Below are 144,179 nucleotides of genomic sequence, written 5' to 3'. Positions count from 1 at the left end.
ATTGCCAAATCTTTATGGAAATGATAGTGGTTAGTCAAGAGGTATTAATCAGTAATAAAAGTTTCTTATTTGAAAAATATTTACCTTATAGATAAGCTTGGAAATTTACGATGTACTAAACATTAGATACGTAGTCAACACATATAAATCAAATCCGTTAAGTTCTTCTATTAAAAAAGCTTATTTATTGTCAAGTGTTCAGCTGGAAGATTCAGCTTTAAAACATAAGAATAAATATATAAGAGTTCATTCCTGCCCCCCTAATATAAGAATTAAACTGGTATGAAAATTATCGCCTTAATTTCCATTTTGCCTTTAGCTATCGTAAATACATCATTTTTGTATTCCTTTTGTAATGGTAAATTTGAAAATTTATTTATATCGCAGTACCTACCTACTTCCCTAAATTTGAAAATTCTATAAGAGCAGAGATTGAATCTTAGAATCTTAAATTACCAAATATTTGGACAAAATTAATCATCTCTTGAATCAATAAAAAGCATGATAACTGAAAAAAATTGATTTTATCCTGCTTGAAACGTGTCAGAACCCAGGCGAAGTAAATGAAAAGTTAAATTAGTCAAAGAGATTTTGCTATCAAAAAAATTTACAAATCCCTAAAATTTGTTTAAAACGACATATATTGAAGTTTTGCAGGATCAGTTAAACTATAATTAAAAGATATAATCAGTTTTTATCAATTATTATCAGTTATATAATCATTTGTTTTATCAAAAGTTAAAAAAAAGTTTTTCTACTTGTGACGTTCACAAGTATTTTTCTTCAATAAAACATAGTCACAGCCCAGGGTTTTGTTCATTAGAACTTTTGTTCAAAAAAACAATTATTACATTTTAAAAAGTTTGTTATGACTCCAAATTTATAACCTCAACAAATAGGATATAGACATAGACCTACGTGTTTTTCTCTTATTGTAATCGAAAAAAAAAATCTACTACAACTTATTTCTTTTAGGGACAAGCTTTTATTATACTAAAAAGTAGAAAATTACTATTCATAAAATCTGGACGCAGTCAATTTAGAATACGAAGAATGATACGGACTGTCTCAAGCGTTTACAAATAGCCATGAATGAGTGACCGACCCATGAGAAAAATTATTTTCAACTTTTTAGTAAAGCTTGACCCTAAAAATAATTTTTTAGTAGTGGAACTTTTATAGCCTTTATTTTGATGTAAAATGAAGTAATTAAAACAATTGGCAGCTTTTCACATGTAATATGGTAAGATAATTTTTTTAATTTATCCATAAAGTCGTCACTTAAGTCTCTTCACAACAGATAAAAAATTTTGGTTTTGCAAGGTATAAAAGAAATATTAGGTATAATAGTAATATTTAATGTTAGGGTTTATTCATATCAAGATAATAAATGCTAAGTGAGATCTAACATGTTTTAAGTTACGAAGATATTTGTTTTACTTTCCGACTTAAGTACCTATACTAGTTGATTTGATCAGACAAAAAAAAACATATTACAAATTATTTTAATACACATTTTAAACAGAAATTATGTACTTAAACTGAGTGCTTTTAAATAGATAGATAAACTGATATAATGCAAGAAAAATTACCTTCAAAGGGGGTTGCTAGCATGCTTATAATATCACGTTTATAGATTTATTTTACTGATAAGTCAAATCCCAATTAAATGCAAACGTTATTATCTATATAGGTAAAAATAACATATATTTATCCGTTAAAATTATCTGTTAATGTGTGTAATTCTTTTGAAAGGACACTATATTTTGGCAAATTGATTTAAAATTATCCAGAGCCCAGGTACGTTAAATTTTTCAGACTCTTACTGGGAATTAAAATACTGTACTTTGTACACACGCCCAATGGCGTATTGCACAACCTTGGCTCCTACGTGCGAATATAATATCCCCTCAAAATCTATACTTTTTATTATTTTTTAATAGAATAGTAAAATTTATAAATAGGTAACTATCGTTTATATGTCCATTTCGATTGACAATGGATTTCATCACTCTTGCCTTCACTTTACCCTTTCTCCATAGAAATGATTTCAGGCATCAAACTCGAGAACGTTCTCACAGAAAGAAGTTTATCTTAAAATTGTAATGCACATATTAAGTCGACGAACTTCTTCAGATTTTCCTGCACCACTGTACTATTTCAGCTATTTCACCATAATATAGACAGATCATATAGCTACGTGAATCTTATTCACCTGATAAGTTAGTTGGTTATCAGAGGTAATGGGTTATATTCTTGATTAGGTTTATATTTCTTCATATCTAATAATGAAAAAAAGGTGAAATACAAGACTGTCAAGACATAGCATCGAAATAAAAGATATGTTGTTTAGTTCTCCATGTGTCCCAACAGTTGGTGTCGTGAAACTCATATATGAGTTTCAAAATGCTTTGAATTTGCTGAATTGTAAATAGCATGTGCGTTCATAAAGTAAAAAAACTGTAGTCTGCAGTAAAAGACAGTTTCTGAGTCTCATAGGTAAGACATTGTATATCTATGACTCGTTAGAAAATTTTGAAGTAGGTAAAAATCCATAAAACCCTTTTAGCAGAGTCATAAGAAAATATATTGGACTAGTTAGTAAATAAGTAAGAAAAGTATTAAAGATTAAGTCTACCTCGCTTCTCATAGATAATTGGGTTATAGGCATGATAATTTCCTCTAGAAGGATTCTAAAAAAATTTTGGAAACATGCTTTTCCGTTTTTCAAAAGAAAGTTTAGTGTTAGTGTTGTATATCTGGTCATGTATTTATGCTGAGTTTACTCAGCGCTTCTTTGTTTTTTTTTTTTTTGTGATTATTTGAAAGCGATTTAAATATTTTTCACTGTATTTCAACGAAACTTAAACAAGTCAGCTTATTAACTATGATAACACGCCAGGCACACGTTCAAATCAATATAAACAATATTAATTTCATTTTTTCCCATAAAAACGAATTCAATTATATTTATTATAGTCAAAAGTAATTATGTTATTAAATATTCAGATTAGATTTTAACCGATTTATATGACTGTTCAAAGGGTTATTTGTTGATTACTATTCGAGAAATTTTCATAAAATAGTAATAATTATTTATTGCGTGATTATTTAATATTGTTTTTCCACTAAAAGGGTTGACGGTTGACGTTAAATTTTTACTGCATCAACCATAAATATAATGCTAAAAAGTGACAATACTGACGCATCGAGAATGCAAAATTTCATCCGGAGGTAACGGAATGTTTTGAAAATAATTAATCACAAAATTTTACGTGAAATTTGTTAAATGTCCCAGTAATAAAAACGCTGGTTGAATACTATGGAGTGATGGAAAAATACATAAACAGGTACTATAATTTGCTCTTTGGGAAAAAATGTTGTTACCAGCCATCAACTACTATACTATATTTGCTGTTGCTTATACTCGGCCAGATATTAATTTTATTTCTAGAAAGGTTGCAAATTATCTAATTTCAATATGGAAAGAAATATTCAAAATACAGATATACAAGTCTTAAAATAAACTCTCAAAAACGTATCCAGCTTTTGTAACACATATTTCATCTAAACCATAGCATTTTTCATACTAATTAAGAAAAACAATTTTTTAGGTATTTAAATTTTCTCAACTAAAAAGATTTTGTTTCTTGAAAACTTGCTGAAATTTAGGTACACGATCCTGAAAAAAAATTAAAAACAGTTCTATACTGCCTTGTTTTCGAACCTCTGATTACTTAAAAAATGAAGTAAACGGAAAACTGATACAAAACACGAAGTATAAGTTACTTAATGAAATAAACAGAAAAGATTTACGGAACACGTAATAGATTACAACTACACTTCGACTTGAAAATACTTTCAAAGATATCGACTTTTAAATATTTCTTAGAAACGAATGTAGCCAATTCAGGATTAATTCAAGTTTTAATTATTCCAATCGTAAATAACGTACTTCCTGCAAAAATACAGCTAGGGATTTATTGTGGTAGGTATCATTAAATTTATCAAAGTATAAAATCATCATATAATATTATTAAAATTTAATTTCATTGAAAGGTTCGTGTTAGATATGTAATAAATAATATCGATAAGTAACTAAGTAGGTAATATAATATGTATATTAGGTAGGTATTATATACAAATATTATTAGCTAAGGTATAGATAGGTAAAATATTGATAACGTGAACGTATTTTTTTTTATTATTGATACTTAAAAAATGAGAGATCTGAGAATACAGGAATGCGTATAATCAAGTACGAGCACAATATATGCAATTTAATCTATATAGCATTCATATAAAGTAATTAAGTACAATTTATTTGTATTTAACTTCCGAAGGTTCTACTAAATATTTCATAGAACCAATATCTAGATCTTATACGAAAACGTTAATGAAAAAAATAAATTGAGTAACAGGCAAATGAATTATTTTACAAACCAAAAAATTATAACAACTGCTGGGTCTGCAGTCAATTTGTGACTCTGCTAAAAATATAAATAAGGCCAAAAAATAATACCCTTTTTTTAAATTTATTATTTTAAATAGGCTCCACAAGTTTTCTTATGGTTTAAGGAAAATTGATCAAATACCGACAATAATATTTCGAACCGGAATATTTGACGCAAAAAATGTCTGTTTGATTATAATTGTTAGGAGGTGTTCTTTAATGCTCGGTCTTGCAAACTTTAGCAAAATTTAAAACCATTTTTAAGTTTACTTACTCGATATACGTTTACTTAAAACGAAAATACGGGGAAAGTAACGCATTCCTATTTCTATCTTTAATTGTTTCCAAAAAAAAAAATATGTTTATTTTCCAAAAAAGAAATATTTTTAATTAATTTTATTTTCTGTTTTTGTTTAGAGACAAATACCCTATCTAAAAGATATGTTTGAATTTCTTTACTTTTACCTAATATTTAAAACATGATATGGTTTTAAAGGAAAAAGGCCACACTATTGACCAAAATAACTCTATATACCGCTTACCATATCGATGTTAATTCTTACGAACAACGTATTTAGAAAATTGTATATATAATTTTTTACAAATTAACGACAACAGAATGTTAATGGTTTGGTGTTCTTATACCAACCCTTACACGGTTTGGTGTAAGGGACTAACGATTCCAGGTACTTAAATGCCCAATTTTTATAGAATACTTCGTGTGTAATGCATTTACGATACCTTTATAAGCTGATATAGTATGGGATGTATCTTGAACTTGTACATCGTACTATGAATAATATTCTAACATGCTTATGACATTAATAAATATACATTAAATATTTATAAGATATCAATATTATTATTACAATGAGAAAGAATTATATTTACTTGAATTATACGTTAATATAATGAGAATAGTGTTGTTATACATTATAATATTATATTATAATAACTTTCTAGAGCACTTACTTAATGCAATCATTATTATAATATTAAGTTACCAGCGACATTCAACAAGGTAACGACTAAGTTTCTTTACAAGTGAAATATACAAATTTACAAAACTCCCGAAAACTTTTTTGACCACGGAACCCTAAACTCGCATTTGAAACATGTATAAGAACATTCTCCATTAAATTACCCTTTCCCTTAAAGCATTTTGAAGATCGTCGCCAATTTTTGTTTGGGGTATGGAACCCTAAGCTTGTACTTGAAACATAGCTAAGAATACTCGCCATTGAATTATCTTTCAAATGAAACCAAAAAAAAAATTAAAATCGGTTCGTCCATTTAGGCGCTAAGGTGTAACTGACAAATAGACAGACAGACACACACATAGCGATCAAATTTGTAACACTCCTTATTTTTAGTTCGAGGGTTAAAAACATAAAACTCCAATATAGGAAAAAAATTTCTATTTGTTAGGCATTCTCCATACAGCCTATATAAATATCTAAAACTAAATAATTATAATTTCATGATGATACGATCCATCAATATTGAATGGTGGGGAGTTGATAAGGTGCAACGGACCTTTCACACACTTAAAAATCCAGTAACATCCATTTCAATGAAGTAGGTAACTTCACAGACATTGAACAAAATTGGTGGTCATTTGTCAAATTATTATTATAAACTAATTACAAATTATTACATTAAAAATACTCACCTAATGATTGAATTGTTAATATTTTATGAGTTGAATTATATTTTGACGTAACAAAAGTATGGTATCTAATACAATTTATAATCCTTATTTAAGGTAAGAGACCTCCCTATTTTATGTTTTCAATTTTTTGTAACATTCGATATGCAGACAAAAAATAAGGAATCAAGCAAAATTGAAAGTGGTCTAATTTCCGAAAGCTGGGCTTGTCATAACTTGTTTTATTATCATTGAACGTGATCTAGAAATTTTCAAATGAACGTTTTCAGCGACAAAAATATTCATTTTTACTCTAAATCGAAATTCTCACTTGCGTGCCGGAAAACTGGGAGTTATTAATTGCCCTAATAATAAAGAAAAGTTTTGTTATAGGCATATGGGTTTTTTTACTCTAGCCTCGTTTACTGATTACACTATTTTTAACCTCCAATTTAAAAAAAGAGTGTTATAAGTTTGACCGCTATGTGTGTGTGTCTGTGTGTTTGTCTGTCTGTGGCATCGTAGCGCCTAAACGGATTAACCGATTTTAATATATTTTGTTTCATTTGAAAGGTAATTTAACGGAGAGTGTTCTTAGTTAAGAAACCAAAAAATCGGTGATGATCTTCAAAATCGATTCAGTTTGGAAAAGGCATGTAATATAATTTTAACATAAAAATAATTACTATGGAAATGAATGGTTAAATAATAGTTAGGTAATTCAAAAGAACAAAATCAACTCACATATTTCACATTCATTAAAATATTTCCAAAAATTTGTTCCAAAAAATGATAGCTCTCTAAGTATCCTTTTCAACTCATCTGATGTCCTTGACCATCACTTTGATAATGGTTCAAAAAGGAGTGTTATAAGCTTAAAGCCTGTATCTGTGCGTCTGTGTGTTTCTCAGTGGCAACGTTGCCCCTAAACGGTCGAACCACCTTGGTTGAGAACATTTTATAGTTAAGAACATTATATCTAAGTTTCCAAAAATCGGTTTACAAGGAATAAATCGCATTTGTCGGGGTTTTTTTAAATTTTGTAATTTTCATTTGTCTTCAAGTACATACTAATTTATATATATAATACCGGCACACCGTATGAAAAGTTTCAGTAATAGCTTTATGTATTTAATACTAAATATTATGATTGACCGAACCACCACAAATGTTATGTTCAATCTGCTTTCCCACAAAACATCAAACTCAGAACTGCTATAATATAAACAAAATGAATTACATATTAATAATAGTATGTATATCAAATATAGAGGGTGCAGATTATTTTAGTAATTATTATTATTGTAAGCCATGTAAAGAATTGGGTCTTCCACCTCAAAGGTATCAGTTAGTATTTATTCTAAAACCTCAAAAGTTTTTGAGTAATTTGTATTGATCCAAACCTCAATATTTGCTCAGTCGAATACATTTTCCTATAAAACATAAACATAAACTCCGTATGTATAAGTATTCATTTTCCAAACGCATATAATTTCCCAATTTGTTTCCCACTTTCCCAAAAAATAGTAACTGTGTCCATTTTTATACAAATTTTTAATTGTTTGCATTTTTATTCAGAGGGAGTTTTAATAAACTATTTATTCTTAGAAAATTAGAAGACTACAAAGTTTTTCAGTGAGAAATTTCCTTCCAGAAAGTACTGCCTCAACAAAAAAAAAATTATCTCGTTTTTCGGAAGTTATTTATAAGTTGTTTTCAACCTACCAAGGTCCAAAATGATAAAGGAGGCGAATTCATAAAGAACTTTTGGAAAGTTTTCTCAAAATGTAGCATTTCGAGAAATTTACTAATTTATGGTACGGTACTTCAGTGTAGGGAGGCGGCATAGTATTTATTATGCATTTTGTGGTAACATTGAAATTAGGAACAAGATTCAATTCAACAACTTCTTTGCATAACAAATACCTATCGTTTTTGAGGTATACGATAAAAAAGATAAGAACAATTTAAATTAAAATAGTAAGTAGTAAATAGTAAATAATTTGATTTTTATATGAGACTCGTTTCATAGAAATTAAAGAAATTAATTCATATCAACTGTTCGGGCAAAGACTTTGCAGTTAAAGGACGACAAAAGTTATTTCAAATCTTTATCAGCGTTTATCCCAAAAACAAAAATCTTTGGCCATATATTTATTTCTTGGTCAAGATTTTTTCTGGAACTATGTTCCTTGTCGCGTGGTTGGCGGATGTGAGATACACGGGGCTATTGATTATTATCTTAAAATATTAATAGTATTTTCAATGAGTTTTAAATATTAGCGTCCTTGCTCCCCATGCGGAAGGTCAGTAAGGAAAGTATATCTTTTTAAAATTTTAATTTAAAATAAAAAAACTTTTGTTTTTAATAAAAATAAACAAATTATTATCTTAACTTTATTTACTTTATTTTCGTATTTCTTTTTATATGCACCCTGTTTTCAATAAAACCTGCAGCGGGTGGCCTTTCAGGTAAGTATAAACTCTATAAGTTGAATTTAATTACTCTATATTTAATTTACATTATGTAAGCTAATAATAGATATTTTGAATTAATTTTCAAAAAGTTTCGCATTGTTAAACCACAGAGTAGGCCACTTAATTTATCCACATGAATAGCTATGAAGATACCTGATAAATCAAAAGTTTCGCTTCTAGATTTATTGAAGGGAAAACTAGATTTGTTGGTTATTTTTTAAATCGAAATGTGTTTTGTCTCTCAATCGAAAATTGTTTTTCTGATTAGTTGATACGATTCATAAAATTTTGTGTTTTCAACATGGTATGTATTTTACATTATGTATTTACATTATTTTAGAATTCTTACTCTCTACCAAAAATCGTTTAACATTTAACTGAAGAAGTTTCCAAAAATTCCCTTCCAGAATTTTCCGTTTGTGATTAAGAAATTTTTAATGGACAGAAATCTAGAGGGGTTGATATTTATCGCTTTTTTTTCGATTAATTGTTTCCGTATCAAAATTCTTAAATTATTGCTTCATTTCTCTCGTCTATATCGCGACATTCTTAAGCTTATTTATTGAGATTATAGCGACCAGAAAGAAATCCTTCAAGTAAACAAGACCAAAAGCTTTGTTAGTATGTTTATGAGTTAAGTACTCCAAGAAAAATTGCGAGTTTAATTTGGGACTATTTTACGCTTGAAACGGATCTGATTAGCGGATAAAATTTTGAAGGTTTTTGTTGAGACACGAATACAGAACATACAATCCCAACATTAAATTATACAACACATACTATGTACATATATTTACAATTGAACGAAACTTCAATACTCCAAGCTTCTAAAATAATATTATAAATTTGTAATTTAACTGTAAGTTGTACATGAGATGTTATTTGTTTCATCATGAAAGCATTTTGATCAAAATGATTTTTACTTTAAAATATAGAAAATTAATATATAACGTCACGTAATTATATAAAAAATAACTTTCAACAATATTTCCCGAGGGAATACCGTGATATTTCCCGAAGTTTATCTGTTCTTGAGGTAATATAGTGATCCTGAAAGCGTAAGATGTGGAGTTTTCGAAAAAACTTTATATTTTGAAGACTTTTGCATCCATTTTTGCTCAATATTCATGTGCGTATAATACTCATTTTGTGGGCATACAATCAACACAGTTTGTAACTTAATCATTATATGCAAGTTGAATAAAAAGACGAATAGAGAAAAAGAGAAATATTTGGGCAAAATCAAGATGAAGAGGAGTAGTTTTCACGTAACCCAAAATTGAATTTACCTTCAGAACTCTCTTCAAGGATGTATTCCATTTTAGGATTTTTATAAGCCCTAAAATTTAGTTTTCAGCCTCCATTTGCAGCTTTAATAATGTTCTTTTTGGAGTTTTTCAAAATATTAAACTGTTAAGAGCCTGAAGACGCTGAATTTTATAAAAAAATTACAATTGAGGTTTTTTCGTGAAATGATGTAAACAAATCTAGAGTAGCTTTAATTAAAAATAGACATTTGATTGTTTCTGTGGGGGGGGGGGTGATGGTATACAAAAATTCATAATTCCATCATTTAATAATTCTAATTTTAAAATAAGTTATATTTAAAATATTGCAAGTTCAAAGTCATTTAATTGCACCATCAGGATCGAAAACGATACTGAAACTATCATTTTCACGGAACCTTAGTTGATTTTAGCAGAGCTTATAGTTATTTTGTCCACTGAGCTGTGACCACCCTTGATCAAATGTCCAATCAAGTGCTTTAGATACTTAGTCAAACTAATAGCACCTCATGGTTGTTGGTAAATTTTATAGATGTAATAGAGAAATTGTGGTTTCATCAATGATTTCTCATTACGTAATCTAGCATCAATTTACCCTGTTCATATTGTAGAATATTGTATATAACTATTAATAATACAAAATATATAATATTAAAATTATCGGTATCATGATTAAATGCAAAAAGCTAGTATCAATACTTGGACTAATATTATAATTTAAGAGCTCATGAGTAGTAGAGCGGCATTAATAAAGCCATTTCCCTCTTCAGTAAAACAACGTATTTTTCAAAGTGGAAAAAAGAACGCTAGATAGTTTTCACAATAGTTGCAAAGTCTTAAAAACTGTCCAAAAACATGATTTTGTGTTATACAAAGAAGGTAGAGTAAACGAGAAGTTGGTATCCACAAAAAGCACATCCTAGAGACGAACCCAATCTTCATACCGATTTCCAACCCAATATTTCAATTCGAGAAATGTGGAGGTGCGAAGAACCATAAATCCTTTCTAAAAAAGTTCGCTAAAATACTAATTCACTTATTCCATGATTTCAAAAATACAAAATCATTAACTAACTACATTGTATTAAATATAAAAAATTATTTTATCAGTGGAGAATATCTTTTTAGCCCATTTATTCAGATCACTATAAAATATCAACTATTCAAATAATTTAGAAGAGTCCATTAACATAAGGTTTGTGCGTTCGTATCATTTACTTACTACATACGTCAAGAAAATTTGATGCAAAAGTGGGTCAATAAACTGTCCTATTCAAATAAAACTTAAATATTATCATATGTGAAAAATTATCCAAGAGTAATAATCATCAAAGTCGAATTAATAATAGTAATTTTCCACTTAATTTAAATTCAATTATCGCTTAGGATTTGATTAACAGTAATTACAAATTAATTACATTTAATCTTAGCATCTATAATATTCATCAATTCCTCAATTTGATGAATAATCAAATCAATATATAGGAATAATAAAGTCTTAAGGCCAACGTTCTTGTTGGGCTTTTTCTTAAACATTCCATTCTACTCTATTCTTGCCAACACTATCCAATGATTACTAGCGGTAGATTTGATGTAACATCGCCAAAATTGAATTAGCGTCCACGTTTCTTTTCTAATGGTAAGACCTATTAATGTTTTGCACCTTCTTGGCCAGCGCATGTCTCTTAACGTTGATTCGTGATTCTTTTAACGATTCGACAATGACTGACCATTTTTTAGTTTTATGTCCTATTTTGGAGCACCGTATTCTGAATAAAATATAATGCATACTTCTTTCAACGATTCGTTGGCAATAATTAAGTTTATAGCCGAGTAGTTTTGAAGTCAAAATTGTCAATTTCCATCAGAAAATTTAAGAGACCAGTATGCACTGAAAACCAACAAAAATGCCTTTAAACGCGTTCATAAGTAAATTCTAAAACAAGTGAAAACAAACAATTGACTAAGTTAACTACAAACATATACCTGATATTTCCATATAATACGTACTATATAATTTGCGCCCTCACGTGTTAACAGTGATGTTTATGAAAAATAATGTTTAAAAAAAAAGTTGTATACTTTTATATAAGGAACATTTTCTACATTTAAACTTTTGTTTTATCTCTAACGGTTCACAAGATGGGTCCCATGGACCCAAGACCCAGTTGACCTATGTTGCTGTTTTACGAACTCGATCTCGCTTTTTACGTCCTAAGCACGCTATAATTTCAGCTTCATAAATCTTTTCTTTCATCGTATTCTGCGCATTTTTTTTTTATAAAAAAATACAGTTTTATATAAATAAAGAGTCAATAAACTGACCTCTTTAATTTTCTAACGAAAATTTTTTCCGACTCTATTAAGCAAGCTTATCACAGAAAACCATATACGTTAGGGTAATATTACGCGATTTATAAAAGGTTTTTGGTTTGTATTGGATAAGATCTATCTCGTTGCCAGATTTATTTCAAGTCCGATATTTTTGCTTAGCGAATAACAACACATTGTCAGAAACCCATTAAGACAAGACAGGTTGACGTCATGCATTTCGATTAGAAAATTTATAACTAAAAAATATACAATTAGACAAGGTGCCATCGTAGCACGAACGCTTTTTAGTACAGTTCGCACATATCACCAATTTCCAATTCTCAATTCTCCATAAACTTTTCGTCACAGAAAGTTTGATCTGTAACTTTATCTTTTCTGAAGAACCTATTTTCATCAAGTTGCTAGAATTTTTGAGCTCAACATCAGTATTTCTTGCACGAATAGTGCAAACAAAGTTGAATATTGTGCTGCGTTCACGTACAAAACAATACATAAAGGAATCATAATAGATATTGATCTGTAATTGAATGGTCAATATAATCAACTAATAATTTGTCTTTGTAATACACCTCGATTAAATAATTACGTAATTAATCATAATGTGTTTATTTGTACCTATAGATACCCATTCAAAGTAAATGCCTAAATTAGTATTTAATAGATATATATACATAAATACATAATATTATATGTAATTGATTATTATCAAGTCATACAGGGCTGTTTTCTCCAAACCCAAATTCTATAATCAGGGGAGCTCGAAAACAGAACTCTTTTTCAGTGCCGCTGTTCCCAACTAAAAAGTAATCAGGCTTTTAAAAGCTTCATTCCAATAGCTTATTTACAATTATAGCTGATACGATTCATCAAGCGTTTTAAAGTAATTATAAGGCTACCCACTATTATCTAAGTTGTGACAAACCTAATTTCATTTGTAGATATATATAATTAGGGTCAGATTAAGTACCTAAAATATAATATACCCTGAATTATTCAGTTAATAACATAACGTTAAATTTTGAGGAGGTGAGTTTGCAATATGCATAGTCGTGTACCTTTTGACAATTTGACTATTGTATTTTGTTTTTTATTGAGTGAAAAGTGTCTTATTTACACCTGGGTAAATTAAAACGGCAATCAATTAAAACTGTTACTAGATGTGCAGGGAAGATGATACCTGTAAGAGAAACTTGTTAATTTTTCATTGTTCCAATCATTGTATGGAGGTGATCCTTAGACAGAGCTTTGAGGATTACTTGAGGAAGAGAGCAGCTTCAGGTGCAACCGTTCGGTGTAATTGGAAATCACAGACCTCGAACACCTATATTTTACTATTAATCACGTGAAAAGTAATTTCCTTGTAATTGAAAATGAAAAATCGACGAAGCAACCCAAACGCATTAATTATTTAATTAGTTGGTGAAAATTAAGAGGGCAACTGATTGAATTGTTTCAATTTCTGCAAAATTTTCAGTCAGTTGACAAAACTTTCTATTGTAATTGGAATTGGTATTTAAAAAATCATCTAATCAATTCCATTCCGCTTTTCCGTCCGTCTGGTCGTCAGCACGATAGCTCAAAACAAAAGAAAATATAAATAAGATTTCGTTAAAACATTTTTTTTCAGTTCAACCTCCATTGTCTTACCGTTAAGACGAAAATTGAGTTAAAACTTTAGTTTTCATTTAAGATACCTTTCCATTTGTAGATAACTTCACAAAAAATTATTTTATTGATTCTAATTTTTTACCAAACCAATCGAATTATATCAAAGCTTGACTTTATGAGTAAAACATCAAAATGTGCTGAAAACGATTAGTGCAAATACTAGATCGTTGTCACCTTTCATTCACAAGAAATAGAGCGAAAAATTTAAAGACACTGAATCAGACTCATTACATTACCAAAAAAAATATTCTTTTTTTTCGAGATAAACGTGAATCAAAAAGCCGGAAGAGACTAAAGAAATTCCAGTAGTTGAAGCAAGTGGCATCCATATCAGAGTACGAAGAACTCATTTCTTGGAATGAGGACCTGTCTAAATAACATTGCTTCTATAAAACACAAATTTATAACACGTTCCGTAACATTGCATTACTTACAAATTAGACAATTATAAATATTTAACATGAAATAGGAGCATACAAGACAAAATAATTTTTATTTTTATTTTAAAAACTGTAATTAAATTTTATAGGTACAAAAAAAAAACTTTTCAAATTATTTTGTGATAAAATATAAATTGAATAATCTTTAAGGCGTGCGTAGGGAATTGTAAAGTTTTAAAAATGTTTTTATATAAATTTATAATAATAATAATAATAATAATAAGCTAAAGCTCTGTAGAGACATGAAGAGCTATCTCGAGCTCCACTTAGCTATGTATTCTTATTCATTTATTTAGTAAATTAGTTTTATTCATTTTGTTACTTTTTTTTAAAGAATATTATTATACATAACGGAAGGCAAATAAAAAGTAATAATTTTATCTCATCTAAATAAATAATTTAACTCACTACGTATTATTATATCAAGTTTACGGGATCCGTAGGATAAAATAACATTTGCTTACAAAAATTTTAATTTAAATTTCGGTTTGTCCACTATCAACCATCGTTCCTTAACGTCAATTACAAAATTAAACTTTATTTGGCACAGTGGAATACTTTTGATCTATACTAAAGAACAGACTAGCCATTTTCTAAAAGATCAATTTTGACAAATTCATTCAAATAGTTTCATCTATACTAAATTTCGATTAAGTTTTTAAATTTTTTTAATGACAGAAAGTGGATAAGTCTTTGTTAAGCTTACGTACGTTGTCAACCGTAAAGCTATTTTCATATTTATAAGCGTCCGCTGGTATTTCAAAATTTGTATCGTCTTTTAATGACTTTTCTGGGAATATTCGAAATGCGAATAAACTTGTACTATCAATTCGATTCGATCGCTATTCGCATACGCCTAGTAATTACGGATATAACGAAAAAATCACTTGTTTCAAACAACTTATTTCCAAAATATACTCCTAATTATTTCTGAAAAATCTGGTGTTAAAATAATTATTTACGATAAAAGTGACATAAGAGTTGGGCAATCGTTGAAATATATTATTGCGTAATCACACGTTTATCGTACAAAACTTTATCTACGCCTCTAAACGTGAAAATAAACGGTAAATATAATTTAAAAAATTTTCATGAATTATTTAGAAAAGTAGAAAAATCGATATCTTGGATTTATGTTCAAATCACGTCTTCACCAAATGGATCTATTTTAATTACAACAAATAAATGTTATCGATGTTAATTGAATTCTGTTACATTTTGAAATTCATCCAATTTTTTATTAAAAAAAAATTTTAAAATCAAATTACATTAAATGCATACAATAACAATTTATCTACAATGTATTTAAATATTTATTTTAAAATATAAAACAATTTAAAGTCTATTTTCAAACACCATCCTATATATTTACATATACGTATAAATGTCGAAGTCAATAAGAATAATCGTTTAGTTTAGTGTATCATCTGGAATATATTGGTTTTGATGATAAGTTAAGTTTTGTTAGTTTATTTACGGAAAGAAGGATCAATGCTTTGTTTTTGTAATTTTATAATAATAGACTAAATTAATAAACATTTGTCCCCAAACTAGTTTTGGAGAAATGAAAACATATCATCCATTCACTTTAGGAAAACCGCTCCTAAAATTTTCAAATTTGATTTAGACTTAGTCCAACTTCACATAAAATCAAGCATTTTTTCTAAAATGGTCTCGCAGAGAAAAATTTGAAAATTTTGCTTCTCCAGAAAAATTTGCTAACGTAATATTTCGAAATATATAAGCCGGACATTCAAATGGAAGTGGTTTTTGTAATATTTAGGTCAAAATGACCTTAGACAATGATTTTTATGACAATCGGAAACTAAAAATATTTTTGGTTTTTTCGAATTTTTCCAAAGGACGACTCCTTAAAGGTCTCCTATTTTCATAAAAACTTGGATTTAAGCAAATTATGACCCGACGAAAACGATTCCATCGCTTAAAATGCGTTCAAATATATAGTTTTGAAAATATCAGTACCATAGTGGTTACACTCGAACTCGAAAAATTGGCTTACGTGATATTTTGAAATATATAAGCCGGGAATTCAAATGAATGTGATTTTTGTAATATCTAGGACGAAATGTCCTTAGGAAATGATTTTTACGACAATCGGAAAAATATTTTTGGTTTTTCCGAATTTTTCCAAAGGACGACTATTGGAAACTAAAGATTTTATTTGTTTTTTTTTTTTGCATTTTTCCAAGGGGGTACTTCATTCACTCGAAAAAATTCGAAAAATCTTTTTTGTCTCCTATTTTCATAAAAACTTGGATTTAAGCTAATCATAACGCAGTCGAATTTATAGTTTTGAAAATATTAGTCCCATTGTGGTGACAGCATGTTTTGAGAGCATGCTGCTTAAGACTATAGTTAGTTGGTTATTAGTTTAGATTTTGACAGTTATTTGGCTTATTTGATGGTTTAAATTGCGTCTAATTATGAAAACGCGTGCGGTAATAAAGTACTTATCCTACGAAAAATGAGTGGGCTAAGTTGTTCTTATTTCACGGGCGTAGATAATAATATTTAAACCAGTTTATTATGCATTTCCACTCGAATATGCATTTTAACAACGACATTTACACTTTTTTTATATACTTTTTATTATAATATTTTAAAAATAATATGTTTTCATACTTATTCGATGTGTATGTAAGCAAGCGTTCGTAACCTGTTATGAACAAACATTTTCAGCATTAAATGAAATTATTTTCATTAATAATAAGCTTCAACAATACACTGTAGGTACTGAATATATTGTATTATTATTATAATATGTACTACAAATGACTTTTAAATTGAATTGTTCGCTCTACGCTGACTCACTACAATATACACAGAGTATGCCAAAAAAAAAACTTGGTCTGCTATGATAAACGTTAAATATTTCAAGAATCTTAGGAAATACAGGTCTGTCTTTGGATGTTGGTATTCATTAAACAAGTCAAGCGTGTCTGTAGTCCTTAGGCTGTAAAACAACAGTGGGGAAGTGTGTTATTTAAGCAGTTGTGTTTTTGAAGTGTTGGGCCCGGTAAATTTTAAATTGCATTCTCAGCTTTGAAATTGATTTATGCCTGAGCTTGAAATTGACTCTATAATATTTCTTATTCTAATAGTAGAGAATGAACTCTGTCACACTCTCTGAGTAAGTGTTTGTATGCCAAAATAAAGCTTATCTTATCCTAGTCGTAATTGGGAACCATTAATTTTATATAAAATTATCGAGTTATGATACACATTTAAAGAATATTTAACTCGTAAAATATTTGATACCTAAAGATTATCGAACGATTGACGCCTGCTGACAGGTTAAGTAAAGAATCTTTAAAACATTAATGTGTCATTGTACTCTGAAATTGGAAAAAAAACAACTATCGATATCTAGAATATTTGTACCTCCTTATTTTGTACTTCGTAGCAAAGAATTGAATCTATAAAGTTATAAACAGCGGTGATAAAGGTTCTGTTGAATAATATAAAGTAAGAAAACATTCGCTGCGTTTCTTTGAAGTGAGCGCTCTTTAAATTCACTGAGTGCTTCATTAAACTACGGTGCTATTTCTGGAACCACATATAATATAATCCATTTTCCGGTACTACCTTTCCTCTATTAAGGCTCACTTGAGCTGTTCATAACTATTAAATTGCAAGTTGTCATGGAACTTTTTTTCGCACGATACTGAATATATTGGAGAGTAAAGAGAGGTTACAAAAATGGAGACTGTAATGTGATTAGTTGGAAGGATACACGCCAGATGTAGGGGGATGATGATGTTATGTTTGGTTATATACTTGATGTTATGATAATAGTAGTTCAGCAGGCTTCCATCATCAGGCGTAGAGATCCAACAATGAGGTAGATTTATGTGTATGTAGTATATATTTGTATTCAGCTACAATCAGATACTAAACACACATACAAACATATAAAGCTCTAGCTCTCTAGTACCCGTTACTGCCTTTCTATAACGTTTACATAGTTCGCTCGCTTCATAACATTAGCATGAATAAAAATGCTTTTATTACATTTACTGTCACATAACAACAATAGGGACTTCGTTTACTATTAAAAAGTATTAAACAAAAGTCAAACATTTTAATATTTTGTAGTTGTTGCTTTTTTTATTCATATTTAAATAAAATTATTTTGTAAACTGCTTTTTGTATCTCTTAAAAATCAAAAATTCTATTGGTATAGACTTTTTTGTGTACAGAAATTTGTTCCTATGCGCGAGTGGATCGGTTAGTAAAATTTTATTTATATGTCAAATAAAAATACTTTTTCGTAAAATTATTTTTCTATGTTTTTTTAATATTCAATCAACTAGGTATATGTATTTAAAATTTTAATAAAAAATACTATTTAAGGGACTAGCTTTTATTACACAAAAAAAGGAGAAAAGAAATGTTTCTATGAGTCACTCGCATGCACGATTATTTGTAAAAGCTTCAAGTGCTCCGATTCATTCTTGGTATTTTAAATTCAGCACCTCCAGATCACTGTTTCCCCGTGAGGGTGGAAATTAGTTGCAAATTAAATAGTATGTATTATATGGGAATATCAGTTCAGAATATCGGAAAGCGCGCCTTCCTTTAGAACAGAGGATATGTACTAGGCCAGACTCTTCAAGATATATACCTTTGAGATATAAATTATAAAAATTTTTTTAAGTGTAAAAACCTTCATTATCCGAGAGTAACATGGGCTGTTTTAAAACAAAAATAGGGCTGCGCACCAAAATAATAAAATCGATGAAATAGTGAACAAAAGGAGGAAAAGAAGTGACGGCGTATAAAATGAAGGTTATAACACAATAATCTTTGTATTTAAAATTGAAGTTGCCAAGCGAAGCGGGTATTTTACAGCTAGTAATGAATAAAGTAAAGACAATTGTTTCTACTTAAAAAGATACATCATAATACACGTATAAGACGCGCAGTAGTAAACCAAAATCAGTTTTGACAGTTTGATAAATGAAAACGGTTATCGTTTTATTATTATTAAGTTAATTAACCTCTTTAAAAACTAACTTATTAATTAGGATGTTAATAAAATGCCGAATAACATCACATAACAATAAAAACTAAAGTACTATTGTACATATATAATATATGTATAAAGATATTTGTATAATTAATGTATAACCTGCTGTTTCATAATGCATTTCAATAAAATATGATTGTATTACTAAATTAAAAATATGTATAAATATAATGATTTTATGTCTAATTAGTACTTAACTATACTTTATTATCAAAGAAAAAACTAGTCAAGTGCGAGTTGCACTCACATGGAGAGATTATCAATCATCGCAATGCTTAATGCTGTTTATTTTTGTAATCTATAGTGGTGTATTTTCTAAAGAATTTCGCCTAAGCCGAAGAGATAGAAAGTTTTCTTACTAAAAAATTTAAATGTATAATACATTAATTTTTATTTGTGACAAGTGTTTCAAGATCACAATCTCATCATCATGGCAAAATTATAAAAAAAAATTTTAACAAAAAGAAAACCGGCATCAAAAGAAAAACTTTTCCAAAACAAATTAATATGCACTAAAAAGTAAAAAATAACGATAATAAAATGTAGTTAAAATTATTGTTATTTTTGGAGTCGGCGTCAGCCAAGGAAACATTTCTGACAGAACAGTTTGCTAAATTAGCTTGGCTGACACCGACTCCAAAAATAACAATAATTTTAACTACATTATATTATCGTTAATTTTTTACTTTTTGTGCATATTAATTTGTTTTGGAAAAGTTTTTCTTTTGAAGTCGGTTTTCTTTTTGTTGAAAGTTTTTTTATTTGTGATTTTTAGTGAATCTGAAGTACACTAATTTGTCAATAAAATAAGAATCATCGAAATCGGTTGGTGTGATATTGAGTTATTCGCCCTCTTTTCATGTATACTTAATGCAAATTTAAGATTTTTATGGTTTTCTCAAGGATGCCGTTGTCAGAACTGGACCAAAATGAAATGGGACCACACGGCAAATATAACATTATAAGACAAGAAAGTATAAAACTGACTCTACTACGATTTTTTAGTTTTTTTGACGGAACCCTAAAAATAATTAATAATTTTAGATATTTATAGTGAAAGCCTAAAAGAAACACGTGTTTTAATATAATAATTATAATCGGTAAAACACCTAAAAGAAATATGTTAAGTAGTAGCTGATTTTGAGGTAGGAAATAAAATACAATGAAAAAATTAAGTACTTGTCGCAAGAAAATATGTTCTTAACGTGGTAGAAAGTAAATATTTTCATATTCTAATTATTAAGTATTTAAATTTCTTACTAACAGAAATCAACCAATTATTGGTTCGAAACTTTACCACATTTGTTCTCGAGACAATAAAATAGTAATAAGCTAATATTTATCACAAAAAAATGTATCATTTCTACGGGATCGTCATGAGATTTGAAAAAGTACGTACAAAAAATTAAAAAAAAAAATCGTTCTAAATAGTCAATGCTATGTTTTCGATACGGACGCAGTACGTAGTTTCAAAAATCACACAATCATGCATTTAATCATAAACAAGCACAAAAAGCAATTTTGGAATTATATTCCTTATCGCACGATATTTGTTTGCTGCTTGGGAGATAAAACTCCAACAAACACAAAAAACCGACATCTAGGTTACCTAGGATACTAAAACTTTTTCAATCGATTCAGGGTTGCCATGAATTTAGAGAAAATTAAAAAATGTCTTTATTAATGTCAATTTGTATGATGATTGTCAAAATTTTATGTTTTATCATTAAAAAAGATTGAGTTGTGAAAGTTACCAGAAGTTAAAGAAAACGGGGATAATTTAAAGTAAGTACAATGCTTTTTATGTTCTGTCATCATAAATATCCTAATCATAACAAACGTAATGTACTCACATATTGGGTTGACTGCTAAATCACAAGTTTGTCTTTTTTAAACTAATACTACAATTATTTTATACAGCAAGAACAAATATAATAAGAATAAAGTATAGTATAAATACAGATAAAATATATATGATAACATCCAACGATCAATAAACAGATTTAGTGGAAGAATTTTCGCCGTAGAAAGTAAAGAATAAATACAAAAATATTACAATAAATTGTATATTACAAATTGAATAAGTTAAGTGGAAATTGTGGATATTAGAGAACATGTCGGTAGTCAAATTACAATATTAATAAATAAAGATGTAAAAAAATAAAAAAATTTACAAATAAAAAATGTTATAATGTGGTCACATAAAATATCTGCATTAGTTATATATATGGGGTGTCCCAAATCTCACATTAAAAGAATTCTTCACAATTTGCGATGCTTAATATTCATGAAGATATTTACCGACACACGTTCTAAAATGCAAAATTCGATACAAAAGAAAGAAAACTTTGAATTTGTATGCACCAAATTTCAATTTTGTTGTTGTTGTAAGTTTAAAAAGTTTTTCATTTTACCCACATAGTTCTGAAAATCAACCTATAATGAGTTGTTAAAATTTTAATTTCCATTGACAGCACGTCAGTCGATTAGCTGTCTAGATTATTTTATGTATTGGAACTTAATTTTTGTTTTCACTGGTTTCGTTAGTAATATTACAAACATTGAAATAATTTACTAAACAAAACTGTAGTACGTTCTTCTAGATTCAGCCAATTAAAGTATTTGATATATTTGAGGTGCAGTTAGTTAAAATTTCCAATGTTATTTTGTGTCTATCGTGATAAACATGTATTTTGATAAAAACCAGCTGATTAATTATTCATCTCATAAATTTGATGATATTTACTCCAAAAGCGCATCTAGTAATGCAAGCGTCACAAGTATGAAGAGAAATGACGTCATGAAAGTCATGTGGTATGAACATAATGGTTTGGCGCACTATTTTATAATTCAACAAGTAATTTTTTGATTATTTTGTAATCAAATTTTAGTTTAAAATTTCAAATTTGAGAATATTAAAATTTTTTAATTTATATTCCCACAATCGTGCCGGGAAAAAATTAGTCGGGCAAAACGATTTTTTTTTTCAATAATTTATTAAGGTTTTAACATTAATTTAATTTTTTGTCGGTTTTTTTTAATTTCCACCTATTAGTTTTGGAGAAATCTTTGAAAATATATCATCCATCTACCGTTTTCCCACAAAATCAATGTTAAATATGCCACCTTTTGAAGTTGATTTAATCGGGCAACCGCCCTAAATTTTTCAAAATTGACTTAGACTTAGTCCAACTTCATATAAAAAAATCAAGTTTTATCCAAAATTGTCTTGGCGCTCGTACATTCTTAATAAATGACCCATTTTCAAAATCTTTAATGGTTCATTAGATCCAAAAACTAAATAGGAACTTTCTACTTACTACATAGTATTTGAGCACCTTGTATATACGCTCCTACCTATATGTAGTTCTCTAGTGTGGTAATTCAATGTGTGGAATGCAATGTTAAATTATTATATCTCTCTTATCAATACAAACATATATATACCTATATAGAGGTATATAATATGTGTTCAATGTATTCTAAATGAGTATGGGCGGTGTGGTAAATGAATTTCAGGTGAATCAGCAGGAGACCAATAATTGGCTGATTAGAGAGAAATCGCAATACAGGCCGTCAAGTACAGATATGTGGGCGATCATCAATAATATACACATAGGTAGGTATAGATACATTATTCAACTGTATAGGTATACAAGCAAGGTACTCTCTCTTTTGTAATATTTGTTATCACAACTTGGTATAACATACTGTGTATTCAAAGAGTTTGTGTTGATATATCATTTTGGGGGAGTATATAACAGAGCTGCAAACTTACGCGAAACAGTATCGTCAGTGCAAATTCATAAGATTAAACAGGTTAGAAATAAAAACTGCGCAGAGATTGTTTGACTTTTTTTTTGGTAGATTTTTACTCATTGAAATTGAGTTACGAATGAAAAAATTTTTAGAAGAAGAAAAAGATTCAAAGACAAAATATTAAATGGGTTTCCTTGACTAAAAAGGTAAACTGACAATTCAGGGATTGTATCCTTCCCAGTATGATTTGATTTCGAGATATTATTTGTGACGTCAATTGTCAAAATTAGTAACTTAGGCATTATCTATTTTGTGTTTTGAATGGTAAAATAATCTGAAACTTTGGGATTTAAGGTAGTGCCAAGGCAAGTTTAGACTTGTGGTTGAAATTATTTGTACTTACTAAAATATGAATTAAAATTTTTCGACATCTGCCTTGGTTTTGTTCAATTTTCAGTATTTTCAACAAAATGTTCAATTTCGATATTTTCAAAATTACACCAGATTTCGAACAATTTTATTCCTACTTTCCGTCTTATATTGGCAAGTAATAACACAATTCATCTTTGATAAAATATATATTTTTTAAATTGTACTCATACATACTGAATTAATCGGGCACAATGACTTTTTTTCAGTAATTTATTAAGGTTTTAACTTAAATAGTTTTTTTTATTTCCACCGGTTTCTTTTGGTGAAATCTATGAAAACATATCATCCATCTGCCGTTTTCCCTTAAGACCGACAACTTTTGAAGTCATTTATGTATTTAAGTAAGCGGGTAATTCCCCTAAAAATTTTCAGAATTGATTTAGACTTAGTTCAACTTCGTATAAAAAATAATCAAGTCTAAATTATCTAAAATTGTCCTAGCGCTCGTGAATCCTTAATAGTTATCGCTATACTTAGTCTGTGAAAATTCTTTAAATTCTGTCGAAAAATGGGTTTTACCATAGTTTTAGCATAAGAACTACAACTACAATAAATAATTTTGAATTTGATTTTGAAATTTAGTATAAATGAAATTTAGAGTCTTGGGAAGAAAATAGAAAAATGTTTTACACCAATGTCCATGTATCTACTGCTACATTTCCAATTCTCAGTGATTGAAACTCTGCATTATTCTGAATTTCTTCGAAATGCTGCTGCTGTTCTTGAATACAATTTTATTTACTTGTTTAGTTTTTCTTTATTGATTTTTTGTGATGGGTTTTTTTTAAATGTTGTGCAGCAGTACTCTTCCTAAATACATATGTTAAATATAAGGTTTACTCCAGAGATACGCTGAATTGGTTTTTCGTTTAAATTGAATATGATGTAACGATATAAACTAAATGTTTATGTTACAGAATTATACAATTTTAATAAACATTGTCATTGTTGTATAAATAAACATGAATTGGATTTTGAATGTGTTGTATTAATATTGAATGCACGATATAGGCACATACTATAATACTGTATAAAACAAGGGTAAACAACTACCAATAATAATTACTAAGTCCATATAAAACATAAAAATGTACCTATACTGGATATTATTTATTGTGTAATAATAATCAAACAACATTCCTTTCATCTTTTTACAATCATCAGTGAATTCAGCCAATAATTTTATTGAATTTATATTTCAATTTAATATTACATATATCTACAATAATTCGCTATTGTTTCTTTATCATGGAAATGTAATTATTGAAAATTGATTATTAATTAATCAATAATATATGTAAGTATCGTACGTATATTAAAAAAGTGATAGTTTTGTATGTTTGGATGTTTGTAACTCCATCACGAAATTTGGCACACACATGCGATCTTTAACCCTTGAATAATGTTAGATTCCTGTGAGACTATCAAATAGCCAATCACAGCGGCGTATTCACTCCGTTTTATTGTTCGATTCTCATTTTTGTTCACTGAATGAACAGTTTGCTACAAATACTCAATAAAGAAGTAACGAAATTTTTTAATTTCATATTTGTAAGAGCAAAATTGAAGTACACCACCATAGTATGCTAGACACAAGCAGTTAATTATAAAAGGACCAAGACCAATGTATAAGACCAAGAGAAGAGTTCAAACCTAAGTATTTAAGAAAAAGACAGTCAAATTAGTCTTGATTTTTCCTGGTGCTCATCACCAGTTTGTTAAATTTTTCCCTTTTTCATGATTTGGTTGAATCTCATTCAATTTTAGAATCCAATTTTCTTAACTAAGTGGTGGAGTATTTTGAAAATCAATCAACAGCTCAGATATTTAAAATTTTTGGGATCAGAAAAAATATGAATTTTTTATCCCATGAAAAGTGCTGGCAACAAACTTACAAAGTTAAGCGTTTAAGGTTTATCGTGCTGCATTATAAGGTTTTGTACCTTGAAAGAACTATTTTGTGATAATAGTTCGTAAGTTTATGAAAATTATGAAACACGATATTATCACATCTGCTCGAAAACAGCCGGGAAATAATTTTCAAGTTAAGACTGAAACCTGCGTGTAGAAAAAACAGGCACCTATGTCCTATAGGAAACCCATATATAGAATATGGTATACTTGTAGTATAGGCTGAGTAGTTCTGATTTCGGTAAAGTATCTTAAAAAATGTGACTCACGACCTTCGTGTATGCCTGTACAATATTTCAAATCGATATTCCTACAAATAACAAAAATATGGCGGTCTTCATCTTAAATGCGACACACTGTATAATATAATATAATATAATATAATATAAATTAAAATATTATATAACGTGTACCTACATTTTATTATTAATGTTTGCTTTTTAAAGAAAAAGTTTTTACAGGCACAGATATTAATTGAATTTTTTATATAAAATATTGATGAATTACCATTTTATAATTAAATTTGTTGACTTTTTTACATATTACAATTTTATTAAATGTAATTTATAAGCTGGAAGCTAGAAGCGTAACTCTCCTATTATCTGCAATACCAATAGGAAATACCTCTATATACACAAAAAATGCAGATTTTCTTGAAAGAAACAAGTCATTCATGAAAGTACGATCGTTATGGTCCACACCATCCACACCCAAAAATACGAAAAAAAAAAAAATTTAATATGTTTTAGTGTTCAAAAAATTGAATATCTCTTCACAGATAAACAAGGTCTTTTTATACAAGAAAAACTGGGGACAAACGGTGAATATTTTTTTTTTATATATTATACAAATTAATAAAATTAAAGTCCGTAAATATTAGTTTTACAGAAAGAGAAGAAAATCATGATTTATTTTTCTTCGTAGGCCTTTATCTGCAATATATGTAGGTACCTTCATTTTGTTTTCTCTTGATTTTAATTTCATATTAAACTCATCCGACAATATTAAAGAAGTGAAAGGGGTTAAGGGGTGACTTCAAAACTTCAAATTGAATTGAAACTCCTCTTAATTGAAACTTCACTATTGATCAATATGAACATTTATTTGCGCTTCCACCATATTTATACTGAATAAACAAATAATAGTAAAAACACTAAAATAAATAACAGTTAAGAACGTAAAAACAATTTTGTAACAAGCAAGTAAAATATCTGTCAAAAAATATTTACAATACTTAAAATAAGCACCCCAAGATATTTTTCGACAAAATAACTTTTTTCACAAAATTTTTTAAATATATTTTCTACTTTGTAGTTCAGCTTATTATAAAAACACATTTTAACATTATTGTTGAAAGTTACTATGGTTTCCTAATATTCATCAATTTATTCAACAACTAGTGAAATCCAGTTTGAGCCTGTTATAGTAGTTCTTATTTAAAGGCACCCGTATCGGTGGCCCATAGCTAAATGATTTTTCCAATAAACAAAGGAAGTTTTTACATGGAGGTTTTTACAAAGCTTTTCCCCAACCATATTTTTTCTCATTATATACCAATAGGTCTGAATGAATGGAAAAAATGAAAAATTAATTGAATTTATTATTTTTAATTACTGAACGATTTTATGATTAAAACTTATTTTCATATTTATAATTTCATTAAAAGTTAATTGATTTTTATTATTTTTTGTTCGAATAATGAAATTATCACTTTAATATTGGTAAGCCTATGAATTATTGTGATGATAACGTTTGTGTTGATCAGTATTACATAGTGGGTGGGCTTTCTATATGAATACGTGTATAGAACGTATATGGGGAGTTCTCGTCTAAATGGTATGGTTAGAATTTTAATTGGTAAAAATCAATAATACACTAAAATGATTTTTTGAAAGAAGTGAAAACACCAACAAGGTTAATTACTTAAATACCATATATATACTAAGTAGATCTTAATTTTTGGACTAATAATATTTATTTAGATTGTTAATATATAAGAACCTCGATCAGTTACTATAGATATTCTATCGTGCCCGAAATGAGATAATTTAGATCGTGTCCTATTTTATAAAGCCAAGTTTGACAGACCAATTCATATTAAATTCAATATCTGGATGATATGTTTTCTGGCTTGGAGGTTAAACCAAAAAAAGTACAACAAAAAACGACTCCAAAAACCGACTACTTTCGCCTAGGTCACCTAGGAAACAATACCTTTTTTAAACGATTCAGCCTGTTATGAATTTTGAGAATACGCAAAAATATTTTTATAATTTGTCAATTTGTATTTTTTATCAAAATTTTTCATTTCAAAAAATGTGGAAGTTATCAATCAGTTATAAGTTATCAGGCAGTTATCAGTGCTAGTGAGTTATCAGAAGTTAAAAATAATATAGATAATTTAAAGTTTATGTTATGTCAAGGAAATTTTATGTTATCTCACAATAAATATCCTGATCAAACCAAATGCAGGTACGCACATATTAGGTTGACTACTGAAACAGAAGTATGTCTTTTTTAAACTTATATAACAATTAATTAATATAGTAAAAATAAAAGTAGATAAAAGAAATAATAAAACAAGTGACTTCTAAAACTAATACCTTAAATCTTCAGAATAAAAACGTGTTAATATAAAAGTATGCGCTACATTTATTACGTACAATGATACGATAGGAAGACAATTCCTACCCGGTGTCCCAAGACGCCACTCGTTCCTTTTTATTCTGTTTTATTAATTTAATAGTATTCGCGGGATATACTCAAAGTGAAAATAAATATTCAGGCCATAGCCCGGAAATTTATAAAACTAAACTATGATCACTCTTTTAGATTTTCTTGAAGCATAGGTACATTCAATCGAGCCGCCTTTCAACAAAAAAACGAAAAATTAAAAATCTATTGATCCGTTTAGGAGCTACGATGCCACAGACAGACATATAGGTACCTATGTCAAACTCATAACACCTCCTTGTTTGTGTGAGGGGTTAAAAAGTAGTCATGCTGTTGGTGTGAGACTTGATGTCATTACTGGAAGATAACGTAAATATTCCCTTATAAAAAGCATTCAGAACCATGTGTGGAAAATTGGTTGTTTAAATAAATTAATTAACTTCTCATTTTAAATAAGTAATCAGTACAGAGAAGAAAATGAAAACCACAAAAATGGACGTTTATGAACTAAACTAACTAATAAAGAACAGTAAGTATTTAAAACCAACATTTAATCAATAAAGAAAAGAAAAAAAAACTAAATTGAATACAGTAAAATTTAAGTAACTAGTAAGTACGTAAGTGGATATATAATAAAATCAAATAGTTTATCAAACTGTAAAATGCACTTGAATGAAATGAAGAAAACTTGAACAGATCAATAGCGAACAACGAAACGAACGTATGCCACTTAAAACAACTAAACAAGTGCCAATAATGAGCTAATATATAAATAAAGAGAAAGAAGAATCTAAAATCGAATGTAGAAACGACGTCCGTTATTGGTGTAGGGCGGCTCAAATAGCTAATGGACATTTATTTATATGCAGTTGGTATATAACATAAAAATGTGAAATTAAATATAGTTAAAGAAGTTAACGAGTTTGGCCCTTTCATTTATAATCTGTTAATCATTTCGTACATATGTGTATCAGACTCCAAAGTCAATGAATGGAATGCTAGGTTTGTGGCTGAAAAAAGCTACTTTTTAACATAAAAACTAGCCAAGATGTGGTAGTTTTAAGTGTTAATTTTGGACGACCATACATACATTTCATCGAGAAGCATAGCATGACGAAAAATGAATATAAATAATATGAAATAAAGATATGGCTTAATTAATTGTAACGTTTTGTTGAATGAAAACACTAAGGCTAGGGAAACTTACTATGCAGGCATGATCAAGCAGTGACATATGGTAAACATGCTCAAAAGACTCTACAGAATATTTATGGATGCAGAGCCACGATGCAAGAGGACTTAGTGAAAAGTTTGACCTCTCATTTTATAAATAAGAAATGTAATAACTCCAAACTAAATTAAACGATGTGCTGCACATTTATCAAGCCGAGCAAATTTTTGCCAAAATCTATTTATATAAATTTTTAATACTTAATAACACTATATTTTGATCGATTTTTAAGTTAGCAAGTCGTAAAAACAAGAAAATAGGTACGAAATGCCTTACTGTTTACTCATAAAATGAAAGATTAATAATCATAGGTATTTGTAATTATTAACGTTAATAGAAATTCTGAATACTTTGTCTTTTGCAAATTCATGGTTTCATTGAATATTTTACCTTTAAAATGATCTCGGAACATGATTTTATTCAAAAGTTTTTTGTTCAGGAGATGATTCGTTTGAAGAGCCAAAGCAATATTAAGAATCAAAGCAATATGAACCAAATCAAGCTTTCTACCCACCACTCAGCTAGATTTCTGATGTCTGTACACTATCGCCGGTTTCGATAGAAGCCTGGATGGAGGTAAAATTATCTCGTGTCTTTCATATCTAGATCTATATATAAGAGTGAACTTATAATAAAATAGAAATCGTTCCACACGCTTGAAATGCGATTTCTTTGAAAGGGAGGAGATATGCAAAATTGAATCAATAGGGTTTCTGATAACATCTGGAATATCCGTCTCTGACTTCATTATAAGTCAATGTGAGATAATTTGATTATTAATTGTCACGATAAAGACAGCAAACTGTTTTTTTTACTTTATATATTTGTCTTAATCAGATCGAAATCTGGTAAATAGCCTCTTCATTCGTCTAGCTAGCTCAATCCAGTAGTGTACTCTATTACTTATAGAACATCTCGTATAACCACCATAAAAGCACATAGATAATTTATGCAACACAATGTCCTCGTTTTCAAATAATTGCACTCGATCACTTGAGTATTTATTTGATAGTGTCCATATAGTAGTCAGTTACCCTTGTATAAATAAAGAGAAGCTGAATCTAAAATTGAATATAGAAACGACGTTCGTCGTTAGTATGACACGGCATACAGCACACCCTATAGGTAAAATGTTTAAAAAAGGAGAAGAGAGAACACATTATAGAGATGTAAGTATTATTTTGTATAAACGTATGTGTTTATTGCATCCCAATATATCTACATGTTATTACTAGTAGGGTCTGGTCCATACCATTTCAATTACATCACCATCCGTACACCATCACTCACTTCACTTCACTCTCTGGTCGACAAAATCAAATACATCACACTGATTGGTTTAACAATAATGACGTCACATATAAAAACTCCGCCTATGTATCATACACAATAAATGTATACAGTGTATAATACATTCATACAAAGTGGATTCCTATATACAGACGCCGTACTCAAATCTGTTTTTAGGTTGATAAGTGGCATTCAATAAACAAAGATAACAATATATCATGGTATAGTAGGTAGTTGTATATTGGTATATAGATAGACTGGTGGTATAATTCAAAGAGTTTTTCTGTTATATTGTGAGCTTATTTAAGAATAATAATTAATAATACTGTATGTAGGTCTGTTTTTACTTGTCCAAAATTACTATTTTATTTTGGGCTAGAATAGGTCATGGTTAAACTAGAATAAGTCATGGTATAAGCTCCTAAAATAGAGAATATTAAAAGCCCTTAAAGATCTTTTTCTAGCAAAACAGAATCTAGCATAGAATTCTTATGGGAAATATAGTATGTGACGACTAGTATATGAAGTAGATTAAAATACTTGTATCATCAATCTTTCTTGGCCAATTTTAAGTAAAATTTCCACTTTTGTTATCTCTTTTACGAATTTTTTAGGAATTTTCATATATTGTCACTTAATGAGAAAAAAATTATAAAAATCCCCTATTAATACTAAAAGTTGAGTTGAAATTTTTAATGCCCAAATTCTTATGTTGAAAAATTACAATTCTAGTCATTCTAAGAATATTTGATTAGTTACGTATTCTAAACTGATATATTTTATTCGGGTCGTTACTACAATTTATCTTTTATTTGAAAATTTCAGTAAATTGATAAAATTAAGGTCTCAATGCCCTCTTCTTGATGGAAAGCGAAAGAAAATTAAAGTTAAATAAAAAAGGAAAAAATTTATAATTCCACTGAATCAATCCGTAAGCAATTCCACAGAAATAAATACATTTACGTTAAAAGGGATAAAATAATGATTATAAATACATGGTTATCATTCCAATTTTTATGGAAATTGTTGTCGCCTATTTGTTTTCGTACCCTTAATCATATAGGTGCATCTGAAAACAGAAAAAAATGTAATCTCTATTTTTCAGTTCATCAATCAACTTTTCAGTTCATAGGTCTAAGTAGAAATTGATTTTGTTTGCAAATCAACAAAACCATAATTTTAAAGGCAAAAATATGCCAACAAATGTTCAATGTTCCTCTTAAAACCACTTTTGTTATAAAATCTAAAAGTCTGTCTAATTTTAGAAATTTTATAATCATTATCAATGTGGAAATTGATATTATCCAATTTTTTTTCCTGCTAGAAACTCTGTAATTAACTTTGCTTCCGTCAAATTTACGGTAAAATATTGTATAAAATTTGTTTATTTTGGATAGATAAGTTTTTGAAAAGCCATATTAATACTGTTATCATAAATTTCCATTGATCACCAGAAGATATTCAGAAATAAACAAAAAATAAATATATGGTGGAAGCGCAATGAAGAATATTGGGTGAGAAATCTTTTAGTACGATTTTAAAATGCTACGAATATTTCTCATTTACTTGTTCTTTTATTTCAAGATTGAACATTTCAATTAAGAATAGTATTTCATTTAAATAATTGCCTCGGTACATTAATTGTTAATTATTAATTGTTTTGAGTCTATGTTAGATTTAAGCTTCACTTTAATTGCGTCCGTCAAAGCCTAAAGTTTCTATGGATGATCAGTATAACTGGACTCATCGGGCAATAGTACAACGGATAATGAGTTTTCAAATTTATGCAAATAATATTTTGTTAAAAGAAGTTTTTTTGATGTGAATATTGAAAACTTTAATACCTTCAATTAGATATCGATATTTCCTAACATTTATCGATCGTATATCGAATTATTTCATTTGCTTGGAATAGAATATTTTAATTTCCGTCACTCGAAAGACGATCTTATCGCTCCAAGCAACAAATTAGCCGCTAGTTCAAAAACATACCCAAATGTGCCCAACACTATGTTCATAAAATTGAAATTGTATCATAATTTATATGTTTTCAAAAAGTGCCAAATCTTGGATTAACATACAAGGAAGTCTTTAAGTCGTTGAATGAGCCACTTCATGAGCAAGTTCAGACTTCTTAAGTGAGAGCTTGTGGGGAATTCTTTTTTCTGACTTCAAAAATAAGAATACTTTCAAGAAATATTTTTTTACAAATAAAAGTGACTTCCTGAGCTTCTCTAATAAACATCTAACTAAAAATATTTGTTTAAAGAAACATTTAATTTGTATCACCTAAATGAAACTAGAAACCCGGCTCAGTGGTCATGCGATCTAAATCGTTTTTAAAACGTTTGACCACTGTCTAGGAGGTTACGAGTTCGAATCCAAGCAGCAGCATTGCAAGCAATTATAATTAAAGGGGCGATAAAATTGATCACACTGCCGTTGCTTTAATAAGAACGACTCCACCCACATCATAAAATTTAATTGTATATTGGATGGATTGGGTAGCCTCTGTTATAGATAGATATCTTAAAAACGGAGGTTGAACCCCATTATTATTATATTACAAGCTTTATTTCAAGTGCATTCACCTTCCAAGGCTCAAATTAAACACATTTATTAGGAGGATCATTCCAATTTTTTGAAAATTAGGTAGCCAGGTTTTTTGTGATATCAGATATGAATTGCAATTTCTTTTTCTGAATCCATTATTGAAGTTAAGGCATGTTTTGTGAAATGGTAAATTATTGGAAATTTTTAAAAGGCCTGCATGCATTTCATAGGCTTGACTTAAGTATGAACAAAGTTATAACTAGTAAGTAACCAAATTGGCTACTTAGCAAAATTGAGTTGAAGAAAAACATTAAAATTTAATTAGATGAATGAAATGAAAATACAATAAAATGAAAAGAAACGGATTGATGTGTAGATAGAATTGAAATATTATGTAAATGAACATTTACATAAAACCCACATTTAATTAAAATAAACATAAACTGAAACTGAAAATAATGAAGCGTTTTTAAGTAGAAAACAGATAGAAAACTTTCAATTTAATATAATTTTATATTAATTTTCTAAAATAATTATTTGTATCTTTGTTAAATAAATATAAACGTATGATATATCTGTCTTGCTTTGATTCATTCGTTGGTATATACATATATTATACAGTTTATTTTATTGGGGGTAAAAGGGAAGTCCCTGACTGATAGGTGGTACCCAGTCTAGGTAGAGTTTTCTATATGTATGTATAGTATAAACAATCATATACGTATACGTCGTGTAACGTAGCTCAACGACGCGCTGTTCTCCGTTTAACGTTCAAGTTCCAGTTCAGTTAGTTAGGTACGTTTTCTAGTGACGAGTGGTGTTTTTATATAATATACTCGAACAAACAAAAACGGTTTTGTAAATATAAAAACCCTCTGTGTGTATAGAGAGTTATGGATACGACGGCATCGTCACAAGTAAGTGTTGATATTGACGCGGAAAATATGATTGCAATACATCATCAATTACAGCAACATCATAACAATTTGCATAGTGGACTACATGCGTTTAATTTGACTAGTAGTGCTGGTGCAAACAATAATAATAATAATAATAATAATAATACTGGAACAATTGAAGTGAAACCGTTACGTATGTTAACAAATCCACAAACGACACCGACGGGTCCACGCCATACAATTGATCAAATTTTAGGTTTGGCTGGTGTTACATCAAAACAAAATCATTTACGTCATCAGAATGTTGATGTTGGTTCGGATGCTGAATGTAATCAACGATCAATTACACCGGGTACAGGAACTGAATCTGCAGGTAATCTTGTAAAAGATTTTGTTTTAATTTGTGTTGTAGAAAGTTTAAAAATTATTGTTTAAAAAGTTCTTTAATCGATACGTTTATTTACCCAAGAGCTTGAAAAATTATGTCAAATTTAGCCAAAACACATTTTTATCTCTAAAATTTTTATACAAGCACTAAATATCCTATTGAAATTTATTTAAATTGTCAAAAAGCTAATACTGTTGTTAAAACTAGATTTTTTACTTAATTAAAAAAAAATATTTACTCAATAAACATTCAACTCGAGTTTAACTAAGTTTAGGTTTGTTTTCTCTTCCAAATGTCTTCCAAAAAATAATTAATCTGTTAGATCTACTCCTACTAAGAGTGTTAAATGTGTTTTAACTTTATATTTCATTCATTTTTAACTATGCAAAATAATATAAATATAAAATATATCCCCATACTCGGAATTTGTCGTTACATTGCCAGGTAATCATATACGAAATACCAGAAAAACAGGTTTTCTGCTCTCAAAACGCTATCAAAGAGTCCTTATTGTTTAATAATTGTAGAAAAACTAAGTTAAACAAAATTTCTAAGGTTTTTCTTTTTTTCTTTTGTTTATGATCAAAATCGAAACCTTTCTCAAAATTAGATACAATCATTAACTAAGCTTATCTTCCATTATTAAAGCTACAACGAAATAATAAACGTTTGGAAATATTTTTACTTATAGTTATATTGTGTGTATTATGTTTTACCCGAATTTGGCCATTCCTATTTGTTGTTGTCTGTAACAGCTTGTTGGTGGTTTTTAATGTAAACAGGATAAAAGTAATGGAAAAAGAATCTTCCATTCCTATCTAGAAATACATAACTATAAAGTTAGTATAAAAATTGTGTATATTAACGATATTTTATATATTGTTCTATTTGTAGGAGTTAGGAAGAAGAATGGTGGGCCATATAAGTAAATAATAACGTTATAAATACACAATTTGTACATACAACAGGTCAATACCTACCTTAGTGCCACATCGAAAAACTTTTAAGAAATTTTCGATTTAAAAATATGATATTATGATATTAATTTTTTTAATATAAATAATTTAATAGAAAATATAAAAATGTGTATAAATATTATTTTTATAGACAATATTTTTATAAATATTATAAAAATATAACCAGTAAAATTAATTTTTCCGCAAAGCTTATGTTTAAAAAATCGGAAAGTGGTTCAATCCAATCGAAAGCACTAGAACCATAGTGATTAATGTAAGTAACATTTTTATGTTTTAAGAAAATAAGGAAAGAATGTTTTACTTTTTTTATTTTCTCATAAACATTAAAATTTTACATAGATCAATCACTGTGGTTCTTATGTTCTCAACTGGGTTGGACCACTTTCAGATTTTTTAAATATAAATTATTCTTTTGCTCTACGCATTTTAAAGTTTTCAGAAACGGTTTGGGTTACAAAAGTTTACAAAAGGATTAGAATCGTTTTTTTAAATATAACTGATTAATTATGATTGTAGTAAAATTATAGTACCTAACGTTGAATCATTTGACTTAACGTAATATCAATTTTAGGCACCAAGAAAAAAAGGCAACATGTGTAATAAAAATGGAAAATTTTTATTTAATCACTTAAGAATAATATTAAATGAAACTGAAGTATAGAATTTCGCCAAAACTATCCATTAAATCTGGAAAAAAAAATTTTAGCAATTTGATTATTGACAAATAAAAATTTTCACACACAAATTTTCTGTAATTTATTTACGACACGGTTAAAAATTGCCATAATATAAATGTTATTTCATTTGATTCATGCGCAATGAATAAAACAATACAGAAATTTAATTAAATAGTAAAGTAAAGTGCTTGTAAATATGATTGTTTTGGTAACAAACTAATAAACTTTACTTCAATCTTAATTTAATCCGATTTGTATAAGATTATGCTTGTTAGTCAATTGACAGAGCTATTAATTTGACATGGGACATAACGACATGTTTTTATCTTATATTTTATATAATAAATGAAATAAAATCGAATTATTTTTGCTATGAATAGAGATATTTTGTAATTTTCTTAAATACATTCCAATGTTGAATAAAAAAAAATTCTCTTCGGACTATCTCTCCTTCGGACTATGGAGAAATTGGAGCTTTTCCAATTTTGGGTAGGTAACGATGTGGGGGTCTGTTAATTTGACTTTATTTTTGATCGATTGAAGAAAATCTCATCTGTCATGTACAGAACAGAAAATCGTAATTTTCCCTTAGATTTCAACCAAACCTCATCTTTCTACCATATCTAGCAGTCTCTTAGAATTTCACCAAAATTTCAATCCAACATCACAACAGACGACGAAGACACGCAGACACGATATTTTATGAGACATTTGAGACAACTTTATGACCACAAAAATTTAACTATATACGAAAATTCAGCTATTTATCTCTTATTCCTATTTCATTAATATGCTAAAGTGACCAGTCCATTGAACTTTCTATATTAAAAAAAAAGAATGTGTTCATAAACCATTGATCAGATGGTGATGAAACTTTTGCAGGGTCTTCTAAGGACCCCCACGAAAGCCTATGATTCAAAACCACAAAAATTAGAAGTGAAGCCAAAGACTTTTATAATAAAAGTGCCATATGGAAAACGGAATGTGGTTTGCTTACTCGTCGGGAAAACGCCTCATTCGTGTAAGCACAAGACTTAAGAACCAAAAATATTATGTATCAAAAATTACCCCAATGAACAGAATATACAACCAAACACTCTTTTACTTTATGTAGCATTGCAACGCATGCTCGATACAGCTAGTAGTTTTGTACAAACTATATAGCTATAACAAAATGGATTAGTAAATATAATTTAATAAAATTTACCTAATACAATATTTTGAAATTTATACTTATTATAGTTTAGTTTATTTACATTATAAAAAGCATTTTTATTGTTTTTTAATGATTATACTAATTAATTAAATTTTTCTTTTTTTTTATAATGTAATGGCTAGCTGACTCACTCGTACACTATTACTTACATGTCACAAATAAATTAATATATTACAGAATGTGACAATAACTTGAAAATTAAGTTTTGTTTTTAATAAAAATAAAATTAAAAAATCTAACACATCTTTGTATTAACTGAACTAAGGAGTAAAAAATAATTTCTATACGTTGAAAGAAATAGAGTGATTGGGAAAAAATCAATTAATCGCAAAAAAGCGTGCTACATTTCAATTATTGTAAATAATTTATTTACAGATATTAGTAAAATTCATTATAAAGTATCTTAAAAAGTACCCAACGTTTTTTACAGTAAAATGAGTTTTTTCTAATCACTCTATTTTTTAACTAGTAACGAAAGCGTGTTTTTTAGGTTTTTAAACTATAATTTATTAATATTATGTAATATTATCTGCGCTTCCACCAGAATAAAATTAATTATTTATGCATATTATAAAGATTTTAATCCTGACGATCCTGATGAGGATAGTGAAGCTAGTCGGACCAACTATAGACTATATTATTTTTGTCATTAGTCCTGGTCAAGTTCCGTTTAAAGATGCCGCTACATCAATTCATAGATACATACCGAGCTAATAAAAATGTGTTAAAAATAGCATACCATTAAATACCATACTGTAAATTTTGGCGAAAATAAATGCAATAATAGGCTGAATGTTAATCTGGAAAATAAATTGGGACTCTTTTAACCATTAATTACATAAAATTTGACACAGAGTCCTGTATTTGATGCTATATCTTTATTATGTTTGCCATATTAATTGCATTCTAAAGAGGACTGATAACAGTGTTGAGTAAAATGAGGAAAAATTTCAAATTGTGTTCATCGAATTTAACTCATCGTAGACCTTATACTAACTTTTTTTTTATCGGAAAAAATCGAGAAAATCTGGTTCTACAATCAACAAGTTTTTTACTTTTGGTCCCCATCCTTTCGTTTTTCAATTTAAAGCTTTTTCTTAAAATGCATTCAATAAATGCATACTTATCCAACAAAATAGTGGCTGTTTCGAAAAATGGAAATCAAATTTTTTGAGGTAAAATGGAAGTCAAAGTGGATTTACAAAGAAAATCGATTTAAAGACTTTCGAAAATGAGTTATATTCTTCTAAAACATACAAATATAAAATGTTCTTTTTCTTTCTTAGGCCTAAATTTTACTTGCACATTCTGTATTAATAAAATATTGTAGATTTAGTGATATGAATAAAAACAATTAATGATTTAATTTAAATGGTTTGTATAAAAAGGTTAATTAAGGGTTGGAAATTAATTATACTAAAATGATTGACTTTCAATGTGTTTGAAATACCTTCCTTACCATTCTAAAAAACTAACGTTTCTAAAATAATAATATTAAAACAAAAAATAAAATAGCTTTAGTAAGCTAATATATATTAGACATAAAGCTAGTTTACCTTTTAAAAAATAATTTTTTGCATGAAGCTAAAAATATATCTTTACGGAGTGATTCGATGCCAGCAGGACATGTTCAATTATAGATATTTTCGATCTTGTATCGATAGATATGTTTCTTATAGGTATTCAATTGCAATGTTTTGTTCTGCCACATTTTCAGCGGAGTATTGAAATCCCGGACTACTGAATACGGAATAAAATTCGGATAAATTTCTCATAGGACACTATTACCCTCAAATTTGGTAGATGGTGATTACAAATGCATTATAAGTAACCAGAAAACGACTTCTGCCTCTAATTCATTAGAATGTGGCCTTGGAATCAGGCAAATGTAATTGATCAATTAGTATTCCTTTTCTGCCAAAGTCCACTGTGTAATCACCCTATACTAAATTTAAAGATAGTCATATCAAATTTCTGTACATGTTCAGATAATTGGTAGGCCCCTTTATCTTGCTGGAAAGAGGGCAGGAATAAAAATTTTAATACACCTAAAATAAGAAGTTCAAAATACTAAGTTTGATTAGTATCAGTCAAAGTTTTTTCGTAAATCCAATATGCAACCTAAATATTTCCGTTGTGCTCTAGAATGTGGAGAAATGGAGCACATTGTCATGAATTTGCTGATGAGTTTAATTGCAAAAATATGACTAAATAGATGTAGGTGCTGAATTCATCAATATAAATAAATAAATTAATGGTTTTTTTATTGAACCATTACAATTTGTTTGAAGTTATATTTAAATGAAATGTCAGAATGATTTATAAATTATCGATCAGGAGGTTAATTAAAAGATGTATGTATTTTTAATTAGTTGAATACTTGTTTTAACAACTTTTACCTGTAGTTTTGTATCTGTATGTGTTGGAAGTTAATGTGGAGTCCGTCTATTGTGTGGGATGTTAGTTGTATCTAAATGAATTATACTAAAATTATATTAATAATGACCTTGTAGTTTAGAGTAGATGGTAATTAATAAATCATCATAAATTTTAAAAATATTGAAAAAGTAAATTTTCAAGAAAATTTTTACTGCCAAAGAAATTTATATTAGAAATTCTAGGATAATATTATGTAGCTTTGCTTTGCCTTCACTGGTGGAGATTAAAGGATGTTAAAATAATTTACTAAGGTAGATCTAGATTAACACGCTCATAGAATTTGCACTTATCGATTTGGTCCTGCTAACTTATACAAATCAACTGACCCAAAGTACAGCGTTTACGTTTTCAAGTAGTTTTTCTGTAGCAAAACAGGTTTTAATTAATATGGTTTGATCAAATTCCGATGAAACTCTATTATTCTTTTGATGATTTCATATCTTTTAATGATACATTTCAATTAAAGTTAAATAACTGGGTAGATGTTATAATAAAAACGGGTTGCCTGGATACATATTGTACGTGCTTCTCCTTAGTGGTTAGAAGATTTGCCAAGGACCCGATTATAGTTCTGGTATTTGCACACATAGAACAAAAAAGTCCCAGTCCCCAGTCAGGTCAAGTGCTTAATTCTGTTATTTATCAATTAAAACGGAGTTTTAAATATGTAAGTTCTCGATCAAAACCATCGTTTATGTCTAGTCTGAGATTCGAAAAGTGAACAAATCAACTTAACAAATATAAAACATCCAATAAGTTGAAAACATATCTACTCCATTCACATGTAACGATTTTTCGATTCAAATAAGTTTCCACAAGAATATTGGTTCAAATTGCATGAGCGTGCAAATTTAGCATAAGATTGGTAAAATAAAAACGCTTACAATTTTCTGTTGGACTAATTACCACCACGGATACAGGCGCAATGGCGTTACTTTAAATTACAATGATTGTAGTTGTGTCAAATGCATCAAATGTAACTGTTTAAAATTTTATGGAAAAAAATGTTTTGGTTAGCATAACTACTTTATTTTTGTTACTTGAACCTCAAAAAGACTGCAAAATATTGTGATAGTTGGATTTTGTTTCAGAAACCTGTTGGTCTAACCTCCAATGACCATATCCTCTAGAGGTTGTTACACGGCAAAAACGAAAAGTGTTAATGAATTTGATTTAAAAATTATGTTCGTTCATATTATAAGCGTGAATATAAAAACTCTGACACTTCAGTTTTGGTCATAATATTTAATTAAGCATAAAAAGAATCTACTTAAAAATAAGTTGTTTATATTTTTCGGTACCACTATCTATATTTATCTGTGACTATCAGACCGTAATCTATATTTTATATTACGAAACCAGTTTTTTTACATTTGTTAAAAATTTTTGTGTTCTTAATATAAGTCAAACACGATACTTTAATAGGTTTTTCTATCTCAGTACATTATACCACTTAACATACAAGAGTGAGAATGTACACTTCAATTGATTATCGCACACTACGCATTTTTGTTTGAAAAAATCGAAAGATACGAAGAAATTACACAGAAACCGGGATAAAGAAAACCGCAAAAAACCGTAGTTATTCCCGCACTTCTTTTCTGTGTGAGTGACTAAATATCTTCGTGCATTTATTTTATTTGTGTGTTTGTGTATACAAAACAGACAAACATTTCACACTGCTATATGAGTGACACAAATTACATATTTTTATTATGAAACCAAGTTTTTACATTTGTTTCAAATTTTTGTGTAATTTGTATAACCCAAAGTCCCTCATAAATGATAGGTAATTCAATATTGAAGTGAAGTTTCCATGACTCTTTTTGTTTGAATTTATCACGATTGCAAACGTAAATTTATTTGAAGTTTTGTTCTTGACTTGAGAGTAAATTGATAAAAATTCAGTTTTCGACTCGTTTTTTGTCTGTTCCACAAGTTAAAAGAAAATTACTGACATCAGGAAATTCATGGAAAAAATGATAAGAACTTTCAATTGAACTTAATTTCGACAGTTTCAAGCTTTCTACCAATTTTTTCTCATGTTCTGTTGTCACTTGCCTATTCGAATGGAAACTATTTTTATTTCCAACGCTTTCTTTATCAATCCTCAAAAAGGCAGACAAAAACAACCGCCCATATTTCACAAGGGACTACTTGATTATGGGCTCTCGGTCAGTTTATTATCTGTGACTAAACATAATAAAATTTGATTGATTTTTAAAATGTAAGTAGTATAGTGTGGTATCCAATATGTAATTAATGAATTAGTTAGAGTATTAAGTTGTAACATTGAGTATTTGACAGGTGCTATCTAAGAAGAACCCTAATCATTCAATGAAAGTGATGGACAGGTCAGTTTTAATTCTTTAATAATATTTAACCATATAAAAAAGTATTATAGTGTTATGCTTTTTTAATTTATTGGATGAGATATTATTTTTTTACTGGAGAACAAATTAATCGTAATATATTAAAGCGTGCCGGTTAATTTAGAAATCATTTTATACAAAATGTTTTTATCGTTTATATAAACGCATAGTTTTAGAAATCCTCTTTAAGGATGTTAAATATTTTTACCCGACTACTCAAACCAAAAAGAAAGATTTTGTCTTAAGTACGGTATATGTACTTACGTATTTATGCTCAGATGTTTAATCAACTCTAATCGATAGCAACATATATGAGACATCGTTGGTAATTTCACAGAAAATTGAAAAAATAAAAATAAAAAACACAATATGGGACCCCTGATAGATAATAAAATTACGGACTTAAGTTATTGCGTTTCGTATAAAATCACATTGCCTTTAAAGTAATGGATCAACAAATTTAAAATGTAAATCCAACTACCTCAGTTTGTAGCCCATTTCTTACCCGATATGTCTAGAGTAGCGGGTTCGATTTCCGCTATCACAACCAAATTTAATTTAGTTATTTGTTGCGATAGGCTTGTAGTGGTATATGCCTGAAGAAAGTGTACTTCTTCTGCTTCTCATTATAATCAAGAAACTGAAATAAAAGAGCGAAAAATGTGGTTAAAACACATAAAGATGTCAAAATGACCCCCGACTAAGGGATTGTACTATCGGACCTGCCGTGGAACCTACCTAGATACCTACCATAAATATTCGAATTAGAAGGCATTTTAGGGCTTCCTTCCTGAAACAATAACACTGAAATTTCTTAAATTAAAAATAGCCTAGAGGCGGAAGAAACTTCTTCATTTAAAGTTGTAAATTTTTAGACGTCTAGCTACAATATTTTTATTTCAAGATCTTTGAATCATTAATCTTATCCTCCTCTATATTTTATGCTTGTCTCATATTTACGTAATCTGGCTGGACCTTTAAAATTAAGCAATTATTTTGTTTTTGCTTGCTTCAGAAAACATCCTTGCAATGGGATGAAAATGGTTAAGTGACATCTACATTACGTAAGGAAAAAGTTTTTTAAACAATTTTCGAAACGACCATAGGTACTTTTTGACTTCTTGCATTTTACTTGTGGTCACACTATAGAATTACAGTAATTTTCGAAAATTTCTTTGAGAAGAAGTAAGTTACATTAAGAGCTTTAGTGAATTGTGTTGCGATACGACACTGTTTTTTCATAGTAAACACCTTACATCTTCTGTAGGCCAGATAAATTATTATTGAAATGGTTTTGTAAAAAATATTTCATTCAAAATCAGAAGAGCCAATGTAAGCACTTAATGTATTAAATAATCTGATTGACAGCTGTGATAAAAACAAATTAACATTTTTATTTTTTTAAATCCTTAAAAACAGTGGCTTAATTGTGGACATGATTCTGTGTTATTTGTTTACATCGATCGATCCTATCGATCTAATTCAATTTTGTTATGGCTGGGAGTTTTTAAATCTAAATGGTCGTCTAACTTTCCATAAATTAGTATTTAGACAAATGCTTAACATTTAATCTTTGAAAAAATCTAAACTTGTTTTAAAAACATTTAATTTAAATTAAATTTAAAAAGTTACTTCTTCATGCTCAATTGTTCGATTATTATGTTAGTTACAAAACTTCCGGTTAGATTCCCGTGAAAAAGATCGTCCCGCTACCGAAAGTTTTTGAAGTGGGACGCTGGCCGCAAGAGCATCAAATACACAGATACAGAGTTTAAACGAAGATGTAATCAGTAAGTTTTTGGGTGCTGGCTACTGACCTAGACGAAAATAATTTTATTTCTAGACTTATGAGAATCCATATAGAGAACACTTCGCGATATTTGACGTTAAACTTTATCACCTTTTAAATATAATCTTCCTAATCTTTGAAGAATAATAAATGTATTTTTGAATTCCGATATAATCTTAGATAGATGTGGAAAGCTTTGCTCTCTATATCCACAAAAATTTTGGATTGTTACAAAATTTATGGAAGATATTGAGATGAAGCTTTACGAAATTTATTTGCAATAATTTAGTGATTAGTTATTCAATTTCGACAAACAAGCTTTGGACAATAACCAATCCGTTGTATCTATAGAAATAATACTTATTTGTATTGTAAAATTAGAGAAAAAATGGTCAGATTATACATTGTAGTAAATTTTCAAAAATTATAAATTGATTAATTCATTCGTGTTCCATGTATAACACAAAATGTTAAATACAAAACGAAAATATTCTTGAAATTTTAATAAAATTTTTTGCCACGAGCAACAAGCGTTTTCTGCATGAAACAAGAACGTATAAAAAATTATAAAGTGATATCTTACCGTCGCATGCGAAACATCTCAATTTCTTCTAATGAATAGCATCGGAAAGAATGTGTTGTTAAAAATGCTACTTATGAAAATAATATTTGATCGTGCACGCTTGAAGAACTAGATGACCGCCTGAATTTAATGTTATTGTGTAGAATCACCAGGGAAACTATTGAATGTCTGTAGAAAAAAATTTAAATATCATAAGGTAAATTATATGCTTTTTATAACCTTGTTAATTTTGGTGGGCCATAACTGCCGCAGGTACCTTGGATGTCATGGATAAATTTTTAAAGAAAATAGAGTGTAATTGTCATAGATTTAGAAATTGAACGCTCACTAATGACATAAACCCTAACTACATATATAATTGATATCTCTATGGTAACATTAAGTATGTAAATATTTAAACATGGAATAGAATGGAATACTATATAGAATAATATATGATTATGATTATTATTATTGATATGATATACAACAACATTAAATTATAAAACATAAATTAATTATATTTTATAATGAATAAATAATATAAAATATATTATAAATAAAATGGAAATATAATATAATTATTTATATCAATTATAAAGATGTAATAAGTAGAAGAATTAACAACATCGTTTGTCTATCTATCGTACTATGATGGTTTTATTTTGTCTATAGCTACATAGTTAGAATGTATTCACTTACAGGATGGCAGTTAAAAAATATATTTCATGTTCAATTCAATTCTAATGAACTTAAAAAATATGTTTCTGTTATTTATTGAGTAAAAAATAGATTTGATACTTTTACATTAGACGATCATATATGTACAAAATTATATTTCAATTATCCTTAAAATTGTCAATCTCATTGAAAAAATGATGGTGGCGTTAAAACAAGTTAAATTGAATGTTTAAAAAAAATGTTTCTCAAAAAGTTCAAAATTATAAATTTATATTCGCACATCAATATTGACATTTTCAATAAATTATAGAACTAACCCGAATTAACAGTGGTCTATGGAATGCCTAGAGGTACTATTATAATTTCACATATTTAACAATATTGTTGAAAACTACTTTGATTTCTTAGTATCAATTTTCAATGAGAGCTAAAACTCACTTTAAGCATGTTATTGTTATTATTATTTTAAGCCACCGGTTTTCGCTTCGCCACTAAATTTGTGTGTTTCAATTTCTATATACATAGATTAAATTTAGTTCATTCTTCTACTTTTTATGACGTCAAGAACTTAAATTACAAATTTCTAAATTTTTTGGGAATATTTATTTTCCCAAAATATATTTAAGTCTTTCCGCTATTTCTAAGTAGATCGGTTTTTCTCATTATTGCTTTATTGTATTGTTTGAGATCATTATCAAATATTTTTTTTCGGAGAGAGGACATCCTGTATTTATATAGTAATAATATGTCGTTTTAATATCAATTTAAATCTACATTTTACCTAAATTGTGTATCTGTATTTATAATTTTCTATAAAGAATACAGAATGTATCAAGTATTATAAACACTTATACAAAAAAATTCCTGTTGATTTCTGTTTGCAGATTTAAGCCTTACGTCACATGATATTTCACGAAAATATTTTCTTTGAGCTCTTTCAATGTTTTTTCGTTATATAGTGTACTGTGTCCGTCAGGTTATTATCACAAACAATAGGTGCTTTGTTTGTGATATACGTACCATGTAGTATAATTTATTACGATGATGTTCGTTCTTTGGCTGAGTTGCTATGTAATCATTCTGTATCGGTGGGTAACAACAACATATCTATTTGTGCAAACTTCGTATGTGTTGTACAGTGTATTATGTCCGTCAGGTTATTGCCAGTTTCAAACAATAGACGCATTGTTTTCAGTTCACAAGTCTACAAGTCATACATACACATGCATTACTAAAAAGTGAATGGTACGTCACGGTGCACACCAAAAGCATAACGAAGTCATTCGATCACAAGATTTTACTTTTCAAATTTTTTTCATTCCGGACGCCTTATAAAAACAGTTTTATAAAATTTAAAAACAATCACTACATTTTCGAGACCAAGAAATTTACTTCAACAACTCAATTGTATTTTATGAGATATGATGTATTTACTTAGAACTTTAGAAATACTAGATTTTATTCTACAAACATTCCACTATTACTCATTTGAGTCATTTTTAAAGTGATTTAGAACATGCAGTAGGTAATATAATGTAACACAGTACAGTGTATTGTAAGCGTGTGTTAGTCACGCAGTTTAAAGTCATTTAGTCATATCCAAGGTGTTACATTAAATGAATAATTTATAATATTATTGTTTATTTCCCCTTATTTCCATATTCTCTAACGTTTATTAGAAATGTTAGTTATACATTATATATTCTGACTTCAATAGAAAGTCAGTGGAGACATCATCATTATATGTAATAAAAAATTTATATATTTATACCTACTTCGATGTTTTCTTCCTCCTCTGTCCATGTCATTATTAGTGATTTTGGTTATGATATTTTAAGGGTACTCTACATTCGATAAAAAAATTAAACTTTCGAAATTGTGCCTGCATTTGTATCTGTCTGCCCACTTTTCTTCATCAACAGTATATTTTTTACGATTCTATTTAATAAAAATTATTCAATTTTATACACTTACGTTATAAATACGTGACGGACCTACGTAGCTTCACCGACAATTGGCTCATTCATGGTCAATAGTTCATTACTTCGGCAACAATCTAGCTCCTCTTCATGTAGTGCGTCGTGTTAGACACAAATATATACATCTTCCCTTATTCAGTTACTATACATTAACATTTCATGGATTTTTTTCTCCAATCCAGTAATCTTTAAATTTAAATATTTTTATTTTCCCTGGGCTTCGATAAGTTTCCAGCAAGAAAGGGGGTTGTATTTATATTTTTGATATCGTTAAAGAAAGTACGCCTGAAGAAAATATGATTAAAAGCTTCACTTTTTTTAGCGTCACCTAGTTGGATTTTACATGCCATCATGTAATTGTAAAAAAATAAATAAATAAAGAATAATTTCAGTTGGTAAATTATTATTAAACTTGATTAACAAAAACTATGCTAAGCTTTGATTTGTGCAAAATGAAAACTTTTTTTAAGGTTGAAGAAAAAAAATATTTTAATTTGAATTTCCATAAAAGTCATCCAAAGGCACTAGCTATGTTATATGTTGACAGGAGAGGTGAAAGCTCAAGATGATTGTACTATTAATAATAATTTTTATAATAATAATTATAATATAAAAATATACAAAAATTGACTGAATAATATTTTTTATAGATATAAAAGAGAATTGTAATATATTAACATTAATAACAATGATACTAATAATAATAATAATAACAATAATAGAATAACAACAAATGACGTACAAGTATTATTTAGCTATTATTTTAAATATGATAAAGTACAGTTTTATACTTTTTAATACCGAGTTCCGTTTGTCATGCAATTCTCAAAATAGTAGTTATTATTTTTATTAGTAAATATTATATTTTTTCAATGTACAGGAACATTCATCTATGTATATTCAAATTAAATTAATAGCACAAGATGTTAAAAAAGTTTAGAATCGACTGATTTTCTCAAATTCTGTATACAATCTTGTTAATATGTAGTCAAAATATGAAGCGTAATAAAACATCCGACGAATAATCATTTGACCTCGCTATTAGTCTATAGATGTCATGTTGACTAGATATATGAATATATTGTTTAACGAAAAAATTCACACTCTTTAAGTACCCATGGCCTTTGATAGGTCCTCCGATTTGAAATACTGAGGTTGGGAAAACTTTAAAACATCTATCGCTGTCTTTTAATCAACTTTCATCTTAGCCTTATATAAAAAAAATATATAAAACTCTTCATATTTTTTCTTTTTGTATGGATTCCATCACATTATTTTGTCAAAAAATTTCTACAAATTAAGCACTTATTGAAGTAAAATTTGACTTTTTCAGTAGTACATCAAAATTTTAGATGTGTTTGGTATCAAATAACAAAAACATGTAACCAATCGTTCTTTATTTGACCTAAATTATAAAATTGAATCTTTATTTCTGTCCCAAATTGTTGTATGTGTCCAGAAAAGTATATCCCAAAATTATGCATACGAAACTACCCACTGTTTTTCATTTCTGCGCTCTAGACTTGATTACAGATTCATTACAAAAATCCAACTAAGGCTAAATTGACTATCATTATTTGTACTGTTTCTATTTGAGTTGAGAATGTGTGGTAGTGGATCCCTTCGATGTGGGCATTTGTATCATGAACATAATTCGAAGTTTTTAATTTTCATTTTAGCATGCTTTTGAAATACTTTCCGACTGCCAGTACCTAGTATTAAGCACCCTTAGTTATAGTTCTCATAAGTATACTTTTATAGTATTTTTACACTCACAACTTGACTGTACCTATATAGTTCCATAGGTAGTTATTGTATAGTAAGTATATTTAATAAACCGTAAGCCCATTTTTAATCAAAATGTTTCCATTTTTTCAATTCTCTTTCATTAATATTTACTCACCATGTTATTTATTTTTATAGTGCACGACATTGTATCATGAACACTATTAAATAAAGGAAAGGTTGGTAATAAAGTTATATGAAGTTTTAACTATGACATGAGTTTCAATATAAGGGAATTCGAGTAAGTCGTTTTTTCACGGTTATTTTTAGACTGCTGTATACATTAAGGCTGTTCTATACACATTTTTTATTGGCGTGAAATCATGCTTTGATTGGCTTGAAACTTTATAATTTTTTAAAGACTCTCTTTAAGTATTCATTCAAAAAACATCATTGGTGAAAAAAAGACTTTATAAAGACATGCGGTTTTCCAGATAAGAATGGTTAACGTAACAATCGAATTTCAATCACTGAGATTTCACACTTTTCACTTTCGATACGAAATTATGATATGTTATAAGTTCTCATATTCAATCTACCTTGGGTACTATTATTTTTCGAAAATCTTGTTTTTCGAAAATTTTCCCAATTTTCATTTTTTACATTCAAGTATAGCGGAATAAGAATAAATACCTGGGAAAAATAAAACTTACCAAGAGAGGTAGAATATGAGTACTTGAAATCGTTAGAGTAAAGGGTAAAATGGCATGAAATTCAATTTAACCGTTCTTTTCTGAAAAACCGCTTTTCTGTATAAATTTTATTTCACCAATGAATATTTAAGAGGAGTTTTAAAAAAATTATAAAGTATCACGCCAATCAAAAATGTGCATAGAAATGACTTAATAAAGAAGAAATTTATTTACAATACAAAACCTAAAAGATAATAGCAGGAAATTTATAATGTCGAACGGTTGGAAAAATATGTTTGTTTTTTTGCATTTGAACTGGATTTATTTACCCGCAAACAAAAATCAATCACTGAGGTACACAAAAATCATTTCCATCCAAGGCAGAAAAATAACTATGAAAATTTGAGCTTTATTATGAGCTCGCGGTCTATATTGTATGGTAAGTTTTGAAAGGTAAAAAGGTAGTAGTTATAGTCAGTTGTTTGTATCTAATACATGCGAAAATGTAATTAACAATTATTTTTCACTATCACAAATCTGTAACTATTATTTTATATTATTAATGCGGCACCATTAGCTACCTAGCTGAACACTATACAAAAACATACAGAACAAAGATTATTGTTGTTATTATTATTATTACTTGGCGAAACCCGTTAATTTTAATTCTGAAGCAGTAAAAAGAGGCTTAGACAAACAATATCGTTGTCCGATCGCAGTATTAAAATATTTATTGTGTATAGAACAAAACAGTTCTACGTTACCATGCATGGCTGTTATTATCTGATCCCAAGACGTAGGCATACATGATTACCTTTATTGTTGCCTTATTTGCCCTCGCAGGAATTATACTTATGTTTAGCAGAGTCCAACGACAAATTTTGGAACAGCGTTTCTGCTTTAAAAATTTTTTAGAAGTACAGTTATTTTTAACAATTTTGACATCAAGACAATATCTCGTTCTAGATTGTATGGCGTACGCTATAAATCAATAAATCTCGAATCAGATTTATACACTTCATAGATTTCGTCTTGAAGAGAATCTCATTCATTCTTTGATATTAACATTTACTTCTATGGTTTTGTGGTTCAAATTTTTAAATTATATTTCGATAGAAGATATCGGACATAGAATGTTCAAGATTGATGTTTAGAATTATATATATGATTATGGTATTGCTATTACAAGTTTTACACATACATTTTATGGTGGTGGTGGCAATAGTTCGTATACAATTATTTGTAAATGTAAGAGGGGTGAAAAAATGATGATGACAAATAAATCAAATGCAATTTTTATCATTATTTTATTATTTGTTATTGTTATTGTAAATATACTTTTAATAAATATGTATTTCATATTATACAATGAGTGAAATTATGATTAAATGTTTTTCCATCATAATTACCTATAACAAATGTTTTTTATCATTGTAAGATTGGAACGAAAGTTTCGTTGATTGATATTCCTCCACTGACGCAACTCTTCTGCAATTGCTGATGAACAATATATATGTATCGCACAATAATTTGAATATGGTTTTTGTCTCACGCCTTTTATAAAATCGCACACTATCTTAGTTTTGGTAGTTTTCCTGCACTTAACTGTTTTCAGTAAAATAAATTATTTTTAATAGTTACTATTGAAATTATCCTAGCTAGAAGCTATAAATTAGCCATCGCACGTAATCAGTTTATATATATTTCCATAACTGTATAATCTCGAAATGTATATTTTTTTCTTAATCGGTCCCGAATTCTATGTGGTCATAGTTCAGTCCTGAAGAGTCCTCTTTCAATATATTTTTGAATGCAAGCATTATCGTGGCCATGGATACTCCATAAACATCTAACGCAATACAAAACTAGTTTCTTAGAATATCAAAATAAAGATATAACTTATGCTAGAAACATTTATGAATTCCTGTAAAACATTTATTTTAACCAGAGTTAAAGCTCATTGATGGTGATTATTCTATTGTCAGGTTGCGAATGCCAATATTTTAATCTCTACAATAGGGAGATGTTCAAGAATTTGCCAGGTGTTCCACCGTTTCCTTAGCCTAAACTTCATATGAAAATGTTCTAATGTGTTATTTGTCTAATGATAAAACAAATCCTGTGCTTGTAATCAACTGTACAGGGATACTTAACTAAGCTAATTTAGAATTTTTTTGTACTCATTATTTAATTTTCCATTCATTACGTGATGAGAAACGATAATTTCAATTTAAAACAAATTATAAAATTCAATGTCGACATTTTAAAATTACCCACTTAAATTTAGGATACAATTATTATTATTAATATTCTAAGACCTGCAAATGATATATCACGCTATACATGTGTAAAATATGTAAAAATATCATAACGAATCTGATAAATACAGCATGATTATAAATATCAACATAGAGGGTACATTTTATATACCTATAGAATCAATCGTTATATATAATTAGCGTTTTCTATAACGTGTTTTCATTAATGTCCATTTGGTGATAAGGGTTCAGTATAGTTCTATACAAAAAAATACAAACGGTTAGAGTTTATTTTAAAGTTCGAAATAAGCTTCTAAGCTCCCATAGCCATTATTTAAAAAATCTGAATATTAACGTTGATAACTACAAAGTAAAATCAAAAATAAAAAATATATTACCTGTAGATCATTTTGCTGTTAATGCCCAAGTAAATAATAACTATATTAAGTATAATCAGATATTTATAGATTTTTATTTTGATGGCCTTCAACAATGTATAGAGACTCTGGGGTCTTCGAAGAGTTTAATATTTTTAGACTTTGATTTGTTGGAATCGCAATATTATTATCCTTTGCGTGCAATTATTATAAATTTCTCTTCTCTGGCATGATTCATAAGCCCATATTCAAACACCTTTCATAAATCGGCCCATTTTCGAATCAGTTTTAAAGTTAAATAAATTGCCCATGTGCAATTTGTCAAGCACTTTCAGTTTTTTATTGAGATAAAAGACGCTAATTTAAAATCGTTATTAGTTAACATGAACGTGTGTTCATGATAGGAGTTCCGATCCATTTCTCGGGTCAGGGACACTGGTTTATGAAGAAATGATGACAAAAAATAATTTCAAACTGAACCAAACAGAACCCTAAAATAATGGGTACTTAGCAGGTTTGATTTCTCGATTTCATATTTTGATTTGTTTAAAACACTTTAGAGAATATATTATGATTTGTATTATGACGAATGTTTAAAATTAATTTATTCATAAAAAAAATAATAATCATTAGTAAAACTGTTATATTTATGTATAAACACCTTTGTATTGTGAATAGTGAAAAAATTTCACATTACCTACCTATTTTAAAAACATGATTTATGTAGGAAATAATAGAAATTTAGACTTCCGTAAATAATTGAAAATATTTACATAAACTCTCCCAAATAATAATATATTATTATTAATTTAAATTTCTAGATATTACCTAAAGTAATGTCTGGTATTATTTGAGAATATGCAAGCATTTTCAAAGAAGAGTTTCTTATTATATTCACGCGACTGAATGTGAGCTTTTTACTGAACTGTATTCATTCATATATTCTGGGAAAGTTGATTCAGTATTTATTGTTTTGTCTGACGATCAAAGAAAGTTAAATAACATCTTTAACGAAGAACAGTTTTTAAACTTCTTTTCTTCAAAATTCTAAATTATGACGTACTGAATTTGCCTAAAGTTTCAATGAAAATGATTCCTTTCTAATTCTAAGAAAAACATGAAAATAAGTCCAGAGTTTCTTCTTATTATCCAACTTTTCTGGCAGATTGATATGAAGATAACTCAAGTTTTAAGTATTTCTAATGTCTAAATTTATGGATGCTCAAATTTATGATTTTAATGGACAGTTTCAATCTACTGATTATGTTAAAAAAAATCAAAGAAACTTCTTATCTTTTTTGCACATATTGTGTTATCAATTGCGTTGTTCTATCAAGTAAAGAAACCCTATTAAGGTCACAGAAATATATACAAATCGAAGAACTATAAATTAAATCAAATGGATCGTGGAATTTTCAATGGGAACTCCGCTTAGTTCGCCTACTTCGGCTCGAACATATCATTTTAAGTATTTGCTAATGGAAGTGGAGTTCTTTCCGCATGTAATGAGCCTTGATGGACAGAATGATTGGTGAATTTTGCACAACTGAATAATATGGATAAGTAACTTTTTTAAGCTCCGAGACGGTAATTTTAATTACCCTGGCCTACAATTAATAAACTCACAAACGGAATTAAACACAATAGTATTAAGGATAATCTAATATTCTTTGGGATAATTGATTTACAATTTAGATCACGCACTAAAGTCATAAGCTTGCATGTCATATTTTTCACAACATTGACCAAAATATACTTTTAAATTATGTTAATAAGTATGAAAATTTTATTTAGATGAAATTTGCATGAAAATGATTAAAATGCCATAATTTTATAATAAAGTTGTTGCTAGTTATATAAATTACAAAGTATGCTCAATTATATTGTGGATTATAGATCAAGTCATGCATACAATTAAAAGTCTACTCGCTTTTAAAGGAATTTCTTTTCTAAATTGTTGACATAGATAAATAAAAATAAGTTACTATATAATATATGGAAATAATTATGACTCCTTTGTGTGAACTGAAAGTCTACGAAAAACAACTTTTGTAAGAAACAGTATTATATAAAATAAATAACACGATTATTCTTTCAGTTGTCTTCAAATGTGGTAATGGAAAAATGTTTCAAACACAAGTTGTTTGTTCTTTTATAAGGACAGTACTGTAATTTTTTCTGCCTTGTACAAGTTATGAAGATGATCTATTTTGCAGTATCTAGAAATATCTCTAGTTTCAAAGTGGCATTCTATATTCTGTCATACTATTTTTTCTGTTAGAATGTTCGTGCAACAAACTTTTTAACTTTTTATAAATGTATCAATGAGATATCCATTTACTTCTTTGTCACTACATCACCAATCATGTTTTCTTGGCAAATACATATGGCGACCAACCACTTTATATTTAAGCAACTGTAAGAAATATAGGACAATAAACAATAAAGTCATTGACTCCAACAACAACTATTACAAAATCCCAAAAGTATATGGACACTTTTGGAAGAAGAAATAGTACGGTAAAAAATTAAGCTCCTCGTGTTAGAACGGTCATGACAGACTTAGAACATGTATCATTTTTTCTCATTCTAGGTTGACCGTGCTACTGGAACTACAGTCTGGTATGTTCTTTTACTTTATAGAAAGTTTTTGAGGAAATTGAGGAAACAAATGGGTTAATTTTTTTAATTTTTAAGTTTAGTACAAAAAATTTTACTGGTATCAAAATTATCCCGATAGTTTTAATTTGTGTAACTCGTACACGTAGGGTTAATGAACACGGTATATTTTTTTGTAACGAAACTGCACCTTTTATACAATACAATGACAAAAAACCACATTTGGTCCAGTCATTTAAGCTTAAATTAGGTAAGAATCTCGGAATTCGAGATACCCAGCTGTAAGTCTGTAAATAGTTGTATATTGACACCCTTAAAGTTTTCTCAAAACCTACATATGGTAGGGTGTAAGCAACTATTAAATTTCAAGGTCAAAGGTCACAAAAATCGGTTTTTTGCGCTTTTTTTGGAAATATCTCATTTCCTATGGGTTTTTTGCTATTTGTATTTATTATCAATATTGTAGAATACAAAATTCTCTACAAATTTTGTTTAAAAAAATTTTTTATACGGTGAACCGTTTTCGAGATAGAGGGCGGAGAGCGCGCGGTCACCGCATCACTTCAGGTCAACTGGTGCCTCCGGTCGAAAACGCGCCATATATAGTTGATGAACTATCAATAAATCAATGATTATAAATATTTGTCAATTTTTATTAACTATTATATTATATTTTATCATTTTTTTCCTAACTTATCCACTTTTTATTCAGTATTAATTTATTTAACAACACTTACCTGCCCATGTAATTGCAGAATTGTTAATGAAAATATAAGAATTATATTTGAATTTTAACCTAATTAATATTAATAACTTCTTACATTTTTTTAGACTTTGATTCTTCAATTGCAGTTTCAACAATAAGAACATCCGCATCATCTCTGGCTTGTTTTGTAGTAATATTTGCAGCTTGTAATTTTTCAATTAACATATTAATGAACTTATCTTTGTTATTTCGATTTGATAAGAAGAAGTTTTTCTCTTAATTATTTTTTAATTTTAGTAAACGGTTATCAGTATTATTGAATAGATATAGATTTAATGCATGAAGAAAATGATAAAATATAATATAATAGTTAATAAAAATTGACAAATATTTATAATCATTGATTTATTGATAGTTCATCAACTATATATGGCGCGTTTTCGACCGGAGGCACCGGTTGACCTGAAGTGATGCGGTGACCGCGCGCTCTCCGCCCTCTATCTCGAAAACGGTTCACCGTATAAAAAATTTTTTTAAACAAAATTTGTAGAGAATTTTGTATTCTACAATATTGATAATAAATACAAATATCAAAAAACCCATAGGAAATGAGATATTTCCAAAAAAAGCGCAAAAAACCGATTTTTGTGACCTTTGACCTTGAAATTTAATAGTTGCTTACACCCTACCATATGTAGGTTTTGAGACAACTTTGAGGGTGTCAATATACAACTATTTACAGACTTACAGCTGGGTATCTCGAATTCCGAAGTGAACTTACTATAATGACTGGACTAATTCTGTATATATAAAGTAATTATTATAATTTCAATATTTAAATATATTCACTTAAAGTTATAAAAAATGTTTTTACGTTTTCAAAAACTAAAAAAAATGTTAAAATACAAATAAGCCTAATTATTTGTATTGTATTCAATTTATCAAAACAATAATTATTATACAGAAATATTTAATCAAATACATTATCAAATTGTACAATCTATACCAAAATTAACCCTTAAAAAATAAGTGTATTTTATTATCATACAGTTAAGTTAAGAATCTACCTTACCCACACCAATCTCACCATACACACAAATAAAATAATAAAAAATACACTCATTATTATTATTATAAACTATGTGAAATATTATCGAGCGTGTTTCATAAATTATTTTTAAGTAACCTAAAATTATAGTGTCATATTTCGTGTGTGTATTCAAGAAAATTCAACGTTTAATTGGATTTTAAAATAATGGTATAGTTTATACTAATAAATTTTTGCATTATCATATATCTACCTTACATTTGTTTGTGGAATTGAAGAAGTTGAACTGTTAAATGGATAAGATAATATACTTGCTCCTTGAATGAAAACTAAAACTAATTTTCCGTAAATCAAATAAAGGGCCGCCTTCAGAAGCCTTATATCTATCTAAGACTCTGATAATATTATTCTAAAGATAATTGATTTTATTGTTTAGACTCAAAATCTGCTTTAAGTGGTACACGAATGTTAATTGTAAATTTCCACGACCCTTTTTACCGTCGGATATTATTAGAATGCTTCAATTTCTGCTCAGTTTCGAAATCGAAAATAGTTCGAAGTAAAGCAATCGCAAAAAACCATGCATTAATGCTTCGAGTTTATCGTAGCGACAACGTTTGCGTTTATACTTAGCCCTTCTACCTCCTAGTAATTTATCTATAGCTACCTGACAACATTCTTTAGCTACGTTATTTCAATCAGGGATGTACATCGAAGGATTTTGGCAAAAAAATAGTGATGGGAGAAATTACACAAAAAGCGATTGTGATACGGATTCATTTCGTACTGTATTATTATACTGGCCTTCCTTCTTTTCCACACTACCATAATTCAAGATTCCTTTTAGCGCTGTGGACGGAAATATTGGTAAATTTCTATAACTTTTGATGCGTATAAGTTTTCACACAATTTTTTTTTATCATTTAAGTAATAATATTTCCCATTATTTAAAAATATAGGCAATGTCATTACACAAGAGATGTTTTAATAAAAAGACATAAAAATTACAAATATTACCACGTGTGCCGCTAAATTTGATTCTGCACGCAGCTTATAATTTGCTATTCGTTAAAATATAACATTATTATATGATACAATTGCTAGTAACCCACTGACTAGCTTAACGAGAACTAACCGAAAAACAAACAATATCATAAATTTGTAAATCTTGTCCAAAAGCAGAACGAATTTTTCAGTTTTTTGTGTGTTCTGAATTAATCATCTTTCACAATTTAGGGTAACTTTATAGATAGTTAAAATCAATTAAAGTTTAAAGCTGAATGACAATCCTATAAAATCATTAACTCACTTTAAATATCTCCAATTACTCAATATATATATAACCTTAATAATAAAATAAATCAAATAAAACAAAACTATAAATAATACACTTAGTTAGATATAATATAAAAAAAAAATAAACTTTATATAATTAAATAGTTTTTGATAAAATAAAAGTTTTTATTCATATAAAACAAGAAAATCTAATTATGACAAGATGATTAAATGAAAATGTTTTACTTTGTTTCAAATTAAGTAAATATATATTATAACATTCTAATGATTATCTAAATACTAAATCATTGTGTTATTATTATTTTTATATGTTTATCTACTTACAAAATTATTATAAACTAGACAACTACTAAAAGTCTTAAAAATAGTTTTATAATATTTATTTGAATTAAACTGTGTGTTCTTTAATGTATACTCAATTGGTATTTGATTAAAATATATACAACAGCCAATGTGACTCCTCTAGTTTAAGTGTATTCAATTGCTTATGCGATATGCCTCGAGTAGCGGGTTCCGCCATCAAAACAGAAAAGAAGGAGAGGTGTCGTGGGACACCCGGTAGGAACTACATCCCCTTCGTACTTTTTACATTAAAATTAAATGTAACGCTTACTTTTGCAAGCTGAATCGATTGATAAACGATCGATTACCTCCCAACCAGCAAACAAATCAGAACGATTTAACGTGAGATAAGGAACATAGTTCCAAAAATACCGAAGAGGAATTTTCAGTACTTCATCCACTAGATATGTGGAAATTGACTAAAATTTGTTCTATTTTTCTTTCATGTACCCGACTCAGTTGCAATAGATTGAGTGGCTTACCTAACTTTAATCATGATTAGGTACGTTTGTTGTACCTATTTATAACTAGTTCTTATTATACAATTAAAAATTTTGGAATTTTTTAATAAAACTAATTTCCTAAATTTTAGGAACTGCCCACGACATGTATGTGACATAAGTTGTTAATTTAGTTAAAACAGAAAATAATGTATAGGTATATGTGTATGTAAGCTGAAGCTCTGAAAAGTTTTGAACAACAGCTATAATAATAATAAGTATATAATAGCAAAACATTAAAATTGTTAAAACTTTACTCGTTTTTAAACACTTTTTATCTGTATAAATAAATTAATTTATCTTTCCTATTAAATATACTTTATATTAGAAGCATAGTTGCGTGTGCTCGTCAAAGTAACCTTATTTTATTTTAAAAACATTACATGTTTTTTTTTTTTTTAAATAGGTACACAATTTGAAAACGATGCTTTAGAAATGATGTCCGAAAATGATCCTTGGCAAAATAACAATAATTATATTTGTTGAAACGTGAACAGATTTTCTACAGCTCTCATTTATTAATTTAATTGAACTGATATTGTGCGAAAAATGTATTTAATAAATAAGGATCTAATAATCTTCAAAGGATCTAATAAGGATCAAACAATCATGAGTTAGTTAATAGCCATATTGATTAGGCTAATCTTTTAAGTATAAAGAAAACTATATGCAAAAATGCAAATGAAATAGAAGTACATTTATCACTCATTAAAAATTTAATAAAAAATATCTTTGAATCGAATTTTGAAATCAAATGATCCTTAAGCGGAACTTTGCTTTCCCTCAATGATATCGTTTACGCCTTGTGTAAGCCTATACATTTATTTACTATACCGATTTGCCACTCTTGTATTCAAAATTATTTCAAATGAAACAATAAATTGGCTTAAAACAAAAAACACCAAACATATTCACAACATTTTTTTTTTTTAAAAACAAACCGTTCTTTTCATTCAAATAAAGGAATTTACCGCCAATGTTTTGTACTTTTGTTTTAGGTGAAGGTAGTTGCAATTCAAATGACGGTGTAACAGATCTCAGATATTCAATACATAGACAAGATTTACACGATAAAAGTGGCAGTGAAGATGAATCAGCTGAATCTGGTGCAGCACCTGGAAGTTCTGGTAGCCTTGAAGGATCTGGCGGTGGTTCGGGTGATTGTAAAAAGAAGCATAGACGTAACCGCACCACATTCACAACATATCAATTACATGAATTGGAGCGCGCATTCGAAAAGTCACATTATCCGGATGTTTATAGTAGGGAGGAATTAGCAATGAAAGTCAATTTACCGGAAGTTCGTGTTCAGGTTAGTAATCGTATATGTGTATATTACCTTTTTTTTTTCTTTTACTTTATTATAATTCAATTTTTATTTTTATTTTTTCGATTTTTTTTTATTTATTAATAATAATGTAAATTTATTTTATTATTTTACGCCAATTGTGAACGATAGTCCCTTATTTTAAGTCTGTAGTTATTCTAACCGTTGTTTAAAATTAAGTTCAGATTGTAATTTTACCGACAACTGTATTTTAATCGCCGCAGATCTATTACAGAAGTATATACCATAGATTCTTCAGGATATTTAAAAAGAATCCTGAAGAAAAGTACTCCGGTAGTACTTATATGAATTTGTAAGTTTAAATTATGAAAACTTGCGTTTCAGTTTCACCAACGTTAGCTGTGAGGTGACAATATTACATTTACCGAAGCAAAATCTTATTTAAATATCTTTTATGCACAATAAAATATTTAATGGTAGAACTATGCATAAATAACCGTAACGTTAGAAATTTGCATAAAGGAGAAAATGTTTTTGTTGCATTTTTTGAAAACTGACAAGAGTGATGGGCAAACGTGACTTACAGAAGTCCCTCGGACTCCTAACTTAACATACGAGTAAGACAGTGGCAACCTTAAATACGAGTAAGACAGAGAGACAACATTTTTTTTTCTACCTCATTACTATTTTACTTCTATCTCATTACTAGTAGAGAAACAGAGATAGGTAGAAGAGTCCTACCCGTCTCACTTCCTCCTCTATGAGCAATGCGGACTTGATTAAAGAGACACACAATGAAGTTTATGACACACAATAAAATTATAACAATGGTGACCTCGACTTAAAATAACTGGCCCATGCCTGGACTAGACGTTTAAAATTATTCCTGCTAGTCTGGTACTTTTTTAACACCCTGCATATACTTTCTAAAAAATAGAAATATTATCCATTTATAATTATCCAGAGAAAATAAAAATTTGCAAAATTAAAGATAGATAAATTAGTAAAATTATTGGAATATTCTCTATTATTGGAACTTAAACTTTCTCATGAATAAAATACTTCACAATTTTTTCCAAATTTATACGAATTTCAATAGTTTATAATAAATGTATGAAAAGCTTATCAAGAGATTTTACAAATACAGTACCAAATTTGAATTTATATTATCCGTATATTATAAATAAATTCAAAATATATATATTTATATGCTCTGATATATTTTATTTATATACGAGATATATATATATATATATATTTATTTTCACTTCGTTATTCTCGTAAATTTTCAACGATTGAATGCAAACACTTTTATCTTTTACCATAAAAAAATTCGAGTTTGTGTAATGAAAAAATATCTTTTCGTTGAGAAATATTAAATTGATGAGTGAAAATATTTATGTGAAAAGATTATTTGATAAAAAAAAATTTTATATTTCAAATAAAAACATTATTTTTATGTAAAATTTTTTCACTTATGTTATTTCTTAAAAATTTAGTCGTTTTCTTCCGAAAGAGAAGAAAAGCTCTTTTAAGAGTGGATTTTAAATAACTAAAACAAGCATTTTATACATTAATAGCACTGAACAAGCAAAGCAAATCTCATCTCGTGAATAACTCAGGCCAAATTAATTAACCTCATTAAAATGTTTAGTATGCAAAATTGTATTATATTTACGATGCAATCTTAATATCAACATAGTTAAAAAGGCAGTTTTTATGCTGAGGTTTAAAACTAAATCGTTCAACTTTTGTCTTAATTTCAAAAATTGGTATTTTACGGATTTGTAATTTTATGACGGATTTTTAGATTGAGAGCAGAGGAAAGAAGGCTTATATACTACAATAGAGTAATTTATTCGTGTAGTAGTTACAAAACTGAAATGTCTTTTTGTTTACCTAGATTTCAAACTTGCCGGCATACATGCTTCCGAAAATACCAATAATTAAGACTTCAAACATATCAGATTTTGCTATTACAAAATTAGAAATTTGTATTTTAATAAAGCATGGGACTGTAGAACGAAATTGGAAGCACGGTTACTTTTCATTATATTAATAGGCTTTTAACAGAAGGCAGAAGGTTTTGAAAGTTACAAATATAAATTCAGCCTTGACAAAAAAAAGTGGATCTAATTTTGTATTTGAACTAACTTTTATTTTTTACTGCAGATGAATAAACAAATTTGTTTCACCATAATTCATCTGCTAAGAATTTAACTTCGTATCTCAAAAAGTTTTTTATGCCATTTTTTGTTAAAAAAAAGAAACTGGTATTTTTATCTAATAATGCATTTAAATTTTTATCCAAAATTTTCCAGAAATATATCTTTTTGAGATTTTTAGACAAGGTTTTCATTATTATCTATCGATATGGTCTTTATTAATTAAACAACTCTTTTAAATATGTTTTGTTCCTACCATTTCAAAGAAAATGAGTATGCTCAAGATCATTGACCCCCCAATTCGATTATGAAGTATATTTAATTGGAAGTAATGAATAATCTTGATGCTTCTTTATCCTTTAATTTATGTTTTCTAATTACTCAAAGGAAATACGATTATAAATCTACAAATTCTATAAATATGAAGAGAAAAAAAAACGCCCAAGTTTCTCCTAAAGACAAATAAAGCCCTACTAACCCAATTTTACAAAACCTAACTAGATAATTTTTCTAGACATTATTTGTTATTTTTGATTAAAAATAACAAAAGACAATTGAATACCAATTTGTAGAAATTAGAATAAATTATAACGAACAAAAATATTTATAATAAGTATTTGAAAATGCCGTGAATTGTAGCAATAAAATTATGTTGCTTTTATAACAGAGCATACCGAACAATACTAAGTAAATATTTTCAAATGAATGAATATTTCCTTATATAAAATTATTATTATGAAAATTGTTTAATTCCGTTGTTGTAACAAATTTTATTATTCATAATTTGTTTATATTTTAATTTAATTTTCATTTATATACAGTTTTTTTTTTTTTTAAGGTAGAACCAGCATGAAATCACTTTTCGACAGATTTGACCGAATTTTTTTTCTCGGGTTTATAATAGCTTTATTTATGAATTCCTAAAATTTCATAATTTTTGACCGTTTAGATCGCGAGATATTTAAAGACAAAGTTCGCGATTTTGAGGGTCATGTCCCATTTAAAGCATGTAAAATGTCCGGTCTCTCCAACTATTTTTTATGATATTATTATATATTGAAGAAAAAGTAGAAAAAAATGTTTATACAATACAATTCTAAAAAAAAAATTTAGAAATTAATTTTCACTTTCGAGATATTAATTTTGACGTAAATTGATCGAAATTGGGACGTTGGCATAATTATTTCCCATTTTAAACGGTCAAAATTTCTGAAACTTTGGGAATTAATAGTAAGCATTATTAAATTCTTAAATTTAATTTTTCGTTAAATTCTGTCGAAAAAAAATTGTACCATTGCTTTAACATAGAAACTGCAAATACCATGCTGGAACATCGTTAAATTTAAGTTTATCATAAATTATAACAATAATAGAATATTACACTATTTTATTCATCAATAGAAAACCTTAGGTATACATAGGTATTTATTGTTCTTTTAAGTACAACTAAATTAGGCACAAAAAACTGCTACAATATAATAAAACAAGATTGAATAGTTATATGACTATATATTTGAATATTTTAAAGGGCCCTTTGGGGTTACTTTGAACAGAGGCACAATTGAAATAGTTATTAATTTAATTTCGATGAAGAAAAAAATTTGCAAAATTGAAAAAATCCGAACTCTAAAAAATCTCAAGAATTTTAAAAATTATCAAGTATATTTTTTCCACATCTAAAGTAACGTCAACATATTAGTGATCCAATAAGGCTACCAATTCCATCAGTGTTGAAGTCGGGGATTGAACCATTTACACGTAGAAAGTACATTCATAACGTAGAAGCCACACCTGCGTCTCAAAATTTCAGAGCAGATTTATTAAATTTTTCTCTTGATTATTTCTATTAAACTATCATATCTGTATCAACTCTTAAATGCGACTTACTTATTAGCGAATTTCCGAAAAAAATGGAGCTATTGCTTTTGTACTGATGATGGAATTGTAGAAAAGTTTTTTGCAAATTTTCATCGATCCGACTTACTCAGAAGCGAATTTCCGAAGGAAATGGAGTTATTGCTTTTGTACTGATGATGGAAATTTAGAAATATATCTTCAAATGTTTATCGATCCGATTTAAACAAAATTTGGTGTCAAGAATGGTTTTGGTATTTGAAAGGTCCAGTTCTTTAATGAGAAAATCATTCAGACAAACCAGGGGTGCGGGGATGCGCAAAGTACAAAATTTTGAATTTTTTCAAAATAAAAAATATTTTTGTTGTTTTTATCAGTTTTAAGCAAACTTGTAATCTAGTGATTTTTTCTCTAAAACGCTTAGTTTTCGAAATAAAAATTCTTGAAAAAGTAAAAAATTCTATTTCATTTTAAGAAAAATATGTTGTTTTTTTTTCAATCTCTGAGGGAATTCGCTTAGCTAACACAGCTTCTGCGCTACGAATTTAATTTTCTTATGGAATGTTTATTTTCTTAGGGAATGCATAAATAAATTGATTTTGGAAGTAAAGAATTTGAATGACTGGTATTTCGTGTTTATTGTGGAGCAAGAAACCATGTTATTTCAAATCAATATCCTTGATATTTTAATTTCTATAAAGTCAACTATAATTAATTTATCTATTTTTGTACCTTCCGTTTAGAAAGATTTTCATTGTTACATGACATTTTCAATTCTATTCGGCGACCTTATTAGTAATGGCAACATTTTTAAAATATACAAAATTTTTAATTTATAATGTTTATGGTGGTTTAAAAATGATACTCCTTGATTCTAGATAAAAACGTGACATAAAAACAAACTTCAAGAAGGACCTAAGTTAATGGCACTTTTGTTGAATAGTAATGATAAATGTCCCGAAATACATTCCCCATGTTCATATTTTCGTTCAAAGAAATAAGGTTATAAAACAACAAAAATTCGTCAAGATTATGAATCTTACTGTGGAAAAGGATTTCAACTATGATTCGGTTTACACAAACAAAGTTATTATGTGCTTATCTTTGATGATTGATTTTCAAAATTCTTCTATGTTCTGTTTTTCTGATGTTTCTTCTTTATCTTTGACTTTGTTGAAACGACGACTTATGGTCGTGAAACATGTTAGAAAAATAGGCAATACAATTGTCCATTTTCAAAAATCTGAAAGTCTTTGAATATCCTTTCTTCGCCAACTGGTATTGACAAAGACTTTGACAAATGGTGAGGACGAATGGAGCGCATATAAATCATATATATTTATAACTGACCCACATCCCTCTCCGTTGATTCCGTTGATCTACGATAGAACATTTCGTATAAAAAGCTGTAAGTCTATATCAATCAATTGAATTTAAATATAGCATTCGAAAAAACGAAATATCTATAATCGAAAAAAAATCGTTAATTTAAATGAAGTTAAAGTTTATTTGAACTATTTGTGAAGTTATTTTCCAAAGCATGTACATCTAATAAAATATTATTAACAAGACTACTTCAAACAAATCATTGTATTTTATATAAAAATTGTTTTTTTCTTTTTTTCCGTTTATATAATTTGATGTTTGTTTCAATAATAATATTTATATGATATTTATAAATTATGAAATCTAAATAATAGAAAATGCATAAAGTATACAATCGATTTATGATATTTACGTAGACATACATATTGTTCAACATTTTTTTGTCAACAAAGTAGGGGTGAATTGTTAATCCATTTCATGACCGCATGTACACAATTCTTTTGGTTTTGGATATTGGTTATGTCTATATATTTGTTATCCACAACTTTTGGGCATCCCTAGCGGTCTCATTTTGTTCAAACAAACGGAATGTATGTAATTCGCTATGTAGTGTTAAGTACTAGGTAGATCGATGTTGGAAAACAACTCCCTGGAAAATATATCTAAAAGATTGAAAATGGGTATAAAGATTGAGTTAGTGTTGAGAATGAGCTTTTCGGAGGGATTTTACAACTTACCAGTTCATTTTTTATACAAGCAAGAAATGTTTTTTTCGGTTCATCAAGAAGGAAAACTGAACTAAAAGGTTGAAAATTGGTATATAAGTTTAGTTATTGATATATAAGTTCAGGTTGTAAGTAACAAAATTGAGGTAGTTTATAGCTTTCAATATTTGGGGCTCTTTATTTGTAACAACTAGAAAAGAGAGAAATTATTATAGCTAAAACGAAACAAGCGCAATAATTACGAACAAATTATTTCAATTAGGGATTAAATGCGACGAATGTGGCTCATAATAATTATCAGGAGATCAGAAAACAATAACTTCCTGAAGTAAATGCTGTTGGATGTGAGGAATAAAGTTTCTTATGATTTGTATTCAAAATTGGATCACTATGAGGGTGGAGCAATGCATATAAATTTAATTTAACAGACAGAGATGTAAGATGAACTATTGTTATTGTCAGAATGAACAGGTTTGCTTGGGAAAATAAAAAAAATCGAATCGGGGAAAGGGTTTGTGTTCTGTCTAACGGAATTCAAACGGTCAAACATCTTGCTATGGGATAGTAGGAAAAGAATGGAACAATCTGTTCAGTCGCGGATACAATAATACAAAATTGATTTTGGATGCTTAGAATATTGTAGATCTTAAAGCAGTATATAAATATTTACGCTTCATCTTGAGCAAGCGCTCACAATATCTTTCAATTTCAGTCTGCCTCATTGTACTTGTGACCAGATTTCATTTTATTCATTTATTTCTGATGTACTATTTAGTTTAAAATTTTTATTATTTATATGTTTCATGATGTTTTTTTTGTGTGCGCTGTGTTATCTTTTAGTTTCATTTTCATTTTTTGTGTATAAGTTATACAATCTTAACACTGTATTACTTAGTCAATTGGCATATCAATAAAGTTTATTATTATTAATAAATAAAACAGGGCTTTCTATATAAGTTCAGTTAATTTAAGGATGAGCCTTTCGAGAAAGGATGGTTACTTCTCAGTGTCTTTGTCCTTTTTTTAAAGAACAAAATCATGTTTTCAGGCGACAATATAACAAAGACTACAAGTATCTAACATCAACCATGTTAGTTCAAATGTATAAAATATTTGGTTTTAAACGAACATTCTGTATATATTTTGAACTACGTTTCGTATAGGATCGCATAGTATAAAAATATATGTGTTTGGTGTATGTTCGTGACCACATATGAGCTTTTTATGTTCACTTATTCTAAATTCACATCAAAATGTCAACTAAATTATATAGCAGATTTATGATCAAGTCGTCATATAAACATTAAATAGAACCAAAAAAAAATCATTTATCACAGTAAAACTGTTCCAAACACGGGTATTATTCTGTTATTTATTTCAGCGCTTGAACTGATGTGGGATATATGCGCTTTAATATTATTTTCACAATTATCTATTTTTTATCAAATCTATGTTCTATTTATTTTAAAATTATATAACATAGAACGCGTTTATTTTTACCACTGAATAAAAAGTGCTTTTAAAAAAATGTGATAAGTTAACTCAAATCTTAATGTATCCGGCGACGACGACGATGATAAGATTTCCTTTAATTTTTCAAGAAAATAAACAAGTTTCTTCAAATTGAATAATTTCAAATACTTGGTAATTATAACGGATTGATCGGACCTGTGATTAAAGTTAAGAAATAAATACGAAAAATGAATATAATAGGACGAAAGTTTGTATTAAAATTCGTCTGTTTTTAACATATAATGGTTTATCTGTCCTCATATATCCGTTTTCTTGCAAACAGCTACAATATCAGAGCGTTCAAAAAATAAGGTCTTCGCATTAGAAAACTATTTTAAGTTGAAATAGCCCAGCGAAGCGAGTGGATAGCTGTTATTCGTCTATATTTCTACATGTAAATAGCGTTGTATTTGAAGATTGCATAAGATGTTTCACTGTAAGAAACTCCATCCAACAGTTTACTGTGTAATAAACCAGATTCAATCTACAAACAATCTTTAAATATAATATCAACTGAACAATGTTCGTTTAATCATATTAAATAAACTATTTCATTGAATTATAAAAAATTTATTCAAAAAATATAAAAATAAAATACAAGAACAGGAATGGCGTGTGCATAAAAATTTTCTTGATTTTTACCTAAAATAAATATAAAAAAAAAATAGAATATGTTTTTAGTCAGTCAATTCTCATACAAAGTTTAGTTTAGGTACCTACTAGGTACTATTATTTGAACTATTTATGATTATTGTTTATATCAAATATAAAATTATATTATTTTGATAAAAATTTATTATAATATTGTATTATATAAATAATATGAAACTGTATCTGAACGAAAAAAAATATATCGAAAAACATCAGATAACTTCAATAAACTAATATATGCATTCCAAATGTTTATTATGTAACCAAACGTGGGTACAATCATTTGAAACTTGTTCTTAGTATTTATATTAGGTCGAAGTTCCTCTTGAGTGATATTTTTAAATAATTTTCCCAAATAAACATATTATGTCACATAACATATGGGGGTCAGACTATACACTTGAATGGATTAACGCACATTGCACATTTTCATCTAACCAAATAGAAAGAATAACGGTCTACTCTCCGTCACCACTGTTATAGTAAACTCTATGATTAGTCACAGAAACGAAGCAATGAAGCTCGAAAAATTAGAACAGTAAGTAAATATACGAAATTCATAATTCGGTTAATAGTGATGAAAATGATTTCAAACTTTATTACACGCGGGATTTTGGGGCCACTGAACACGAATATCCAATCAAAATTGGTCTCCAAGGTACCTAGTGCGCTGGTATTCCCATCGTATCCTGAAATATTTGGGAAATTCGTTATATAATCGGTCCAAACTTGTTACACGAAGGTTTTTTGGTTGGTTGAGCACGAGTATTGCGACAGAAGTGATTTCAAAGGTACCCAGAGTATCTCGGGTACCAGGTACCTGGTGCCCGATTCTGTCAAAATATTCAAATTCAGCGACCCCAAAACTCCCGAGTCACGAGTTTGGACAGATTACATAACGAATATCTCGAAAATTCCAGGAGTGTCTACCCTGGGCACAAATAAAAATGATTGAAAATAAAAAATTTATGAATATCACAAACTTAATTGATTATTAGCGAGGTCTTTTGAATTGGTTTGTCTAACTATAGTAATTTATTGGTAATGTTACAAATTTTGCTGGTACTTCGTTCCCTTTAGAAGGTGGCATATTTAATAATCTACAATGTTTTGTTTTTTCTTTCTAATACAATTATATGTTTACAAATAAATAAATAAATAAAAAACTTATATATCAGAAATATTTTTGAAAAACCTATTTCCTTATATATTTATATAAAATAATATTCCATATATTTTTTTCATCTTATAAAGTGGTGAAGTAGTGTATAACGATGAAAAGGGTGAATAAATAGTGTTACATGTAAAAGGGAACGTCTAAAATCATTGTTAAGTATCCATTTATACGATCATGTAAATGGTTCGAATTACTGAGTAGATATTATTTGGCTTCCAAATGGAGTGATATCTTCTCATCTTTAAATTCCATTCACAATTCCAATAAAGAAGATGCCTCTATAAATAGGAAATAAAAACTTCAATATAATTTGATATACATTTCATGCAAAGTTTCTTTTATATGGCTAATATTCGTGTTAAAAAAAAATCAGGTAGCTCAAAATCTTGCCTTAAACTAAGGATATTCGAATCGGGTCATTACTGAACTTTTAGAATATATTTTCCTTTTTTTAAACTGCACCACTTAGATTTTTAACAAGGTAGTCTTAGTATTAAAGAATGTGAGACAAAGATAGCGAGCCAAGTTGTCATTATCCTTAAATGTTTCGGCTTAAACTTTCGACAACTTTAACAAAATTATTGGTTAATTGATTAAACAAAATATTTTTTGAAAAAACACATTTTGTTCGGAATTGCGATCAAGGTTATATGATTTTAATAAATCTGATCATCAGACTTGATAATTTCATCTGATTTAAAAAAATGTAAATTCACAATGAGAAATATGTTATTCGACTCCTAAACTAGTCAAGAAGAGTAAGCTAACGCATTTTTGTACTGGTATTAATTGGATTATCATTATCATTGAGTGTTTCTTAAACTACTACTAACTTTTATTTTCGTAATGTTTTCATGCCATTCCCATACAATTTCAAGCTAAACAATTAACACATAAAAAAAAGATAGTCAGTCATTGGGACTGTCGGCGGAAGTGAAAAATTGGAACTATAGAATAACTGTATTTCTTATTAATTTTTAAATTTATATAGAATGAATAATTAAAATTTCATAATTTGTATAAAAAAGTAGAACAAATAATAAAACGCCATCTGTGAAGAGTAATCAGAAGTAACCAAAGATCATAATCACTTATTTAATAGTCAATTGTACAGTTTTAATTATTATTACATAGGTGGTCGTTTTTTTGACTGAATAAAGTTGTTGTTTCCTAGGTGACGGTGTTATATTTGTGGCTACATTCATAGCAATTTGATGACGCGAAATCATAAGATTTTAGTTTTTTTGAAACATACTCCTAAAAATATGTGAATATCTATACATATCCCTTTTTATCGTATATATTTACAATATTCATTCACTTTATTTAACCATAACATTTCCCAACATCTAACTTCATCATCCATCGCTCCCCTCTTCTATAATATACTACATACACACAAAGTTATTCAATTTATATGAATTTTTCAGTTGGCTTCAAGTAAATTGAACTGTTTGTGCTTGAGGTAATATTATATTTTATTTTGAAACTCTTTTGTCGTTTTACCAACGTTGTTTCAACCTCAATCTACTCTCTCTCTATCTTTTTACCTCAATCCATTCTGCACCTTCAATTTTATTTGATATTTATGAATGTTATACTTTTTTACTTTTTTTTTTTTGTGAAAAACAATATAAAATGATTAGTTCTCTGATTACCCATTCGTTTTCTTCGTTCTCTCGTTTAATAAAACGTAAAATGTAGTCCAGTTATTAAAGTCTTCATATAAGGCTTCGAATACTGAAATATCTGAAATATATCTGAAGTAATTGTCTTATCGAAACATTTACTGATAAATGAATCAAATAAATCGAAATTTTAGATTAATATTTTTAGATCTCTATCTTGGATTTATTATAATTAAATTTCAAAATCAATAAATATATTATTAAACTATTTTCGAATAATATGTTAACAAAAAAAACACAAAATAAAATAATTAAGATAATAAAAAACTTCAAAAAAAATCCATTTTGATCCATCGATTTCAGTAAAAATCTTAGGGTAGCTCCGATACGTACAAAAGATTTATTACACAAAAATATTTCAAAATGTCTTCTTTTCTATTTTTCTTGGTTTTTCAATCATTTGTTTCTTTTAGTCAGAAAACCTGTTTCAGATCGATGTGCGTTTATGAACATTTAATATGTTGGATATTGCGATAATTCAGTTTCGTTATGCAATTGGTAAAATTCTCAGAATTGTCTTTTTTAATTATTATTTAATGCTGACTTATATAATGCTGAAAATAGTTATAAAATATACTCAATGCTTGCTGTTTTTGATTCACTTAACTAATCCTCAGATTTCAAAAAACGATAGTTTTTGAATCAAGTTATCAAATTACCGTAACCCTATATTTTGAACTTTCCTTTCATTATTCTCTTAGAGATTTCCAAAGTCTAAAAATGAAAGATTCCTCTTTCGATGTTTTTCACTTGAAATGTCATTTCATACTGAGACTGCGAAAATGTAAAGTTCACTTCACACAATGGAGTTACAAATTTCAGAGAATAAAGAAGAAATTCGCGTTATGATAAGTTTTTTCCATACTCAATTCTTCCAGTTTTTAATCCATTTTTACTATCCCTAAGATTTGTAAAAATAATATTGAATTATGAAATGGAATTCACCAAAATGCCTTTTCTTTATTTTGACTGTTCAACGTTTTTTTCGGGTGGCAGTGGTTATTCTTACCATATCAATATACATTTGAATCGAAATGTTCATTGACCCGGGAAAAAAACACGCTTAAAATTCCTCTACTTAATAGTATATATCATTTTTGAACGCAAGGCGTAAAAACTTCAGAACCCAAACAAGTCCTCTTATAGTCGAAAAACTAAACCCAACCAACTCGTAATAACAACAATACTCAGGGTCTATAAAACTTTCGTCGGTCTATTTTTTCCGGGTCAATGTTTCAATTTCGGTTACTGCAGATTAAACAAGTCTTCTTAAGAATTTTCCCATGTTGGATCCAGCTCTATTTTGCCCACTTGTAAATTATATAGTATTTGTGAAAAGTCAGGTCAAGGTTTATTTTGGGTATGAAAGCCATTTGGTGCTCCAAGACTAGAAAAGTAAGTTTTGTTTTCCACATTAACGAATCTACTCGATCAAAGTTTGTTTTTTTGATAACTCTGGCACTCACTTATTATATTTAACTTTTCGAAATTTAATGGAAAATATCTCATTCGGCGTTTTGTTCGTAGATGCTTGAATCTATAATGACTGGTTTATAGATTTTCATTATAAACATTATGCGCACTTTCGATCATCATCGTCATTATCATGACACAATAATAAAATGATAAACAAACAATTTTATTTCTTCCTGTGTCTTTTAATTTATTATTAAATTAAAATAAATTATAAAGTACTTTGATGTTTATAATTTAAAATTAAACAAAGCATACACTTATTTGGTTATACAACCATTTTGTTCGGCTAATTTTTAAATCACCTTTTTTGTTGTTTATGATGAACAAAAAACGTTTTAACTCGTTCATGTTTTCTTCCTATTTGTAATTACTTTTTTTTTAATTTTTAAAAAAATCCGTTGCGCAGGAGCTGCGTTAGCGAATTATCATAGAGATTGAAAAAATAACATATTTTTCTTTAAATTCGAAAACTAAGCATCTGGACAAGAAAAAACCTACTTTTACTTGAGTACTTTTTTGCCTTATACTAATAAGAAAAAATACTAAAATAGTTTTGTTTGGAAAAAATTCAAAATTTTGTACTTTGCCCAACACCAGGTACAATAATCATATGTTTCCGAGTACCAATTATGAAGTGATTCGGATAAGAATGCGGAACACATATGGTACAGAAGACAAACACATAATGTACAGAAGACAAATATGTTGAAAACAATAGAGAAGTTGTATGCTTTTTTTAGAAATTATTATGAAAAATTCTAAAAATTATTATGAAAAATGAAAAAACAATTTTTTTTTAAATTTTTCATGCAATTTTTCTAAACTGTAAATTCAAACGGTCACGACGTCAACCCCTCGTAACGCTATCGCATAGAGAAATGATTGTGTGTTCCATATTCCTTTTAAGGAATGTCGGAGACCACCTTCCTTCATCTATTTCTATCATTTGCATATGTAATTAAATTTTCCACATTTAAATTTGTCCATGCTTTTATATTATCTATCCACTTGACTTCTTTTCTACCTCTGACTTTGTTGCAGTTCGTTTGACCTAATAAAATTACTCTTTGTAGCTCGTAATTTAAAAACAAAGAAAAGAGAAATGATAACATAAATTATGATAAATGGTTTGTTTCTCAGCTGGCTTTTACTATATTTAACACAAATTTCCATAGAAACCGATTGGCCCACAGCCTCAACGGAGATAAATACGTCACTATCGTTTTATTTATTCAAAAATATTACTATTTTAATTAATAATTAATAAAAAAAGAAGTTATTAGTTTATAAAAAAAATCTAAAATTTACTTTAGATGAATTGTTCTTTCGTTAATAAATAAACTTGTGTCCTCCAAATTTTCTTACAGTATCCTAAAGGCAAAAGAAAATGAAAGAAAAATTTAATTCAGCTTTTGGTCTGTCATTCATCTTTAAAGCTTTACAAAAAATAACGAGAATATATATGCGGTACACACGGTTAAACCAAAACACAGTTAAATTCAAACCCCAATTATTAAGTATTTAAATTTTATTAAATAAAAGTAAATATTTTTTAACAAATATAATGAGAAAACACATAAAAAAATTATATTCTAAATTGAATAATAAGCTAAAATGGAGAAAATAAAGCCAATGTCAGTCAGTCACTTTAATAAAGCATTTGAAATAAATGATTTAAAGAAATCTTTTTTTTTTACATTCATGTAAAAGCTCTACGCTTTCTGTTTCTATCTACTAGAAGGAATGTATATGTTTAGTATCTACATTGTAATGAAATAGACATCATGAATACAGTTGTAATCGGATTTTCTTATTAGGAAAAGTGTGCTTGTTATATAAAAGATTTTACATCAATTTGACAGATGACAAAAATTTTATATAATATATTATATACAATATGTTTGTGTTTCTTTTTACATGGAAATTTCTTTAAATTAATTATTAGATGAAAATATTAATAGTAAACTATTTTTAACATGCATTGATTAGCTTGATGTGTATACGTCTGTATTATAGAGGATAGTCAAAATAGGATTTTTTTTTTCAAAATGGAAATGTAAAAGTTCACACAGTTACTATATACATAGCTTCGCTGCTCCTCCACCATTCAAACAACGTGTTGTCATTTCGTTATTGGTTCTTAATAAATATACAAAATTACATGTTATTCAAACAACCGGAAGAAAATGAATTGAAATAACCAACAACAAATACAAAAAATTTGACTTAATGTTTCCAAGAAGGTAAGTTAGTAAGGTTGGGTTATGTTGGCTGTCCACGAAGGACACACTTAGGCTATAGAGCCCATTTTGATACCATATATTTGTTTTACCACCTTTTCCGCTGATAGTATCATTTATCAGCTCCTCAATTATTTCCAGGGTCTGAGTGCACCTTCTTCATGCATATACCATGCACTACACCAGCCCTAGGCATACCGCGAACGGAATTAGTTTCGCCTTAACCAACTTAATCCACTAGGGATTTACCAGGAATGTAGTAAAATATTAAAACTATAAATTAAAAAATCACCGAAGAGAAGAACTATAACTTTGTGACAAACTAAATTTTCACTGGTATAAATTTATTGATACCTCAATCTGGAATAGCAAATCTAAAAGCAATAAGCTTGATTATGTTCTCTTTCTACTGGTATAAGAGCTGAGGAAATTTCTCTAAAACTTTATTTCGAATTGAGTCGGAGTTTAATTGCTAGACAGTTTTGCGGTTGATAATATCGCGTCATAAATTATTCTTACAATGAAAAAGTTTTTTATAAATAACTAGCTGTACCATTTCACGCTGCGCTATGGCACATTATGATTGTATGGAAATAAATGAGAAGTCTGACAGCTCGTAAATTTTATATAACTTCCCGATAAAAGATTTTGGATTTTTCACCCCTACTTCCATTCCACTCTCATATCCCTTTGCGTCGGGGGTTGTAGTTATGTAGGTAATGTACACGTCATGCTCTTTTATTCGTTACCTTACTTGGGTATATTTGAAAATAATTGATTGTTCATTCCCAGTTCCCCCTCCATATCCCACTTGCGCCGAGGGGAAGCGATAAACACCATCCTCTTAGTGGGTTGCATATGGCGTAAAAATTTGCGCTGAGTCGATGCAGAACTTTTTGAGTTTTTGATGCGTACACAAATCAACATAACATTTATATATATATATATAGATTTTAGTGTGGATAATAATTTTTATATTTGTCAGTTTTATATTTAAATATTGTAATTTTACTTTGCCTGCGAGAATTTAGGTTGTTTTTCTAGCGTTCATCCCAGTGGAGGATCCAGGATTTCGACCAGGGAAGAGGGTAATTTTATCATTTTCCCATTTTTTAGATTTTTGAGAGTTTTACCATCATACTATTATACTATTTAACTATCTAAAAGAACATATCAATAATCCGGACAGGGGGATCCACTGGCCCTTCCTGAATCCATAACACTAAAACTTGAAGAATAATTTTGTAACCATTGAATGTATCCTACTGAATAATAGCTCTTGGCAATAAACATCCACCTAAATTATGTTAAACTACCTTGTTTACAGAAACAGTGAACATTTAAATATAAATGCAATCAAAATTAACTTAATAACAACTTATCCAAAGTAGGTATTTTTCATGATATTGATTAAAATATGTGGGTGGACTTAAATATTATGTATCACACTACTCAAATACAGAGAGTTCTTTAATTATTGATATTAGGAATATTATTTTAAACGATTCTAACGACATATTTCGTACAATTGACTTTATGTAACTTAAACGAAACTGACCCAAATAGCTTCTATCGTATTTAATAAGCCCTTAATTTTTCGATAGCAACTTTCAAAGAATTTTAATATAAAAACCTGAGAATTTTCTCATTCCTTATCTTATTTAAATCCAATCCAGTTTCTAATTTAGACCATTTACAACCATTTTTTCATGATCTTTATTCAAAACTTAAAACAAAAATTTACTAAAACAAAATTTTGAAATTTATCGATTTTTCTTAAAATACATGGAAAGAAAATTCTTAATTTCATAAATTACGCCAATTAAACAAATTCAAAAAGAAAAAATAGTTAGACAACGTTGCTTATAGGGGGTGTACCGCACCCATAAGGTACGGTACGCAATAGATTTGAAGTGATTTGAAGTGTTTGAAGTAATTTGAAGTAAGAGTTTTTTAAATTTTTTTGTAATGAAAATTTATTAAAACATTTTGTTTGTAGTGAATTCACTGAATTCCCTAGAAGCCTCAGCCTAACTTAAAGTCGACTCATGATTTAATTATTTATAATAATACAACAGCATCATGTCACTAGCGAGAAGAAACAAGTAAAAATCATTTAATTTGATAAAATTATACCATTTTACCAAAAATGTTTAATTATATTTTCGAAATAGTTTCCACTTGTCTACAATTTAGCTCCAAGTAATGTGATTGTCAACATACGATGGATCGTAAAAGTGATCATTATCTTGCAAAATAATTCAAAATTGACTGGAAGACATCTTTTTTTATATACAAACATTATCATTTTTAGTGTATTACTAGCCGTTACTCGTCCGTTTCGCTGAACGAGTCAGTAAGGGATGTTAAAATATAGGAATTTTTTATTATGTTGTAAAAGTTAAGGAGGAATTTGTACCGGTTTTTTAATATAAAAAGTAACTTAATTTATTTGAATAAAAACAATAAAACAGTTTTTGTTCCAGTAGCGACATCTATTAACAACAAAAGGAACTATTCTTAGGTACATGTAGTGTCCCTATTAATACTAAACATAACTCTTATCAGAGCTATGACTGAGTTTTTCATTCAAAATTTCATCCCCAATTGCTTATGACATTATCCAATCTATCTCTATACCGAAATTCATTTTTTCAGCGACTTAGGCGAGAAAATATGACAGACAGACAGAATTACTTTTTCATTTACATTATTAGTTAGGATATTTTATTTTTAACTTTTATTATTTGACCTTTAAACAGAGATAAAATTAAATACTTTGAAATTATACTTCAGTGTACAAAGCATTGCAATTGAATAATCAATTGACTAATTGGTGTACGAAAAAATTAATTTTGATAGATAAGGAAAGATGTCGTACCTAGAATCAAAATTTATATTTATTTCTCAATATATTTTTTAATTATTAAGCAACTAATTATTGATAAAAACCAAAATTATGGTAAAATGTCATAATGTACCGTGAATAACACCCAAATGTACCATGGATTACCTCTACCAATAGTACCTGAGGCTATTACTTAATCATTTTTAAATTAAACTGTGTGCTTTAAAGACGTAAGTTCATACTATTTTTTTCCAATTTATAATTTTTTTTTGTAATGAAATTCGCTTTTTCCATCATGCAGTGGATTTATTAAATTTCTAAGAACCCCCAGTCTAGCTTAGGATCAAATCAAATTTTATTTCTAAGTTAGTGTTCTATGAAGTAAGTTTGTGTACTTTTTTTGCTCTACATCTTACGAATGATATCCATATCGGATTTTCGCGATTGAATAGCATCAAAATGTGTTAACATCAGACAAACTTATAGTTTTAAATAAGCACAAAATTTTAAATTTTCCTGTTAATAATATGAACCAAGTAGAAATTTTAATTTTCTATTATAAACAGATATCTACGATTTTAGCCGGTTATTTGTTATACTAGGAAGTTGTTAATGCGGACCGAACGGATCGTTCGTACTTCATGTTTATATTTATTGTATTGTTATCAGAGAACAATTTACAATGGGAATTTAACGAACTCTCTTTATTCGATGTTGATAGTCTAGTAAATAGACCTGTAGGTACAAGGCACGTGTAATTTTATAATAATATAGTCGCATGTTGTTCAATTTCTCTCTCATACAAATAATAATATACCTATACAGGTACAACACAGATATACAGCGTGGCCCCTTAATCCGATAGACATAGCTTAAGAGCTTTGGTTAGGTTAGGTTATATTGGCTGTCCACGAAGGACACACATAGGCTATAGAGCCCATTGTCATACCATATATGTGTTTTACCACCTTTCCACTGATAATTTCATTTATCAGCTCCTCAATTTCAGAAGCTGAGTGCACCTCCTTCATGGATTTACCATGCACTACACCAGCCCATCACAACTATTAATTAATTTTGTTGTGACGCAGGTTGTGAATCGAACCTGCTACCATAAGTATACCGCGAACGGAATTGGTTACGCCTTGACCAACTGAGCTAATATTGCGACGTTTGAGTGCTTATTCTTTGGACATTTTCAAGTTGAAAGTGTATTATATTCTTTTGTCTAAAACTCAATAGTCAGGTTGCTATGTGGATAATTATGCCCAGAATACTAACAGTCCAGAGAAGTTAACGTAATAGTAAATTAATCTGGTTTGGCCATGACATTGTTTTGGTATATTATTGTGGGCACTGGATTGTTTATATTTGTCTTTTTTATTTTTAAGCTGTAATTTACAAAATTTAAGATATGGCTACGTTTAAAAATTAAGAATATGCCCATATTGATTTATTGACCGCCAGTGTGATGACAATACAAGAGCGCCAGGGCGGTAATACCAGCAGCGATTTCCTGATCGATGAATTCCTAAAAAGTGTTTTTAATTTGCATCGTCATTTGGCAGAAAAAGGTAATTTTACCCAAAGTACGCACTTGTTGCTTCTGTTGAGAGGCAGGAAGTCAGACATTCATGCTTTGGAACAAAGGAATAAATATGGGGACTTTTACTAAATGCAAAGCATAAATATGGGACATTGACAAAAATAGTATACATCATACGGGCAGAAAATTTGAGAGTCCTGAACTGCGCTCCAAGATACCTGCAGTGCAGTAATCTCAAACTTTCTGCCCTTGTAGTGCACCATACTATTTCATAAGCTAATGCCGAACGTTCCATACTGCAAGATCTTTCCGATGTAGAAACTATCCTTGGTATGGTCGAAAAAGTTACTAGTATTTTGAGAAGAAAAATTATATTAAGTTATAAAATATAAAAATACTTTACTCAACAATTTCTTTACTTTATTGATTAAATTTAATAATGCCCATAACTATTAGGTTTTGTCTAAAGTATATATGCTATTAAGCTATGTCCATCAAGTTACGGAACACCCTGTATTTAGTATAATGTTCGTCTGTATGTCGACTAATATAATATGTTTTTAGTTGTCTGTCACAACACAACACAACTAAACATATAACAGCATATCAAAGTGACAGATCACCGTATACATATTAGGGGTAGATAATTAAATTAATTATTGTTTGCGTGCACAGTGCGCGCTGCTAGTATAGTGTGCTGCACTACGAAAGTTCTACATAGGCTAGCTGCCAGTGCATACATAGTATGTATGATTGTTTTAAAGGGTACAATATTATAAACATTTTAATATGTATACAAACAACATCCGATTTTACGACATTTTTTATAACCCTCAAAATATTCAGTCAAAATCGGTTATAACGATGAATAGGAAAGGTCCTCATGTATAGTAGTTATATAGGCACATATGTGAATGTGAATATATCGGCTTAAACAACATCGGATATAATGTCTTATCAGCTATAGCAAGCAATTTTCATTGGTATTATAAGAGGAAATATCGGGTATAACGACCAACGCATATACATGTTACATACTTCTGTATACTGTGTAGGGTAGACGTAAGGATAACCATCTCCGTATATGTATACAAAGTGTCCACCGAAAAGCAGAAGATTGGTGGCACTGTAGTAGCAAAAGTGTAACTTTTAAACGAAGCATCATTCTGAGCAGTTTTAGAACTGTTATTTTCTGTTTTCAACTGGATACTTTTTTTTACTTTGATCCCTATTTAAGACGGGTTTCCTTATCTCTAACCTTACAGAAAACAAAACAACATCATCAAACTATTTTAATCCTAATAAACTTTATTTTTGAGTTTTATTTGTTTTAGATCTTATTAACTCATACATCGCTTATAATGATCGAAATTGTAAGCCCCTTCTATGCCAACTTTGATTTTCTTTTTGTTTAAAAGGTAATTTGATCGAGAGCATTCTTAGCTAAGTTGCAACTGCGAGTTTTGGGTTACGTATCCGATAATAACTAGAAAATAGGTGATAATCTTCCAACGACTGAGCAGATTTTCTTGAAACATAAAATACTCTTGATCTAACTAATTACCTTTCAAAAAAAAAAAAATCCGAAAACTGGTGATATCGATATAATTTAAGTACGCAATCAAAAATAATCTCTCAAGTATATTTCTATTCTTTCGTAATGCATACCTTGTGTGTAGAACTAAGTTAAATATATTTGATACACGTGATATTATACAAATATTCATTAGTCAACGTATAAACACACAACTCACTTAAAATGGTTATATTAACATGTACCTGTACCTGAAATATATAAATTATTTTATTTTAACTAAATCGTTGCGTTCTATTAAATCATGCTGTAATTGGTTTTATTTGTTTATGATAGTCTTTATTGGGTGACTGACTCATATTAAGTATGTTATTAAGGGTCAAACGTGCATAATTGTTATCCAAATTTTATTTTGCAGTTGAGTTTGGTTATAATAAATAAAAGTATCACAAAATTTTTGGAAGAGAAATTAAAAAAAAAACAGCTCATTTGTAAAAAACACTGTTCGGTTTTTGATATTCGTTGTGTGCAAAGTAGGTGAACGGGACCACAAAATCGATCACAGCGCTGTTCTCTTATAACATTTGCAATAAATCAAAAATTTTTATTTCAAATATGACTATTTTTCAATTGTTTTTAATACTAACTAGTAACTAATAAAAATTTTCTAGAAAATAGTATTCAATTTTTAATGAAAACCATATATACACACCATAGACTTATAAAATAGTGTGGCGTTACAATGGAAACTCCTGAAATGAAACTCGTGCAAGGTGTAAATAAAAATATTGTTTGCTCCCCGAAAATAAAATTTTACAAATTAAACAAATCAGTATTTTGTAAATAATATATCAAAATTTATTATTCACGAAAGCTATTTATCGTAATAGACGTTGAATCGAAGTTGGTACGCTATAAAATTGGTGTAACCTATATCATTCCATATTATAAATCTTCAATTTTACAGAAATTGAGAAATTCCAAAAATTGTGTTTCGGTTTCCCTTTTGTGCACACTCTGATTTTTCCTAGAAACAAACTTCATCTTTCCAATCATTAGTTTGTTTTCAGCTATATTGGGATGAATGATAAGGAGTTCAGAGGATAAGTGAATCAGGAATTTTTTATTTGTCGGTTTCTATAAATACAAACTATATAAAAGAACTTTATTCGAATGTTTACAATATAATAATATTTATTTTTACAAATTTTGCACGGCCAATCATTTGTTGCTCTGTCTATTTATGAATAAAATGCTAAAAACAAAAAATTGTGTAGTTTGTTTATGGAAATAACAATAAATTCTCTCTGTTAATGGATTTGTCTCATCAAAGAGCTCAGTATAAGAGTTGAATTGAACATATTTTACTTTATGTAAGGTATGTAAACAATTAACTAAGCTACTCATACGTTATAACTAAACTTTTGTTACTGGTTAGGTTATTAAAAAAATTGTTATTAAAAAAATTTAATTAAATCATGCTGCTATAATTGAAAAAGAAATGTAAAAAATAGTTAATAATGTAATTAATTAACATACACAATGTTATAATAATTTTATTAAATCATTTTACAAAGGAAATTATCTAAACAATAAATATATTATAGTAGTACATATTATATTGTAAATCAAAGAAATGGGTTAATTATTCCTACATACTATATCTACGGTACAAACTATTATTCCTATATATATATATATGGGTAGTTGTTCTAGCTACGACTTTACTTTCATGTACTGGGTGCCATTTAATTTTACAACAAATCCTTTCCAACATCATTTGCTATTGTAAATATTGCCAGGATACAAATAATGCCTTTATATTATATAGACGATTGTTGATATATTGCAGTAATATAATAGGTTTTGGTGATAGGTTCAGATAGTTATAGGTTTTGGTGAGCAGATCAAAAGGGTCGTAAGGTTTTTTCATTGACTTTCCTATATCTCAAAGAACCGAGTACTTCGGATTTAAATCTGAGTAAGGATATTAGTATTTTAAATTTCACAAAGTTAGAGCGAATAATATTGACCAGACCACACGAAAAGTTTAACTATGTAATAATTGGATCTAAAATTGTATTGGATTTAAAATATATGATGATGGACAAGACTAAGTATTTAAGAGAATTAAAATCGCCAGTTCTTTTGTAAATATAACACTTAAAAACCTATAATTCATGATATTACATAAATACGTGTGTTTTTCCATTATTACAAAAATATCGTAAAATCATTTTCCATTAATGTTGTAATGATTGGGGAAGAACTGCTTTAATTAAGTTTTGTGACAAATAAATACGTTCAATGCACCTCGCTACGTTCTTAATTATTTGAAGAATCGGGAGCACAATGCACATACCTGATAAGGCAACCAGTAAAGACTTATATAATGTGTAAACCAATGAAAGCTTCCTCAAAACGATTGCTCTGCAACCGTCATGTCATGGTGAAATATACAATCCTCAGGTTGGTAAAACACCTTGTATATTTAGTTAATAATAATTATATAAATACAATAACATAGTTAATTGTATTAAATTGGCCTTTGAATCATAATGTATTATAAAACTCTAACAATCAAATGTATGTATATAATCGCTCTGTTAATAATTAGTTACAAATATCGCTGCTTATACCTGGCTAGGTACAACACACACATTAAACTTTGAATACTATTTTATAATTGTATGTTACATGGTGGTAACTATTTGTTGTAGCCTCTGAGTTTCGCGATATTTACTTCAAAATTTATTTAGTAATCCGGCAATCCATATATAATCTGAAAATAAATGTGTACCTAAGAAAATTATTAAAGTATATTCTAGTTTTAATATATAAAACTAACTGAAACCTGCGAAAATGAGCTTTGAAGTATATACATTAAGAATTTACAAAATTTTAAAAACCACTTACAAATGTTTCGGGGACTCCATTCTTTATAGCTTTCTCCATTCTGAACTGATCGTGAAAATCTTTCCCCTCTCTTTGAGTTGTTTCGGGTAAGAAATAGTAAACTCACACTTAAAACAGAGCAAATAAAACAAGAAAATGATAATCTCTCAATCCGTTTAGGAGCTGCAATGCCATAGATAGAAAGGCAGGCAGACAGATACACACACGCATACCGACCAAACTTATAGAATAGAATTTTTCGTTTTAAGGCAACAAAATTATGCTAATTAAAGAAGTACTAGACATCATAACCATATAGATCTTTGAGCACAATAAGATTAATTAAAGCCTTTAAGCCTCTAGATTAAAATCATTACCGTGGCATAAAGTTTCGTTTCGCATTTTCAAACACACATATATAATAATAACCCGTCATTAAATTAATATTCTGAAATGTTTAAAGCACAAATTCACAAAATACAAGTTATAGAAAATGAGAATCAAGCAGTCACGATCATTTCAAGCTAACATATGCACTGGTAAAATTGTCGAAACAAAATAAGCAATATTCAGAAAATTTTATAAAATAAAAGCTTAAATCACAGGGATAATTTCTGCTTTATTAGGGCTTTATGATAGTTTCGACTTATTCAAAACATAAAACAATTAAATTTTGGCGATGTGCCATCTCTTTCTTGTCTTAAATAAAGGGTGTAAGCTCTAATAAATTGTCTAAAATACAAATCAATTTAACCTATCTAATCATAGATATGTAACTTATCTACAAAAACAATTGACAACAATTTAAATTTGTAACTCGAATGTGACATCAAATATATATTTAACAAAAGAAAAAGTGGTTTATATTATGGTGATCGCGTGATTTGACTTATAATTTCCATTGATTATTAAACACGACACTGGAAATTATTTTATCAGTAGAATGGTCTCAAGCTTGATGGCCATTGTTTCCGATGCTTTTATTAGTTATAGTATATGAATGAGAGGAGAAGGGAGGAATTAAATAGGTTTGATTAGGTAGCTAACGTATAATATTACTTACAATAAAATACGTATATACAACTAACTAATGCCTAGTTAAGTGAGTGAACGGGTGAGGGGTGGGTGTACATTATACAAACAAGATATATGTGTTCGATAATCGTATTTAATTAAACAATACGTTTTTTAATAAGTAACTACCATTTAATTTAATATATATTTGTACTGTGTGCTTTAAAACATATCGTACAACTTTTACATTATATGCTAAAGTCATTTAAAACAGATTTTCCCACTACCCTTTCACTTTTTGCAAACAAGCTATAATTTAATGAACGAATTGAATCACAAATTCACAAATCCTAACTGGTAACGAAAATCAGTTTTTAATGTAAATTATCAATCTATACCTCGACGCAGGCGACGCGACGGTTATGCGTTTGACCGGTATGTATACATCTATGTATGGTCATCTGTTCCTTCAGAACTTAAATACAATAATTTGACAAATGCGGTGTCGTTGGAAGTCTCTTGATCGTCCACTGGTTATAGACTATGCGACATCACATTAAATTACATATGACGACCTCTACAAGATATATACTCATGAAGTAAAAACGGCTTTAAAATTATTTTTAATATTGTTATTCTTTATCGCAATTATATAACAAAAATCAATACTGAAACCCCCGCGGCTACAATATTACGCTCTAAAAAGTATGAACCAAGAAAATATTATCATCTGAAATTTGAATTATAAGTAAAATCTTTATAACAGTTGGGCAACAGTCCTTCCGTGGGGAAGGTCCCCTGGCTATAAAGAGTTCTCGAGTAAAAAATCTTGTGATAAGAATCTTTTAATTTTTTCACGTTGTGTTAATCAATACTACAAATACTAATTCAAATTTCTTTATAGATATTTTATAGTTTTTCTAGGCCGAAATTGTCCAAAATTGTGATTTCAACAATAGCAATCTTTCTGCTATTTTTTATTTTGCGAATTGTCTTGTCAATGACTTTGGCAGGAAAAAAAGAAAAATACTGAATCTCTGTGAACACGTTATTTTATCTATGTGGCCCAATTTTGAATTTTCTTTTTTTATCAAATTAACCATTTTCAATCTTCCATAAAGTGAAAAACATTCAAAATTTTTTACTTCATTATTTTTATTTCGTTGCACCTACTCAATTTAAGAACAATTGAAATTTATTTAACAATTTTATACCTCAATAAAAGTTATCACAAGTTTGTGACTAAATTTTATTATTTTTATAATTATCGCAGAGAAAAAAGTTAGGAAAAAAATTAAACGCTATCTTCTTACCTCTATATAGAAATACGAAAAATACGACGAAATTGGAGGCTGGTCACATAACATAATTTTATAAATATATAATACAATTTAAATCAAAAACCGTGGCTATTGTGAGTACTTTTATTTTCTATTCTTTAAAAAATTCAATTCAATTTAAACTTTGCGCATCCCCCCATCCCTTGTTTATCTGTCGATTTTTCCCATTAACGAACTTGATCATTCAAATACCAAAATCTTTCTTGACACCAAATTTTTTTCAAATGGGATTTAAAGTGCGACCGCTAGAGAGGGAACAGCCACATTTCCTTCGGGAATTCGCCAAAAAAGCCCCCAAATGAGAATAAATTTTGTTTTTTCTTTGTGTTGTTAGCCAGTGAGAGTAAGATCAAGATAATCGCTTTAGTTTGGAGGGAGTTCAAATTTTGGAAATTTCACTTGTTGAATGGTTTTCAACATTCTAATTAAAGTTTGTCTATGGGCATCGCTGATCCAATCAGTCTTTAAATCATTTACAACAGGCAAACTAAAAATATATATAATTTGTATAAAATATTGGCAATATCATAACAGAAATGACTGAAATTTGGTTGAAAGTATTGGAAAAATTATTACAAATTTTATTTAAATACTGAACTAGTAAGTACTCATAAAAAATAATAAAATATTATTAAAATATAGAATATTAATTTATCCCATGTGACCATGATGAGAAATTATAGGTATTTCTGCGAGGTGGCGCTTATTTTGGTTCTGTATTAAGAAAATATTAATTGTTCGTACATTTGTACATAGAAGTGAAAATGTTGATTTTTTTAAATGTAAAATATATAACAATAATAATATAATGTATTTTCGTGATAATAAAATATAGTTTTATGTTGCGGGTAATATTATGGAAATGAATTTGTTTATTAAAATATGTGGAGGGTGAACAAGCAGTTTGGGTGAAGGTGTATGTATGTATATGTGTGTAAGTAAGGGTGGTTAAACATCCGTATATCGCGTGCTTTATTCAACACATAACAATCTTTAACTGTTTATCCAGCAATAAAATTAATTTATCATTTATTGCCCCCTAGACGGTGATTTGGTAGCTAACGATACCACACGACATATTTTTGTCGACCAGCCGTTTAACAGTGTATTTATATCATTAAATACATATATCAATAGATTCCTATTACCTACTTACCGTTTTCTTTTCTTTTCTTGTAATTTAGGTAAGGTGTGCATACTCTAAATGTATAAACATTCGAATAATTGTTTTTTTGTTACCTCCATGTAAAGAATATTGGTTATTACCTCCATTCATTCATACTCGATTGCCGCTCAGATGCGTTTATTGCATCTTCAATTTTATTACTCAAACTTAAAAGAATGTAAATGTTGCTCATAGAAACATAGTCTAAGTTGTACTCTAAATAAATGGATGAACAAAAATCTACAAAACTATAAAATCGTTAATAAAAAATTAAATATTTGCAAAATAAAAAATTTTGAAAAACAAACAAAATATGCGTTTTTATCATTTCAGTTAAAACGACAGAATAACATTAATTATATAACCTCTACATGTAAACAGATATCGTTATCCCATGTTTTCATACTATGAACATATATAATATATCATGGAATACCTACCAAATTTAGTCCCAACTTAGTAACGCTTAAAAATATTGATACTGCGAACAAAATTTTGGTATAGGTGTTCATAAAATCACCTAATTAGTCCATTTCCGGTTGCCTGTTTATCCATCTGTCCGTCCGTGATCACGGAAACAAATAAGCGGAAAGAGATATCGAGCTGCAATTTTTATAGCTTCCTCAGAACGTAAAAAGTGAGACTAAGTTCGTAAATGAACAACAGTCTGTATATCAACATGATAACTCAAAAACGAAAAGATATCTCAAACTTAAATTTACATAGCGTGTTGAGGACAGAAAGGTTAAGTACGAAAATGAGCAACATAGATCAATTGGGTCTTGGATCCGTAAGACCCATCATGTAAACCGTTAGAGATAGAACAAAAGTTTAAATATTAAAAACGTCCCCAATAAAGAAATAATCAATTTTTACATCACTGTTTACCCGTGAGTGCGAAAATTATTGAAGTATATTATTTAGTATAAATTAGATTGAAATATCAAAATATTTATAATATTATGTGTGTGTGACACCACAGTCGTATTATATAACCACGACTATGGCTATCTAAGAGTCATTATCTTTCTTTACTTACAGGACGTAAGAAAACTAACGATGGCGTAATCGACATTGTCTATACATGGTTATTAAACAATTCACTCATTTAATTGTTTGTTTTCACTTGTTTTTACGATACTTTATGCTTATGCTTGGGATTTTTTGAAAATTGATTGATTATTAATTTCTTTACCACATAGTAAAAAACAAAGTCGCTTCTCGCAGTGTGTTTGTCCCTATGTATGCTTATATCTTTAAAACTACTTAATGGATTTTGATGCGGTTTGTAGTATATAGAATGATTTAAGAGGAAGGTTTATATTTATAATACATGCATAATATAGTAAAGAAACACTAATAATTTTAGTGGTTTCTTATTTGTTGTCGTAAACAAACACATTTTTTTATATAAATATATTCTGTAGTATATTTAGTATCACATTGCGCTCGTGCGAAGTCAGGGCGGGTCACTAGCTCTTAACCGCTTTCGAACCTGCAACCTGTATCGCAGATATTCTTATAAACTAATTGTGTTGGGAACTTACCCATGCAGCTTCTTACATTAAAAGCCGCCTTCAACTGTACAAGTTCCATCTCCATGTACTTACATTGATGTTTATTTAAATAAATATTGCGTTTATAGTTTGATTTCTTGGTCATTAATATTAGTCAAAGGAACTGTTAACAAATATTATTATTATTTGATATAATTTTATTTACATCAATCATATAGTAATAGTTAGTTAGCTGGAAGTAATGAATCAAACCTTGTCATTAACTTAATTTGTTTGTAAAAAATGGTTTTGTTTTTTATTTATTTTTTCGTTTTATTATTATTATATTATTATATTATTAAATTTAGTTAATAAATGTATATTTATCAAACAACGTTAACTAATGTTATTTTAATAACATAACATTTAAATATTACATTCTGTTTGATTCGTTATTCGATATAATACGAAAGATAGATGAACTTCGGGAATTACAAAAACAACTCACCTATAAAAACCACACTAAAAAGAGAAATATTTTATTGAGTAGGCTGGATTCGTTGGACATAGCCAGGACACCCACCTTAAGCCATTATGTTTTAATGATTTTTCTGGGAAACATTTATTCCACAGCGCCAAAAAGAAACAATATTACAGACTCTTATTGTCAGAATGCAAAAACACCACCACCTTAAACCTAAAGTAACTCTAATAATCATCAAAGTTCCTTCCATGCACATGATTTCTGAAATTATTTTGTCGTTTTATTGATTAACAAATACATCTTTTTCAAAATAACGTATCGTCAGAAGAGCATTCGTTATTTGATTTCGTTATAAAAGCACTCAATATCTTGTGTAAAATCAAGCCGCCGATTTCGACCACATGGAATTCCTCTTTTTAATTGCAATTGATGTTTTTATCAGTTGTTCATATTATAGGTATGTTTGGGTTGCCTCATTTTAGCCTAGAATGGGACTAAATTTGTTTAAGGTAGAAAATGTGAGCTAACCACTTTTTGTTGGTCCCACGCCTGTATTCTAAGAGTAAGCATCTCCAATTCTGAAGCCAACAATATTAAGCTTGACCTATGGATGTGTTCTTAAATCTATGGCTTAAAGAATCTTTGAAAAATCAAATATGTAAGCTATTACATCCAAGAGTCATCAATGCTGCCATTCTTCTCCTGCTTTATTCGTTTCACTAAAACAAGCTATAGCAACTTCATTTTTTCGACTATTTGAGGAAATCTCTGCCTGAAAACAGTACCCATCCAAAAACTCAGGTGTGGGTAACACTTATTTAACCATCTCTAAAAATGAAGACTTCTTCTTTGCCTTGGAAAGTTTGCCACCTTAACATTTCGTCTGCTTAACGTGCAGAGACCTTTTTACACTCATTCAAGAGGGTTTTTATTTTAGTGACTTTAACTTTATTAACTGCAATTAAGGGGCAATATGTGTTAATACACATTAATATTTAATATTTTCGTACACAGAATTCAACAATAATATGTATTATGTAGTAACTACATTGAAGAGCATACTTTGTCTGTCAGAAAGCATCAATCATTTAGAAAGGGTTATTTACTGAATGGGTACACACAATAATATTCCTTTAGCTTCATCTATCGTATATTTGTAACTACCCTTTTTATACAATTCGCTCGATTGCACTATGAACAACCCTTTAACACACTCTCTAAATTGTCGGCCGTGACTGATTTTCACCAAAGATGAATTGAATAAATGAATAGAGTTCGTTATTATTTTGTATTTTAAGGATCACTTTATTACTTATTTGCCATAAACAAGTGTTATTTAGTTAAAGCCTCTCACACATATTTCAAGTTTTTATTTTTATTTAATGTATAGACACATTATTTTTGGTACTTTTTTTTGTGTGATGTGGATTGAAATGTGTACATATGTGCAAATAGATTCCAAGTACCAATACATATTCATTAATGATTGTATAGAAAATATGTTAATATCTTAGAGTTAAAAGTCAAACATTTTATTAATCGATTTAATTGCAAATGTTTGAAAGTCGATTATTTTAAATATAACTTCATTAATAAAGAGCGTGTTTCTCTTTAATTTGTCTAGCCAAATATCTCAAATTCTTTGAATAATATTATAAAGAAGTTGGTGTGGACCCTTGAGGTCCACACGAATAACTTCCCAGCATAATAAAAAGTTATAAAAAATTAAACAAATAAAAACTCGAACGAATATTATAAAATTCTTTTCGGATCATTTTGCCCTTAATACGCTTCGATCGACTTCTACTAGAAAGTAAACAATTGACATTCATAACTAATGATAAAATTTTGCAAAAAGCCGAACAGTTTCGACGTTAATGGTACTAAGACGCTTAATAACACTTTGTCAACAAGAGGTTGTAGTTCTTTTTACTGTGAATTATTATATAACATTTCAATCGACTTAGTAATAATTTTATTCGACCGATTTTTTCAAGTAAACGTATACAAGACACTATACAGTCATAACCCCGCGTTAGCAATATTCAAATATACAAGCTGTTTTACAATTTTCAGCTTTAATAAATTTATTTAAATATCACGGAATTCATAAATGAATCTTATCTATTTATTGTTCATAAACAAGGGCTGACTGACCAGTCCTGTTCTAACACCTAACTGACTGACAAGCATAACTGTTATTTATATGCAATGTACAATAGATATAACAATTTTCAGCTTTAGTAAATTCATTTTAGTACCACGTAAAACTGCATCGTTTCGATAGCGTATATCTGATCCCTGTTCTATCGTTTGCTTGACTGACCGCAGTAAGTGTGTGTACACAACTACTATAACCAAACCTCAAATGATCAGCTTTAGTAAATTCAACGAATTTTTTTTGGCCTGGCTCTTCCATTATTCGTAAGGAGTGTTTGTAATATTAGTCGTAAATAAAAACTTTATTAATTAATGTCCAAGTTTCTCACTGTAATGAAATAATACATATCATGAATGTTAAAATTAATAACATGTACGTTATTAAATTATAACATCACTATAACATCATCCCTTATAATGTTGGCACAAAAGACATTATGTTTTTATCATTGTCACTAACATGTGTTTATAAATAATATCGATCTTATTTAAGTGTTTAAAAAATATCCTTTTATTTCATTATTGAAATTCAATTAATATCTAATAATTTTGTTTAAAAAAACATTTATATAACTTTGTTATCTAATTTCTCATTAAATTTGAAATGAACGAGACAAAAACATGTTCAATAGAATATTTAATACAAATTGTATTACACTGGCTTAAAAGCTTTATAAAATTTATTATTTTCGTCATGTTGATAAATATTGACAAATGTTAGGGGAGAGCTTCCTGGCGTTTATAGAATTTATGGGTTCAAGTTTTGTTTTCAGAGTAATAATTTCACATATATGGATTCTCGTTTAAAAAGTGAAATGAAATAAACTTTTAAGGAAATAAAAATAAAACATCATATTCTTTAAAGTGCAAAGTAACATAAAATTAAAAATTTTAAGAAATGTTCTACACAAAGTCTGATCGATTTGTTTGTAGAAATCATATCTCCTACACGGGTGAACCAATTTTGGGTTTTGTTTAATTTTATCACGAGTATTTTTAGCTATGTTTCAAGAAAATGCACAGCCATTATATTCTTTTCACTTTGTTATTAGATACGGAATACTAAACTCGAACTTGAAGCATAGCTAAGAACAATCTCGATCAAATTACCTTTCAAACAATAAATCAATATCAAAATCGATTCCGCTTAAAAGTATCGATGTCGTAGGACACACAGATAAATAGACACGTTAAACTCATAGCACCGCTCTTTGTTTGCCCCAGGTTAAAATTGTTACGGAAATTTCAATTCTTAAAAGCGATGACCCTGCAATTTTATAATTACTCTAATAAAATAGATTTTCATCCTGGTATTTTACAAAAAAAATCTAAAGCAAAAATTGAAAAGTTTTACGATATTCTCTCCACATGAGCCCATCTGCCACATTTGACTACTGTTAATTTCAAAATATATAGAAACTACAAGAAGCTCAATAAAAATTGGACAGTTAATGTTATTCTATTGTAGCTATCGACTTTTTCCTAATATTTTGATGCTTTTCATTTAAATTCAAAATTATATATTTAACAAAGTTTATAACGTTTATAAAATTATATTAATTTATAAATATAATTTAACGAGCATGGCAAATTTCAATTAAATTCAATATATTAAAATATCATTTTAATTTAGATAATTATAATGAAAATTTGTTATTCTATGTAGTTATAGCAGACATTCAGTTATAATAGACCGTGAGTCCATATTGAAGTTAAATTTCTATGATTATTTTTGTCCAGCATTCGAAGGATAGATTAATTTTAATTTTTATGTTAAAATTACTCATACAATTTTGAAAAATTAATCGCGGCCAATTAATAATGTTCGAGTTTTTTTATTTTTGTGTTTCGATTTTCATATTTTAAATGTAAAAAAAAATTAATCTCGACGAATTTATTATTTGGTCGAATTCTTTTATTTTTCGACTTTCATATTTTGGCGTTTATATCTATTAATCAAAAATCATTAAACTCAGAACACGTAAAAATAATTGGTTCGAAATTTATAACTGTCAATGAAGTGCAATTTTTCGATTTGTTTAACACTATCAAAAAGTTTTAAACTTTCTGCTTTTTGTTTGTAATTATTATGTTGTCAATGCTTTGTTTTTACTTTAAAGGTCAGAAAAAAAAACTTCATCAAAATTTAATGTTTTTCACATGATGAATCTGAATCTGAAATAAAAAGGGGAATTTTGATTTTATATTTTAAAAAAAGGACGTATTCAATAGATAAACTTAAAAAAAGGTCAAGTCTTTTTCAAAAGTCAAGCATGCGTACTGTCAACAGAAGTGAAGACTTAAAGAAGACTTGGGTTATCGGCAAAGGAGCTCGCATATAGCTCTAATAAATACCGATTCACAATACTATTCAAATATCTGCTCATAGTTCTAGATAAATATGGTGGGAGCGCAAAGAAATACATTTGAATAGTAAGATTAAATTTTTAATTAATTTTTAAGATTGTCTGAAAATTATTTAGAAATTAAGTTTTGGTAAATTATCATAGTTAGTTCCTTTGAGATTTAATAAAATTGTGTGTTTTTCTAGCAGTTTATCCTAAATTACAGTAAACATTAACTTCTAGACTTTAACGAACTTGTAGCCATTTTTCTATAAGGTTTGTGTCTAGTCATTTCGCTTGTTTATGGGCTTACGGTGTATAATGCATGGTATATATTTATTTAGTACCATCCATATACATATTTATAATAGCTTACAAAATCTGTAATTTGTTTTTCTATTAATAATTATAACTCTAACTCTATTTAGTTATTCTATTTGAACAAGTACACACACTTCACACTATATATGCATAGATGTATCTCTCGTCATACAATTTTATTTAATAAAATTGTATTAAACTTAATTTAAAACAGTTTAGTTTACTACATATATAATATACAGGTTGTTCATCCCATGCTTTACAATATTATATACAAGGTGATCTATAAAAGTAACTTTTGGCAATACCTTTTCAATCATGGGGTCTTTCTTCAAACTCTTTTATTTTTTACACTTTTGACAAAAATTTCATCTATATTGACAGAGAACGTTTCATTCTTTTTATGTAAGGTTTAGAAAAATGTATACAATTAGTCCAATTACGTCGGCATCATATGGAAAACTATTTTATTTTTAGGTTTATGAAAAAAATTTATTTTTCGTAAAAAGTTCTGTTTAGTTAAAAACGCAATACGAAATTATCAAATATATAAAAATATCAATTTTTACTTTCTTGTACGAAATTTTACGAAAAAAAGTAAATTTTGTCCAAGAGATGATAAAGAACCTTTGTTTTGTACAATAACAAAAATATTTATTACGAAAACTTGATTTTAATTGAATACTACGGTCAGCTATCCAATATTATATTTAATAATTTCTTCTTACGATCTTGGCCATGCAGGAATATTTATAAAATATAGAATATTTACTGTTGGACATCGAGTATTTGGAACATGAAGTGTTGTTGGAAAACGAAAACTATTGTTCGGAAGAGAGTAAATTGCTTAAAAGCAATGTCATATATTATCATCTTTCTGACGATATTTAGTGCAATAGTTTTAATTGACAACCAAATCATTTTGTCGGTGCGATTCCTCCATTTACTTCCATATTTAATGAGTGAAGGTCAATAATCACAAAAACATGTATTATAGACTTTATTCACCGGATTTACTTCTAATCCTGCGAAAGTTAAAAAAATCGAGCTAATTATCCACAAGTCTACAATAGTAAAGAAAAATTCCTATTACATTGCTTTAGATCACACAGATTCAACTATACTGCATTTAACAACACAGCTATTTTGTCTGGGTTACTTTCTTTTATATTTCTATGTTTTGGTATGCGATACTTGAAATTATTAAAAAAAGAACGAGAGGTGTGTGGGACATCCGGTAGGAACTATATTCCTTTTGATACTAATTTTAGAAGTCAAATACTTATAGGAATTAATTTTATAGCTACTTTTAGTTTTAACTGTATATAATTAATGGTAATACTTCTGATTTAGTAGTCAATCCAATATACGCGCTCATTACGTTTGGTTTGATTAGGATATTTATGATGATATAACACACAAATTTTATTGTACTTACCATAAATTATCTCTGTTATGTTTAACTTCTGATAACTCTCACAAGTTTTTTAATGATAAAACATAAAATTTTTACAAAAAATACAAATTGACAATTATTATAATATTTTTGCATTTTTCAAAATTCATAGCAAGCTGAATTGCTTGAAAAAGTTTTAGTTTCCTAGGTAACCTAGATGAAAATAGTAGGTTTTTGGTGTCAATTTTCTTCATATTTTGCTTAAAAATATTGCTTAACTTTTGTATTCTTAGTATTTTGTTCGCACTCTGTACATGTAAAATATAATATGGTGCAAGCAAAAGATTTGTATGTTGAATATGTAATACATTTCGAACCCTTTTTCATCCATCATTAACTCGTGAAGTGCACAACATGAGTTTATATTTAGTATAAAAGCTATGTACAAATTGTATTTTATTAATTTCTATATTATCGTAACATAGATGAACGTTTACAAATAATAATTAGCTAGGGTGTATTGATTAAATTATCAATGCTTATATAATCCAATCGTATAGTTGTAGAGTCGTCTGTCGATAAACATCTAATGTTTTCTTCTTATAGTGTCAATTGTACATACATGGAAGGAAAATAAATATTGAAGCACGGTACAGACGATGATGTCTTTTGGACAGTGGGATATAAAAATGTGGGGATGTGATCCATCATTTTCATAAAATCAAGTTTAATTAATCAATTTTTCTTACGGTTAGTGCTTTGAATTATGAGAAAGTTTCAATACAAAATTCATCGAGGCAAGGTGTTTTTAAAGGCCAACTTAAAGTAACATTTTAGAAATAGTAACTGAAAAATACTATAAAACTTGGAAATTGAATTATCTTCTTGAACAGGTTGATTCATTCAACAAACATAGAAGAAAAACTATACGTCAAATAAATCAATAAAACCGTTTTCGTAATGTCGGTCCTAAACTAATAACAGATGACCGTTGTTCTCGGACGTAAAAAATATGCAATGAAAAAATAGTTTAATATTTGTGTATATTGAAGCTCTCCATATAATAGGTTGGCTGATAAGTCCCCGGTCTGACACATAGATGGCGTCGCTAGTATTAAATGCATATAATTTTTATATAGTACCAACCTTCAAATGATTCGTGTCAAAATTTGACGTCTGTAAGTCAATTAGTTTGTGAGATAGAGCGTCTTTTGTGAAGCAACTTTTGTTATTGTGAAAAAAATGGAAAAAAAGGAATTTCGTGTTTTGATAAAATACTGTTTTCTGAAGGGAAAAATACAGTGGAAGCAAAAACTTGGCTTGATAATGAGTTTCCGGACTCTGTATTTTTTCCCTTCAGAAAACAGTATTTTATCAAAACACGAAATTCCATTTTTTCCATTTTTTTCACAATAACAAAAGTTGCTTCACAAAAGACGCTCTATCTCACAAACTAATTGACTTACAGACGTCAAATTTTGACACGAATCATTTGAAGGTTGGTACTATATAAAAATAATATGCATTTAATACTAGCGACGCCATCTATGTGTCAGACCGGGGACTTATCAGCCAACCGTTTAAAGAAATAACACTTTTGTGATCATTTTGCAATTACAAGTAAACTTTACAAAATTTAAAAAGTCCCCGACTCGCACTTGAATCATTTCTAAGGACACCCTCCATTAAATGGCCTATTTCCTTAAAGCATTTTCCAAACTGAGCCGATTTTAAAGATCCTCATCAAATTTATAGTTTTTGGGTACCCTCAACTTGCATTTGAAAAGTAGCCAATAACATTCTTCATTCAATTATCTTTCAAACGAATTAAAAAAAATTCAAAATGGGTTCATCCGTTTAGTCGCTACGACGCCACAGACAGTCAGATGGGCATACACACATAGCGGTCAAACTTATAACACCCCTTTTCGGGGGTTACAAAAATATGAATAAGTCTACCTTTTACCAAAAAGTTATTTTAACCGACGAAAAGGAGGTTATACCATTTTTTTTCTATTTATGAGTAAAACAAATAAATATTCAACATAATTTTGCCCCTAATGGTAGAAAAATACGTAATGATTGATTGTTCATCATCTGAATTTTCATCTATGATCAGATTCTGCTAAAACATCTACTTACGCAGGTAAAACTAAACTTAAACTCACTCAAAAGTATAAAGTATTAATTTCTTGCAAAAATAAAACCAACGAAAAATCAACGCTAACCATATTCTTGGCTAAAATTCGATTCATTGGCGTAAAAGTACCTATACCTAAATGTATACCTATATGATGTTATAGTCTTTTGATATCTCCTACTTTTTTCTATTTTTCTCTTCGAATGTTAAAAATTTATCAAAACTAATTTTTACATTAAAATCAATAAAACGAATGCTCAATTAACACGTAGATATTAATTTTTTTCCCACAGGAACAAATCTCATGGTACTGAGTATAAAATAATTGAATAATAATCACACGTCAACACAAAATAATCTATGGTAGGATGTACCAGCTATACTTCAGTCCTCGCTTTATAGCTCACATATAATATTTATTTACGTTCGTATTATTAATTGCGTTTTGAATTATACCAAGTCTACAGTTTCCAAAATAAATTACATCTACATGTGGTATACATGCATATTTAATAAATGAATTTATCACTAACTAATCGGTTAGAGAATGTACTACATGAAAGATTCAGGTAAATTATCAGTAATGCCACGTTTTTGAATACTTTTGATGATGAACATTTTTCGTGTAAACTTACAAGTAATTCTATTAAAAAAATTTCACTCCCTCTTTTCGAGGCTAAATCGAAAAGTATTGCTCTAAAAATTAATAGGGACCAAATTTGAAGGGAATTTAAGTCCAAACATTCCAACTTTGGTAATGACCATTTTTCGTGTAAAATTGAAAATAAACGATATTTAATAAACAAAAAATCACTTCGAAATCAAGATGAAAACCAACTGCTAGAGAGCCTCTCCAATGATTTCCGAAGGAAAGTTGCTGTTATGAATTATCCTGTGCCAACCCTTCTTCTGAGAAACAGAATTATTTTTGGAGCCAATACTATTTACAGGTAGGGATTATAGGTTATTTTTATTATTTTTCAAGTAATTATGGATAATAAATATATAATCCAGCATGCGCAAATTGATTTATGCAAATTGCATGAATGTGAAAATCTAGCAAACAAAATATGACTCATGCGGCAAGCAATTGAACTAACTCATGCAGGCTTACTTCCACAGGTTAATCATTGTATGTGAACAAAACAAGCTCAAAAATTTGGCATTATTTCTATCCAACAGAGATAAGAGTACTTCCATGAGTATGTAAACAGCAATTCCTCCAACTTTCCGTCTTAGTCAACCAGCAATTGGCCAAATTTTTACCTGTTTAGTGGATCTTGTCAATTTTGACGGAGTCCCTTACCTGTTTCCATATTTGAGCGAGGTGAGCGAATATAGGTATATGGTCATAACTTGAAAAGTCGTTCATTATCTTATTTATTACAGGTAGCAATCAATCAAGTTTTTAAAATTGCATGTTACCACCTGTCGGTCGGGTACTGGACGTGCCCGACACCTCAATTTTGTTAAAACATTTTCCTAGTTAAAACAATTATTCGCAATCAATTGTTTTTATTAAGGGATATCAAAAGTGTTTCTTCGAGGTTTTATCGAACTATATTAGTCGCAACCTACGTTCCTACTAAAAAACTGTACAGTCCTGCTTAGACTGTAAATCTGACTTTATATTTTTATGTCAGCTTCTCCAAGTCTATTACAAGTTTTATGAGTGAAATTGTTTCAAATATTTGGATTGTTCTGATTTTATACAAGTATTCGTTCTCAAATGTAGCCAGCAGAAAGGAGTTTTTGTTTTGTAGACATTATGGTGAATGGTGAAATTCACGAAAGCTTGTCATCCATTAGATGTAATATAAATGTACTGATGATGGTGTTGTGTCGTATCATCATGACAAACATTTATCATAAAACCTTCCTGGTAAATTGTTAACCTTGTTATATCTTTAACGTAGCAACAACTTCTAAATTATTATCAATGGTTAATTAATGTTCAATTTATTCACTTTATATAATGAATTTAACACTCAATTTAGTGGTTATTAATCAAACTTTTAATTAACATTATTATCAAATTTACAAATAATAATTGAGCGACGATCAATGATTTTATACAAGATGTTTTAAATCAGCTTGAGAATGCTTTCGTGTTTTATTTGCAGTTGAAATTGAAGCAAAACAATTTTTTATTTCATGAGAAATCTCATTAATGTATCTCGTAAACGATGTATTTTCGATACATTCAAAAATATTTTATTTTGAAAGCAGAAAACTTGCATTAATTTTTTTATTTAATCACAAATTCATATATAAATGAAAGAATAATTCATCTAAAGTATGTTTAAGTAATTTTTTACAAATTAATAATTCCATTTTTTTATTAAGTATGAATAAAAAAGAGTTTAATGTTTGAATAAAAAAAACGGTAGTGACGTATTTACACCCGTTGAGGCAGTGAGCCAATCGGAATCACGTTAAATAGACATTTTTCAGTTTGTTACCATGGAAAATTACGTTATAATATAGTGAAAACTGTTGAGAAACAAACCCTTTATCATTTTGTATGTTAGTTTATCATTCCTCCGTGCGATGACGTTGCTAAAACGGTGTGTTAACGTCACTGACATTTGAATTTATCCTTTAGAAAAACCATTTTCAATTGTAAAATTACATGAAAAATCAATTTAAAAAAATTTTTTTCTTAGTAATTTTTAGTACATTTTCAACTTCAACTTTTCAATTGTATTGGAGTAGAAAAACATATAAATTGATTTATTTTTAAGTCGTATTATCAGTGGGAAAATATTCAAAAATTTGTACTATCTGTTTTACTGTTGTACTAAAATTTTATAAAAAATAGAAAACTTTTTACAAATTATTGTATCATATAAAATAATAACACAAATGTCCATTCAAACAAAAATACCATAATGGTCAAATTGTGAAAGACAGATTATATAATACTATAATAAAAGAAGAATTGTGGAGGTAATAGGTTTTGAACAAACTCTAAACGGTTTCTCCACAAATGTAATTTAACGCTGTAACTAAATGTCTATTACTGACAGTCTGTTTGCCTTTCAACATTCACAATGAAGCTATCCTGTATATGTGTAACACAATATAAAGATACCACATGTATTTATATTTTACATCTCATTCTTGTGTCACAAGAACCTCGATATGTATGAGAAAGATAAAAAAGTGATGGTCGTCATCAAATATATAATATGTTGCTATATGAAACGAGAAAATATTATGTAGGGAGGATGAAGAAAGACATGAGGGGCTGGCGATACGATATAAGGTACATGTATAAAAACGGTCCATCAACATTCAACCAATAGCATAACGAGTGATGCGGTATATTACGATACTCTTATAAACGTATCAAAGTAAATACTATTTAATGTGTTTAATGTTTATCTTAAATATAATTAAAGTATTTTATTATGTTTATATTAGTTGTAATTAATTATCATGTTGTTATTTTTCTATAATGAAAATATTTTTACATTATTACTTAAAAAATATTATTAATTATGTGATTATTAATTATATTTTTTCATACAATGTTTCTTTATATGTATTATCAAAGACCCAAATGTCCTTGGTTGTTATTGGTTAAACGGACGGTAAAGCTGCCACGAACGAAGCCTGATTTTTAAAGGGGGTTTGGAAACCCTTGATATTATATTTGTTGAAATAAAACACAAATTTGCACTTAAAGCACTTTTATTGAATTGTTGTTTATTAGTATTTTAATATCGTTTCAAATTTCAGAATCGTTATATTAAGCAAAGTAGAATGATACTTTTATGTTAAGTGTAGCTATAAGAGAAAAAAGCAAATTCTTTATAAATTTTGACCTGTAGCACCGATTTCGATGAAAATTTGGGAATAAGCTTTGTTCACTTTCTAGATTAATAGATATATGGTGCCCAGTGATGCTTTTACCCAGGGGGTGGTAACTTAATTATTTTTCGAATTATTTAATGATAAAGACATTTTTGGAATTAAATTGCAATATTTCTAAAACTGTATATCCGAAACTGTTAGATCTTTTTGAGTTCGTTGTCAGTTCTTAAATAAAGTAAATTAGAGAGCAGAAAGTATTAATTTAGTTTCTGTGGTAATTTATTTAAATTCATCAGTTTTTTCGCTGAATAAAAAAAAACGGTACGAGAAACTCTTTTCATTATAACTCCCTTAATTTTCGTGCAAATGGCTTGAAACTTTTTTCATTTTCAAAGTCTTTATAGAACTTTAAGAAATCTATGATATACTTTTCAAAAAACGTCCAATTTTTCAGTTATTTAACGTTAAATACTTCGAATTTCAAGCACCAATAACTCGGAAAGTTTTGACGTAATATACTTAAATGACACTTTTTACTTAGATTTTATCGCTTTATCGCCTTTTGTCTTTTTCAACATATATTTTTCCACCCTTTAGATGGGTTGGTTACCACCCCCTGGGCAAAAGCGCCACCATATAACGTTTAAATTTGGAAGGTGAACAAAGCCTTAAGCGAAATGGTCAAGTCAATCGGAACTAGAGAACAAATTTTGGAGGTTTAAAAGCGGCAATGTTATACATATTCCCTGCTGTAACCATTGTGATCCTTGCAATGCTGTGTACACAGATGAGCAATTTATGATAATATGCGTTCTAGCATTTACTTCACTAGCATTTCCTCCACTAGTTCATCTTCTATCTAGATAATAAAATTTTTTCTCTTTATAAGATTTTGTGCTCTCTCTCTCTCCGATAGAAATATCTTAATTTTAAATTTTAAGACACTCTCTATATTATTAGCAACATCTAGATAAATTTTGGTCTTAATTTTATTTTTAACAACAATAGATGTATAAAAAAAGAAAAAATATAAAAATAACATAAAAACTAATAGAAAAATACTATTATTGAATATTTACAAACCACTTAGTACAGTAGAAAGGTAGGTACTACATATAGTATGATTACGATAATAATTTATTTATTGAAACGTGTAAAAGTAACTGTAGGTTCTGTGTTGTGTCTGTAGTTAGGTAATAAAAATAGCCTTAAAAAATACAAACAAAAACCTCTAATAGATTAATGCATCGGATCCTTCAACCATAAGTAAGCTTGTCACACCTTGATCTCGTTCTAACGTTTATATACGTTCTATTATGATCTTTGTGAGGCGATAAAGACAAGTGGATCGAATACCAACCACAACATATAATAATATAACGTGTATGTACAGTTTCGTTCAACAAAAATCGAATAAAAAAAGACGAGCATTGAAGAAATATCATTCCCAGTTATCATTGCTGTATTCAGTCGTTTTTAATTTATTATAAGGAATAGACAAAAAAAAGTGTAGTTATAGCAGCAGATATCAAATTCATTCTTTCAACTCAGATTTCAACTCAATTTTACATTCAGCTAAAAAATATTTATTATTTTTTGGTTTATAATTCAATAAAACGAAGTATCGAAAAATTTTTAATTTAAGCATTCACTCTCTACCTTACGCTTCTGCCAAGTTTTTAACCAACAGGTAGCAAAAACCTTGTAGGTAGCATTTAGAACCATAGAAAACATGAAAAATTAGGAAATTTTTAAATATTCCTAGAATTACTTTAATTTTCTAGAAATGTTTGCATTTTTCGAATACTTATATTATATATTTAAACGAGCAATTCTTGTATAGATAAAGCGACGTTTTATAAAAATGAAGCGTAGCTAGATCGATTTATCGCCCTCGAAATCCCGTACATACTAAATTTCATAAAAATCGTTGGAGCCGTTTTCTAAAAATGTAACCTAGCGAGATTAATTTATAGCCCCCGAATCCCCGCCTAAAGATAAGGCCTTTAGACTAAAAACACTTTGATATATTGATACCCAATTTCAGGAACGGAGGAAGTGCATTGAATATGCGTCCACCTTTAATACTCTAGTTATTTAAAAAGGTTTTCTTCCGAAACAGCTAAATAAAACTTAAGTTAAATTAAATGGCTTATAAAGAAAGTGATTTTACTTGACCAAGACTGTATATTAGCATTGAAGGCGACAGAGCGCGTTAACAACTCTCACATATTGCACGTACAAAGTATTTTTACACCCACCGTAATATAATGGTTGCTAAGTGTGAGGTTTTTCTTTCTTTTTCTCTCACCGCACATAATATTATTTGATCGACTGCAATATAACTGTGGGAAAACAAGCATGAGGCGTTTAAGAAGGCTTTGAACTGGAAAATTCGTTTTGTGTATCATAGAAAAATGGTTTGGTATATATAGTATTTGTGTGAAAACTTTTGCTTCACTAAAATGTAATTATGTGTATAAGGTGATACAAGAAAAATCAAACAATTTATTTACCTTAAAAACTGGTTTTTTCTATAAGTTATTTTTACTGCCTCTTTTATCTTCTATATATCTTAATCGTGAAAATTTGTGAAGATATATGAATGTTTCATTACTAGTTTTGATGAAACTTCACAGTATTAAAGCTTATATATCAGAATAGGGCATAGGGTAAAATTTATCTCGTTGCGATACTGGTGTCCGAAGATATAACGATAAAAGTAAATTATCTTTCAATGCGTAGAAATTATTAAACCATTAGAATGCATATTATATATTCTTAGGTAATGCCCATACTAAATCATAAGCGTTGCGACTTCCGAGGTCGAAAACCATAGAATATACCAAGGGATGGATATACAATTGTTTATTAGGAAGTAGGCTAAGCCCGGGCAATTGGCTTGAAGGCTGGTGTATGGATTTACCTTGAAAGTTGGGATTGACTGTATTGTGAGTACACGGTAAGAAAGACATACCGTTTATTACAATGCTGGTATGGTATAGGGACAGATACTCATAAAGTATCTGACAATACTCTGTTTAATATTACCGTAAGATCCAGAACTATAACATTATTTACAATATTGTATGGTTTAAAAACCTTTGGTATGAATTCCCTATCGAAGTGAGCGGGTAACTGCTAGCTACCTTTAAATGGTCATAATTGCAGTTTATGTAATCAGTGGAAAACAATACATTCCTCGGGGTAAAAGACGACAAATTTTTAGGAGAATTTACAATCTCAACTTACAAATCGTAATCGCCAATAATGTCTATTAAGTATTTGAGGCAATAATGTAATTGCAGACATATGCGCTTTGAATATATTATATAAACATATTTATAACTACTTTGGCCATGGTTTTTCCATTTGATATTTAATGGTTCACCTTGTACAAGTGAGATAAACAATCATTTTTCTACAATAATGTTGTCTTTATTCAATAATATAAATGATCATGTTTTTATTTCAACTTAAAAATAAATGACCAAACAAAATAGCATTTAGTATTTTTATATATGAAGGAAAAATGTTGTTACGTCATCATTGTGTATTTAGTTCTGATGTTTAATTTAGTAATGTTCCTTCTTTCTTTTACTGTTTATTTATTTTTTTTTAAATTCATTAGTCCTTGTTTTGTTTTTCTATTTTCTGTCTTACAACGTAATATATTACAAGATAATTTTCATTTGTTAACATTTTCCGTTCATTGATTTTTTTTTATTAAAGTTAATTACAAGTTTGTTTTGTCTTTATAGAAAGGGTTTCGGTCAGCCCGCTGCGGAAAATTTGTTTATTATGGGATTTATTCTGATAGAAATTTGCAGAATAGGTTTTTCATGAAACAATTGAACTTTCTAGTAAATCAAGTTAGTATACCTACATTTTGACAAGTGATGATTTACGGGAAAAAATTTTACAGAGTATTAGCAAGTTTGTCCTTAATTACTTTATCCCCTACGAAAATTACTGTGGGTCATAAGCTAATAAACTGTATCATGCAAGTTTGGTTAGGAACTTTTGCTTGGATACTGCCCTAGGCGTATAGATTCGACGTCTTCCTATCCAAGTTATGGTTGTTAAAACTATTAATATCAGTATAAAATAGTCCCTTAAGTTACTTTTCTTCAGCAAAAAGTACAACATTCGCATATTCGACTGTACCTACTTAGGTCCAAATATTTTTAATAAAGAAGTATAGCTTAATATTTATAGATTAAATTAATTGGTTTAAATGGACATGGACACATGGCCGTTAAGTTTAACCTTCGTTTTACACTAAATAATTCTTCTAATCAGGAATTTAAAATTATTTAAGCCAAATATGGATGACACAATGTCCTTAGTTTTAATTAAATCGTTTAAATTTGTTTTGTGTCATTAAATATCTGCAACCATATGTCAATTTCCAATCTTAATTGATAACAAATTTCGCTTATTTTTAGAACGGTAAGAATAAATTTTTACAACAGATTTTTCTTGAATTTTTACGAAATAAATTTTAAGGTATAAAATTTGAAAACAACTACAACAACTTTTAGAAGTGTCAACTAATAATGGTAATATCAAACAGTTCAATTTAAGATCTCCTTTCATAAGAATTTAATCTGCTTTTAATAACACAATCATTTAAAACATTCTGAAGTGTATTTATAAAAAATAAAATAAAATGGGACAGACTCTAAAGATACCAATTGTTAATATTTTACAGAAGAAATAAATCAGATAATAACAGCAAACACAAATCAAATAAATGAAATATTATATGGTTATTTAGAAAAAAGGTACCGAAATTAAATAAAAAAAAGTTTAAAATCTTGTTTTTTCTTCCAAAAAAAAACTCATTATAGGGTATGGTGTAGTACCTTGAATACATTTTATCCTTAAGCATTCTTTATTGGCAAATTTACTATTGTGTTTCAAATCATATTCTATCTTAAAAATATTGAGAAGGTAATGTTTGAAAGTCACAAATCCATACATATGGCAATCATGGTAATCACTTAATTTTACGAATATTTTATTCTATATATGGGTTTCCAAGTATTCATAAACGTAGGATAATTGAAAAAAAATATTTATATACCATTCGTTATAAAAATACCCATTCGCTATAAAAATATAGTTTTAGGTGTTACTGGACATTCAGGCAAGAGGATGCTAAAAAAAAACTTAGGGTTTTGGATTATAGGGTTTTTCATGGCTATTTTTTAAAGCGAACTGTACAGATTTCCTCTTAAAAAAAAGCCTTCAAGTTCCGATAGTGAAGGTGCTTCTAAGTATACAAGGATATGATGTATACTTCATTATGATATTGTGCCCTAGATCACAAATTTTAATCAATGATTGAACCTACTATATTTAAATTATCAAAAATCATAATGTGTATGAATAATAGTACTATAACTATTTCCTCTGTTTTTTAAAGACCTTAAAATATAAAATTTGATCACTGGTACTACACTCACTTCTACTTTATGGTACATTAAATACGGTCTATTCACCTATTTTTAATTCAACATTTCTTTAATAATATGTTTGCTATTACGATACCCTATAATTAGGAATTATAAAAATTTAATAAATAATTGTGTACGATTCAATTGAATTATAATTCTTTTGAATGTTGACAGTTGAAACTCACACCAAAATAATTATATTATATCAATAAATTCATATTATTTAATTCATAATTGATAAAATTGCAAGAAGAAAACATCCGGAAACCCTGAGATATCTCCTTTCTTAGGTTGTCTTATGCTTAACTGCTTTCACGTTATAAAAAGATTGCTAGTTTAATTATGAGCCCATTTTTATAGCAGTTTCAAATGATAGCATTAACAGCATCAATAATTATAGCTCAAGAAATAAATACTCCATGATAAATAGCCCTTGAAAACCATAACAAAATTGATCCGACGTCATATTGATTGTTCAAATCAGAAAATAGGATAAAAATAGAGTTAGGAAAAATTTGATCCGAATTTCATATGTGAACTTTTTGAAACAAATAAAGTAATTTTGAGTTCTTTGGATCATTTTATGCCTTCTTTGATTTTTGTAAAGCTTGCCGTTTTCTAGATTGAACAATTTAGTGTTTAATGCACTTTCAAGACTGAAAACAATGTTAAAAAATTAGAATTTTGATCATACCAATATCCTAAACTAATTTTTGAAAATTCTGAGTAATTGTAGCTTTTTTTACTCAAATACCCACATTCTTTATAGAATGGAAACTACTAAAAATAGTTACTCTTTACTAAATAGAAGTAACCCCTTAGTATGAAATAATCTTTACTATATCTCCATGATTCGGTTAAAGAAAGTTCAAAGACTATTTTAGGCTTTTGTATATTTCAGAAATATAATTTTGTAGCATTATTTTTTATCTTTAAAAATATATTTTTTTTAATTTTTCCAAACATTAAATTGTTCATGTCTTGGAAAATATTTTTATGGCGCCAAAGACTCTTTTGATGTATTTATGAACAAATCTGGAATTACTTTACTAGGATTCAAAAATTTAAATTAATTTTAATTACGAATTATGTCAAGGTTCTATTAACAAAGTTTAATTTTTTATTTTAATTTTACATTGTTTTATTTACAAGACATTCAAAATTAAACGTTAATAGTTCGAAGTAAAATCACGTAGGTATATTTATAGACTTTTTAAATTTAAAAATATTAACAAAACGTTATGAAATATGATATTCTATAGTTATGAATTATGATTACTTACCCTTCTCTATTTGATTATAATTATTAATAATAATATAATATTTTGTTCATAGACTAAATAATACAATTGACATCAGTATAGTGTAGAAGGTAGAAGGCAATTATTAATGTGGTTTTAAATAAGCTGTCAATTAAATAAACAAATTTTATAATTAATTATTTTTTGTTCATATTAATTTTGTGATTACTTCCCGTGTATTATTTCAATTATGTTTTAATCAATTTTATATTAACTATTATAATATGACTCAAATATAAATTACCTTTATGACAAATGATGTATGAGTTACCTAGCTGTTCACCGACTATTGTTTACAAAAACTTATTAAGGGTGTTGTTAAGTTTAAACGACAAACTTGGAAGTTTTATAGAAGACTCATACAAAATACTCTTTAGTTTGATGAATAAACTTGACAGTATAATATATATTTATGGTAATGGGATCGAAAACCAAAATCGAAATTATTAACACGTCTTCACGTTTCATAGTCAGAACTAGTATAACTGATTGGCTAAGGTCAGAACAAAGCTTGGTATAGATAATCTATGTAACGGAACTTTTGAACATGATTTTAACCATTTTAAAACGTCGGATTGAATTGAAATATGGCACACTTATCAAGGACCAATGACAATATATAAATTTAATAAGTTTTCCGATTATGCTGATCCGAATCTAAGAAATTATAGTTTATCAAATAAATTCTTCGATGGTGGGAGCGCAAATAACCTTCCTTCCTTCCTTATAATATTAATAATTAATAGTTTAAAAAAATAAACACGCTTTTGTAACCAGCTGAACTAAAAAGTAGAAAATATATTTCTATAAGCGATTTATATGAAACTTGCACTTAAAACATAGCTGAGAACACTCCCCATTCAAACGAAACAAAACCTTTCAAACGAAACAAAATAAATCCAAACGGTTCACTCATTTAGGCGATACGATGCCATAGACAGGCAGGCACACACAGTGGTCAAACTTATATTACCCCTTTTTTGGTTCGGGGCATAATAAATAAAATAATATATGTTCTTGCTTTCAAGATATGCCAACAAAGAAATCATAGATTAATAATTTTAATTTTTACTGAAATTATGTATGTAATAATAACAAATTCGGAATTTATACTCGAATATATTTGATTTGAAAAATATTAGCAAGCCAAAACAAAATTACGAACTATAAACCAAAAACAAGCATGTTTATCATTTAGGGTGCAATTTCAATCTTAGTATAAAGTACATGTTATTTATAATAATAATAACATATTTCTATTATAAATGTGTTTAAGTAGTTATTTTTGCTTTCTAGTACTAAGTTATAATACAATATAATAACATATCTGTAGTTGTAGTAGCAACAAGCAAGCATTAAATATATAAAAGGCGGGCATTAAACCAAAGTATAAGAAGATTGAATTACGTGTCACAGATCTGCTGTTGACATGTTTGTTGTTATATTCAAATCCTGTCAAGGTATCCATTCACACAGCATGTAAGTTTTCTAGAATAATAATAAGTAAGAACCAAACCAACCCTTATAAATAAAAACCCTACTTATATGTATAAATACATATTCGTTACAAGATGTATTAAAAATTTTTAATATTTTCTTGACTCTATAATTTACTAGCGTTATTATTATTAATTACTAAATTGAAAAACAATTTTTAATTGTTTTGTAAATTATACGTCTGGTGAAACGAAACTAATTAGCAGTTACTTACTCAAACATTAAAAAGTATGAATATTCGCCATTTTTAGTCAAAAACTAGTCATAAAATTATCAACATTAACGACTTGTTTTTCCAAAAAAACATTACCATAAGCCATGCGTACTAAATCTACCCATTAACAAATTTTTATTTGATTATGACTGTATCGATGATTTGTAATGTTCGCTTCTGAATGTTACCGACGTAATTCAGGTAATTTTTTCAATAATTTTCAAGTAGGGAAACAGGTTGTAATTCTCATGGAATCACATGCGGGATACATAATGATGTTATATAGCTGATTCCCTCCCAAAAATTAAATGATATTGTGTCAATTTTTCATTAATAACGTATGCACGTGGGATTGCTTCTCGAAAATGGTAGGTTGGTGTCTTGTTTGGTAGCTGACTCTGCCTCGAGGACTTGAATATTGTTGCTCTGTGTGTTTTGCCACATTTTTTCCACAAGTAGTCCATTTTCAACTGTCTGTCTTTCAACATGATAATTCAAAAACGATAAGAGATATAAAACTGAAATTTTTGTAGCGTGTTCAAATTGCAAAAAGTGAGATTCGTAAATGAGTAACATAGATCATTTGGATCTTCGATTCGTTGCAACCATCAACCATTAGAGATAGAATAAAAGTTTAAATAGATGTTCTTTATAAAAAAATTAACAACTTCTGTTTGAAACATTTTTTTCGTAGATGTCACTGTTTACCCGTGAAGGCTCAAATTAGGACAAAACTATAAATCATAGGGGGTTTCAAATTTGTAGGTAGCTTCAACTAGTGGTCTTGCAAAATATTCTCGATAAATCATAAAACAGTCGGAAAAATTTGCAAAAACCAAATAAATATCAGCCAAAGCACGAATATTCAACACGTTCCATACAGTTTTTCAACAATTAACTCCTTTAATTGTTTGTTTTCACTTGTTTTTATTTATTTATTTTTTCTTTTTTGCCTTTTTGTTAACTATTTTAATGATGAAGACTTGTATAATATTTAAATTTTTATTAGTTAAAAAAAAAAAATTGGTTTTTGATAAGTGTACCTTTACACACACATACACAAACATAGATAGATTAATTCTACATTAATAGCAAATTAATTGATTTGAAAATTTGTTTATTGACTTATAATCACATTATTAAACACAAAAAATATAATTAAAATTAATTACTATGGTATACAATTATTTGAAAATTTCAATTAATTTACAGTGGTCAAACTAATTAACAGTGTTCAGATGAACATTTATGTATACATATTACATACATAATAGCGTTGTATGCATACGTAATACATATATTTACTACGCTTACCTACATGTAAAATGTATTGCTTTGGACATTTCAATTTAAATAGTCTAGCAGGCGAAATGCAGTATTTTATTTGAATTTCCTTTTAAAAACTATTTTTGTAAATAAAATTGTGTAAGATTTTGAATTTTTAGCATAAAAAGTCGATGTTCAGACTTTAATGAATTTAAGTAATATAATATTGGATCGGACTTTTTTTTATCATTTTTGTAAGAAATCTCACTTCATGAATAGAAAAGTGAAATTGGTTTTTAAAATTTTTAACTAGTATGCAAGATATGAACGTTTAAAATTTCTAATTAAACATAGAGGAAGATACCCACCAGTGACGTCATACGTGGGTATCACTATATAGATTACATAAAAAACTTTGTTTTACTAAATGGAGGAGATAGCCAACTTTTGAATGCAATCTTTGATTGCTTATAGCTTCTTCGTTTTTTAATCAATTTTAATTTCACTTTCAAATTTTGTCATCGAAAACATTCCGAAGAAATTATATTCAAAAAGTATTTCGAAAAAAGTATATTCAAAAGTTGGAGCGAGTCATTACTGGTTACATTTTTTTCATATTTGTAAAAATATTCCGTTGAATGTGGCGCATTAAAGCATGTTCAAGTATTGTAAGTAGATTAACTTATTGCGACATTGAAATTTCTATTCTATGCAAAAAGAATTTCATTTCTAGTGAAATCAAATATTCCAGTTTTGATTTCACGCTGATGTAGAATTTGCTGATTTTCTTTATATAAACGGATATTGTTGTCGATTTGATATCATTAAAATCTGAAAAGAAAGAAACAATCAATAGTTCAATAGTTTACTTAGCAACTTTAACAGTCATTGTTGGAAAGTTCTGCGTCGCTCTAGATTTTAATGGGTCCCATCTGTTAAAGTCGCTAACTAAACAAGTGGATTTGTTTCTTTCTTTTCAGATTTTATTTGATGCAGTCGGGTTTTTATTTGTTTTGTCCCAGAACAAAAAAAAAAACCCTCTTCTTATACTATATCAAAACTTTAAAGGCAATTTATTGTCCTAATTCAATTTAAACTTATAACTTATATAGGTTAGGTTATATTGGCTGTCCACGAATGACACACTTAGGCTATAGAGCCCATTGTGATACCATATATCTGTTTTACCACCTTTCCGCTGATAATTTTTGTTATCAGCTTCTCAATTTTAGAGGCTGAATGCAGCTCCTTCATGCATATACCATGCACTACACCAGCCCATCACAACTATTAATTAAATTAATTTTGTTGCGACGGCAGGAATCGAACCCTAAAGCATACCGCGGACGAAACAGGGCGACTATAACTTATATAAATTTCCTTTATTTTGATACCCTACTCGATAGGTTTTATTAAATTTTTTTATTAACGTATTACTATTTCGATCCAAAAATCTGCCATTTTGTTTCGGTTTTTCCAAACACCTCTCTAAGAATACTTGGATCCATTGAGCCGTTTGGATGACGCTAAAGAGGAGTTAATAAAGAATTTACATTAAAAAATTCAACTACTTATTACAAAACTAGGTGTAAATGCTCATCCATTCTACAAACTTTTAACGACACACGACCTTATAACTTAGTTCGAAGGTTTGAAAAAAAGAATTCAATTACAATTCTTTTACGCCATAAATAATTTCAATAGACATATTTTATACATCAAATTACACACATTATTTACTCCCTTGTTTATTTGTACAATATATGTGGGACAAAAATATAAAATAAATAATTCACTATTTATTTGTGAATCAGAATACCATTTATTAATGAGCAAAAGCCTCCAGCTAATCTATAGTTATTAATAAATACAAACGACCGTCCGTTCGTTCGTCAATCAGTCAGTCAGTCGATACGTTTGCACAAACAACTTCGATATTATATAAACACCAATATCTATTGTGCAATATTTGTAACATTGTGTATGGCCACGTGCCTGGTAAGCAAATGCCTCTTATTTGACTTGTCAAAAAATTGTATATAATTAGCGTTAAAATGCATCATGTATATTATATAACGAACATTATATATTATATTGTCGTAATAAAGTGTAATTAGAAATGTCAAAGTTAGATGTATATTATAATAGTTAATTGTAACAAATTTTATATATAGGATGTACCAAAAATATAGATATAATTGAGAAACTCGTAAGGATACTCAGCTGCCATGATACTAAATCTAGATACCATGGTACTAAAGAAAAAAATCATGTATCCTTGAAATTTTCCACAGTTTTTTAATAGGTTGTAGAAACTTCGTAAAAAAATTCCACCTCTCAAGGACGATCCTAACCCCCTCTTTTAAATGGTAGTTGGGGGTATTAATCAGTTTTTTTACAAATTAAAGAAAAGTTCAACTAAAAGTTCTAGCTGATTTAATTATGCACATTTTTGTTTCTTTTTCAAAAATTTGGAAAATATTACATGGAATTTTTTTTTTTTGGCTTTCTATTTAAAATATTTTACAAAACCACTAGTTGAAGTTAACTTGAAAATTTCCAATATACTTTTTTTTATAGTTTTGGACTCCAAAGTTTTTTCTAAGTTGCGCCCTCACAAGTAAACAGGATGTTAACCAAAGAATGATTCAAATAAAAGTTTTCTATCTCTAACGGTTAACAAAATGGATACTTTTTCAATTAGTTGATTGAGCAAAAAAATTTCATTTTCAAATTTGCAAATCTCGGTCAATTTTGAAGCTAAAAAAAGCTGATTTTAAAACAAAAGCTGGTTAATTTTTCCTATAATTTACTGCCTAAATGACTTGATTTTCTGCATCTATACTTTTGGAACACGCCGTAGACTGCCTCACTAATAGTCCATAATGAATTATTCGAAATATTTTGTAATCATATTCAATATGGATACGGGTTATCATTTAGGAGAAAGATTATTTAATAAAATTCAAGGGGTATGGTGAATTTTATATTTGATTATACAACAAAATTGTTTCTGACTTCAGATTCATAATTATTTACTTCATAGAAAAACTACTGACGAAATCTAAAGTATATTTGAAAAGCTTCAGGCTATCTGTCTTTTTAAATACATTTAAATACACAGATCAGACAATTTTTAACTGCGTCACGTCAAGTTCTGAAAATACAAAGTAATTACTTTAATATTTTTAAGAATTTGACGATTATGTGACTTTATTTGAAAAAAGATGATATTTGGTCGAAAAAAATAAAAAAAATTTCGAGGGGGCAAGGGGTTAGTTAAAGGAGTCAAATAGTTTTATTTTTTTTTTTATACATATAAGAGCAGATTTTATGTTCTGGCATATTCTCTGGTCGCTTATTTTTTTACTATCTCTATACTTGATACTTTATTTTAAAGCAGCTAATCGATAGCGAGAAAATACTATCTTGTTGGCTACGATTCAAGATTGGTTTGAGATTAGAATGTGCTAAGAGATTGCGAATAGTGGCGCGTAGAAATTGGAGAGTTAGTGGGGACGAAAAAAATTTAAACTTGAAATATTTCTGACTGGAAATTTTTATAATTAGTAAAGTTGTTTAAAAACACTTACCAATTAATTTCTCCCATGCTTATTTTCTGGTAATCTGATACAGGAATATTTAGGATAATTAATTTAATGAATTTGTATAAATAAATAAATAAAATATTTTTTCCAAGGCCGGGTATTGATTTTAGTAACTCTTGCATATAAAAATCGAATTTAACCTCTAAGTTATACATCTTTATTCCAATAAAATATTTTATATTGTAGTGTTTTAAGCAGTTAGGAAGTGATTTTTATCATCTGGGAAGTCGAATGCGTGGACTATAAGTATCGCACTTATAATGAAATATTTTCTATCTAAATCAACAAAATCTGATATTGATATCTACACGTAAGTAAATACCTATAAAGATTATTTATTTTTTAAAAATTTCAAAATGACATGAAGATTTTTCATTACATATATTATATAATACCTACAATAAATAAAATATAAGTAGAGGTATGGATGATATAAATCTACCTACTTTTATTTACATTTTTACAGTTGAAATCATTTTTTAATAATAAATAGAAACAAATTTAGTATACAAATATACATACATATAACTTTGAAGAGCGCATATATCAACCACATGTACAGGATGTACAATGAAAATAGGTGAGTATCTGCACCGCGCATGGGTTTTTATTAAGATATTTCCATAGTAACGACATTCACCAACTCAATTTTATGTTTGATCATATTAGCCAATGGATTTAACACTGAAAAATTACCACTTTTATTATATGAGTTATTATATCAATTCATATTTAAAACAATTAAAAACAAACAATTGACTGAGTTAATTATTAAAATATGCTGTAAAGAAAGTATTGAATGTAAGTCCTTGCATTTTTTTTTATAAATTAGAAAATTTTTAAAAACCAACACAACTATACTAAGATCAAGCTTTGATTTTCGAATCTTAATGAAGCAAATTGCAAATTTTGAACTCGCTATTTTTGTAGTTTTGGAGAAAATGTACACCGATGTTTTGTCCTTCTTTGCGCCTTCAAGGGTAAACAACGATGTTTACGAAAAAATGTTTCAAACAAAAGTTGTCATTTTTTTAATAAGGAACATTTATATTTAAACTTTTGTTCTACCTCTAACGGTTTACAAGATGGGTCCTACGGTTTCAAAGCCCAATTGATATATGTTGCTCATTTACGAACTCAAACCCACTTTTTTTATCCTGCACGCTATAAAAACTTCAGCTTGGTATCTCTTTTCATTTTTGAGTTATCGTGGTGAGGCGGACTACCAGAAATGGACTACTAAGATGATTTTATGAATATCTACACCAAAATTTTGTTCATTTTATCAATAATTCTAAGCGTTACAAACTTGGGAATAAAATTAATTGGTATACCTTGATATTTCATATATACAGAGTACAAAAATATCATTTATGCACCTTCTTTGTCAATAAAAGAAAACCAAATTATATATATATATATATATATTTTTTTTTTTGGCTTCTAGATTTCCATATCTTTTAATGATATCGACTGTTTTGAAATCTACTTTCGATTCGAAACGTATTATGAAAATGAAATGAATTAATAATATCAACTTAGTTATTATTTTCAACTTTGAAAAAGAATTTTTGCCTTCTCCTATTGGCATAGGAAGTATTAAATATATGTTAGGAAACATTACATTAGGGACATTACATTATTGGAACAAATTTTTAATTCATTCATATGGGAAAAAATTCATATTGGGCATCAATTCTAACTCATTAAATATATCTTCCTTATCAACTACTTCCATATCTTAACTTTTGTTCAAGGTTGAGGAACTGGAAGTGGACCAACAGTTTAGTTGAATTGGATTACGAATAGTATGTGTAACAGCCAATCGACTTGCGGTTGCTAGGACTCTGCGCCCGGGTTACACGAGGTCTCAGCTCCGGTTGCCAATAAGCATAAATTGTACTTGTTGACAACAAATTGATATAAATCTACTTTTTGTGTGGAACTACTTCTCAAAATTAAATATTTGCACATCCTGTATAGATATTTTAGATATTTTATCTCACTCTAATCTAAAATTCACTCAACAATATTAAATAAAATTCGTACCCATTTAAATATAGTTGTTATTACATAAACTAGTTGTTAAGAAAATTCAGTTAGTAAAGTGGGGTTTACCCAATGTAATATAACTAGGAATATGGGATACCATTACCATTTATCATCATTCCACATCACCATTTAACATCCATCTCTACCACTACCAGTCAGTCAGTCAGTTCCACTTTTACCATTTGCTAGTGAAATACAAATGGTTTTGGTTCAATGTTCCGAGCTGGATTTGATTGCAATGTTGTAAACTTATGTAAATATTATAAACAACTCTAAACCGTATTCAATTATAGTTTGTGTTTTATATAAAGTCTATCTGCTTACACTGTTTTTATGATTAAATTTCAGCGTACATTTTAGAGCCAGTTTTTTTAAAAAAAAAAACCGAATTTTGATAGTGATTCTTTTGTTGTTTAATATATTATGTGCCGATCGTAATTTTGCAAGAAATCCAATCTATGCAATGCGAAAGCTTCTACATTATCGTACGAGATCTTTTGAAGTTAAAACTATCAAATTTAAACCATTTCTTAAACATTTTGGTAGTGGCTTGTATTAAACAACACTGTTTGAAACGTACTTAATAGTTCTTTGCTCGAAATTTTTAACTAAGTTATGAACTTGGACAGCCAAAAAGGGTCGCATGAAAGTGCATAAATGCGCATTTTTTAACAGCGCGTACAAGCGAATTATAAACTGTATAAGCAGTCAGTAATTTAAATAAAATAATAAATGTTTATTCAAAAAACAAAATTTTGAATTCGATAGTGTCCAATTTGCTTTATAAAAAGTCTAACTAGGTTACAAAACTCACGAGAATGTATAAAAAACATTCAACAGAGAAATACAAAAGCTTTTTAATTTTTTTAAAAAGATAACTGTACTAATCCTCCCAACCCTTAACTCAAAGCATTGAGGGGCGATAAAAAATTTTTGCCTTCTTGTTCAAAAACTACAAGCTTCAATACTTTGAATCATTTGTACATGATCCCGATTAGACCACAGATGTTTAAAATACTGTAAATTTTTGAATTTTTTTTTTAAAAAGGGTGTTTGTTTTGATTTTTAGTTTAAGGAAAATTTAACACAAAGTGTGGTTTTGTCTAACCTAACAGAGTCGTCACTTACTCAAACAATTAAAAACGATTTTTCAATTTGAAAATGGCTTCTGACTATAATTATATCCATCTTGTGTAAATATGGATTATGATACAAACTATATACATCACATTTAAATACTGTTAGTAACTTGTTTAGATATTATAGAAATGCATAGGTATATACTTATATGTCTGTAAGTATGTAGATCGTAAGATAATGACACATTTAGATGCCTTATTTTGTTTTCTCTAAAGTGGGCTGAAAAGTATTTTATTGTTTGTTAAAACTTAAATGAAGAGAAATCTTCTCATTAATTTCCGGTGATCTTAGGTCAGAAATTCCTGTGGCTGTAGATATCCACTCTAATATACGCACAGAAATTTCCAAACTTTCTTGAAAAGTCATATCCTTTTTAGGGATCATTAAAGATGAAAAAAGTTACCATTGTAGGTATTTTTTTGTATGTCGGTCAATCTGTCTATCTGTTCAACAGTCAAAACCCATTTTCCCCGAGTCTTCATGATAAAAAACTCTAAATTTGGTGTTTATGTTATAGAGTTTAGTGACTCAATCACCTACTTCATACATATACCATGTATTTCACCAGCCCATCACAACCATTGGTTAAATTATTTTTTGTTGTGACGACGGGAATTGAACCCGCTACCCTATGCATACCGCGGACGTAATTGGTTACGCTCAAACCAACTGAGCTACTAGGAATGCCCTTATTTAGTAAAAATCATCGCATTTATTTCGCAACCACCGTAACTTAAAAAATCTTAGTTTTTCCGAAAAATCGACTTCAATCACTTTGAGCATATTTTCGTGAACACCACAATACTTTTCCAATTCAAATTGGCAGCCCTTGGAAGCAAACGAGTTTTGAATTCAAAGGTTGCCCATCTCCTTTTAGCAACATAAATTTTTATAAGTAATCTCTATGGCGATATCCACGTATGACGTTATTAGTTGTTATCTTCCTCTTTGGTTAATTGGGGAATTTAAACGTTCATATCTTACATACCAGTGAGAATTCTTCACCTGAAGTGAACAGAATTTGGTCCGATCCCCTATTGGAAAATTAATCGTTGAATAACAATGCTTTATATAAACCAGAATAGCTACTGGGTGTTTTCTTTGATTTAGGTACAAAAACCCACTTTTTCAGCAATATCGGACACGACTGAGATGAAATCTGATTGATACACCCACCAACAGTATCACATCCACATAATCGAGATTGCCAAACTTCGTGATACGTCCGGAGAGTGTAGAGAAAGCATAAAATACTTCAAGAAAAGAAAGCAAAATTTTTCACCATACGGTCTAATATAACTAAGTCTAATACTTCTACATAACAATTTCTAACATATAACGATATAACTAACGGACTACAACCTAGTATATTATATATATATTATATATATATATATGTATTTGTATGTATGTATATATTATCGTTGTGTTTGTTAATATATTTTGAACTAAATTAATTAAATGACTTAGTCATGGATGTAATTGTATTTTGAGTGTTTCATATATTAATTTAGAGGTTGTGTCTCAGATAGATACTGTTTAATTAGAAACTTGGTTTGCTTTGTAACAGTGTTTAAATTAGTGAAAACAATAATAATAATGTCAGAGTACCATCATACTATACGAACCTACGTACGGAATGAAGCTAGAATATATACATACATTCTAGTTCATCTACATATTCTACATTCTACATTCTACATTCTACATAATAGCTGTGAATAAGATGAACAAAGATAGATGGATATATATGTGTATGGTATATACATAAACACTCATTATACTAAGGGTAATTCAATAAATTCTACCTTGCTTTGTTTATTAAATGATGATTTAAAAGAAAAGTTTTGTACTCTAGACGCTAGAGAACATTGCATTCAATGACTGTTATTGTATACACAAGTGAAAAAAACCCCGACAAATGCGAATTATTTTTTGTAAACCGATTTGTGAAAATTTAGCTCTAAAAAGTTATCAAGTCGGTTCGACCGTTTAGGAACTACGATGCCACTGAGAAACACACAGACGCACAGGTAAACACTCCTTCTTAAATCAATATCAAAGTGATGGTCAAGGACATTAGATGAAATGAAAAGGATACTTAGAGAGCTATCACTTTTTGGGACAAATTTTTGGAAATATTTTAAATGAAATTACCATATTTGAGTTGACTTTGTTCTTTTGAATTATTGTTTTGAATTACCTTATAATTTTACCACTTTTTGAAATGAATTGAGCCAGGTTTATTTGGCCATTCATTTCCATAGTAATTATTTATATGTTAAAATGATATGTCATGCTTTTTCCAAACTGAATCAATTTTGAAGATCATCATCAATTTTTTAGCTTTTTCGGGTACGAAACCCTAAGCTCGCACTTGAATCATAGCTAAGAACATTCCTCGTTAAATTACCTTTCAAACGAAACCAAACAAATTAAAATCGTTTAATCCATTTAGGCGCTACGATGCCACAGACAGACACACACACTCAGACGCACACACATAGCAAAAATTAGGATAAAAAATATATAGATTATTGATGATAACAAAAATTTGTTTTAAGCATCTTGTAGATTCAATGGACCTGAATTTAATTAAATAAAAATTTCATCCATTATTGCACCCTAATTCAATTTGATAACTTGCAAATTTTATCTTGGTATTTATTCATATATAGTAACTATAAGGAGGGATTGGCTTTAATTTCATTTTTTCCTACCTATTTTATCAATTACAGTACTTGTGGCTTTTATGTATTATTGCCTTATAAAATACATAGCAACATTTCAGTACAAAAATTTGAAGTATACTATTGGGAATATTTTGATTCAGTGATTTTTTAATCACTGTAAAATAACATTTCCTAAGTAGAGACATGTATTGAAATATACGATGAATACTTTCAGCTTGGGTCAGTCCGATAATTTTGCGATTTTTAATAGTCTACTTATATACAAAAGTTTTCGATAAATTTATTAGACCTTCACATTTAATTTGTATCCTTGCAAAGGCTAATAATGTATGTCTTTATGAGATTAATTGATTTTCCAGTTGAAATACAAACAAAGTTCATTAATTAACTTTTATTCGTATATTATTAATTATAATCCATTATTGTATTTATAATTTTATAAGAGAAAATAAGAATTATGTTGGTTATACTTTAAATATAACCAACGAGAAAACTCTAAACAAAATATATTTATGAACAACATACCTTCAAAAGGACAAAGAGAAAAGATGATGGTGGTCTTTTAATAATAACATAAACCTTATACTTACATTATACAAAGTTTTTCCTAAATGTCAAAATGTCAACAGAACTTACACACAATGCTTCTCACCCATAATTGCCTTAATAGCTTTTAATTAGAAACATGGCGGTAATATGCGAAATAGAAACTGGAGGGTGAGATTATATAGAGATAAATTAAGCACACAACACAAATCAAAGTTATATGTGTATGTGTCTGCGTATCTATGTGTGTATGTGTGTACATGTTTGAGCTTATTGGTGGGAAAATACGGGTGAAATGTTGAGAATATAGAATACATAAGTAGGTAGGTTGATAGTTGCTATTATAATGACTTGTATACAGGTATATTATTTTTATTTATAGTTCTTGTCCAAAAATTATCGCAAATATTATTTTTCAATCTTTTAGAAAAGATTACAGACTGGCCGATATGTGCCTTTAGCATAGTATCAGGAATAGAATTGGTTTACATTAATAGAAATGGTACTTCAATTGACTTAAGACGTAAAAATAGACGTAAGTTCTGTACGGCATTTATATAATCGCCTTTTATACTTATGCAAAGTTAGTATTCAGCAACGATGTACATTTTGATGGTACAAGGATGAGATACCAAGGAGAGTGACATTTATATTCTCATATGTACTGACGCCATGGTGGTTGAACTTACTTTTACATACAGGAACATCTTTTTAAACATGATTCCTGTTGGGTCATTTAACCCAATAAATATCCGCGTAAGCTCATAAACTACAATATACGTACCGCTTAAAAAAAGAAGTAAAAAAATCGATAAATTTTTTTAATCTCCAATTTCGATCAAACTCAATATATGAGGTAATTTTGACCCAAAACTACAAAAATCGGTGCATTTGACGACTGGTTGAATTGTTTTTGGGATACGGACTAAAATCGATCCAAATATTGCAATATCTCAGAAACTCAGCATCGAATCATTAAATGAACCTGATTTTTATACTTTTTGGATCAAAATTTCCCCATCCATCAAGTTTCATCAAATTCCAAAACAAAATTTTCCTTTTGCGTTTTTCTAAATTTTATCAAAGGGGTACCCTTTAAAAAAATTGCAAAAAAATCGAGAAATTTTTTATCTCCAATTGGGATAAAACTCAGTATATAAGATAATTTTGACCCAAAAAGTCATGGAAATATCCAATTCAGTTTTCTTGTTTATATTATCTTTGTGTTTCACATGAGTTTTCTTTTTTTTGTCTACAACTCAAATGAAAAACCCTGTATGTGAATGTAACGATGGATGTGGATACATTATATTAAACATTACATGTATAACATAGGCATGTTAATGGGATATGTGCAATGTAGGTAAATATCGTTAGTGTGTCTAATGAACCTACTGCTACGAGTTTAAATACAGAATTAATTACGTTCATATAGTTTATATTTTATTAATAATAACAATTTACCTGTTCAGTCTATCCACCAATGTACCTAACTATCTACCTACCTAATAGATTAGTTTAGTTTAGTTTTCAGTTAATCATACAAAATTACTAATTATAATATTTTATATAAAATCAAACAATTCATTAAAAATTATTCAACTATTTTATGTCTGAAAATTGTGTTATACACAGATAATTTATATTTATTATAAATCTGAAAGTCGATTTAATTATGACTTTCAGGTATGTAAGGTGCAATTATCAAATCAAAATTTCCATTGAATTTCATATCGTTTTATTTAGTGGGAATAACTAAATGCAAATATATACGGTGTAACCTGGTTCAATGAGATATCAGAAATTCAAGCTATAAATAAATACCTGTCTCATTTACCGAATGTTCCACTAATAGAGGTCAAAATACAGGTTTATAGGAATCTCAGTTAGAAAAATTTGATTGCGTGTTTTCTAATTTTCATAAACGGATATTAAATTTAGTTTTTCACGTACTGAATACGATTTGAGCCTTCGTTTCGGCATTTTTCAAATAAACATTCAGAGGGTCATATTGATATGAATTTCAAAATTAGTTAAAAGCGGAATTTTCAGGCAGAATAAAGTAGAATAAGTGAGTAAACAAACAAGTAAAAAAAGGAAAAGAATAAGGAAGAATAAGGTAGAATAAGTGAGTAAACAAACAAAACGATGTTATCTCAGTTCTCAGTTACACAGGTTAATGCATATAAAATTCAGTCCCTGTCTCAGTTATAGAGGTAACTATGACGATAAAATGAACAAATCCCTGATATAGAGGTTTGCTTCGTTCCATTAACAGAGGTAATACAGTGCCAAAGTGTCCCTGAGCCTTTGGCACATCAGCCTGAGTTCTATTTATTGAGATTTCTCACGTATCCAGCTCAGACTTAGCCAAGGTCCACTGTATTTGTTTCTTTTTTATTATGTCGAAGAATCAAGGTATCATCATATTAAATTTTCAGACTTAATAATAATAACTTTTCAGTTAAATAAATATTTATTCTTAAACTTGGCCATTTAGGAGCATTTATGCTTCATTTTTTCTAACCTTGCTGAAGCATAACTGTTAAGCATTTATGCTCTATTTTTCAAAACTTTTATTACTGGTCTATTTTAGGAGATACAAAAAACACAAGAAAAAACTAAAGCGATGCATTTTTAATATTGTTAAATAATACTGTTGTAGCCTCTTTTTTAAATTTTTTAAAACTCAGTGCACCTCAATTGTTAGGAAAAAAAACTTATTTAAAGACCATGTAAACTAGTGTTAACAATTATTAATATTTTAAATAGTTATAAAAATATGCCAACAAGTGCTAAAGCCAATTAGTTACTATTTTTCAATAATTTTAATTTGACATTTAGTATACCATTTACATGTAAAGAATTGATAATTAGTCATAACAGCCACCTTTTACGCTAAAATTATCCACTACAAGCGCTGTTGTATATTGGATTGTTCCTACCATGACTACCCAACATTTTTTTAGATTTAACTATCAGCTCTACTATTTTCGTCTGAACTAATTTTGTGATAAAAGTTATTGTTTTGCTGAAAATCACGAAAAACCGTTGCGTGACCTTTGACCCCGGGCAAATATTTTTCGAGGAATTAGTTGGATGAGGACTTTTTATATTTTATTTATGATGATATTTTGATTAATCCTACCAACTTTGAGTTAGGTGCGAATTTTTGTAACTTCGGATGTTTAATTTCACCGGATAAATAAGCATTAACCAATTTTGTATAATATTTCGGATTAAAATTAGGTATAAACATCATTTTATTTATTGTGTTTTGAAATACTTATATTGTACACGGTCATCACGTGTCATTCAAAAAAAGGGAAAACAATTTTAAATGTGTTATGTTACCCTTTTGTTGTGTGAAGAGGATTTAAATTCAAATTGAATAGAATCAAGTTCATTCAATTTGATGATATTAAGTATAAAATAAGCTTTCGGTTACATTAAATATGTGCTATTTTAATGTATTATGTGATAATATAAAAAATATTTATTTTATGTGTGGTGAAATTATAGAACAACCTATAGGGTTCTAAGGTAGTTCAAATTAGAAATACGGTGTAGATAACTATTCCCAAAAAGTTAGAGAGAATTTAAAGTAATAAACAGTTAAAATATTTTCACCAAAAGTAAGTGGATCTTAGGTCTTAAAGTGAGTGTCGGTACTTTCGAACGAGACCTTTACCCTAAGACTACACCCATTAAAATAAATAAATATTCCAATTAACGATATGTATTTTTTTTCCATATTGTCAGTAAGAAGTACACGTAAATTTTTGATGAAATTGTTCGTTCTATCGATTTTATTGATTTTAAATCGAGTTTCATCTCTTCACTTTTATTATACCCTGTATATATCAACTTTTTCCGGAGTATATTAAATTTAGTCTCAAGTTTATAATAAAGTTTAGCAGGCAATTATTTTAGACCATTGTTATTTTCACTTGTTAATCATAAAAAAACATATTAAAACTTTATACTTTACTATAAAATTATTTTTATAGTAAAGAACGTTTTTTCCATATAAAGGCAATATCCACCGAACAACTTAATAGAATCACTAATTGATACGACCCAATTAATGAAAATGATTATAAATAGAAAATGATGGGTAAAAATAGTTTATAGATCAGGCATGGGCAAAGAAAAGGCTTAGAGAAGTCCCTTATACTACTGTATGTAAAATATGAGTAAGACAGTGATAGCCTAACCAGTGACAACCAAAAATACGGGTAAGACAGAGAGACAGCATTTTTTTCTACCTATCTCATTACTATAAGAGCAACTGAGATAGGTAGAAGAGTCGTATACCCGTCTTGCTTCCACTTCTATGAGCAATGCGGAATGCGAACTTGGATAAACAGACCCACAATAAAGTTTATGGCACACAATTAAGTTATAACAATGGTGACTTCGACTAAAAATAACTCGTCCATCCATCGAATATTCAATAAAAAAAGTACATATTGAAGGAGTATAATTGCAAAAAATAATGGATTTTTTATCGAGGTCCTTTATTTTCCCTATCATAAAATAGCTATGTACCTACGTTTTTTATACAATTGGTACTAAATGATTTTTAATTTCATATTATATTTTTGAAGAGATTTTGTACAACAATGTCGTCATTTCTTTTCTATTCAGAAAATAGATAAACATCAATTGTATATTACATAATGTACATAATAACAACAACAAAGTACATCTCAATTATTGTTCATTCAGCATTAAATTTAGTATCTAATATATTTTTAATAGAAATAAACTGTTTTTTTTTTTTTTTTTTTTAAATAGTTCATACTAGGGACGCTTTCAAATTATTATAATTGATAAAATGTGTAAAAATTATATTATTTAAAAAAAAAATACAGTTTTCCACACAAAAAACCATATTGTACTTCGTAGTCTAAAGACATGTAGTTGCTATGAAGAGTCTTTCACCAGTAGGTTAGGTTAGGTTAGAGTGGCTGTCCTGGGGTGGGACACACTTAACCCATAAGGTCCGTTGTGATACCGAAAAAAGGGGTGACCCATCCTCGGCTACTACTCCATGAACCATTTGGAACTGTTTAAGAACAGCAGGAGAGCTTTGACGTCGACGCACTTCAGGTCGGAGAGGTCGTCAAAGAGAGGCCGGCTCAAGTAAGTCCATCTCCTCATGAAAAGAGCTGGGCAGTGACAGAGAAGATGAGACATTGTCTCCTCCTCACCAGTAAAATTTTGCAAAAAAAAAATAAGAATAAGAATAAAATCGCAAAACGCGATGTGAAGCTTTTTTTTGGTATGTTATTTGGACTTTTCGGAAAAATGTGAAACTACGTTTTGCAAACAAAAAAAGTTGTGCTACCTGCGTATAAGTGAAAACTCCCAATTTTGTAGTTTCAAGAAAATTTTCTTGAAATTTTTATTTAGGTACTACGATGTTATTTAAGAACATTTTACTTTAATACAGGGCACGGTTCGAATGATTAATGAGTTGAAGTATACCAAATTGTTTATTCTTTTACACATTTGTGTAAGATTTATAGGGGAAAACTCAAAAATAGTATATGAATTCAGAGTTAAGTGATCTGAGTTACTATTCACATACTATTTTTGAGTTTTCCCCAAATGTACACTTGTGTTACAAAAATAAATTTAACGAAACTATCAGTCATATAATTGAAAATCTTTATTCTTAAATAAACAACACTAAATGGAGAAAGTGTTACCATTTTATTTTAATTTTTGGATAATGATTATTTGAAAAACAATCAAATAATCAAATATTCAACCATGGTTCAATAAAAATATGATTTTATATTATGTAGTCAGTTATTCAGACAACGGAAATTGTATAAATATGCTATTTCAAAACCATAATCATTTCCGTTTCATACCGCGTATTTATATTTTCATTCCGATATCCTGTTTATATATTTTTCATTTGTTTGTCAATTTGGAAATTGTATTTTCTTATTACCACAATATATACAAATACATGTCAAACATACGTATAAATATTGGTTACCTATAGAAATAAATATTTTATTTTTTCCACGAATTGATATTTGTATCACTTCCCGTTTACTAAATTAATAACTCAACATTCCTCCAAATATTTTATTAAATATTTATTCAAATTATTATTTTTCATTCGAATAATCTTTACAAAAAAAAGTAGGTAAAGATCTTTTTAACCAGTCAATTTTAATACTTCAAAAAGACAAATAAATTGTTTAAATTAAATATCTTGAATTTTTAAAGAAATTCATGTGTACTTATTGGACATTACAAAAACGCTTTGGAATGTATGTATTTAATTGAGACTGTACACACAGCATTTAGCACGTATTATTGTGATGTTATCGCGGTTTTCAAATCATGACACTGAATCATAAAAATAGACAACATCATTTTTGAATGTTTTTTAGAAAGTGGTATTGAATGCGCGTACTAGTAAAGTGTTTCGATTACTGAACGTTTCTGATTATCAAGTATATTTATCGGTACATGAGTAGTAAGTTATAAACTGTATAATATCTGTATATGACTAGGCGTCATAGAAGAAGATTTATATTCAAAGGGTTTTCCATACGATTCACATCCTTACTAATATTATAGAAAGTAACTCTGTCTGTCTGTCTGTCTGTTACTCTTTCACGCCTAAACGGCTGAACGGATTTTGATGAAATTTGGTATGGTGATAGATGATAACCTAGAAATGGTCATAGGCTATAATCACGCCATCGTTCTTAGGGGGTAGGCAGTAAGCAGATAACTAAATTGAATTAGTGATTTTTAGTCTTTTTTGTTGGGACTTTTGCTCTTTCACGTCTAAACGGCTGAACAGATTTTGATGAAAATTAGTAAGGAAATAGATGGTAACCTAAAAACGGATATAAGATCAATACCATCAAGGATTGTTTTTATCTATTTTTAACCATCGGGTTGTAAAGATGGAGTGAGAAAGTGGGGATTAATATTCGAATATTTTCAAATATACCCCAGTGGGGTATCAAATAAAAGAACATGACGTGTACTTTACAAAACTGTCACCCCTACGCAAGGAAAAGGGGGAGGCGGTGAAAGTAGGGATGTTGCCCAGCAAAGCGGGTAGTTCACAGCTAGTTTATCTATAATGAAAAAAAGAAAGGAGAGGTGTCGTGGGCATCCGGTAGTAGCTATATTTCTTTCGTACATTATAAATGTAATGCTTACTTTTTCATTTACAAGATATTTTTCTGAAAATTTAAGGTATTAATTATAGATGTGAAATACTTGTTTGATTAATTTAATTTTATAGCTACTTTTAGTTTATACTATATAAGTTATTTGTAGTTAAAGTTTAAAAAAGACATGCTTCATTTGGTTTGATCAGGATATATATTCTGACATAACATAAAAATTTCCTTGTATTTGCATTAAGTTATCACTGTTATCTTTAACTTCTGACTTCATAACTCAATTTTTTTTAAATGATGAAACATAGAATGTTTACAAAATACAAACTAACAAATTATACACATATTCTTGCATTTTCGAAAAATTCATGGCAGGCTGAATCGATTGAGGAAATTTTAGTTTCCTGGATAACCTAGGTGAAAATGGTTGGTTTGTGTACTTTTTTTTATTGCACTTTTTTTGGTTTTACGTCTCAACCAGCAAACAAATTAGAACGATAACGTTCGATAAGGAACATAGTTTCAACATAGTTTTTAAAATGAGGACTTTCTTTAAAAAGTGGTTTGTTAACAAATATTTTCTTATCGTTTCTTTTCGTGGGAAGCAATTTTACACCAATACTACAAGAACAATGCTTTTAGTAAGAAATAAACTAAATTAATAAATAAGTTAATAGAATTACAAGATTATTGCGAATAAAAAAAAATTGAATAATCTTTCCGAAACAAAATAATAAAACGATAAAAAATACTCATAATGTATGAAAAAAAAAAAAAAAATACATAGAAATATTAAAAATTATAATTTTAAGGAAATAATTAACGTCGTGCTTGGAATTAGTTAACAACATAAAAAGCAAAAAAAAAAAAACATAACATAAATGAAAGATATCTTCATTAAAATATCTAAAGACCATAAAATAATTAATGCTGGTTTTTCACAAGCTTTGTGTTGTATAAGTGAATGAAAATGTTTAAAAGCTCCGCGTGCTCTTTAAAATAATTATTTATCAAAATGAAGATAAATTTAATATATTAGAGGGATGTCATACAACGGTATTAGAACCGTTTATATATACTTTGAACATTTAATAAGTTATCCTTTTATAGTACTCCAGGCACCATCTTCTTCTTCTTTTTCTACTTCATCTTAGAATAAAAGCACTACGTAGTACATATACTTGCTTGTGTGTATGTAAACACCACGTCCACGATTTTACAATTTTATATCAAGTTTCTTTCTATTTAATCAGTGATGCCTGTTTAATGCCGTCTTATTGCTTCTATCTCTCTTCTGTCAATGTAATAAAACATCATTAGTTCAATTTTCTTCGAAAAGGTGTCGTTTTTTCCTAACTGTTTAATGAATTTATGAAGATTTTCTTTTTTTATTTCTTTATATAAGCTACTAGTAGTTACCTATCCGCTTCGCTTGGCAACTTTTAAATATAAAGACTAGCGTTTAAACCTTCACTACATTTGCCATCATTTATGACCCTTTTGTTCCAAATTTCGTTAGCTTAAATTTTTGGTGCAGAATCCCAATTTTTTTACGCAACTTAAAATTTTCCAAGCCTCGTAAAAATCGCAGCATTTTTTAAAATGATCTATAATCAATAATTTCAGATGCATATCGAAGCCAGAAACGAAATTTCAAATGAATAGTTATCAATTTTAACTATCACGTTTCTAAAATTTTTTTTTCTCACTTAGAATTTGAAAGGTAACCTAACCGAGACTTTCTCTTAAACAACTTTCTGGTTTATTTAGTTGGAGCCGAAGTTATTTAGACTATCGAAAAAATTGTATAGTTAATAAACTGGGATGCATAAGAAAAGATTTGAAACAGCATCGATTTTAATGAAACTTTTTGTAACGTGAAATAGGAGCCCAAGAAACATTTAGCCATCTTAAGCTAGTCATAGGAAGGAATAAGACCCCAGTTTTAAAATTGTCATCTAGTAGGTACTTTTGGTCTTTAAATACAAGTCCGATGTCGTATTAAACGGATTCTACCACGTCTTCCGAAAATCATGCCATTTTTGGCCTATAATTTCACATTTTTGGCACATGAACGGCCAAGTATTGACTGTTCAAATTGTGCTCTAGGATAATTTTTGATCGCTGACTACAAATTCGATATCAGATTACACGAATTATGTCATGTCTTCAGAAAACCGCGCTATTTTTGTCATTTAATATAAATTAAATATTTATTTCTGAACATAGTCTCTAGAAACTACTAATATTTTGATATAGTTGTGTAAATGTAAAATTTAGTATTTCCAACGTATTTATTTAATATTTTTTGTGAGAAAAAAATATTATGGGAGTTTTTTTGGGCCAAAACAGGCCGAAACGGACACGACTTGTTTATGGAATTCGCGCAATTTCACATCAGATTCGTATTCAGCGGAAAAAATACAATTTTAACACAAAATAAGCTTATAAAAAAAAGTGTAATACATATGCCTCCCGCTGGGGTCCTATGCTCCCCCATGGTAAGGTTAAGTGGAATGAATGTTCCTTGGAGTCCTATAAGTACGTTAGAAAAGGTTTCATTAAAATCGGTGCTGTTTCCTAACTTTTCCATTATCGCCGGCTTTTTTCCGGCTTATCAGTGTATTATAATTGCTCTGAGCATGTAACACGTGCCTACTCTTTATTTCAAATTACAATAATATTTCTAAATAAAATAAAAATTTATTCGACTATTTTCATAAACATAAATAAAACTATTGAGATAAAAATTGGAAAAATATAAACATTTGTCTTTGTAAACTTTTCTTTTATATAGGGAAACTATTAAATGTAAGAGGAAGTTTATACGATTTTGATTGAAATGCTTTTATATCACATCTTTGTAAATATGAAACAGGGAAACAGCTATCGTTCCTCTATACATGAGGGTTGTACCTCTTTTTAATATTACTTCTTGTGTGAAATATCTACCTAATTGTAGGTATTTCCATTCAGTTCAAGCAGGGGTTGGAATTCAAAGAAACATTTGATTGGTAGTGCAACATTTAAAAAATAAACAGCAAAAAAACTTCCTTGCACATTATTTTCATGGCTCTAAGGCGTACAATTTCTTTAATATACATCGTACCGAATCATTCTATTTACGAGAGAAGTATTTAAGTTACATCATGTCGTTTTTAATCACGCTACGGTTTTCAAGTCATTGGGGAAAAATGTGCTTAGCCAAAAAGAAAATAAGTGAAAACTGAGTTAATTGTTGAAATACCATACATGTCACACATACACATAAATGATAATCCCATATTAATACATACTATAAAATTTGCATCTAATGTGTGCCCTCGTGAGTAAACAGTGATGTTTACAAAAAAATGTTTCTAACAAAAGTTGTTTATTTTTTGTTAAGGAACATTTTTTATATTTTAACTTTTGTTCTATCTCTAACGATTTACAAGATGGGTCCTCCGGACCCAAGACCCAATTGACCTATGTTGCTCATTTACGAGCTCGATCTCACATTTTATGTCCTGAGTGCGCTGTAAAAACTTCAGCTTGATATCTTTTTTCGTTTTTGTGTTATCGTGTAGATGATTCTATGAACACCTTTACCAAAAATTTTTTTTGTAACATCAATATTTTTAAGCATTACAAACTTGGGACTAAACTTAAAAAGACTTTAAATAAAGTTCAAAAACTAAATAATAGAAAAATAGTTTAAATAAGGTTCAAAAACTAAAACCCTGCCGACTACAAACCCACGCTCTTAAAAGTATGAAAACAAGAAAATATTTTCATCTGAAATTTAACAAGTTTTTTCCGTCCTCTTCAAAGCTTTTTAACCAAGAAAGGTCATCCGACTGTGACGATTTTACCTATCATTACAATGACAGTTGAAAATATTTTCTTGTTTTCATACTGTTAAAAGCGTGATTTTGTCGGCGAGTTTCTAGTTTTTTAACTTTATTTGTATGTTCATAGAACCGTTTTGTATTCAAACTAAAATTGTACCATCAACAATGCTTTAATACACATAGTAGGATTTCCAATATACAATCAACTTGGTTTCCTAAATATAAGATCGTAGCTATTAGTAAATAACATTAAATGTAATTTGTTATATGGTAAAACGACCATACATTACATACATTACATATGTGTAATTGTATAAATTGATCGTATGTCTGCAGAATTAAACCTCCTCTAGCATCATAATTCAAAGTGCTCGGATTAGTTTAGATTAGTGAATACTGTCTTTAATTGACACATTATTACTTATCGTTGTGATAGTCGGTAATTTCAATTTCTAGTTCAATTTATTTTAACATCAAATTTTCATTAAATTGTAACGATTAGTTATTGTAACAACAAGAGATGAAATCATGTCATTAAAAAAAGTATCCTATTTTTATTTTCATTTTAACGCTTTTATGCAACTTTCTTGTTCCATCGGTTTATCAATTTTTATTTTATTAATTTAAAAATATTTTAGTAATTTAAAAATTTAAAATCTTAGAATAATAGAAATTCTCCTTTTGGTGGAGTTTTGGGAAGAAATATGCATGCTATTATTATCCAATTTATGGGAGCGCTGGTAAACTATATTAAGTTTCAGCCCTAAAAATTGAAGGCCATAGAAACTCTCGCTCGCAAAACGCTTTTGTACATTGAACTTTTTTTTTTTTTAATTTACAATTTAATAAAACAATGTTATCTGAATTTTGTTAAAACCAAAATGTTTGCATTGAGAAAATAGAATAATGTCGTTTCAATAAAAATGTTTCTTAGCGAAATTGTAAAAAATGTTTCTTTGCGTCGTAATTAAAAGTTAATTTTGATACTTAAATATTTCTCGCAAATTATTTCTAGGGATTGAGTACAAGTTGAATAATAAAAGTTACTTGTATATAATATTTTCTTTCTTCTTTGTTTTATCGTCACTAACGGTCTGTTAAAATGTTTTTATAATTTCATAAAAATAAAATTAATTACTCAAACATTTTCATTATATTTTCAGTATATAATAATTCTGTAGGGCATTCCAATTCATAATTAATGATAATTAAATTTGTTAAATATTTTTCAGGTCAAAGGACAAAAAATAATACCCTTTACAATTAATGTATACTGCAATATTAAAATATAATCAATTAGTATTCAGAGTTCCGTTTCATTTTTGCACTGAAACGATTTTTTTGCTAAATAATTTGTAACATACCTCTAAGCAATATTGATTATATCAGTTACGCTTTAATTATATTTGAGGTAATGACACGGCTAAGTTTTTATCAACCGGGCCACACCGTTTATTTTACTGATTGGTGCACTTATTTAAGCAAATGATTACTTAAAAGCTGGTACTTAAAATTGAACAATAACAGTTTTTTTTTTTTAATTTCAATAATGAGTTAGTAACAAATCGAAACGATCAAATATTTTGCAAAACATCTGTTGTAAAATTGGCTCGGATACTCTCTCGGACAATGATGTTATAAAATGTTGAACCACTTCAATTTCTTGCTTGTTTTCTAACATTTCATTTTTCTGCTTTTCATTCAATAATTTTTCTATTTCGCAATTAAAAATTTTCGGAACCCTGCGAAAGAAAATAAGTCACCAGTGTCCCTTTTCAAAAGCAACAAATCTTTTTATCACAAATAAGAGAGATACCATATAGAACTACTTGTATGCGGGTTACAATCGCACTTGATCTATGAGTTTTTTGTTATAATAAAATTATTTAATGAGAAAATAAAATTACGGAAATAAAAATAAATAATAAAAATTATAGTATACCATAATTATTGTGACTCCCCTAAGGAATAAGTTAGTTTTATACAGTGTGTCCTTAAATTATAGAAACTGTATAACAACTCGTCAAACAAATTTTATTTCGAAAACGAAAAACAAGTGTCAAATTTTATGAAATGAAAAATGCAACTTTGAAATCCAAAAGGAAAACTGCCATTTTTATTACATATTTGGACTATCTAATTTAAAAAAAAAAGAATTGTGTTACTTGAAACAATTTTTTCGTTTTGTGTTAGATAACGCGTTATTGTACTGAAAAATCATAATAAAAATCAGTTCATACACCGAAATAATATCACGAGTTGATGCTAAAAATAGAACATCTTCTGGAAACAGATGTCGACTTTCCAAATGTATATTTCCAAATGTGAATTAGTTATTCGAAATGTTCGCTTATCGTTAGACCACACTATTAATTAAAATAATAAAATTACTTCATAAAACCGATCGTTAGTGCCGAATTAAGAACAACCACGTCTTCTTTAGAGAGAAATGGAGAAACTTTGAAAATATTTATCGAAAACTGTTATTTTTGTGAAAAAGTAAAGAAAAACACAAAAGTAAAACGAAAAAAATTCAGATTACACTAAATTTTGTTTATATAGAGAAGCCTATTCTTTAATAAAGAATGGTTAAAGAATACAAAGCTGACCCTTGCTCCAATCCAGGGGGTGAATTTGGGGTTCCATTTTTTTTAAATATTGGACATTTTTGAAACGAAATGTATTTCTCGAGTTCTTAAACTGTTTCCATGCTTTATGTACACGCTGTATATATGTATAACAATACAACTAACTAGACCTATAGACGTTTGCATGAAAATGTCCTTCTATTTCTAACTATATAATTCAAATCCTTATATAAACTAATTCAGAATGATATATTATCCTTATGTGATTGTTATCGTTGCAGCTAATCATCAGGTAAAAAAATGGTAAAAAAAACCTTTTACCGGAAAACAAATATGTAATTTGTTATAAATCAAAGATAATATCAGTTTGTATTTATATAATAAAATAAAATTATCGTCTGACTACTCACTATAGACTTGTAACTGGCTATGTAATATATAAGGCGTAAACTTTACGGGCTTGTGTTGTATCAGAGAAGAAACCCGTTGAAATATCATGAACGCATATACGATCTCTTTTACATCCGTTTAACTCAAGAGAGACTCTCCGTAAATTATCTGCAGCTATTTAGGTAGGTACTATATTTAGAATCACGCTTTGTTGGAATTATAAAAGCCACTGCCTGAATTCATATTAGAAGAAAAGTGGATAGATAAGGGCCATGTGCTTAGAGAAAAGAAAAATTTTATTTTTATTAATTTATTAATTTTCACATGACTTCCAACGAATTATCCGAGTAAATGAGCTCGATGGGCACAATATTGACTTTATAGGTATTTTGTTTCTTCCGCTTCCTTTATAAACATTTATTTATTATTCGGGGACAAAACTTTTCTTAAACTTGAAAGTTACCAAATTTTTGCTTCATATTTTATCCTTTTCCTTTTGGAATGTAACTAAAAGTGTTCATGGCAGTGAAAATAAAAAAAAAATCAAAAAATTGCAGTAACCCTGTAAATAAACATGCCGACATTTCTTATATATTTTCCTTGAATTAGATATTACACAAGTAAACATTATATTTTTCTCATACCAACAATTACAATACGAATAAAAATTAATAAAAACGGAGGAGTAAATAAAGTTTTCTTAACTTTATTTTTTCAAATTTGTCTTTTATAGGTAATGCTTTCCTTTTTTTAATATTTTTACTTTTTTGATCTTAGATTATAAATGCCAAGTCTCCGATCCTGCTGAAAATAGCGTCAAAAAAAGAAACAAATAACTTAATTTTAATTATTGAAATTTTATAAAATTTGAAGTATTCTTAGACATTAAACATAGGCCATCGTACGTTTAATAATATAATATCAAAAATGATAATGTAGATTACGCATTGGTAAGAATAATTTGGGTAGCCAGTCAGTCACTTGGGATATAATACTATACAATATTCCGTCTGGTATATTGGGCTATTAGTGTGTCAATCATATTTATTTGTCAGAAGGGAATTAAAATTTTATTTTATTAAAAATAATTTTTTGTAAAATAAATATTCATTTAAATATAATTTTATTAGTTGGTAAATGTTAAAATAATTTATTTTATTTACCTAGTAGTTATATGTAATAATTATATGGCTATTATAAGTTTAGATAAAGTTTTCAAAACAGTTATTTTTCTGATTATGCAATTCTGAATTTATTGAAAGAAATTTGTGTCTATTTTTTCTTTAACCCTATAGCTCCCGACGGTACTCAAGTATACCACTATTTTCCCACACAATGAAAACACAAATAAGAAGCAAAAGCTTCTACTTGTCTGGTCGATAAATTTGTAGATAAAACATGCATAAACATTTCATATAGTTAATGGAAATTGTAAGGGCAGACAAGCTCTGAGAAATTATAAAATAGCTCTGATAACTTATGGCATGAAAATTTAACAAACAAAGTATTATCCACCAAAGACAAGCTAGTTCCTTTAACATGTTTTTACTGTAACATTTACTTTGGAATTGACTTTGATCTATACTTTAACGAATCTATATCGTTTTTTTTAAATTATCGTTTTCTCGACCGAGGAGTCCCAGTCCCAATCTTAATTACCTTTTCAAATATTCTTAATTCCAAAAATAAAAAGATGAAAACCTACGAAAAACATGATAATACAATTACAGTAAAATTTATTTTGTACAATTTTACCTATGCAATAAATAAATTTTATTCTTAGAAAAATGCCAAATTCTATTACTTGTTTCTTTTCGCTCTTTAAATACAATAAATATTATACTGTTGTGTATTTAAATTTGGTACATTCGCTAAGCGTACACATTTCTTGCGTGGCGAATTTTTTTAACCATTCCATTTTAAACATAAAAAAATATAAATAAATATTCAAATTGATAACCAATAAAATATATGAATATATAAAATACAAATCCCCTTAAGGTCATTTAAAAAATATAAAAATTATTATTTATTAAACATCAAAAACAAAAATACATTACCTACACAAAAAATTGTATAAAAACTATAAAATATCGAACTCTCATTCCACACTAAGCGTAACCATTATAAATATCATTTAATTTGCTTAAAATTTAATTTGTTTTAATTATAAAGAGTAAAATTAAATATTATTTAATTTTATATTGTATTTATCATATTATTTTCTCCATTTGAATACATTTAATATTTTTTAATGAAACATTTTAGTTTATTATATAATATGTATAATTTTTTTTTAAATATCCGATGATTGACGTTCAATATTTTATGTTATTCTCGAAATGAAAGCTACTTTGTTGGGTTTTTACTAAACCCCCTCTTAGGTGAGGACAATAGTCTATACAAAATTTTTTGAAGAGTCAAAAAGAATTATAATTTACAGCGTATTCCGAAGGTATTCTCGTTTCTTGCTGCAGTTGCTGAGACAATGGCCATTTTGTTCACAAATGCTCTTATAAATAATAAACCTCAAATTTCATTCAATTTAAACAAAAATTGTTTAGCAGTTGCTTTTAGAAATCTGTCTTTTGTTCTTAACGACTTTTCGAACAAATAAGTCATCAAATATATTTCACCAAAAATCCCGAATCCAAATTAGGAGCTAAAAAAAGGTTCGCGTCGACAATCACTAAAAACTACAACACTGTTTTTAGCTCATCAATTTTTTTTAAAGGCTGAGTGCAACTTTTTCATCCAGTACACCAGCCAACCACTTTTTAAGTTAATTTTTTTTGATGGTGGGTTTTAGCACGACCAACTTTTTTAACTTGGAAGTGTGTTTTTGAACATAATGGTACAATTTAATTGATTCGAATTCAATTAAAAGATCGAATCACTAAAGTTGAACTTTGTGCATCGTATTTTTCAATATTGGGTAAAATAACTCAAATAAAGGTTGCTTTCACAAGATGAATTTATTATTCTTTTTTTTACCAATATTGCACAGAACATACCATAAAAAGAGATAAGGAAAATGAAAGGAAGGGGTAGGTATGTAGCTATGCCTGACTTTGTTAGGAACTATCCTGGTATTAATTTTGGGGAAGTGGGAAAGCCGGCACCTGATACAGAAGATCAAACGCCTCCCGAGTATGACTCATAGTGTGATTCGATTGTGGATTTGGATACACAGTTAAATTGATAATAATCTTACAAAGAATTTTGCCTGTTATTATCGAGTAAACTATTTGAATAAAATAATCCTTCGCATATTTGGTGGAACTTAAAAAATTTTTTAGGCCTCAAGCGAAACTAAAACTTTAAAGTTACATTAGCGGAGATATGATTTTTTTCATTGTATTTCTCAAATTGAAAAATTATTATTTTTTCGGTCTTCAAGATGCTTAAGACCAGAATCAATTTTTTTCTTGTATAGTTTTTGTACTAGATCGTGAACCCGTTGAAAAGTGTCATTTCTATAGTTAAAGCTCTCTTTCCAAAAAAATAGGATATATATATCTATTGTTAATTTTACAACATGATTCATTTACAAATTACAATAATATATAAAATATTTCAATTATAAAAAATATTTTAGTAAATAAAAAATTATTAATTGAAAATATTTAATTACAACAATTTTTTTATTGCAGGTATGGTTTCAAAATCGACGTGCAAAATGGCGACGACAAGAGAAAATGGAAGCAGCACGTTTAGGTTTAAGCGAATATCATGCAGTTGGCTCATTATCACGTGTAGCTGGTTCAAGCTTAGCATTACCAATGGATCCATGGCTATCGCCACCATTATTGAGTGCATTACCTGGTTTTTTAAGTCATCCACAAACTGGATACCCAAGTTACTTAACACCACCCGTTGTAGCTGATCCAAGTCGACATGCACATCCACCTACGTCGCCTACATTAACTAGCGTAGCACCCCCAGCTCATTCAACACCGGTTACAAGTACGTCGGATCCTAGAAGTTCATCGATTGCTGCGTTACGTTTAAAAGCAAAAGAACACGTTGAAAGTATTACAAAAGGTTTACAAATGGTGTAGAAACAATTTTAGAAACAATAAAAAGAATTCCTTGTGTACTATGTGTAAATAGATTTATTGTTTTTATTCTTAATTTGTTTAATTTTTAATGTGATCAAACAAACATATACAGGTGGACTGATTTGGAAATTGACAAACATCTTAAAAATACACATTTTGCTTTAGTTATTCCAGATTTAGACGACACTTTAATTAATTAATTCTTCCAAAAAACATTTCTAGTCAACTCCGCTAACAAAATTTTAAATTCTACCCAAAAATCAAAATTTGATTTCTTATATCTGAGTGCCATTTATGACAATACAAAATTGATAAATCACAGATATATTAGCTATTTATATAAATTAAAACCGATTTCGTAGCACAAATATTTATTTATCCAAGTAAACGTGATTGATAGGCTATTGATAATGTCAAATAGAAAGAATCTAGGATGTTCACTGGTTTTTATTGCAGGAACCGTTCAATATGTTATTAAAGAAGGAAAAACCTCGGAGTACTCTTAAATTAGAGGGTGAGAATTAAAGATAGGGGTGAAAAATCACCCCGTTTTGGTTTTTTTCAAATAAAATCGTAAACTGAGCAGAATTCGGAGAAGTTGATATAAAACTTTTTGTAGAGAATCAAATGTTCCATCGGATTTGTATTGTTATATATGCCGAAATAATAAACGTAAAATGCCTCTATTAAGTACAACAATGAGTTTTACAATAAAATGCGAACGAGGTATGAAATACGAAAAGAAGCAAGTTGAAATGGCTATATCTTGGTCAATTTTTAACCAAAATTTTTCATCATACCGTTTAAGAGGAAATTTAATATACTTTCTTTTGTCTGATAAAATTCCTATACCTACCTCTGCCAAAAAAGAAAAAATACAGGCGAAAATCAAAAAACCACAAAAATCAAAATATTGTCATTTTTTTCCTTTTTGTTTCAACTGTTTTGGTTAAATTTAAATTTTCTTTTTAAATTTTAAAAATTCACCGGTCTGATGGAAAATTTGATTCTCTACAACTATTTTCCTATAAAATTTCTCTATTTTGCGTGATATTTGGAAAAAAGCCAAAAAGGGATACTTTTTCACTCCCATCTTCTATTTCATCCTCTAATATACTAGCACTCTGCGGTTTTTTCTTCTTTAATAAGCCATTAAACGAATCCTGCAATAAATGGCCGTGAACTCCTTAGTTTCTAATTGCCCTGTTTTTTAAGACACAATCAATAACCTAATTATCAGAGTAGACTAGAAATGCTTTTTGGAGAGCTTTTAAGAATTGATGAGTAGTCAACCGATCAGAATATTGTACAAGTTCATTGTTGTGTCTGTAATATTTATTCACATCAATATTCCTGGAAACACTTTATTTAGATATTTCCTATTTTACTACATTTTTACACTCAAGGATAACGAGAGAATGTGTGGCGTAAATCTAATTTTTACAGCGAGAAAAGTGTAGATATTAAGGACGCATAGTTAGATTCTTCTAAAACATAAAAAGTGGAGGATATTTTGTAAATTGATGAAAATAAACTTTTTCTTTTTTTTTTTTTTCATCACTGTTTTCTCGCCTTTTTCACGTCAATTTTACGAGAGTTGGAATGTTTCACCATGCGCATAGAGTTTAAAAACTCCTGAATACTAATATACACCAAAATCAAGACCTTTTTGTTTATTATTTCTGTCTCGGTAAAATAATGTATTCACTGTTTTACAAAAAAGAACAAACTTCATCCAGCGCAAACGGTAGTATTTAATATCTAAAAAACATCTTCTTCTGATGCGATCCTATCTCGATCTTATTTAGTGTATACTTTGAGTAAAAATGTGGAGAATCTTGGTAAAAAGAAAATTATTTATGATAATTGTCACATCTGCTTTTGTGAACTTTTACCCGTTTGTGTTTGCCTAAGTATTTATTTATTTCTGTCAAACGAGATGCTGTCGCTGGAGGAAATATTGTGACATTAATATGAGAAAGCTGTCATGCTGGCAAAACTACAGTCCACAATATGTGCAAATACACGATTTTCAACAACGTGGAGAAGTCAAATATTATTTTCAAATAAAATTATTTTGTAAGATATTTGTCAGTCTAACTATAAATACTCCACCTTGTATTTATTAATAAATTGATATTTAAACAATCTCTGTGGAATATAATTGGTGTGAACAAAAGAACAAATGACAATCAGTAATGAATTATGGTTGATTGTATATAATTATAAAAAATTTCATATTGTATATATTATAGTTTTCTTGTTGTTGTATATATTGATAGTCAAATTTCCACATAAAAATGTTCGATAATTTAAATTGAAAATAATTTCGATATAAAATCTAATATGAGACAGATTTGATCGATACGATACATTTAATGACACAACCAAAATGGTAAACAAGCATGTAGCATTTTATTTTAATAAATTATTAATGAACTATCTGGACTCTCATGGCTGAAATAAAACGTTAAAAAAGTTCTCAAACGAATAAAACTTTTATAAGCGCAATGACTAACTAAACTGTAATCTACATGTTAGTATATTTTTATTGTTCGGTTTTCAGTTTTTATTTTACCATTTTACACTACCATTTACCATTTTAGAAATCAATTACTCATTTCATATTATAGAGAACGATATGCTGGCTAGATTTATCATTAAGATTGGTTCTTTGTTTATATTTGAAAAAAGGGTCGAAAATGAAACTATAATTTGAGAATACCTTTACTATTTTATTGCGCTATGATCTGAGTGTGAATTAAAATATACACTATTTCTAATTAACATTATCATTTAAAAAAATGGGAAAAAGATAATATTTTCATCAAAAAGGGTCACGATCTCATGCCCTTTCCACTAGTTGAAAATGAGGTAGCATATTGGTGTTCAAAACAAAAGTTGTAATACAGCCAAAGTTTTTTCTTAAAGCTGGTGGTATAAAAGTATACCAATTTTCTTAATTTTCTTAAGCATCCCAATATGAATGTTGTTTTTTTCTAATAATCGAAGAATTGGGATTGTATTTTGGCCGTGGATTAGAAACTTTTCTTTAAATACGCATAGATCAACTGTGAATGTCAAATAGTATCATTAGAGTAGCACTAATTTTGATAACGGCGGAAGACAGTGTTAATTAGTGCTCTTTAATTTTTCTACATGGTGATACATCCAAAAAACTCAGAAAACTTTAATGCTTCTAAATTCCCTTATTTTTTCTAAAAATTGATAATACACAACTTCACATGGGATATGAAAACACATGAGTGTGAAAATATGTAAGAATTCGAAAGCTGAGGTTTATCCACAAACTAAATCAAAATAAAACAGTAACATTAATCGGCATTAAAGAGAAGTATTTATTTTAATATGTTTACATTGTCTAAAATCATTTACAAAATCGCTAAAGGAAAAAATATCCAAATTCGTATTTGGATATTTTTAAAATATATTTTTTGTCTTAATACAACGTATTTTTTTGCTTTAGTAAAAATGATTTTAAACCTTAGAGGTATTTCCTTTTTTGTACAATAGCTTAGAATCTAGGAATCATTTCAAATCTTCAAGCCTCAAGAGAACAAAATTTTAAATACTTTAGAATATTTTAAATCCTTTAAAGAGCCAAGTTGGAGTTTCGAAAAATAAGAATAATTAATATAAAATTATATTTGGTTGGCAGAGATAAACAGAATTAGCAACCTTAAAAGCTTTCTTAGGAAATCAAACAAAAATTTTGGAAATAAAAGCATGTAGCTTTGGAAATAAAAAATTATAATTTATCCAATCTCGATCTAGTATCAATGACTACAAAGCTTTAAAATCGTCGTTTTAAAACATAAAGAAAAGAAATATAACTCCAGCACAACATAATTACAATCTTTACGAAATTTGATGAAATTTTCATATAATAAATCAAATATAAAATGGTTAGTTTAATATTTTTTGGAAAAAAATTTCATACGAATTAAGTACAGCCTACAATACAAATAGCTTAATAGATATGTTATTCCAAATATTGTTTATCAACTTTGGGCGGTTTCAATTTTTTTCGCATTTTTCCATACATTGCAAATTGAAACTAAAAATTTTGGGTTTTGGCAGATAAAAATTTGTAACCAAACATTGACGAGAAAAAAATATATAAATTCAATTTCGAAACATACATAATAACATATCTTATTATTTATTTATATCGTAGAATTAACTAAATTTTCAGCACACAACTAATTTGATCAAAATTAAATAAAATTTGTAAATAATATTATTATAATATACTATAGGAATAAAATAGGTGCCATATTCCACCTTAGATCATGTAAAATTTAACTATAAATAAAATCTCTATTAACATGAGACTAGCAACAAGTTTTATATTTAAATTCAAAAAATTTAAATAAATAAATAAATAAAAATATTATATTAATTATTATAAAATAAATATAAATGTAAATTATTTGATTGTGTGATATTTACGTTTTTAATTTTGTAAATAGATTCAATTTTATTAAATTTATTAATTATTCAAATGAAATTTCATTGTTTTGTTTTTTTTTTTTTTCATTTATTTCAGTATTGTTACGACATTTCTTCCTTCGAACATAAATTAAAAAAAGGCCCCTGAAAAATACTAGTGTGATATTGTCTCTGTCTTTTTGAGTTCTCGTTAGCAAAAGGAAAAGGGATGATACATTTTTGTGTTAAAAAAACACACGCTTTTATACAGAGTAAGTCCACAGCTTAATTAGCCTTTGAATTGACAGCCTAGCTTTTTTACTAAAAAGCTCTGTTCAACTAGCGTCCTGAATACATTAAGTCATTCAATCAATCAGTAAGTCTTAACTACTTGCCTAGCCCAGTCATTTATATATGATATTGGCAAGGGTACCCAATAATATTCAAGGAAAAATTGTTGATATGAGGTGATCATAAAATTGGAAATGAAAATTGTATTATTAAACACTGGTTTTCTCGGCAAGATATATAGTACTCAGATATAAAGAATGGCG

The 144,179-nt window shown here is 28.4% G+C and overlaps 1 protein-coding gene across 1 annotated transcript; it reads left to right on the top strand.

The window, feature by feature from the left end:
* The first annotated feature begins 34,053 nt into the window (after positions 1–34,053).
* On the top strand, positions 34,054–139,173 carry LOC123298744 (retinal homeobox protein Rx1-like). Its single transcript, XM_044880838.1, has 3 exons — positions 34,054–34,478; positions 59,747–60,060; positions 138,766–139,173. The coding sequence occupies exons 1-3, from the start codon at positions 34,100–34,102 to the stop codon at positions 139,171–139,173; spliced, it is 1,101 nt and encodes a 366-aa protein (XP_044736773.1). The 5' UTR covers positions 34,054–34,099.
* Positions 139,174–144,179: the final 5,006 nt, after the last annotated feature.

This window comes from Chrysoperla carnea, chromosome 4 (assembly GCF_905475395.1).
Source record: "Chrysoperla carnea chromosome 4, inChrCarn1.1, whole genome shotgun sequence".
Taxonomy (NCBI): Eukaryota; Metazoa; Arthropoda; class Insecta; order Neuroptera; family Chrysopidae; genus Chrysoperla; species Chrysoperla carnea.
This window is presented reverse-complemented; position numbering and strand designations above follow the sequence as displayed.

Excerpts from the sequence above, each read along its gene's own strand:
- LOC123298744 (XM_044880838.1), top strand. The coding sequence starts at position 34,100 with ATGGATACGACGGCATCGTCACAAGTAAGTGTTGATATTGACGCGGAA. Across the intron at positions 34,479-59,746 it reads TACAGGAACTGAATCTGCAG|GTGAAGGTAGTTGCAATTCA; the intron begins GTAATCTTGTAA and ends CTTTTGTTTTAG. Across the intron at positions 60,061-138,765 it reads TACCGGAAGTTCGTGTTCAG|GTATGGTTTCAAAATCGACG; the intron begins GTTAGTAATCGT and ends TTTTTATTGCAG.